The following is a 142,918-nucleotide window of genomic DNA, read 5'->3' as shown; positions in this document are numbered from 1 at the left end:
TAAACAATGTTGAAATAGAGCAAGTTTCGGATACAAAATTTCTGGGTGTGATAATAGATAACAAAATCTGCTGGAAACCTCACATAAAGCATATACAAGCCAAACTGTCAAGAAGCATCTCCGTACTAAGTAAAGTTAAATATTTTTTGCCTTCCAAATCACTCCGGGTACTTTATTGTTCACTTATATTGCCATATTTGGAATACTGTGTGGAAATTTGGGGAAACACATATAAAACTGCACTTCAACCAATATGTAAAATTTAAAAAAAAAGCAATCAGGATGATTAATAAAGCAGGATTTAGAGACCATACTAACATCATGTTTTTGAAATTAAAAATACTGAAGTTTATGGATCTTATAAAATATAAAACTGCAAAAATTATGTACAAGGCCAGATACAATATGTTACCAGGAAATATACAGAGGATGTTCTATGACAGAGAAGGAGACTATGAATTGAGGGGGGAATTGAATCTAAGGATTCTTAAAGCACGGTCAAAGGTTAAAACCTTTTGTGTCACTATTTATGGGGTAAAACTGTGGAATAGTTTTACTATAGATCTACAGCAATGCTCAGGAATTAGTAAGTTCATGAAAATACTTCGAAAACTGATTTTGGAAGAATATGATACCGATAAAGATGATCACCCATTGTATGTATAAAAATATCAAATTATATCCAAATTATATCAATCACGGTAGCCAAGTTTATATAGGTTCTCCTCGTGTATCGTGTGGAGTATGTGATGATGGGAATTAGGTGAATTATGTGGGATCAATAAGATGTTGAGCAGGGGTAGGAATTAATAAGTATGTTCATACTTCTTCCTACTCCTTTTCAGACCAAACATTGTTACATTATGTCAGACGATTTTGTTTTATTTCATTATATATTTTTTGTTTATCTGAACACATACGTGTGTGTGTGTATATCTACATATATATTCGTATCTGTAAATGAAAATATATGTAGTGTGTATATATTGGTTTTTGTTTTATATGTCTGAAACAAATAAAGATACAATACAATACAATACAATACAATACATACGTTCGTCATATTCTGTGATATGATTTACTCTGAGGTGTTTGACAAGGTTAGTGATGTTGCCACAACCATACATGCCAACCCTCCCGATTTTCCGGGAGAATCCCGAATTTCAGTGCCCCTCCTGAAAATCTCCCGGAGCCACCATTCTCCCAAATTTCTCCCGATTTTCCAGGACAACAAAATTGAAAAACCATGTTGCAGAATTCATAGCGCGGCCCAGCCAATTCCAGTTTCCAACAACGGCGGCAGCTACTTAGTTTTAATATTACTCTTATTTCTCTTCCTGGGTCGCAAAAAAACTTTTAACATATTTTTAGGTGAGAATGTAGCTGTGTGAACTTCAAACATCTGAGCCGACACATCGTCTTCAAACCCCCACGGTCTTTCACTACTCGGGTTAAACATGATATATAAGTCACTTTGATAACTTAAAAATGTTATTGTTTGGCTTTTTCAGTGTTTTATTTGTTCATGAGTAAATCGGTTTGGCTGAGATTAAAGTTATTAGATTAGATCAAATTAAACTTTATTAATCCCTCGGGAGGGTTCCTCCGGGTTGTCACACAGCTGAATAAACATCAAACAGAAAATGATTAAACAGAAGAGTTTACGTCAGCGCCCGGTTATATTTTAGATAGCAATGAGCAGACGGCAGAGTTTGACTCCACCGAGGAAGCACATGACGTACCACCCGGCTTTAGACCGCGAAGGCCGCGTCCTCAGGTGGAAGCAGCCTCTGAATTTGGACACCCCCGCTGTTTCCGGGCCGGCCAATAATAACGGTGACATTTAACGTATTTTATCCGATAAATAAACCCTGTAAAATGTATTTACCCCCCGCCCCCCGCCCCCAACAGCCCTTTTGAATGTCTCCCTAACGCATCATTCAATCAGAGCTCCCTGACCTGCTGTCCATCTACACCAAGCGGTGCAAGTCCAAAGCTAGGAAGATTATGATGGACCTCTCCCATCCCAACAATGGACTCTTCTCACTGTTGAGGTCTGGGAAGCGCTTCCGCTCCCTTAAGGCCAAAACAGAGAGAATGAGGAGGAGCTTCTTCCCCCAGGCTATTCGGGGCCTGAACCAGGTGTAGGACTGGACTCTCCCAAACACGTCACTATAAGACTGGACTCTCACACACGTCACCACCACACATTTCCTATAATCCTATAATTCCTATAATTTATAATCCTTATCTTTATAATCTCTTCTGCTATTTGCACATTCTTTACTGTAAATTCCTAAGTTAATTTGTAAATTTTTGTAGTAAACTGTAAATTGTAAATATTGTAAAACTTTTCTTCTGTCATTTAATGGTCGGGCATTGTACAGCTACAAGCATTTCACCCCCATGTCATACTGTGTATGGTTGTGTGTGTGTGACAAATAAAATTTGAATTTGAATTTAGTATGGCCACAACACCTCACTCTTGGAGCACTTTTTTGCCACATGTATCGCAAACCATGTCTCAGCTGTTTGTGGAGGTAAAATACGTCCGCACATGACTCCAATTACGCTCAGCCATTGTTGTGAGTGCGCACGCCAGCAGCTGCGACACATTTATACAGCTGTATTTCGCACATGACTATGAAAGGCGGAAGAGGAAGTAGTTCCTTTGAATGTAAACAATCCGAATGTTATAGTTTCTTTCCACTGTGTTCCTGTTAATGATTAACTACAGATTTACTCTAAATTACTAAAATATCGATATTTTAATGTGAGAATCGATTCTAGAACATAAATGAGTGGTATCGGAGGAATCGATATTTCAGGATCGATCCGCACATCACTAACGGGTAGGCTCTCGCTTGACCTCAGAGTGTCGGAGTTTATAGTAATATAGTGGCGAACCGTCCTACCTTTGTGAATGTGACCTACAAGCATACTTTAACAACTAAAATTTAGTGGCAAATTGTCCTACCTTTGTTAATCTGAGCTAGAAGCATACTCTGACGGGTGAAATTAAGTGCCAAACCATCCTGGCTTTAAGAATATGAGCTACAAGCATACTCTGATGGGCAACATTAAGTGGCAAACCATCATACCTACTTTAATTTGTGCTGGAATTACTCTGTGACAGCAGAAATGTGCAGAAACTACCTATGGTAGGACGTTTTGCCAAAGTAGGATGGTTTGTCAGAAAACCGGCCCCGTTGTAGCGCGGCCGTTTCTTTTTCACTCCACTGTCGCAGAGAGAGCTGCTCGAATGATTTCCGCCGGTGCAGTATAGCGCCTCCGGTCCTGGGGTAAGCTGTTCAAACTATTTTTATTAGCACTCACAATTAGAGGAGGCTGAGGTTATATTTATCCTTTGTTTTAGGGTTTGATTGCCACCTTCACCTCTCCGTGGCGAATCGCCCGACCTTTTATTGGAGAATTGAGACGCCTGCCTAGTCACTGTTTGAGGGCTCCTCCTCAGTGGAGCTGCTGTCTTGTCTTGTTTCCAGTTTTGTTAATTGCCGGGTGAACTGTTGTGTTATTTTGCTCCTGCTGTTTTTGCCTTGCCTCGTTGGATTTTTTTTTTTTTTAATTGTTGTTTAGGGCTTACCTTTCTTGGTTTGCCTGGTTTTATTTAGTCCATTCTGGACTATTGTCTGCACCCCTGCTTCTGTGGCTGGCTAGAGTGATCTTCAAATATTGCCTCCGCTGGCTTCTCCCAGTTTGCGGGGAACTACACCGGACTCATCCAGGCTTGGACAATTATAGCCAGCAAAAGCTGTGGTTTGATTAGAGCTGGGCGATAGAACGATAACGATATGTATCGCGATATAACTTTTACTCGATAGAGAAATTAAACTATCGCGATAGGAGATGAAAGCAGCACAGCGGGAGGTGAAACGCTGCCTGAGGGAAGCAAAGGACACCTACAGGAGGAAGGTGGAGCAGAAGTTGGAGAGGAACAATATGAGGGAGGTCTGGAATGGTGTGAAAACCATCACAGGCCACAACACCAAGAAAAGCACAGTGGGGGGGACTGTGGAGAAGGCAAACGAACTCAACAACTTCTTCAACAGGTTTGACCAGCCCACAACCCCCCCACCCTCACCCTCACCTTCACTACAGAGTCCTCTCCCCACTCTCCTGCCTCCCTCGCTTCCCCCCCTTCCTGACACCATGACACCCCCCTCCTCCAATCCCTCTCTCAGCAGCAAGACATCTCCCCCCCTCCCCTCCTCCCAAACATCTCCCAGTGTCACAGTGGATCAGGTCAGGAGGCAACTCAGGAAGCTTCGCCCCAGAAAGGCAGCAGGCCCAGACAAGGTGTGTCCTAGGATGCTAAAGGCGTGTGCTGCTGAACTTGGGGAGCCGCTACAACGAATCTTCAACCTCAGTCTGCGACTGGGGAGAGTGCCCGCCCTATGGAAGACATCCTGCATCGTCCCGGTCCCTAAAAGGAACCGGCCCAATGAGCTGAATGACTTCCGACCGGTGGCACTGACGTCACATCTTATGAAGACTCTAGAGCGGCTCTTCCTCAACCTCCTCCGACCACAGGTACAACATGCCCAGGACCCACTACAGTTTGCATACAAGGCGGGTGTCGGAGTGGAGGATGCCATCCTGTACCTCCTGCACAGAGCCCACTCACACCTGGATGGGGGAAAAGGCACGGTCAGGATCCTGTTTCTTGACTTTTCCAGTGCCTTTAATACCATCCGGCCCTGTATGCTTCAGGAAAAACTGAACAGGATGGAGGTGGACCCCTGCCTGGTGGCTTGGATCTCCGACTACCTCACCGACAGACCACAGTACGTCAGGCTGAAGGACATCACGTCTGACACTGTGGTCAGCAGCACAGGAGCACCACAGGGAACTGTGCTGTCCCCTCTTCTCTTCATCCTGTACACCTCTGACTTCTGCTACAACTCTGAATTATGCCATATTCAGAAGTTTGCAGATGACACGGCCATCATGGGGTGTATCTGGGATGATCAGGAAGAGGAGTACAGAAGTCTGGTGAGGAACTTTGTCGCATGGAGTCACACAAACCACCTGCAACTCAACACCTCAAAGACTAAGGAACTGGTTGTGGACTTCGGGAGGTCCAGAGAAGGTCCACTGCCGGTTCAGATAGAGGGGGAGGAGGTGGAGGTGGTCAACAAGTACAAGTACCTCGGGCTGTGGGTGGACAATAAACTGGACTGGTCATGCAACACAGAGCACCTGTATAAAAAAGCCCAAAGCCGACTGTACTTCCTCAGGAGGCTGAGGTCTTTTAACATCTGCAGGAAGCTCCTGAGGATGTTTTACCAGTCAGTGGTTGCTGGAGTACTTTTCTATGCTGTGGTGTGCTGGGGGAGCAGCACAGCAAAGAAGGACTCATGCAGGCTGGAGAAACTGATCAGGAAGGCTAGCTCTGTGGTCGGCATGAAGCTGGACACTCTGGTGACAGTGGCAGAGAAAAGGACATTAAAGAAACTGATGGACATTATGGACAATGCCGGGCATCCTCTGCACACGGCCATAAACAATCAGAAGAGTCTGTTCAGTGACAGGTTGCTTCTCCCCAAGACAAGAACTAACAGACTTAAAAACTCCTTTGTCCCACACGCCATCAGACTGTTTAACTCCTCTCTGGAGGGGAGAGGGAGGGGAAACAGGAGGACAAAGGAGGGGGGAACAACTAAGCTGTAGTGCCTCTGCCTCTGCACCTCACTGTACAATACCTTGTGCAATACTTTTTGTAAATAGTCAACAGTGCAATAGACTCAATACTTGAAATGTGCAATTCACTTGTATTTTTATTTTTTATTCCTATTTATTCTATTTATCCCCTTTGTATATTTTATTTATATTTGTCTCTGTATTTATATGTGTGTGTGTGTGTGTGTGTGTGTGTGTGTGTGTGTGTATATATATATATATATATATATATAACAATTCTGTAACTGTAACTTTGGTCGTTGCTGTGCTTTTTTTTGGAAGTCGAATTTCCCAGAGGAACCCACCCGAGGGATTAATAAAGTTCTATCTTATCTTATCTTATCTTATCTTATCTTAGACCTCGCCGCTCTTGTCCTCTTAAAAAAAAAAAAAAAAAAAAAAGGTCAACCAATCTAAATTAAGTAGCGCAGAGCCGAACCAATCACAGCCGCCGCGTCACGTCGCGTGACTTGTTACGTACAGCACAAGTGCCAAGCCGCACGTGTGTTTGTTTGGGAAGCAGCCAGCGGGTAATGGAGGAAATGAGTGTGCCGACTAGAAAAATCAACCGAGCGTGACCGAAGAGAAAACAGATGACGGTTCCAACGCCGGAGAGATTGTCGAACGGAAGAGCCATAGAAGTTCCGTAGTGTGAAGGTATTTCGGCTATTTCAAGTCTGACAAAAAACAGAGTAGCGTGCACTGTAAATTGTGCCGAAAGCAAGTCTGGAAATACAATAAACTGGTGCATGCGTCACACTGTGCGCCACGTTATTGTTTCGGTGAAATGAATTTCTACAATACTGTTACTGTTAATTCTACTCTCTGCAGTGTTTAAATGCTTACATATACACACAGTTACTGTCCCTCCACACATACGACTCGGTTCTGCTTCTATGCCCCAGCTTTGTTTACTTTTTCCCACCGAGGCTTCTAGACTTCTGATTGGCCAACATTTCTGCACGGTTAGGAATCTAGCGCCACCTGCTGCTTTGGCATGTTCATAGCAGCGTTTTCCTTCATTTCTGCCTTTATGTGTGGACGGGATTATTTTTTAAAACGAAAACGGAAAATCTCCGTTTTCAAAAATACCCGTGTACGTGTGGACGTAGCCTCAGTCTCTGACTGGAAGCGCTAATTCGTCATTCGGCTTTTGTCAGACTAAAGTAACTGTTAAAACTGTTTGAAAAGCTCAGCTATACAACAAGGAGAGATTGAGAATTTCCTTTTAGTTCTCAGTTTATTTGATATTGACAAAAGTTAGTCAGTTTTGTCTGTTCTTCTGTAAAACAAACTAAGATTTATTTTTAGAATTAATATTTTGTTTCTAAGTGGAATTGACAGTTTAGTCTGTTTCGTTTGTTCTATTTTGAAACTTAAACGCTTTAGCGGCTGCCTTTTGTGTAGTTTGCAATATTTGCCTTTATTTATCTGAAAAAGTCTTGTGTTCCTTAAGTACATCTACCCTGTTGAACTTATTATGGGAAATAAATATTTAAAAACAAGCTGCTGATTATTTCACATTTTACTTGTGAGCAACGGCACATTTAAATCTTACAAATATAGTTATTTGGCTGATATCGTGATAGATATCGTTATCGCCTGAAATGAAAAAAACATATCGTGATATGAAAAAATCTCATATCGCCCAGCTCTAGGTTTGATTTAAGGGGTGCCAGTCTCCAGTTTGCGTTATGTGTGTGTGCGTAGTTTCTTTTATTAAAGCTATGTCATGGTCCTGGGCCATGTTGGCCCAGTGTTCTTAGTTTTCTTGTATGTTTGTATTTTGTTCCCTATTTAGGCCATGTTTCCTGAGTTGCCCTGTTGTGTTGTTCCCTAAGTGTTTTCCCTTCGTGGCTTTTACCCCCTGTGTGCCCCTCTGTGTATTTATGAGCCCTCGTCTCTCTTTGTGTTTTATTCTATGTTTTCCCCAGCCCGTTATGTCTGTGTTCTCCCCGTGCTCTCTCTCCTCCTGTCTGAACCTCTGTACTTCCTGTTTTACTTTGCCCGTCTCCCGTTAGTGTTGTGTTCACTCCTGCCATGTCTTGTTATGATTATCAGTGTCACGTGTGTTCCCCGTGTGCTCCCACTTCCCTCGTTAACCCTCTGTGTATTTATGTCTGCGTTCTGTGTCGCGTTCTCCCTCATGCTGTGTGGATTTCCCTGTGTCTCTGCGAGTGTTAGTTTACTTTTCCCAGTTTAGTTTTGTATTTCCTACGTTCTGCCGTTCCAGCATTAAAGCTGTGATTTTTGAGTTCATCCCCGTGTCTGTGAGTTTTTGCATTTTGGGTCCTCCTCCTGCCTGCCACACAGCGATCCATGACAGAAGAACGCGACCACGACATGGACCCAGCAACTCACAACCCCTCCGCTGAGCTCCGGGAGGATTTGATCTATACGGTGGAGTACCACTGTCAGGAGTGGGAGGCGCTGCCAGGAGACGAACACCGGGAGGTCGTAGCCGTCCGTCTACAGCGGATGGTGTCCGGACTCCCGTAGCTGTTCGGCGCGCTGCACCCCCACATCCGGGACTTCCTTGTTTCCACCGTAGGCGTCCGCCCGGAGCTGCCTCTCCAGTGTGAGGGGTCGGAGGACGTTCAGCCCGGTCCGCTGGAGGATTCGCGGCCCGGCTCATCTCCTCCCCCCTCTCGGCGAAAACGGCGCTCACGCCGCCGCCGCCCTAAAGTTTCTGAGCAAACTCCGGTGGTGAGTGACACTAACTGTTTCTTCCATGCCACTTCCAAGTCGGACCAACTCGGACAATATTCTGTTCCTGAGTCCGCAGTTTTTCACGTCTGTAACTCATCAGAGATGAACAGTAAGTTTGAAAATGACTGTGTTTCCAGGCCTCATAACATTTCTAAGTTCACCTCTGCACCTATTAAGCATGAGACTGAGTTCATTGCCCCCCTAGAGACTGCTGTTCAGGCTGACTTAAAAAACTCTGGCACTGTAGACTCTGTGTGCGTCATCCCAGAGACCGTTAACTCTGTGTCTGGTAATTCTGGGTCAGTTAATCCAGAGTCTGCATTACCTACCCTCACACCCATGTTTGAGAATGACTGTTTTTCCTTTGCTCCTCCCGGGTCAGCAGTAATTGACACACAGACTGATAATCCCACTTTAGAAAAGAAAAAGACTATTTTTGAGTTGCATACTTGTGAACTAAGTGTTAAAACAAACTGTCCTGAGGTTCCTCTTCCTGCTGAAACCAGAGGGGACCCCCTGGAAAATGAACAGTGTGTCTGCCAACCTCCAAAGGCTACACTTTCTGTTTCTCAGGTTGCTTGTGACCCTCTGCCACATTTAGCTTTTCCTGCCTTGTCTGTTAGCTCTGACTCTGTTTCTCCAGGGACAAAGAATGTTGCTCCTCTCGTGTTAACACTAGCTGATGCGAAGTCTGTTAACTCAGGTTTTGAGAACACTAAGACTGTGCATTCAATCACAACTGTTAAGGTTAAGTGCAACAAGTTACCGTCCGTCATGTGTAAACTGCTAGGGGAGCTCAGGTTGACTATTCCTGAGTTAGTTTCTCACCAAGTTGCCTTGGACACCGCCTGCGTTAACTCCCCAACTCCTGTACCTCCTATGTATAAGACTGTGGATGGTGTTTCTTCAGTCCTGAACTATGCTGCTCTCCAACCTGTATATTTAGAAACGGTCTGTGTGAATGCTCCTGTGTCCGCAACGGATCCCTTTGTGCTCGGTATTACTGACTCTGACTCTGCTAAACCTGGATCTTCCTGTGCTATGACTGTTTTAGAGACTGCTACTCCTAACATGGACAGCTTAAGGCCTACAGAGTTGCCAGGAGTGACTCGCCATGACTCTCTGTTCGCTAACACTGCTTTTAGCTCCACATCGGGGCGATCGTGGCTCAAGAGTTGGGAGTTCGCCTTGTAATCGGAAGGTTGCCGGTTCGAGCCCCGGCTTGGACAGTCTCGGTCGTTGTGTCCTTGGGCAAGACACCTCACCCGTTGCCTACTGGTGGTGGTCAGAGGGCCCGGTGGCGCCAGTGTCCGGCAGCCTCGCCTCTGTCAGTGCGCCCCAGGGTGGCTGTGGCTACAATGTAGCTTGCCATCACCAGTGTGTGAATGTGTGCGTGAATGGGTGGATGACTGGATATGTAAAGCGCTTTGAGGTCCTTAGGGACTAGTAAAGCGCTATATAAATACAGGCCATTTACCATTTTACCACTAACTCGATTTTCCCTGTGTCTGTTTCTGTTCCTGTGCTTCGCTCTCCGCCTCCAGTTCCTGTAACCAGGGCAGCGCGGGCCCAGCTTTCCCTTGCTCCCGTACCAGTTCCTCGAGAGAGGGTGGCTGAGGTCCAGCTGGTCCCTGCTTCTGTCCCCAGCCTGGCAGAGGCGCCGTTCATCCCGGCACCCGTACCTGTTCCTCAGGTGGGGTTGATGGACACCCTGCCTTTGCCTGCTCCTGTTCCGGTTCCCCGGGTGAGGTCAGCCGTGACCCTGCCGACTCCTGCACCCGTCTCAGTTCCTCGGGTGGGAGCGACAGAGGTCCAGCTAGCTCCTGCACCTACACCGGCCCCCAGGGTAAAGGCAGCCAGAGCCCAGCTCGTCCCTACACCCGTATCTGTTCCTCGGGTGGGGATGGCTGGTGTTCGGCCAGGCCTAGCACCTGTTCCTGTTCCCAGAAGGAGAGCAACCCAGAGTCAGACACCTGCTCAACCACAAGCGCAACTACCACTTCAACTGGCTTTACTATCCATAACACAGTCTGTAGCTCAGTTGTTTACGCAGTTTCTTGTTTTGTCACCAGTCCAGGCTTTAGCACAGTTAGCAGCTCCATCTCCTGTTCAGTCATCGGTTCCTCTACCTGCTGTTTCGCCATCACTGCGACATGCACCCCTGTCTTTAGCGCAGCCATCAGCTCCACAGTCTGCTCAGTCATCCGCTCCGTTACCGCCTCAGTCCTTTGCCTCATTGCCTGTTAGTTTGTCAGCTCAGTTATTGTCTCTGTCACCAGCTCAGTGCTTAGCCCAGCAACCCGTTCAGTCACTGCCCACCTCAGCTGGAAGCCTTTGTGAGCTTTCTTCACCAGCTGAGGATTACGCGGTGCTGACACACTTTAAACTGACTGTTTGCCCTACACAGCCCCAGCCGTCGCATCCTAAGCCGGCTGCGTGCCCTGTGCCGCTACAGTCAGCGCCCGCAGTGCCAGAGGACCCCGCACCCGCTGGCTCTGCATCCGTCTCAGTTGGGGGTTCAGGAAGACCCCTCCAGCAGCTCCTCGTCTCCGCTGGCGGCTCTGCCCAGCCCGGCCAGCACCTCCTCGTCTCCGCTGGCGGCTCTGCTCAGCCCGGCCAGCACCTCCTCGTCTCCGCTGGAGGGTCCGAGGGGCCCGTTCAGCCTCCTGTCTCCGCTGGAGGGTCCGAGGGGCCCGTTCAGCCTCCATCAGCCTCTGCAGCTCCGCCTGGTCCAGCCTCAGCCTCTGCAGCTCCGCCTGGTCCAGCCTCAGCCTCTGCAGCATCCGAGTCTTCGTCCTCGTCTGGTCCAGCCTCAGCCTCTGCAGCCTCCGAGTCTTCGTCCTCGTCTGGCCCAGCCTCAGCCTCTTCAGCCTCCGAGTCTTCGTCCTCGTCTGGCCCAGCCTCCGAGTCTTCGTCCTCGTCTGGCCCCGCCTCAGAGTCTTCGTCCTCGTCTGGCCCCGCCTCGACTGGTCCTGTGCCCACCGGGCCTCGGCCAGTACGCCTGACACTGGAGAGCCGCCGCTGCCTTCCGCGCGGCCGGCCCCCTGAACTGCTCCGTCGTCGCCGCCGCTGCCTTCCGCGCGGTCGGCCTCCGGACCAGCTCTGTCACCTGTGCCACCCGCCTGGTCGGCCCCCCGACCGTGTGACCCGTGAACTTTTGTGGCGGTGGGCTCTGGGTCGGCCCCCTGAACTTTATTTGAACTATGGTCTTGTGCTCCTGTGTTTTCTGTTGTTCGTTTTTTGTTTCCTGTTCTGGTCCCTCCGTCCTGGTCCCCCGCCTCCCGCCCTGGGTGGGTTGTTTTCTGTTTGTCTTGGTTCTCGGGTTTTGGCTGTCGGGAGCCAGCCCTTGTGGGGGGGGGGTACTGTCATGGTCCTGGGCCATGTTGGCCCAGTGTTCTTAGTTTTCTTGTATGTTTGCATTTTGTTCCCTATTTAGGCCATGTTTCCTGAGTTGCCCTGTTGTGTTGTTCCCTAAGTGTTTTCCCTTCGTGGCTTTTACCCCCTGTGTGCCCCTCTGTGTATTTATGAGCCCTCGTCTCTCTTTGTGTTTTATTCTATGTTTTCCCCAGCCCGTTATGTCTGTGTTCTCCCCGTGCTCTCTCTCCTCCTGTCTGAACCTCTGTACTTCCTGTTTTACTTTGCCCGTCTCCCGTTAGTGTTGTGTTCACTCCTGCCATGTCTTGTTATGATTATCAGTGTCACGTGTGTTCCCCGTGTGCTCCCACTTCCCTCGTTAACCCTCTGTGTATTTATGTCTGCGTCTCCCTCAGTTCTGTGTCGCGTTCTCCCTCATGCTGTGTGGATTTCCCTGTGTCTCTGCGAGTGTTAGTTTACTTTTCCCAGTTTAGTTTTGTATTTCCTACGTTCTGCCGTTCCAGCATTAAAGCTGTGATTTTTGAGTTCATCCCCGTGTCTGTGAGTTTTTGCATTTTGGGTCCTCCTCCTGCCTGCCACACAGCAATCCATGACAAGCTATTAAAGATTGAAGTGTTAGGTTTTTATTTAGTTTTTTTTTTTTTTTTTTATGTAGCAAGCTTGACGCTCAGTGACCTTTTATTCTTTTAACGTGTTGTTCTGTGTTTTATTTCAGTGAACGGAAGACGTGCCAGCAGCCCTGGAACCTCAGGTGGTGGGTCGTTTTCACACTACAGCCGGCACCCAGTTTACAGCACTGGGTGCCGGCTGTAGTGATTTTCTTTTTCTGTGGTTTTTCTTTTGGGTCCATGGCTGCTGGTAAGCCAAAGTTCCATGATTGTTTTATTGTACCTTTCGGACACTGTCAACAACAACATTACATTTCTTTTTCTTAATATTTTACTCGTTATTTCTTCAGCTATAAATAAAACTGTATTAATATTGGAGCCAGCCTGCCTCAGTGTGCATCCTTGAATCTGTGCGGCCTCTTTTATTTGCGTTTATCTATTTTTCTTAAATATATATTTCCTGGGGGTGAAATTCCCCTAGGTGGCGTTGCCATTTTTATTAGTTTTTATCCAACCCCACCGACCACTTGGTCACAACTGCACAACACAAGGTCCATAAAGACATGGATGAGCAAGTATGGAAGAACCTGACTGGCCTTGTGTCCAACATTAGTATCTGACCTGATATTATAATTCCCATGTTTCCCAGTGCTGTCTGACAGAGCTGTAAAACTTAATGTCATGAAATTAGTATTTTATCCTTTGCATGAAAAGAATAACAGTTTAATACAGTGAAGCTCAGCGTCCTCTCCAAGTCACGTTGTGCAGCTCTGTAAAGTCTTACAGTATTCCCACTCAGTGTTTTGGGCTTTTAGTAATTTTCTGGGGGAGGAAACAAAAGCAATCAGCGGTACTTGTGGGACTGTAGTGGGAACCAATGACTAATATAGCACATAATCCGTCTTTCTTCCAGACTAATATGCTTGCTCTACAGACTATTTTTAGCCCAGCACAATGATTCATTGGTGAATAAAAGAATAATATTTCTCAATATTTCTTTGACCTCACACTTCTAATTCAGATTAACTGAGGATGAGTGCGCTGTAAAGTTTAATTGGGAGGCGTTCTTACCTGCATTCTTCATCAACGGCCAAACTGCAGCTCCATTGAAGCCGTGAGGATTTCTTCACATCACAGCTTATTAATCTCACACTGGTGTTAGCCTGCTGGCACTGACTTAATGAGCCAATTAATGTTAAACAGAGAACTCGAACAGATTAGGGGCAATTCATATAAATGATTCCTTAATTGTGTTGAACATGTAGATATCCTGTACACGCTCCATTCTTCCATTACAGTCAAACTTCTTTGGATGTTTTATATCTTTTCGATATAAAGGTTTATGCTCTAAACGAGGAAAAGATTATATTTCCTGGCAGTGCTTCTACATAAGTAAGAAAAACATGCTGACTGAGCTTATGGGATGTCTCAGCTACTGGTCAAAGTTGCTGAAATCCCAATGTTGGAATATTGTTACTAAGAAACGGAACATCAACAGATTGTGATAAAAGAAAATGTAGCTCTTGTTTTAACACATAGTGTATATTACAAGGAGCTTAATGATATAAGATGGGGAAAAAAAGACAAATTTAAACCAAGAAATGCAAAACTCGGTTTGCAAATATAACTAAAGGCTTAATACAGAGAGCAGAAAATAAATCTTTACAGGTCCTCTGGGTCTGGGATTCGGTTCCCTCTGGCACAGCTGGCTGCCGGCAGAGCCCGCGGGCACGCCACTGCAGCCCCCTCTGGCTTCTGCTCCATGGCTGCTGGGTGACCCTTCGTCTGGGGCTCACCTCAGCCCTTCCCAGGAGGGTGGCACGGATGCCCCTCCAGTGGTCCTCCTTGGACTCTCGCACTCTGGGGCCTCTGGATGTCCTCCATGCCTGCTTCATGCCCTGGGGGACGGGGCTATGGCTCTCTACACCCTCTAGCAGATCGTTACATGGAGAAACCTTTGGAATACAAGCGCGCTGATGCACACAGGTGTGCACACAAGAGTTCACAGACCCAAACTACACCTTTCTTAGTTGCTACCTCAAAGCGCTGTCGGTCCTGCGTGCTGCACAACAACATTCAATATTTAGTATTTACTGTTAGTTACATTTATTTAGGTTATTGCAATGATTTTGTGTGTAATATGTTGCTCTCTTTTTTTGATTTTTTTTTCTCTCAACAGGTGATCGCGCAGATTTGTTTTTTAAATTCTCTCGCTCCCTCTCCCCCCCCCCCTTTCCGATACCCCAGTCATGTCTGTCCCGTCTGTAATACCTTAAAATAAATAAATAATAATAACAAAGGTGAATCAAATGGACCGATACGGCAAGGCCGTGATGATCCACTTGGTAAAGTGAATCCGTTGGGTATCTTTGTTGGCCTTCATTAAACAATTCTGACGGCTAAAGAACCAAACGGTACAGGCAAAAGAATTACAACGTCCAAATCTTTTTCTCTAAATATAAATATATTATTTATGGAATTCATTTTGTACTCACATTTTTGTACAGGGCTCTGGACTAACTTTTTGCCACGCACCCATATTTTTCTACCGCATTGCTTAAAAACGCAGGTTTACCTGTGCACTTTTTGGGGTGGAAGATTGCTGTCCATAAAGACAATATTGATTTGTAAATGATTAACTAACAATCTTGTGAACACAAAGTTTTTTATTTGGAGCACATTTCTACAAGGAAGTCAAGTTACTGAAAAAGTGCTTGTGCTAAAAGTGCTTTGCACTCTTTGGTAATATTGTAGACAATGTTAAACTTAATCATTACATCAGCCTCCTCTGACGACCTGTTTGCTGCTGCCTGCTGCTGAAAGGCAGTGGGGAGAGGGGACACTTGGGCAGTGCATTTATAGCAGCATATAATAATAATAATGGATTGGATTTATATAGCGCTTTTCTAGGCACCCAAAGCGCTTTACAATGCCACTATTCATTCACTCTCACAAACTGGTGGAGGCAGCTACAGTTGTAGCCACAGCTTCCCTGGGGCAGACTGACAGAAGCCAGGCTGCCATATTGCGCCATCGGCTCCTCTGACCAACACCAGTAGGCAAAGTGTCTTGCCCAAGGACACAACGACCAGGACAGAGAGCCCAGGGATTGAACCGGCGACCTTCCGGTTACAGATGCGATTCCCAGGCCCCTGAGCCACGGTCGCCCCGTAATGCGTTTTCTGGATACACTGCTGCTTTTTCAGCGTTCAGCGATTGATGGCACCATGTCAGAGCTGGCTATGAATTTCAGACAGATCAGGCCTTAACTTAACAAATAATGTATCAATCGTTCTTTTCATCTTTTCTCATTACCCACAGCTACATCCACTTCTGTCAAGTGGACCCGAGCTTGAAGGATAAACCGCCCGCAGGGGCGTGCTGGGTGTTTTTTATACATATGTGTATATATATATATATATATATATATATATATATATATATATATATATATATATATATATATATATATATATATATATGTGTGTATATATATATATATATATATATATATATATATATATACATACATATATATATATGTACTACGGGCAATACCTACAACCACGATTACCGACACTAACAAGCTGATCTACAATACGGCAGCAGTGATCAGTGAGATGCTTGGCTACAAGTTGAACAGCCACAAGGGGCAGTACCCTCCATGGAGAAGGAGGCTAGAGGGCAAGATCAAAGTAGCACGGAGGGAGGTTAGCCAACTAACGGAGTTGCAGAAAGGTGCGACAAAGAAGGTGCATAAGAAATACAGCAAGCTGTCCATACCTGAGGCCTTGGAAACTGCCAAGCAAAGACTCACAGCCTTGGCCAGCCGCTTGAGGAGGTACACCAGAGAGATAGAAGGCAGGAGAATAAACCAGCTGTTCTCCACAGAACCAGCAAAGGTGTACTCTCAGTGGCAAGGGAACAATAAGAGAACAGCACCACCAAGGCTGGAGACGGAGCAATACTGGAAGCGCATATGGGAGAAGGATGCAACCCATAACGGCAATGCTCAGTGGCTAGAGGATCTGAGGGCAGACCACAGCAACCTCCCTGAACAGGGTCCAGTAACCATCACAGTGGCAGATATCCAAGAAAGGGTCTCCAGTATGAAGAGTTGGACAGCACCAGGGCCCGACATGGTTCACGCCTACTGGCTAAAGAAGCTGACTGCACTCCACGAGCGTCTGGCAGCACAAATGAACCAGCTGCTAGTTAACGAGAGACACCCAGAATGGCTAACCGAAGGTCGGACGGTCCTGATCCCCAAGGACCCCAAGAAGGGACCGGTCCCCTCCAACTACCGACCAATAACCTGCCTCAGTACTACATGGAAGCTCCTGTCAGGCATCATATCGGCTAAGATGAACAGGCACATGGGTCAATACATGAGCGGGACACAGAAAGGAATTGGCAAGAATACCAGAGGCGCAAAACACCAGCTACTGGTAGACAGAACAATCAGCCGAGACTGCAAGACCAGACTGACCAACCTGTGCACTGCCTGGATTGATTACAAGAAGGCCTATGACTCAATGCCACACAGCTGGATACTGGAATGCCTAGAATTGTACAAGATCAATGGGACCCTAAGAGCCTTCATCAGGAACTCAATGGGGATGTGGCGTACAACACTAGAGGCCAACTCCAAGCCCATAGCACAAGTCACCATCAAGTGCGGGATCTACCAAGGAGATGCTCTGTCCCCACTGCTGTTCTGCATAGGCCTGAACCCCCTCAGTGAGATCATTAACAAGACTGGCTACGGATACCGACTACGGAACGGAGCAGTTGTCAGCCACCTCCTGTACATGGATGACATCAAGCTGTATGCCAAGAGTGAACGAGACATCGATTCACTGATCCACACTACCAGGCTATACAGCAATGACATTGGAATGTCGTTCGGACTGGAGAAGTGTAGTCAGAACTGAGGGGATTGAACTACCAGAAGGCAACATTGCAGACATAGAGGACAGTTACAAGTACCTGGGGATCCCGCAGGCCAATGGGAACCATGAAGAGGCCGCTAGAAAAGCTGCAACCACCAAGTACCTGCAGAGGGTCAGGCAAGTCCTGAGGAGTCAGCTGAATGGTAAGAACAAGATCCGGGCCATCAACACGTACGCCCTGCCCGTGATCAGGTACCCTGCTGGGGTAATAGGCTGGCCAAAGGAGCAGATAGAAGCCACTGACATAAAGACAAGAAAGCTCCTTACCATGCATGGAGGGTTTCACCCCAAGTCCAGCACCCTGAGGCTGTACGCTAAGCGGAAGGAAGGGGGCCGGGGACTGGTGAGTGTCAGCACCACAGTCCAGGATGAGACAACGAACATCCAAGAATACATTGGGAAGATGGCCCCAACTGACCGAGTGCTCAGTGAATACCTCAGGCAGCAGAAACCCAAGAAAGAGGAGGAAGACGAGGAACCATCATGGAAGGACAGGCCCCTGCACGGTATGTACCACCGGCAGATAGAGGAGGTGGCTGATATTCAGAAATCCTACCAGTGGCTGGACAAAGCTGGACTGAAAGACAGCACAGAGGCACTAATCATGGCAGCACAAGAACAAGCTCTGAATACAAGATCCATAGAGGCTGGGGTCTATCACACCAGGCAAGACCCCAGGTGCAGGCTGTGTAAAGATGCCCCAGAGACAATCCAGCACATAACAGCAGGGTGCAAGATGCTAGCAGGCAAGGCATACATGGAACGCCATAACCAAGTGGCCGGCATAGTGTACAGGAACATCTGTGCCGAGTATAACCTGGAAGTCCCGAGGTCAAAGTGGGAGATGCCCCCAAGGGTGGTGGAGAATGACCGAGCTAAGATCCTGTGGGACTTCCAGATACAGACGGACAAAATGGTGGTGGCTAACCAACCGGACATAGTGGTGGTAGACAAACAGAAGAAGACGGCCGTAGTGATCGATGTAGCGGTTCCGAATGACAGCAATATCAGGAAGAAGGAACACGAGAAGCTGGAGAAATACCAAGGGCTCAGAGAAGAGCTCGAGAGGATGTGGAGGGTGAAGGTAACGGTGGTCCCCGTGGTAATCGGAGCACTAGGTGCGGTGACTCCCAAGCTAGGCGAGTGGCTCCAGCAGATCCCGGGAATAACATCGGAGATCTCTGTCCAGAAGAGCGCAGTCCTGGGAACAGCTAAGATACTGCGCAGGACCCTCAAGCTCCCAGGCCTCTGGTAGAGGACCCGAGCTTGAAGGATAAACCGCCCGCAGGGGCGTGCTGGGTGTTTTTACATATATATATGTATATATATATATATGTATAGATATATATACATATATCTATACATATGTATATATATATGTATATACATATATATATGTATATATATATATATACATGAGCTGTAGCTCAGGTGGCAGAGCAGGTCAGCCACTAATCAGAAGGTCGGTGGTTCAATCCCAGGCGGCATCCTGGCTGCATGTCAAATATCCTTGGGCAAGATACTAACCCCATGTTTGCCTACTGGTGGTGGTCAGAGGGCCTGGTGGCGCCTGTGTCCGGCAGCCTCGCCTCTGTCAGTGCGCCCCAGGGCAGCTGTGGCTACAATGTAGCTTGCCATTGCCAGTGTGTGAATGTGTGTGTGAATGGGTGAATGACTGAATGTAGTGTAAAGCGCTTTGGGGTCCTATGGACTAGAAAAGCGCTATACAAATGCAGGCCATTTACCATATATATATATGTATATACATATATATATACATATATATAAAAAAAACACCCAACACGCCTCTGCGGGCGGTTTATCCTTCAAGCTCTTCTTCCTGATATTGCTGTCATTCGGAACCGCTACATCGATCACTACGGCCGTTTTCTTCTGTTTGTCTACCACCACTATGTCCGGTTGGTTAGCCACCACCATTTTGTCCGTCTGTATCTGGAAGTCCCACAGGATCTTAGCTCGGTCATTCTCCACCACCCTTGGGGGCATCTCCCACTTTGACCTCGGGACTTCCAGGTTATACTCGGCACAGATGTTCCTGTACACTATGCCGGCCACTTGGTTATGGCGTTCCATGTATGCCTTGCCTGCTAGCATCTTGCACCCTGCTGTTATGTGCTGGATTGTCTCTGGGGCATCTTTACACAGCCTGCACCTGGGGTCTTGCCTGGTGTGATAGACCCCAGCCTCTATGGATCTTGTACTCAGAGCTTGTTCTTGTGCTGCCATGATTAGTGCCTCTGTGCTGTCTTTCAGTCCAGCTTTGTCCAGCCACTGGTAGGATTTCTGGATATCAGCCACCTCCTCTATCTGCCGGTGGTACATACCGTGCAGGGGCCTGTCCTTCCATGATGGTTCCTCGTCTTCCTCCTCTTTCTTGGGTTTCTGCTGCCTGAGGTATTCACTGAGCACTCGGTCAGTTGGGGCCATCTTCCCAATGTATTCTTGGATGTTCGTTGTCTCATCCTGGACTGTGGTGCTGACACTCACCAGTCCCCGGCCCCCTTCCTTCCGCTTAGCGTACAGCCTCAGGGTGCTGGACTTGGGGTGAAACCCTCCATGCATGGTAAGGAGCTTTCTTGTCTTTATGTCAGTGGCTTCTATCTGCTCCTTTGGCCAGCCTATTACCCCAGCAGGGTACCTGATCACGGGCAGGGCGTACGTGTTGATGGCCCGGATCTTGTTCTTACCATTCAGCTGACTCCTCAGGACTTGCCTGACCCTCTGCAGGTACTTGGTGGTTGCAGCTTTTCTAGCGGCCTCTTCATGGTTCCCATTTGCCTGCGGGATCCCCAGGTACTTGTAACTGTCCTCTATGTCTGCAATGTTGCCTTCTGGTAGTTCAATCCCCTCAGTTCTGACTACCTTCCCTCTCTTTGATACCATCCGACTACACTTCTCCAGTCCGAACGACATTCCAATGTCATTGCTGTATAGCCTGGTAGTGTGGATCAGTGAATCGATGTCTCGTTCACTCTTGGCATACAGCTTGATGTCATCCATGTACAGGAGGTGGCTGACAACTGCTCTGTTCCGTAGTCGGTATCCGTAGCCAGTCTTGTTAATGATCTCACTGAGGGGGTTCAGGCCTATGCAGAACAGCAGTGGGGACAGAGCATCTCCTTGGTAGATCCCGCACTTGATGGTGACTTGTGCTATGGGCTTGGAGTTGGCCTCTAGTGTTGTATGCCACATCCCCATTGAGTTCCTGATGAAGGCTCTTAGGGTCCCATTGATCTTGTACAATTCTAGGCATTCCAGTATCCAGCTGTGTGGCATTGAGTCATAGGCCTTCTTGTAATCAATCCAGGCAGTGCACAGGTTGGTCAGTCTGGTCTTGCAGTCTCGGCTGATTGTTCTGTCTACCAGTAGCTGGTGTTTTGCGCCTCTGGTATTCTTGCCAATTCCTTTCTGTGTCCCGCTCATGTATTGACCCATGTGCCTGTTCATCTTAGCCGATATGATGCCTGACAGGAGCTTCCATGTAGTACTGAGGCAGGTTATTGGTCGGTAGTTGGAGGGGACCGGTCCCTTCTTGGGGTCCTTGGGGATCAGGACCGTCCGACCTTCGGTTAGCCATTCCGGGTGTCTCTCGTTAACTAGCAGCTGGTTCATTTGTGCTGCCAGACGCTCGTGGAGTGCAGTCAGCTTCTTCAGCCAGTAGGCGTGAACCATGTCGGACCCTGGTGCTGTCCAACTCTTCATACTGGAGACCCTTTCTTGGATATCTGCCACTGTGATGGTTACTGGACCCTGTTCAGGGAGGTTGCTGTGGTCTGCCCTCAGATCCTCTAGCCACTGAGCATTGCCGTTATGGGTTGCATCCTTCTCCCATATGCGCTTCCAGTATTGCTCCGTCTCCAGCCTTGGTGGTGCTGTTCTCTTATTGTTCCCTTGCCACTGAGAGTACACCTTTGCTGGTTCTGTGGAGAACAGCTGGTTTATTCTCCTGCCTTCTATCTCTCTGGTGTACCTCCTCAAGCGGCTGGCCAAGGCTGTGAGTCTTTGCTTGGCAGTTTCCAAGGCCTCAGGTATGGACAGCTTGCTGTATTTCTTATGCACCTTCTTTGTCGCACCTTGCTGCAACTCCGTTAGTTGGCTAACCTCCCTCCGTGCTACTTTGATCTTGCCCTCTAGCCTCCTTCTCCATGGAGGGTACTGCCCCTTGTGGCTGTTCAACTTGTAGCCAAGCATCTCACTGATCACTGCTGCCGTATTGTAGATCAGCTTGTTAGTGTCGGTAATCGTGGTTGTAGGTATTGCCCGTAGTACATATATATATATGTATGTATATACATATATATATATATATATATATATATATATATATATATATATATATATATATATATATATACACATATGTATAAAAAACACCCAGCACGCCCCTGCGGGCGGTTTATCCTTCAAGCTCGGGTCCACTTGACAGAAGTGGATGTAGCTGTGGGTAATGAGAAAAGATGAAAAGAACGATTGATACATTATTTGTTAAGTTAAGGCCTGATCTGTCTGAAATTCATAGCCAGCTCTGACATGGTGCCATCAATCGCTGAACGCTGAAAAAGCAGCAGTGTATCCAGAAAACGCATTACGGGGCGACCGTGGCTCAGGGGCCTGGGAATCGCATCTGTAACCGGAAGGTCGCCGGTTCAATCCCTGGGCTCTCTGTCCTGGTCGTTGTGTCCTTGGGCAAGACACTTTGCCTACTGGTGTTGGTCAGAGGAGCCGATGGCGCAATATGGCAGCCTGGCTTCTGTCAGTCTGCCCCAGGGAAGCTGTGGCTACAACTGTAGCTGCCTCCACCAGTTTGTGAGAGTGAATGAATAGTGGCATTGTAAAGCGCTTTGGGTGCCTAGAAAAGCGCTATATAAATCCAATCCATTATTATTATTATATGCTGCTATAAATGCACTGCCCAAGTGTCCCCTCTCCCCACTGCCTTTCAGCAGCAGGCAGCAGCAAACAGGTCGTCAGAGGAGGCTGATGTAATGATTAAGTTTAACATTGTCTACAATATTACCAAAGAGTGCAAAGCACTTTTAGCACAAGCACTTTTTCAGTAACTTGACTTCCTTGTAGAAATGTGCTCCAAATAAAAAACTTTGTGTTCACAAGATTGTTAGTTAATCATTTACAAATCAATATTGTCTTTATGGACAGCAATCTTCCACCCCAAAAAGTGCACAGGTAAACCTGCGTTTTTAAGCAATGCGGTAGAAAAATATGGGTGCGTGGCAAAAAGTTAGTCCAGAGCCCTGTACAAAAATGTGAGTACAAAATGAATTCCATAAATAATATATTTATATTTAGAGAAAAAGATTTGGACGTTGTAATTCTTTTGCCTGTACCGTTTGGTTCTTTAGCCGTCAGAATTGTTTAATGAAGGCCAACAAAGATACCCAACGGATTCACTTTACCAAGTGGATCATCACGGCCTTGCCGTATCGGTCCATTTGATTCACCTTTGTTATTATTATTTATTTATTTTAAGGTATTACAGACGGGACAGACATGACTGGGGTATCGGAAAGGGGGGGGGGGAGAGGGAGCGAGAGAATTTAAAAAACAAATCTGCGCGATCACCTGTTGAGAGAAAAAAAAATCAAAAAAAGAGAGCAACATATTACACACAAAATCATTGCAATAACCTAAATAAATGTAACTAACAGTAAATACTAAATATTGAATGTTGTTGTGCAGCACGCAGGACCGACAGCGCTTTGAGGTAGCAACTAAGAAAGGTGTAGTTTGGGTCTGTGAACTCTTGTGTGCACACCTGTGTGCATCAGCGCGCTTGTATTCCAAAGGTTTCTCCATGTAACGATCTGCTAGAGGGTGTAGAGAGCCATAGCCCCGTCCCCCAGGGCATGAAGCAGGCATGGAGGACATCCAGAGGCCCCAGAGTGCGAGAGCCCAAGGAGGACCACTGGAGGGGCATCCGTGCCACCCTCCTGGGAAGGGCTGAGGTGAGCCCCAGACGAAGGGTCACCCAGCAGCCATGGAGCAGAAGCCAGAGGGGGCTGCAGTGGCGTGCCCGCGGGCTCTGCCGGCAGCCAGCTGTGCCAGAGGGAACCGAATCCCAGACCCAGAGGACCTGTAAAGATTTATTGTTAGTGTCGGTAATCGTGGTTGTAGGTATTGTCCGTAGTGCTGCATTAACATCATCTAGCAGACCTTTTGAGGGTACTTCACGTAATCTTGGTAACCGGCTACGGGGGATACAGGTTTCAAGCTTGGCCATGATCCTATTTTTCAGGTCAGTTCCTCTCGCACTCAACGATCCTTCTCCTATCGCACTTGGGGCTATGTACCCAATCTCGGGTGGGGGTGATGATATCTCCCCCCTGACCTGGCGTCCTGACTCCTCCTTGCCATAGCATTTGTGTTGTACCTCGTCAATCTCTAGCTGTGAGAGCAGTCCCTTCTTTCGAATGTTGGAACACTGAGCTACTAGTTGTTTCGCCGTCATTGTGGATGTTGGATATCGAAGAATCCATAGGTCCCGCATCCTATTCATGTAGCCCCTGCTGCCGGGGTTACTTGCGTAGTAGCATTCCAACAACACCCTGTTTTCGTCTCTTGCCCACCGATGCCTTCTTGTTCCAGTAGCCCACTTTCGTCAGGGTGCCCTGGTTCCTCAACACCTGACGCGGACCTTGTTGATCCGGGCGACGTCCGAGCCGGCATGCCTTCATATTTATCTGTCTCGCTCATGTCTGCGGTAGGCTCACTTAGCATAGGGGGTCTAGCCTTAGGACCCTTAATGGATACAGACGCCCCAGGCAGGAATCGAACTTGCGATTCCTCTGTTCCAAAGTGCCAGACGTGTTCCGCTGCTGAAGCCAGTGCATGTCCAGGCCCGTCTGAAGTTTGCCAGAGAGCACATGGATGATACAGCAGAGGATTGGGAGAATGTCATGTGGTCAGATGAAACCAAAGTAGAACTTTTTGGTATAAACTCAACTCGTCGTGTTTGGAGGAAGAAGAATACTGAGTTGCATCCCAAGAACACCATACCTACTGTGAAGCATGGGGGTGGAAACATCATGCTATGGGGCTGTTTTTCTGCCAAGGGGACAGGACGACTGATCCGTGTTAAGGACAGAATGAATGGGGCCATGTATCGTGAGATTCTGAGCCAAAACCTCCTTCCATCAGTGAGAACTTTGAAGATGAAACGAGGCTGGGTCTTCCAACATGACAATGATCCAAAACACACCGCCTGGGCAACAAAGGAGTGGCTCCGTAAGAAGCATTTGAAAGTCCTGGAGTGGCCTAGCCAGTCTCCAGACCTCAACCCCATAGAAAATCTGTGGCGGGAGTTGAAAGTCCGTGTTGCTCGGCGACAGCCCCAAAACATCACTGCTCTCGAGAAGATCTGCATGGAGGAATGGGCCAAAATACCAGCTACTGTGTGTGCAAACCTGGTAAAGACCTATAGTAAACGTTTGACCTCTGTTATTGCCAACAAAGGTTATGTTACAAAGTATTGAGTTGTATTTTTGTTATTGACCAAATACTTATTTTCCACCCTGATTTATGAATAAATTCTTTACAAATCCTACCATGTGGATTCATGGATTTTTTTTTCACATTCTGTCTCTCACAGTTGAAGTGTACCTCTGGTGCAAATTACTGACCTCTGTCATCATTTTAAGTGGGGGAACTTGCACAATCGGTGGCTGACTAAATACTTTTTTGCCCCACTGTGTATATATATATATATATGATCAAGCTTAAACGTGCTGCTGTTGTTCAGCCGCTGGTTTCCTCTTTCTGGTGCAAAGTGGGCCAAAAACAAACAAGACAGACGGACTCGCGACAGAAAAGCCGATCAGCTGATCATTGATCAGTTTCATGATTGAAGTAGCAGCAGGAGAGAGAGAGAGAGAGACGCAGTCGCTCCATATATCGGTTGTTAGGCTTAACGCTGGAATGATTTACAAACATTCAGAGATGAACTTACACACTTGCTTTACTTCTCTCTGGGATCACTTCCTCAGAGATGAAATGCTGGTGAGGCTACAAATACACACAGCCGCTCTATCACGTGACCACACTGCTCCCACGTGCTACGGTTATGAGCCGAGTTACGCCGTGTTGCAAGTTTTGTGAGGTGCTTTTTTGATATTTAATGGATCGGATTACATTTTTTATTTCTCTCCGATCCAGTAATTTACGTCAGTATCGGACCGATACGTAATATCGGATCGGTCCATCCCTAATATATATATATATATATATATGAAAGAAAAAAATATGATGACAACATAACAAGAGTTACAACACTGCCAAGTTACACTCTTAAATCCTACTACTTATTCCTGCGTCTTTTGTGATCTTACAAAGCTTCAAACGAGGCGTCGACTATTAAATCAGTCATCGACAATTTTGATAGTCGACGTAATCGTGACTAGTCGACTAATCGTGGCAGCCCTAATAAACAGTGCCAGCTTTGCAGACTTAAACCCGTTTTCTGTTATTTGGATGTCATCTGCAAATTGCACACTGGCCTCCTACTGATACATCCACTGGTGTAAATTACAGTTTCAGGTGAGCAATTTTAGTTGTTTTAAAAAAGAGAGAACTAAAATGTGCTTATTACTACTAGTGAGGGCACCATGCTTAAGGGTGGTATGGTGCAACAGTGGTTGGCGCAGCTGCCTCACAGGAAGAAGGTCCTGAGTTGAGTTTCACCACCAGGGTGGGTTCTCTCTGGGTACTCTGGCTTCCTCCCACAGTCTAAAGACATGAAGTCAGTGGGGTTAGGGTAGTTGCCCCTAGGTGTGAATATGAATGGTTATCCATTTGACTGGTGCTTCTTGCCCTGTGATAGCTGAGATAGGCTGCAACTCTGATAAGTAGAAGAAAGTGGATGGATGTGATAAGTAAATAAAAATGCAACTAAGAAATTATGTTTCTGGAGCTTTCATGTAAGCCATATAAAACTGTCATTCTGAGCAGTCTTAACTAAGACAGTAGTACATCTAACTTAAAATAAGTCCTCTATACAGTTTTATCTTGTACTTAAACTTGTGTTTACAAAAAACCCACAAAAAATCCTTTGTTAGTATAACATACAGTTCATATTCCACGTTTTTAAGGAATCAGTTTGCATGTTTTTGTCTCAGTGACGTTGACTAGTTAGAATTCAGTGTCACATCAGAGTTGCTAGTTCCAGCTTTTATTTATGACTATATGCTTTTGTCTGACCGACTCAACTTGTTTCTCGTGTGCTGTCCCCCTCTGTCTCTTTTCATGCACACGTGTGCTTTTGAAAGCCTCTTGCAGAGCTTACCTGAGGAGGTGGACAGTGTCCTTTCACATATTTGTTAATCACTTGGAATTTGGTCCCCGATCATGCTAAATGAAGGAAGTGATCTTGAAAGGAAACTCACCATATAGGTAAAAACGGTCAGATAAGACAGATGGACCCTGGTAGGCATAGAAAAAAAAATCTACAAAACTCAAAGGGAAAAAAAATCATCATCATCATGTCATCTTTTCATACCGCATAAACGTGCCATTAGTGAATACAAAACCAGCTTTGAACTTAACAGCTAAACTATGGGTGGTTCTTGTTTGTCTGGAGCCAGACCAGATAAAATTTCAGTTAGTCTTCTTCGGCTGTGGATTTAAAAGCAAAGTGATCCCTCTGTGGTCTTTTAATGCTGCCACCTTACAAACAAACATTACTGGGAAAAAAGAGACAACACCAATAAAAAGTCATCATTTTATAGGTCAGACACACTGGAAATGGAAACCATGAAGTTTACTTTCTGTGCCATCTCACAGCATGCATCACAGGCGACCTATATTCTCACTAATGCAGGAGACAAATGTGAGGCATGTGCACTGCCCAGAGCATTACACAAACCATGATGGACCCAAAGCAATTCTGTGAGTCTGGGCGATTACACACTGGTCCACATAATAGAAACCCATTATCAGAGGGCCAGAGAGGAATGACAGGGGAGGGCAAAGTGGCCCAGCAGATTAATGAGATTGCCATCCAGTTTGAGGACACTACCCTCTGGTCCAAGCACAAACATTTATCAGAGAGCAGAGAGGAAAGAGAGACGTCAACAGACTAATGGCAGACAAAAACACTTTCAAAAGGTTTTATAGTTTAAAAACCTAGATCGATAGATAAAGCTACTGCTATGTTTGAGAATGCACTCTAAAACCAGTTTGTAAGACTTAAAGATCAAATAAGCAGACTCGTTTATCTCATGGTTAGAGATTCATTTGAAACTCTTCCTTATAGGAGTTTACCACTTCAGAAAGTTCTGTTAGCTCCAGTTCTGCATTCTGCTTCTGAAATTCTGAGCAGCCCAAAAAGCTTTTCAAGTACATCCATCTTTGTTTCTGTCCTGAGTAACTTTCAATTCAATTTTATTTTATATAGCGCCTAATCACAACAACAGTCACCTCAAGGCACTTTATATTGTACAGTAGACCCTACAATAATACATGCAGAGAAAAACCCAACAATTATATGACCCCCTATGAGCAAGCACTTTGGTGACAGTGGGGAGGAAAAACTCCCTTTTAACAGGAAGAAACCTCCAGCAGAACCAGGCTCAGGGAGGGGCGGGGCCATCTGCTGTGATTGGTTGGGGTGAGAGAAGTAAGACAAGATAGACTATATTGTCTATACACCCTAAAAAATTATTCAGGGGCTTAGTAAATATCATTATAATTCTAAGTTAGATGACCTTGATTAAATCTTTGAAAATCACAAAAGTGTTATCTTGAGTTGAAAATACTGAAAAGAATGCTTAAATTTTCAACACCAGTTTTTGAGTTGAACTGAGCTCTTTTGTTCAAGTTTATTTAAAAGAAAAAATTCTGTATTTGAAACACAGGGTGCATTATTTAAATCTACTCAATATATCTCATAGAAAGTACTCATAATAACTGAGACACTGGTATTCATACTTATCATTGTCTTTAACTTTAATTATTAATGGTTCAAAATCAATATAATTTTGTCCCCCAATACTAACTTAAAACTTCGAGTAAGACTAATGACCTTTGGTATGTACCGCGCGCGAGGAGCATGGCCTCATGGGAGATTTTCTGCACGTTGAACGAGACAGACACACATCCACTGCAGACTTGGTAACGTTTTCAGGTAAGTGACCAATTCTTACATTAGCTGTCTTTATCCACACCGTTCTTTTATAACATGTTCTGAAGAAAGCGTTTGTCATGGTGGCTCACTTTTCGCAGCGTGTTTGTGCACGTTAATTTAAGTTTTCAACCCGTCTTCCAGTCAAGGCGGCGGGAAACCGCGCCCTTTTATCCTTTTACGTTCTGAGTCGCTATCTGCGTTCCGGGTAATTTGACCGGAATGTCCCGGTACCAGCGACCTGACCGTTTAATCGGGGGCATTTTAGGAACCACGTGAAAGCAGGTGTGCTCAGACATTTCTAGAAAATGGCCCTGTTGAGTCGCGGTGCGGGAGCTGCGGTAGTCACGCGGCCTGACTCACTCTGTCAGGAGATGAACAGACGTCATCAATGGCTTTGGTAACTAAGAAGACCTGCCCGCGGAACAGTTCATAGCAGCAACCATGCTGCTTAGCTTTCTTGTTCTATGTGGGGTCTTTCAGAGCATATAAGACGCTGCTTTCAGCTTTGTCCCGAACAGAGCCAGTTTTTGAGAGAACGCTGAGAGGACCGCCCGGGTCAGCAGATTACCTCATCCAGGGCCGGTCCAAAGTACTATGGGTCCTTTAGTCTAAATTTAGACTCGGGGCCCTACTTCCTTTCAGATCCCAGAAAATAATGAAAAAAAAAAAGCTTTGGTCCTTTGGGTCAAGCCAAAAGTACCATCATTTCCAGTATAGTTAATATATAGTTAGTTAGTATAGTATAGTTCCAGAAACACTCAGTTTATTTAAATCCAGGTTGAAGACTCACCTATTCTCAGCTGCATTTGAATAAAGCACCAAATCCACACTTTTAAGCTTAAATTTCAAAACTTACATTTAACTACTGATTTTATCTATTTTGATTTTATATACTGTTTTGTTTGTTTGTTTGTTAGTTTGTTTTTTGCTTGCTTTAATCAATTTTAAATCGTGCTTTTTATTTGTCTTTGTTTCTAATGTCTCTGTGAAGCACTTTGAATCACCTTGTTGTTGAATTGTGCTATACAAATAAATTTGCCTTGCCTTGCCTAGTTACTCCCAATTTACATAAATAAATGTTTATTTCAATCCAAGCTAAAATTTATTATAAGAGATGTTGTGGCAGATTACTCAGTGACATGTTTTGTAATGATAAAGTTTTGATTTGTATTTTTTCAGCACCATCTTCACCACCAGGAGAAAAAAATCTGCATCAACTACAAAGTAAAGCAGGTAATTTTACACAGAGGACTTGATGTGTTAAATTTTGGAATGATATGATATTGTTTTATACAAGCTGAGTAGTGGATGGTGATACCACCTAAATATTTATACTGGTTTTGTGGTGGGTTATTTTAGTCATACAAATGCCAAATCTAAATTTTGAGAATTTTTCAGTTCGGTAAATATATTGATGAGTTCATGGTCTGTCATCCAGTGTCACCATACAATCTTTTTATTTATACAGCATGGTGATGTGATTCAGATTATTTCAATGTGGTTAAGTATTGTACTTTGTTCCATGTTGACTTATTTGTAAGTTGTATCCTCCACCTGAATTGGTAGTGAGTATTGGTTATTCAATCAGTTAATCATACAAAAACTGTGTAAATATGGTTATACACCATTCTGTCATCTTCATACTGTGAGACATATTTTCTCACAATTTTTTAGGTCACAGGTGATGAGATGGCAGTGTAAACTCTGCAAACATGAGGAGTCATCAAAAGTGTCACTACTCAAACATTATCGAGTGAAACATGGTACATTTGGTCATGGCTATTCCCAGTGTTGGGTAAGTTACTTTAAAATAGTAACTTAGTTACATTACTAGTTACTTCTCTCAAAAGTAACTCAGTTACTTCAAGTTACTCGTTACTTTCAAAGTAACTAGTTACTAGGGAAAGTAACTTTGGTTTTACTCAGAATTCTCTTGTTAATGTGTTTCTTCCATAACTTTGCAGTCTTCTAGCTTGCTTACTTGCCACAGTGCACTGTGCCACCTACCAATAGAAAGGAAAAGATAATGTGCATATTTCCACGAGAGAAATCCCACGCCTGGACCGTCATTGACTGCTGCCATGATTCTAGCCTACGTCACAGCGTCATGTGCGCCTTTTACATCCAACACAAAAACTGCAGTCGTGGTGCTTTCGATTGTACTCAGAACTCAGAAATTCTGCCTTCTGAACAGGAAGATGTAGGTAACACCACACTGCAGATGAGCTGCATACAGGGCTGGACTGGGACAGAAAATTGGCCCGGGTATTTTGACTAGAGACTGGCCCACCATTATAGGAAAAATCATAAAGCCTTTGAATGAAAATAAACACTGTTGTGACAGTGATGTTCACTGTTTTGATGGTATATATGCATCAATCTATCAATCGTTTGTTGTAAGATTCAGATAATTATTTTTTAAAAGCGAGACATTTTAAATGAGAATAAGAAAGAAAAGTATTTCTTTGTGCCCCCCTCTCCCTGTTAATGCCCTACCTGCCCCCCTGGCAACACTTTGCTAGACCCGCCCCTGCACAGTTACCAGCTGTCAGCTACTTAGAAAAGGATCCTGGTGTTATTTGTCTCTCAGAAACAGCTCATAACTTCAACTCATTCATGTCACCTAAAAGGTAAACCTGTTTCTCCATCACCTGTTCAGCTCTGATGATTCAGTAAGGACATCTCCTGGTTTCATCTTCATGTTTCCCTCTCACCAGATAACCAAACCGACATCATGACCAGCAGCTTTACAGCTGTGGCTCCAGCAAACATCAGCTGATAGTAGAAATTAATATTAAATAAATTCTAACAACAGCTGATCAAGCTTTAACGTGCTGCTGTTGTTTAGCGCGACATCCGCTGGTTTCCTCTTTCTGGCACAAAGTGGACGATAAACAAACAAGAGAGAAAAGACGATCAGCTGATCATTGATCAGTTTCATGATTGAAGTAGAAACGGGAGAGGGAGGGGGGGAGAATGAGAGAAGAAGAGGCAGCTGTGCAGCAAAGACACAGAATAACTCCAGCTTTGTGTCTTTTTCATTGTAGCTGAATTACGGGACAAACTGTTCCTTTTCAGCTCAATAAGAAACGCGTAATATTTTCTCTGAATACCAGACAGGACGGTTGGCAACTCTAATAACTTATGAACAAAATAAAGTTCAACATCAGTAACATCATAGCACCACCCAGCTGTATAGAAACTCCGTCATGCTAGCTAGCACGCAGTACGGAAAAAGTCAGAATAACGAAAATAAACTCCACCTAAACTTGGTTCATATCTGACCCAGAGAGACTGCAGGTCATAACTTCTTACCTGAAGTTCAGTTCACACTTGGACCGGCGGCTGCCTCGGGTCTCTTTTCCTTCTGCGCCCCTTTCCCTCCTCCACCTGCTGGCCTCCACCACTTGCTAATGTTACTGAATCTGTGGAAGCTCCGCGATAGCCACCACACGAAGTAACGAGTAACGACCCTATCTAAATCCCAGTAACGACTAACGCGTTCCTCATTTTGGCATAATAACTAGTTACCGTGCTCGTTACCACAATAATAACGTAGTTACTGTAACGCGTTACTTAATAACGCGTTAGTCCCAACACTGGCTATTCCATACCCTGTCTTCATTTAAATTGTCCTTGATCTTTTAAGACATGGGGTGCCTTACGCTCACACTTGTCTAGGTCTCACAGTTTGCATGAAACGGAAGAGTGTGAGGTCCTTCCAACTATTAGATGTAAAATCTGTGACTCTTTTTACCCAAACACAAAAGACTATTTTCAACATATAAATTCCCATTTGAAAAGCCATGAAACCATAGAGTGTGTTTTTGATGGTTGAGAGTTTAAGACAAACATTTGTGGGACTTATGCGACTCACAGAAGTCGAAAGCACAGATTTTGTTCATGGAAGCACTTTAAAACTAGCTTGATTTCAAAGCAAACTGTCAGTACATCTAATGAAATCTTCTTACCAGCACTGGAATTGAAAGATCACGAGGATTTGGATGTCACCATTGAACTTGGTTGTGAAAGGGAAACAACAAATGAAATTTTGAAAAATATTGGTGTGCTCTTGTTAAAACTGGAAAGCATCTATAATGTTTCTGGTAAATGTGTGGATGACTTGGTGGAACAGCTCAGTTATATCTGCACATTATCACTTCAGTATATTCCAAAGTCGATAAGTGATATTCTTATTAAGAATAACTGTAATATTGATGAGTCTTTTGTCAGTGAATTGACTGAAAAAATATGTCACTGTAGTCCTTTATGTGCAGCCCTTAGTCCTGATGGTCCCTTTGCTTCAAGATATAAGAGACAGAAATATTTCAAGGAAAACTTCTGTGTTATTGAACCAGTAGAATACTGTTTGGATCCAGAAAAGAATTCCACTTTTCAGTATGTGCCTATTCTTCAGTCCTTGCAGCTGTTACTGAGTAAAGAAGATGTTAACAGTATATTAACTAGACATTTGAACACTTCACAGTTATCCTCTTTCCACGATGGACAATATTTCAAGCAAAACCAACTTTGTGCTATTGAGGACTTAACTATTTCCCTTGTTCTCTATGTGGATGACTTTCAAATTTGTAATCCACTTGGGACTTCAAGAAAAAAAACACAAAGTCACAGCTGTGTACTGGGTACTTGCTGATATACCAACTGAACTGAGATCACAGCTAACATCAATTCAATTGGCTCTCCTGTGTAAGGCAAGTGATGTTAAAACTTTTAGCTATGAAACTGTTCTCGAGCCACTTTTAAAGGATCTCATAACATTAGAGAGAGACGGGATTTTTTGTTCACAGCTTGGTAGATATATCAGGGGCACTGTTTTTTGTGTTTGTGCTGACAATCTTGGCGCTCATTCTCTTAGTGGACTCGTAGAAAGCTTTTCTGGACATTACATCTGTAGATTTTGCCTTGGAGACCATTCGGACTTTCAGCAAAAAGAAGTTCGTTCAGGAGCTTTTCCACCAAGAACAAAAGAGAACTATGATCTACATGTCCAAACCATAAAGGAAAATTCCTCCTCGGTTCATTTTTGTGGTGTGAAGAAAGGTTGTCCATTAACAGGGAAATTAAAATATTTCCATTTTGTCACAGGGTATGTTAATAGGAAAATTGTACTTAGTAGTCAGTATAATCTTTTAATGATATAAGTTTGCATATGGTAGAATGCTGCATGTAATTATTTGTGTGTAGAAGTATATAGTTGGTGGCATATTGAAAGAATGTCTCATCCTAGGAGGTCTGTAACATTCTAGGGTGTTCACCCCCACATCCTAAGAGCATGAGAGAGGTCGTACCTTGTCTTATTGTTTTACGGTAGGATTAACGTAGCTATGTCAGTTTTAGTTTAAGTGCTTCTTTACATATAGATGAACTGTTGGATTTTCCAGACCAGCAGGTTAAGGGAAGTCGTTTATGGGGCCACACTCTGACCCCACACACACACACACACACACACACACACACACACACACACACACACTCCAATGTAAGGAACAAACGCTCACTGAAGTATAAATAAAGACCGGGGCAGTTTCTCAGTGCGAGTCTCTCAGTCTGGAGGCTGCCCTTGCTAGCAAGAAGTTCTGTGTGTTTCTCTTCTCTGAGTCTTTACTGAAGAAGTGTTTTAGAATATATTTCTTCACATTATTTGGTCCTTCGTAGCTGGATCAGAAAATATCAGAACTGTTATCTGTGACTCTGTTCCAGGATCCAGCACTGATTCCTGACGCCGTGGGGAGCCAGCACCGAAGCCTGTGCACAGCCCTCTTGGACGAGGAGAGAGCCCCAGGACGTTAAATTCGGGTCTGGGTCGGTGTTATAATCTGGTCCACGGCAGTGGGATTCAGTCCGATGATCTGAACCACCAGTGAGACGTCGGAGAGTGAGAAATACTATTTTGGTATATAAGACGGCCGCAAAGGTTTAAAGAAATGTGATAAAAAAGGAACTGTGTTTCGACCAGTTTTAGAGGTAGCTGAAATTATCTCGTGACAAATTAAAATATGTTTAAGTAAATAAAAACAAATATAAAACGGCCGCAAAGGTTTAAAGTAACGTGATAAATTAGGTTGGGTTCGCCGAAAGGAGCTGAATTAGACTTAGGTTTTAGAGGTAGCCGAAATTACTTCGTGACAAATTGTAAAAGCGCGCAAATGTCTATATGTGTGTGTGTGTCTGGAAGTAAGTTGATTTTACAGCACAATACGCTGCTGAACTACTTCCATTTTTGTTTTCTTTGCTGAGGCTCACGTACTGGTGACAAAGGAGAACGGTTGAGTTTCATCTCATAAAACTGATACCACTTCACCGTTAGGGTGAAGTTGAAGGCCGTATCAGTAAACCACTCTGAAGTCAAGCGTGCCAGCGACGGCCCAGCAAAATCTTTGAAATTGGGTGATAAACAAGTAAAATTAACAGCTGATGAGGAATGGTTAGAAAAACAACAAACCGGAGCAGGTAAAATAAGTGCAAATAGGTGGAGAAATCCACAAAAAGCAACAAAAAAAACCCAAAACAAAACAACAAAATGCAGATTCTTTAGATTGCCCTGATCAACAACAGCCGGTGCTCCAGACCATTAATTTAACCAGTTGTAAATAGAAATCTGCATTGAGCTTAGGGTTGCTCAAATTCAGTATAATGACATGTGAGATGAAGTAAAATAGGTAAATATTTAAACTAATGATGTGCATAGAGGCATTTGACCTGTTTGAAAGACTGTCGTCGTATTATGAGCCATGGTCGAGATATAGAGCACACCTGTGAAAACAACTAATATGTTGAACCCTGTATGAAACATCTAAAGGTACATGATGGAGAAGCTGAATTGAATATGAAAGTGCAAGACTTTGCCACTGTGGGGCAAAGCACGCGACCACTGTGAAGTTGCGTTGCGGTCTCTTCTGAGCTGATGAGCAAGCTACACATCATCAGATCGAGATCTGGCTGAGAACTCCTCAAAGAGAGGGAAACAGAACTATGATAACTGTGATAACTGGAGTGTGCAGAGTTTCCGTGAGCAGTTTTCCTGCATCTTGACTCATGTGTGTAGAGTGTTCATAGCATCAGCATCATGTTTTTGTTATTTGTTTTGTTGGGTTGAAAAATAGTTAAATAAACTTGTGATCATGCCTATGGATCACCATGGCACATATCATCAGCCATGTGATTTATTTACACAGATTAAAAAGTGAGTGTGAATGTGTCTGACGTCACAGTGCTTCTGTGCACTGTGTAAAAGTAATTGCCTTTGATTATGAGAGCGGTGATTCTGCAGGTCACCAGCTATTTTAAAAAATAAAAAAAAGAGTTCAATGATCGCGCACATCAATGCACTGTTCAGTCAGCTGCAGTGACTAACAACACTGCCTTGCTAGCGTTTGTCATCTCCAGGAAGGTGGAGGAAGCAGAGCTGCCAGAGGAGCTGAAAGGTTTTCTCTGTAAAGCCGCTGACGCGATTCTGAAAATGTGCGCCACTTCAGCAGTGTGTTCCTCTCGCATCGCTGCCTGGCAGACGATGGTTCAGAGGGCAACCTGGCTCCGCCTCCACCTCTGTAGAGGCCCTTCCACTAAAAACGGCTTTTCTTAGGTTTCTGTTCAATATCTTAGCTCCACAGATGTTCTTACCTTGATGGTGGGTGTGAAAACAGGTCAACAACAGAAAAAAAATAGTTATGTTTAAGCTAGAAATGGTAAGTCATGTTTTAAATGTGCAAATTTTGCCTCAGTTGAGACTTCCTGTTTTACAGAGTGGAAATTCCATCGAGAAAAAAAGAGAAGTCATCATCAGATGTCTCATTGACCATCTGGGAGAGGATCCAAGTGCCTTAATCAAAACCTTTGAGGTTGGTGCAATAAATCTGTTTTAGGAATATTAGTAGTTTATTTTAGCTTGTGAGATCATAGAAAAGTTTTAAGATACTGTTCTAAAGAAAAAAAACACTTCAAAGCATACAAAAGAATAGCATTTGCATTTGCTATTGCTATAAGATTTTGGAGCACAGTGTCCACATATTATGAGTACCGGTGATGTCATACAAATGAAACTTTTTGTTTCAATGTTTGGAAATATGTGCGCTTAAAACAGTTGTTTCTCTTTTTAAAGGACGGTGCTGATGCTGTCTTTGTTGAAGAGGCTTTGGCTGAGGAGGTGATGAAGATTTACCTGCTGCAGAATCAAGACAGGTCAGGCGAACCTACTGATGTGGGTATTGTTATTGAAGGCGTTACTGTTCTGGGCAAACTTGGGAATCTGAGCAAAGCCTGTTGCTATCTTTTGGGACTGTGCTATGCTCTGGATCTGAAATACCCCAAGAATTTCAAATGCACATTTGAAGCATTTCAAAAAGTGTTCATGGAGCTGGATCCAGGAAACCTTTCTGTCAAGGTTCAAAGACTGAAAAATGACCTCTGTTCATTGTAGACAAAATTTCACAGGGCTGTTCTTAAAGTGTTAGACTTGTTAAGTGACATGTAATGCTCATCAAAAGGTTCAGTTGCGGCATTACATTGTGTTGACATTCCTGTTCATAAATAATGTTTGTACCATAAACTGTTTTTGTATTAACTTTCCAGATTCACATTAAGGTGTAAATGGGAGAGTATCTTCTGTATGTTTTTTTTTTTTTTTTTTTAGTGCAATCCTTTTTGAAACCTTTTTATTTAAATTATGGATGTTTTTTGGTCACTCTTTAGTTATAATCTTCCCAATTTTTTGGAATCAAAATAAGATGTTCAAAAACTATGTCACAGTGCAAATGTTTTTTTTTTTTTTCAGGATTTATATTTTTTTGGGATCTTAATTTTATTTTTGTCATTTGACCTTTTCTGAAAAGGTAAAGCACTGCGTTCACTTGAGCCACTTTTATTCTTTGTATGGCAGGTACATTTTTCTTGTTGTTAGCATCAATATGCCAGTTTTACAGAGTTTTATCAAGCATGCCAATTTGGATGCAATTTTATTAAATAAGGCTGTTGTGACTGAAATTTTATCCAAGTTTTATCCACTGAATGTAGAACAGATTTCAGCTCACTGTGTTCAGAGAAGGAATCTGCTAAATGTGTGATTCACAAAAAAGCTGTTTAAAATAAATCATTGTGAACAATGTTGAACTGACGTGGTTCTTTTTTCCTGTGTGTGTGTATAAATAAAATAACCACTTAATTGTAATTAACGTTTTTGCTTAAGTTAACTTAAAAATATTAAGTAAATTGAACCATTATTTAAAAACAAATAATTGTAATGGTGTAGGTTAAATGTGCCAAGCATTTCAGCATTTCCTAATTAATATTTTATGTAGTTTGAACTTTTGGTTACTGTTGTTTTTGTCATGGTCGCTGTGTGGCAGGCAGGATGAGGACCCAAAATGCAAACTCACGGACTCAGGGGATAAACTCAAAATGCAGCTTTATTGCTGACAGGTGACAAACGAAAGCAGTGATACCAAAGCAATACAAAACTAAACTACACTGGGAAAAGCTAATTGTAACATATACCAGAAGACACGGGGAGAACCACACACAGCATGAGGGAGAACGCGACGCCGAACAGAGGGAGACGCAGACAGAAATACACAGAGGGTTAACGAGGAAAGTGGGAACACACGGGGAACACAGCTGACACAGATAACCATAACGAGACAGGGCGGGGTGAACATAACACTGACGGGAGACGGGCAGAGTCAAACAGGAAGTACAGAGGTTCAGACAGGAGGAGGGAGAGCACGGGGAAAACACAGACATACGGGCTGGGGAAACATGGAATAGAACATAAGGAGAGACGAGGGTTCACAGATACACAAAGGGGCACACAGGGGATAAAAGCCACGAAGGGAAAACACTTAGGGAACAACACAACAGGGCAACTCAGGAAACATGGCCTAAATAGGGAACAAAATACAAACATACAAGAAAACTAAGAATACTGGGCCAACATGGCCCAGGACCATGACAGTTTTAACTTACATTTTCAATTGTACTTACTCAATTTTGTATGTTACTGTAACATCTTTAATTGTTCATAACAACTTATTCCATTTTAGTTGGATTTACTCAATTAATAAGGTGTATTTAAGAGATGTGATTGTTTTTGCATTTACTCATTATTTTTGAGTGTAAAAGTGTTGCACCAAAATATTTAAGTAATTATCAGTTTTAGTTCTTAGAGTGTAGAGTGTGCTGTAGCGTACAGTGTACGCTGTAAACTGACTGGTTTCCTTTGCATCAGTCTGCATCTCCCAGTTACTTTTTGTGTTTCCCACACATTTTTTCCCCAGGTGGCAAAAAATGTGCGTTCTCTTTGCAAGCTCGTAACCAGCGCTCTCTGCTGTCAAGGGTGAGTATTGGTTAATGCTCATCATGTGACTGATGCAAGGCGGCTCCTTCTATTTAGCCAAACTGTGATTAATATTTAAATGTTTTTGTTGAGGAGCATCAAAAAAAAGGCATTGGGGCTCCCATCAGGAAAGAAGCAGCTGCTTTTCTTTATCTATCTGCTCACATTCTTTGAGCCAAACAGCTCATCGCTGTTCACACACACACTGTGATCCGTCTCTGCGTGTGACAAAGGATGATTATTTTCTTTGTTCCCTGATTGCCAAGACTCTGGAGAATAATCATTTAAAACCAAAGGTTATTCTAATAGCAAAGGGTTTGGCTTAGGCTGATCCCAGACAATGACTGAGTTGACATTTGTTGCTGGGGCTGTTTGAAAGAGTAACTCTTCTTCTGGAAGAATAACGTGAGGTATGCTGGTTTCGTCTATGAGCATAGTCACCACAGGTTGTGACTAGGGGTGGGTTTTGATTATCGATTTATCAATTAAAATCAATTCTGGCTTGGATAACGTGATATCGATTCATTAAAATCCTGAATCGATTTTTTAATATAAATTTATTTTGCCCAAAACGCCAGAATCTCAGGTTAAACCTCACAAAATGTCAACCAGGGGCGGAGCGTGGGGGTGGCTTACTGGGCTTAAGCCCGGGTTGTTTTGTCAGAAGCCCGGGGTCTTTTGGAGTGTAATTTTTTCATAGTTAGATGCCTGGCTGACAACTGTATAAAACAAAAAGTACACACAATATTCGAAGCACATAATGCACACTGTGGGAATTTACGACTGTGCGTGAATCCCCCCTGATATTGGTATGATCCAAGCTCCGGCACTAAGCGACTGAGCGAGGGGGCGGGGCTGCAGCCAGGTGCTCTTGTGCCTGTGAGTGCGCTGTTGGAGAAACGTAGCCAGCCATACTAAGGAGAGCTTAAGTTTGACCAGGTACCAAAGCAAATCATTCGTACCGTACAAATGACGGTGAATCACGAAAGATTGATATCAAACTGATCACTTGACCAATATTACGTTACTCGCTCTTCAAGTGAATCAACAAATGGCGAAATGAAAAGCCGAACAAATGCTATTTTTTTAGAGTCTTAGCTTACGTGTGTTTATTTCATATTTTCAGTTCTTACCCTCCCTGACTAAATCGGTTTCAGTTATGTACTGAAATATAAGAATGGACATTCGAGGCTTCTTTCAAAGAAAAAACTCAGGTAAATGTTATTTTATATATTATGCTTTGTATGTTGTTCAGTATATTTCTATGCAAAACAAGAGGGATTTCAGTACACAGCAGGATATTCACATTTGTAACCAGACATTTACACTTTAGGGAGAAAACATTTTTACTGTACAACATCAATTTGTTTTAGATAAATATTGAAATATCTTTTGAATTAGTTAAATGTCAGAATAAAGAGAGACAGAGCTTCTATTTTTTATCACTTTCATCAAATTTAGGAGCACATGTACACTAAGTTTGTTAATTAATAAGAAAACTCCAGAGGATTCCATTCTGAGCTGAAGAAGCTTCTGATTGGTTAGTAGAGTCCATGTGAGTAAACTGGTGGCACAGCTGTGGATGCATATAAGACAAAACACAGAGCCTGTTTCTGTGACATGGGAACATCAAGAGATGTCAACCAAAACACCAGGAACAGAACTGTGGAGCTCCATAAGTGTGGCTCAGTTTGAATACAATTTGGTGCCATTTACAATTAAGAAATACAGATAGTTTCTCTCTTTACTTTAAAGTTAACAAATATGTTTTTATATTTATCTAAAAAATAAACATTTAGTCTGATTTGATGTTACAATTAAAAAAGTGTTTGTGTTTTGATCTGAAGAGTACATTAATATGTGGTTTCAACTGTATATTTAATGATTGTCAGCACAAAGAGGGAGAGAGAGGAACAGAGAGGGAGATGGAGAATGAGGACAGAACAGAGATGAACAAGAGCAGGTGAGACACACATGTTAGTCAAATGGTTGTTTACCAGAAGTATCACCGTATCACAGGTCCTCATGTATCTCGTACCTAGTGTTTCTTTTTAGGTTTGTTATTTTTCAAATTCTACATTTATTAAGTTATTACGGAGCCCCCCAGGGGACATGGGAGAAAAAAAAATTAGGGAGGGGAAAAAAAAAAATTAGGGAGAAAAAAAAAAATTAAGACGGACTTTTGCGAGATCTCGCAAAAGTATTGCGAGCGCTCGCAAAAGTATTGCGAGATCTCGCAAAAGATCCCGCTGCTTTTTGATAGCGTTTCAGTTGAAGGGTGCGGTGCTACGGTACGGGGCTCCATACGGTGCGGACATGGAGGAGGATTTAGAACATTTCTTGCGGTCAAGAGAGGTCCCACACGACGACATCATGCACATGCAACAAGACAAAGTACGTATAAACAACAAAGCATTAAACACCGCGGTTCAAAAGGCGAGTAACTTGTTGAAAAACCGAGGTCGTATATGCAGGCCTTTAATGTTAATTCTTGTAAATATGTTCAGGTTCATTAAACATAACTCGTTAAGTGCACATATGTTTTGAAATTTCAAATCGTGTCCAAATTCATGGGCTGCATCCTCCCGAGGACTCGGGCTTCGTGGTCTACGTGGGCCGGGTTCTCAGAACGGCTGGGGAAATTGGACGTCTAGCCTTCTGATTAGCGTCACCGCTGTCTCGGTGGAGTGTAATAAGCTCGTCCGTCTGCTCCTTTCTATCTAAAATATAAGACGACACTGGAGTAAATTCTCGACCATCTCGCACTTCTGTTTAATCAGTTTTCTGTGTGACGTTGATTAAGCGCTGTAAAACCAATGTGGAACCCACCCGGGGGATTAATAAAGTTTTATTTTATCGAATTTAATCTAATAACTTTAATCTCAGCCAAACCGTTTTACTCACGAACAAATGAAACACTGAAAAAAGCCAAACATTAACATTTTTAGGTTGTCTAAGTGTTTTATATATTAAGTTTAGCCTGAGTAGCTAAAGTCCGCGGTGATCTGAAAATAATATGCCGGGAGTTGTGCCGTTCTTGGCGGCTTTAGTGACCCTTGAGCTCTCGGCTACCTATCGAGCTGGTGGGTAACAGACATCAAGGAAAACGTCGAAGCACTTTTGCAAATATGCGATATCTTGATAAACCGAGAAGATATTTCAAGTTTATACACCCACGTTCTCCCCTGAAATATGTTTAAAAAAATTTTGTGACCCAGAAAGATTAATAACGGTCATTTTAAAACTTATTAACGGCCGCCATTACCGGAAACTGGAGTTTGGCTGGGCCGCACTTTGAATTCTGGGATATGGGCCACGAAGCACACACCGGACCCATCCTTCAAATTCGGTGAAAAGTGAATGTAATTCTTTGTATTACACCCCCTGGCATATGTTAATTTTGTTCTGGTTGTATACATGTTCTGTATACTGTTTCTTAATAAAGTTCAATAATTAAAAAAAAAATAGGTGAAAAGGAGGACGCATTTGTCTGCTGCATTCGGAGGAGTTTACGAATTTAAAATAGAATCTTTGTAGAGATTGCCAGAATTGTTGTACATTTCTGTGCAAATAAAAAAAGAGGAGTCTACGAAATTGGATAGCCTTTGGTGCATCGCTGTGACATAATCGGTCTACAAAAGCGTCCTCAGGAGGATGCAGCCCATGAATTTGGACAATGTGATAAATACAGTTTAAAAAAAAAAAAAGAGGTTGCAGCCCATGAATTTGGATGTTGTTATCTGGCTGTGCCATTACCATGGTAACATGGACAGCATGGCACAAAATACTTGGTGGAACTTACCTTACTTATACCTTACTAGCAAAATATTTTTTAGTAACGTAGTATATTGCTACAGGAAAAATGATTCTATGTTTCTTTACCTTCTTTTAAATGTACAAAGATGTCCTTTGTCTGTGGTTAGATTAGTTTAGAAGTGTCTTTTTAGACTTTCCCAGCAAAGACATATTGTTTCGGGGACATATTGTTTTATCTCTCCCAGCTCTCAGCTGACGAGACTAGCACCATATATGGAGTTGTTTATTTTATCTGTTTATTATTTTCTTATCCTGTTCTCACTGTCTCTGTGATTTGTGCCAATAAAAATGCCAAGCCACTGTCCATGGTTGTGGGTTGTTTCCAGCAGCTCACCCGTGTACACGTTAAGCATAAAAAAGTAACTTTGTCTCATTGTGTCTCTATTCCTCCTGGGTTTATTTTGCAGGGTTTTCTCCCAACATATATAAATATCTACTACTATTACTATACTAATACTAACACAGCAACAGTAAAGTAATAAGACAGAAGTTGACAGAGTAACTTTTGATAATGATCATGAACAGTGATTAAGAACTCTATTCTAATACAGTTAGTATTCCATGTGTGCTAGTGTGGCTTCCTAGAGTAAAAGTATATTAATACCATTTCTCTAATGTTTTATGTCTGCAGGTGGATAAGGCAGTGCTGTCCGTCATGACTGATGGACAAATGGCAAAATACATAAGGACATATGGTGACAGACTAGCTGTCCAGTCCTTCTGTCAACAAACTAAGTAAAGCACGGATAAAGAGACTGTTCTGCAGAACCTAAGAGATAAAATTGCGGCACGGAAAGTAAGATCAAAAACCAAAGGAGTGCTGTGTGGTTCATCAGGTGTGTTCCAAAAGCAAAGTGAAGGGATGGCAAGACAGAGAAATACTGCAGCAGAGAAGACCTGCAGAAAAATAGAAATCGGATGGCTTCATTTAAGCAGTAATGAATACCGTCAAGTGAGAACCAGAAATGGTGGAGGAACAAGACATGCAACTGTGGAAAAAACTACAACTGTAGCTAAGATTTTGGAAATGGGAAAGGACCTGTTTTTTTCAGATGGGTACTCGCCAAAAGGGAGAGTTGAAGACTTTGTCATTGATATCTGTGATTTTAAAAGAAATCCGATTGCTTTAGATGACACTGTTGGCAAACTTTATGAACAAACCAAATTGAAGATCCTGAGATTTTACATTTGCACGAAAGATGAAACATTGTTAACAGTTCAGTCCTCATCTGAAGAGGATTTTTCTGTCAGCATAACTGAAGAAGATTCACCGGTGACATTACTTGGATTTGACAGTGAGACAGATGATTTTGTCCCAGATCTACTTGAACATGGGGATTCATCTGACAGTGACACTGGCAAACAGGTTTGTTAAAATAAGAAAGTTATTATTAAAAATAATGATCACTTTAAAGTTACTGTATTTTGTTGTGTTTAGTAGTGCTCGGTGGTAACATGCGACATTTTCTAATTTTGTTGTACTATTGTACTATTGTACTAGGTTTGACTGTGCAACTGCAATAAAGAGTTGTCTTATTCAAGTGCTTTATGTACATCTACGAATATTTGCACTTCTGAAGGATGAAATTATTCCAGGAATTTGTTGTTGACTTGTGTGGTAAGGTACATTTAATACATCTGTGAAAGACTTACAGCTTTTTATTCATTAACATGTACAAAATGACTGGCTGCTGAAAAAATAATTGAATTATTTTCGTTTGTGTCTTGTGTTTGTTTTCTGGTTCACAGATTCACAATTTCCAGATGGAACCCAATCCAAAAAAACTGAAATCACTCTGTGAGGCAGTGACAACACAAAGTCCAGAAAAATCCCATCATATGCATTCAACCCCAACAGACATTAAAAACACTGTCGTGGGACAGCGGCAGCAGACTGACTCAAGTGATCATGATTTCCCTGACCACTGCTCTGAAATTATTGATCTGACCAGTATAGTTCCTAACAAATCCTTCAAACTAGAGTCCTGGGACAAACTTCCAGAAGATTTGGAATGTCGTTTTCCACACATAGACGAAGCGGATACGGTTGTATGGAATCCTGAAGAGGATCTTGTCAGAGCAGATGGTGATGACACAGTCGTGATAACCCTGAATTATGTCAACAGTGAGGATCTCAGACAGGTAAGACCATGGACAGTTGTGGTTGATATGGTTCAAGTGTGACAAAATATGGAAATTTATTAATAATCAAATTCAGTAACTTGCATAGTTCTGATTTTAAAAAAGCTGATCATGCATTCCTGCTTGGACAAAATTTAAGCATGTGTGTTATTTTCTGTAATATTCTTTTGGATCTTAAAAGAAATAACTCACAGTACTGTGAAAGAATTGCTCAATTTCTATTAATCAGAATTCATCTCTTGTTTGTTTAAAACTTGATTTTTTTTGCAGCAGTAATACAACATTTTAAGTAGCAATAAGTACATCAAGATCTGATAAAAACCTGTGGGATTCCACTGTAATATGTCTTTTTACTCTTGTAAGTGAGACATGTAGGCTGAAAATAAAGTGGTGTATTTTTGTTCTATTTCTTAATACCTATTGACATATTTTGCAGACTTTTTAAGAACATTCATGACTTAGAATAGGCCAAGGTAGAAGATTGAAGAAGAGTCTTCTAATCTTGAAGGGTTAAGGTGTCTGTTGTCAATTAATGCAATACTTCCTTCTCAGAATGCCGACACAAATGGATTACCTATGGATGGTTTCCTGCTACCATTGTCTTCAGCTAATGGCTTGCCCACACCCCATATGCAGTCAATACAAGAGGAAGCACCCCAGATTGCACAGGTAAGATGGATCAATTCAGGCAACCATAAACACCTACCTTTACATACTGTAGAGATGCCAAAAATGTCATGCTATTTTCTGAGGATATGGCAGTTTGTGGGTCTATTTGAATTAAAAGGATATTGTCAGTTGAGAGACAATTCCAGTGTTTTACATTAACATAAGATTAAACAGGAAATTTAGTCTTGAAATCAAGTTATTTACATAACACAGCAGTGAGACATTGTTTTGGTGTCACTATTGTGTTCTCTTCCTATTTTGCACATAAGTGAGTCTTCTCATACATGTAAAGAACACTTGTATAATTTTCTGTGAGGCATACAAGGACATCCATCAGGCCACAATGTTAATGTTATATATAAATTGTCAGTGCAACCATGGTTTGGGAATGTACAGCCCACTAAAATTAGACAAATAAATTTCAAACTTTTTCAGAACATTGATATTGTGTAATCTGTACAATTCATTTGCATTTCTTATAGAATGTGCATGTTTTGTCTTTTACTCAGGACCATGGACTGAATTTCATTGCACAAGGTTTGCGTTTAGATTCAAGCAACCAACTTTCCCCATCAAATTCAGGAGACCCACAGAGCCCCCTACATGTATCAATTCGCAGGATAAAAGTTGTTGATGATCTTTTGGCTGTATTTATAGACAGTCGCATTCTGAATGTGACTTTAAAGATGAACTTTGTAAATGAAAATGCTGTTGATGATGCTGGGGTGTCAAGGGAGGTTTACACTGCATTTTGGGAGCAATTTTTGGAACAGTGTGAAGGTGAAAATGAACGAGTTCCAAGGCTGAGGCCAGACTTTAGTGAGGCTGAATGGCAAGCAGTTGGGCAGATATGGGTGAAAGGCTTACTAGACCATGGTGTCTTTCCAGTGAGGCTGTCAAGGGCTTTCATTTTAGCCTGCATCCACGGAATGGACTCAGTTGATGTAGACATTCTGATTGCATCGTTTCTCAACTATCTGCCTCCTGTTGAGAGATCAGCTGTTGAGAAGGCTCTCCAAGGCACAATGGATGAAAATGATGAAGAGGACCTGCTTGACCTTTTTACAAGGATGGGTTCCCACTTCCTACCACCTAAGAACAACATGCAGCCTGCCATTGAAACAATGGCTCATAAGGCCATTCTCCAAGAGCCAAAGTATATAATGGATTGCTTCTCCACACCCATGGCACATCTGCAGCTGAAACTGGCAGACAAGGAAAGTGTGTTATCTCTGTATGAGACAAAGAAGGCCACAGGCAAAAGACTAGTGCAGCTATTTGAAGCAACAAAAATCATGCTGTCTCACGGAGAACAAACAACGTTTAACCATCTTCAGCGTTATGTTAAAAACGCTGATGAAACCAAAGCTGAAAAAATCCTGCGCTTCTGCACAGGATCTTCCGTGATATGTGTTGACAAAATTTTGGTGTGCTTTAATGCTGAAACTGGGCTCAACAGAAGGCCTGTTGCTCACACCTGTGGAGCTACCCTTGAAGTGCCATGCACTTACAGTTCTTATCCTGAATTTCGCACAGAGTTCGACAATGTCCTTTCCAGCAATTACTTTGAAATGGACATCATTTGAACTTGATGAGTGTACTAATGGTTAGAGCTGTAATTTTTATTTGTATGATTATCCTTGAGTTCATAAATTCTGTCTTGTTTCATTTTGTCATTGAAGCATTTGATATATTCAGCCGTATAACAAGCAGTCACAAATTTAATTTTCTGATGGTTTAGTTGTATGTTAGGTCAGATTTCACAAGGACTCTTTATTGTTTAAAATTCTTTGAAAATGACCACATCTTTAACTTCTGTTGAAAACAAGGTTTGTGTTTAGCGTTAGAGGGACAGATCACATCAAAATTTGCTGTACACATTGTCATTATTTTCTTTTACTCCAGCCATCAGCCAGAATAAAGGCTCGCTTTTGTTTTAAGTTGATTGTCCTCTCTCTCTCCTTGTCTGCTTTTGGGTACGTTCTCTCAACACACCTGCATACCCCGCAGTGACACACATTGGCTTGCTGTTTATCCATCTAGAATGTTTTGTCGTGAGTTGCCTAGTTTTGGGAGATATTAGCTGTAGAGATCTCTTCCTTGTTGAAAAACAACATGAAGCTACATAAGGACTTTGCTACTAAGCATTAAGTACCATGTGAAACAAGAGAGGGGTAGGCTTGTACAGTCAATATCTCTAAAATTGGGCAACTCACACTAAAACAGTGTGGATTAAGGAATACTACAGCTAGCGAACAGAAAAATTTGTAAATTTGATTTTAGGGTGAAAAGTCCATTAATGTTAGTAAAGAATGTCACTATGGTTGCGAAAGAAGTTATTGAAAGTTAATGATAAGACCCTGTTTACAAATTCTTAAAGCTGATGTGGCCTATAAACATCATCTTGTAACAATAAGTCCTATTTTCCCTTGATTAGCTTCCAAAATGTTTACTAGTTGTTTTGTTAAAAATCATATTGCCATCACAAGTTTTTTTTTTTTTTGAAAGGACTTTGCCATAATGTGACATACAGATGATTCACAATTCTTTATACTGTCTTATATAATTACAAATTAACAAGCAATGATAATCAGATTTAACAGTTTCTAGGATAAACAAGATTGTAGGCCAGGATTTCTAATTAGATTAAATAGTATATATGGTTAATTATAAAGTATTGCTACATTTTTGACAGATTATGCACTTCTGTCTACCCTTCTCTGAAATTAAAGTGCCTGGGAACACAGGCAGTCAATACACAGATGTTGTCGATATGCTTTTGTCATTTGCAATTTTTTAGTTGTCTGTACTACATAGTCCAAAAATAATTAGAAATTGATTAGATTTCAGTTTATTTGTCCGGTAGTTCAACAACACATATCATCCTTTCAGAAGTGGTGAGTTTTGCAAAAATAGCATTCGAATGAAATTGCTGTTCATCAACAGAACAGGTGGGTGCAAAGAATTTGTTATTCAGCTGATAAAATAAGCTTCAGATAAATTCAGTGACAAAAAAAGAATGTTTATATCTATTAGAAATTCTAAGAGTTCAAAAGGTCTCTATTTAGTTCTTTATTTTTTCAGTTTTGTTTAACCAACATTAAAAAACTAAATGCGTGAGTGTTAATTTAAACATTGATCTAGGGATTTCCACCCATTTAACACGTTATTTATTATATTTTATTTTATATTTTATACATTTTATTTTGTGATGTGATGTGAGCGCAGGTGCAACCCAACAGGCCCCAAACGTTCCTGGCAGCAAGTAAAAATGAAATATAAAAATATAGTCCAAACAAGTAAGGTGTAATTGTATCATGGGCCATAGTGCTTGGTCTGTTTGTCCGATGTAAATCAATTGCAGTTAGAGGCTACATTAATTGTCTTTCTGTAAGCACTTATTGAAATTATCTGAGCACATTACAAGTACATATTTGCTTACTCTGTATGCTCAAATGTGACCCGTTATGGCCACTAGAAAAAAAGCGGAGGCCCGAAAAAAAAGATGGGGGTCCTCCACCACCACCACCACACAGAGGCTGAGCAGTTGGCTTCCACATTTGTGATAATGGGAACACCACAAACGAGTACAGGAGACGTTTCACTTCCTCAGTTTCCTTTATCTCTCACTCACACACGCATGCATCCAGGCACGCAACAAAACATATTTTATTAACTCACCTGGATGAGTCCCATGCAACAAAACTGAAGGAGGTTTTTGTCCAGAAACCCACCATCAAAGTACCCGTTGTCTCTGATGTCTGCAAATAAGGATAACCAGAACTCCAGACACTGGCTGCGAAGAAAACGCCACCAGTATTCAATCCTTTGATTGGCGGTACTTGCTCCCTCCAAGTAACTCTCAGGGGTGTCGTTAGGAGCCACGGGCACAAGGAAACGCTGAAAGCCTCTAACATGGCCATTTTCAGTTCCAAGATCGCCCCTCACAACTCTAGGGCAGCCCTTTAAACGCTGCACCGCTTCTATGTAATACCCCCCGATCACTTTCGGATTACTATTTGTTGTGTATGCATTAAGCCAGATTATTTTTCTCGAGAAACCGTCAATACTACCATTGATACAGATGCCATATGGCTTCAGTTTGTCGTAGGAGTCCATGTGCCAGATGAAATTCGGCCCTTTTGAAAAATAGTTCCTCCGCCTGAAACGTACTGCTTGCCTCAGTGCGACGCCTCGGGGATCCAGCTCCTTCAAAACCAAGCGCACATCCTCTTTCCTCACGCGTAGTCCATGTTCCCTGCATTTAGCGTACATCCATCGGTATCCGTGAAGCTGCCCAGAGTACTGCAATTGGTTGTCTATAAATTCAACCAAGACGGCCAGGTCAGAGTACGCTTTGTGGCAATACTTTTGCGAGCGCTCGCAATACTTTTGCGAGATCTCGCAATACTTTTGCGAGCGCTCGCAATACTTTTGCGAGATCTCGCAAAAGTCCGTCTTAATTTTTTTTTTCTCCCTAATTCTTTTTTTTTTTCCCTCCCTAATTTTTTTTTCTCCCATGTCCCCTGGGGGGCTCCGTAAGTTATGCAGGCTTGTTTGCACAACAAGGCTAAATAATTATATAAACTTTTCTCAATCTAAATAGTGGACTTTGGTAGAATTAAAAAATAAGTGTAGTGCAGGTCTATGATGATTTTTAGTGCTACTATCATCTAGTTCTGATTCTGGTTCTGTCTTGGTTAAGTCCTCAGTAGTCCTGATTTTGAACTGTTGCAGTCCTGTGTTAATTCCGGATCAGTTCTGGGCCTGGTTGAATTGGGGTTTAGTCCTCGTGTCTTGATGCAGCCCCGACTTTGTTCTGCCTTGCTGCTTAATTAAAAAACTAGTCTAAGGTGTCCTGCACATGTGATATAGATTTTTCCCTATATGAAGTCATTCTTTTTTGAACAAAACTCAAAACAGAGCCAATTAATCTTTCAGTCATTTCTACCCCCCCCCCCAAAAAAAAAATAAATAAATCCCACATGCATACTACCCTTTAGGGCTAAGCCCCGGGTGTTTCAAATGTCTGGCTCCGCCTCTGATGTCAACAACCACCAAACAGCTAAAACAGTAAAAGAGAGCAGGAACACGGATTCTGCACGGAGACGTAAACACAAAGCTCGGACCCGCCGACAGATCAGGATCAGTGAGATGTCGCCTTTCTCACCGACGGCACGGACACAGTCGGGGCTGAAAGCCGACAGCTCGCTGATTCTGATGTTTCGGCGGTTTTGTGTTTACGCCTGTGTTTTTTTGCTGATTCTAAAGCTGTTAGTTTGATCTCTCTCCAAACGGAACCAGCAGCAAAAGAAGATCCAAACTACGCTTCACATAAACATCATCATGAACTCACTCTTAGTGATAGTAGTGATGTGTCTGTTGCGAACGAAACGGCTCTTAGTTCTGACTCTTTGAAGTGAACGATGCCAACTCCTTATTGGGAGCCGTGGGGGGGTTCTCACCCTCTCTCTCGCACTTTTTTCCCGCTTCACTCCTCACGCAGTCTTGTGCTTTGCTGGGCAGAGGGGGGAGGGGCGGTAGTTACACTGGCAGTAGCACAGGAACAGAGCGGGAGGGAGAGAGAGAGAAAGAGCCAGGGACAACAACGTCACATTAGAAAGGTATAGAGATTGAAAATGTGACGTCACTCAGGGGTAAAACCGCAAAGAATTCTGGGAACTCGTGGCAAGAGGTACTAGCGCACGCAGGCTTTTAATTGAAATCAGTCACACAGCGATAAAAAGAAACACAAAAATGTCAAGAAGCCGTTGTATTATTAACTGCAATAGCCGGTCGCATGACAGCCACGGGAAGCCGACGGGTAAAGAGATCGGTTGTTATCGGATTACGTTGTTGAAGAGAAATTGTTCGAGCCATGTTTCCGAAGTAACAAAGAGGCGACTGGATTGCAGCCATTCAAAGACCAAATATAACGTCCCAGAACCCTCCAGCTCACAGGTTAGTCTGCTCCAAGCATTTACACGAAGGTCAGTCTGCTGTTGTAGTTAATGCGTCATTTTTCTTAACATAATTGGTGATATAGGTTACAAGCAAGTCTGGCGCTGAACAGAAATTGTCGCTCCTTTGTTTATTGTGCATAAATAGTGAATTGTCCTGACACAATATTGTGTTTCGCTTCTGTTATTATGGTACATTGACAAAAACATATACTTTTATTCACAGGGTAAAACAGTTGTTTTGTATCACTAATTGCCCAGTACGATTACAGCATACAGTATTATTGTCACTGCTACATTTCTGTGATGCTACCAGAAATTATTTCCACTGCTAATTAATTACCGCTGAGCTCAAAGGTCCTATTAATAAACGGTTAACGAATCTGTATTTATGACGACGATTTGTGAGACTGGTAAACTTATGATGTGTACGATGGTCTTTACTTTCTACACGGTGCATTTCAAGGTCCTGCACCCATCCGTCGGTAAACTGTACCTGGGCTTGTTGCAGTGACCTGAAGTTACTAAACTTCATGAGTGTATGCACTCACTCCAAGAACCGTATAATTATAAATATGAGCTGGTGAAAGTTGGGCAGCACGCTAACGTATTTTGTCCCTCTGTGTGCTCGTAAGGGTCTAACACTTTCACTGGTTTGATTTTTTTTCCTCGTATCTTTTCTTTGACTTTCATCAAGTCTGTCTTTGTACGGACCGGCATTGTTCTCCTTCGTTTTGTACATAACTTTTTGGGCGGCAAAGAAAAAGCAAGAATTTATTGGAACCGAAGAATGAACGTTTTGCGGTGCTGCAAATGCTTGCATTTGATGCAGGTACTTGGATTGTTTTGCCACGAGTTCACGGCATGCAATGAGCGAAAGTCACGTGGTCTGTCAATCTCTATAGTAATCATCCACAGCTATTTTCAGTTGCGGATGATAAAGGATTCAGAAAGTTTATTCATGCAGGCCCATATGACAGAGAACATGCATGTTCTTTTTGTTTTCATATTTTAGTTTATATTTAATTGTGTTGTGGTTTGCAGTGTTTTGTGTTGTTTCACTTTAAATTTGTTTAAAAGGAAAGAGCTGAAAATTTAAATAGTTAAAAGTTGAAATGTGAATAGTTGGTTTTTGTATTATATGATTTATTTATTAGATTTTATGTGGAGTGAATAAATAAAAGTATATTTACGGTGGCTCCTACAGACAAAACACGTACAAAACACAACAGAAATGCTCCAGGATGCTAGGCGGCAGTGTTGAGCTTTTGTTACCTCGTGGCTACACAAGCCAGGAAGTACCAACGACCGGATTTGGTGTGTGGTAATAACAGGTAAATGAACATTTTTTAAATTATTTGAATATATATGAATGCTTGTGTATAAATACACAAACAATACACATATGCTTTCAATTGTGTAATTTAAGTGATCTAGTAGCTCTGTTTTGAAGTTCAGTTAACGCTAGAAATGTGTTTTGTAGTTTGTACGTGTTTTGTCTCTAGGGGCCACCGCATATATTTATATATAAACATATATAAATAAAACCACTTTTTTACATTAGTAATTCCTTTTGTGCATAATTTAAAATTATTGTTAATAATAAATTAATTAAAGCAACAAAACAACCTGAAGAGCCGGTTCTCTAAAAAGAGCTGGAAATCCCATCACTATTCCCTCTGACTTTTCTGTTTTGCTTCCACCACAATAAAATTACACTTCATGCACAGCTCTCTCTCTCTCTCAGTGTCATGATCCTGGGCCATGTTGGCACAGTATTCTTAGTTTTTGTGTGTTTTGTGTTTTGTTCTTTATTTATGTCCTGGTTTCTAGGTTGTTCTGTTAAGTTGTTCCTTATTTGACTTCCCCTTGTGACTTTTACCCCCTGTGTGCCCCTCTGTGTATCTGTGAGCCCTCGTCTCCCCTCCTTGTGTTTTATTCAATGTTTTCCCCAGCCCGTTATGTCTGTGCTCTCTCTCCTCCTGTCTGAACCTCTGTGTACTTCCTGTTTTACTTTGACAGTCTCTCGTCAGTATGCGTCATGTTGCGTTCACTCCTGCCCTGTCTCGTTACGATTATCTGTGTCAGCCGTGCTCCCACTTCCCTCGTTAACCCTCTGTGTATTTATGTCCGCGTCTCCCTCTGTTCTGTGTCGCGTTCTCCCTCATTCATGGCCGTGTGTTTCTCCGTCTATTACGTTATAGTTTCCCAGTTTAGTTTGTATGGTTTTGCTCTCCAACAATAAAGCTGTGAATTTTGAGTTAATTCCTGCCTCCGTGAGTTTGCGATTGGGTCCTCATCCAGCCTGCACACAGCCGAATCATGACACTCAGTGTACTTCAAGAACAGTTTCCCGTCTAAAAATCTGTTTTCTGCATTATTAACTTGCTTGTTACACAAGTCTGCCGTTGTTTACAGGCTGTCGGCCGCTGTTTTTTTCCTTTTACTTACTTCCAACAAACCCTAATTTCTGCTGTTCAATAGGCTACTGATCAAATGTAAACTTTTTAAATTATGCATAATTGCAAAACTCTCAGCTGTGTCTCTAATCAAACCTCTGTAACTTTGCTCTGCTTCACTTCAGCAGCATCAGGTAATGTTCATGTGTTGATTCATGGTTTTCTTTCTTTTTTGATCTAATGCAGAATCTTTTTATAAAATCCAGGCCAGGAAAATCACCTTCATGTTTTTCTGTTTTATCTTCAGCTACTTTGACACAAAGGCATCTGCTGTGATGCTCACACCTTTGATAAAGTCTCACCACAAGTGTCAGCTTTGTTTCTATAGATACAAAAATATGGAAATGTACTGATGCATGATCTGAATTATAATATTTCTGACTGTTTGAGGCAAAATTTCCCAGATTCGAATCGAATCGAATCGAATTGAATCAAATCGAATTGTGGATCAAATCGATTCAGGACCTTGTGAATCAGAATCAAATCCATCCATCCATCCATCCATCCATCTTCATCCGCTTTGTCCGGGGCCGGGTCGCGGGGGCAGCAGCCTAAGCAAAGAGGCCCAGACCTCCCTCTCCCCAGCCACCTCCTCCAGCTTATCCGGGGAACACCAAGGCGTTCCCAGGCCAGCCGAGAGATATAATCTCTCCAGCGTGTCCTGGGTCTGCCCCAGGGCCTCCTCCCGGTGGGACATGCCTGGAACACCTCACCCAGGAGGCGCCCAGGGGGCATCCTTGTCAGATGCCCGAACCACCTCAGCTGGCTCCTTTCCATGTGGAGCAGCAGCTGCTCTACTCTGAGCCCCTCCCGGATGGCCAAACTTCTCACCCTATCTCTAAGTGACTGTCCTGTGCTACAGTCCATGTGCCTGGTCTCTCACACGGGACTGCTTGTGTGTGAGGTACAGTTCCATAATAGCCACTGATCTTTAGTTAACTGTGGGAATTTCACTCACACATCAGACCCATTCACACTCAGTGCCCACTAATATACCTCCACTCATATCTGAATACGAAGCTGCAGCTGTAATCAAACTGCTGACCTCGGCTGTGTCGGCTGTGTTCTTCCAACTGAGCGACACCCGCCCAAAACCACCAACTCAGATTTCCTTTCTTACACAAATCAAGAGAGATATTTTTGTCTTGTGAAATTGTAATTTAGGTCTTCCCATGACACAGCAGAAGTGTTGACCCACTGTATGTCTGAGTATTCAAGTCAAGCCTTTGATCGCAGTTATGTCGCACATGTTTGAAGCTTTGTAATGAGACAGTCATAAATAGCACTGATATAGTTGGCTGCTTAAAAGAGGCCTCCCACGTCACCCCTGAGGAACATCACTGAAAGGAAATGCATCAGAAGATGCCAGTAACAGCTGATCAATGGCTGCATGAAAGGACATCAGTGCAGAGGTGGGACCAAGTCATTGTTTTGCAAGTCTCAAGTAAGTCTCAAGTCTTTATCCTCAAGTCTCAAGTCAAGTCTCAAGTAATGTCAGACAAGTCAGAGTCGAGTCTCAAGTCACTGGTGTAAAAGTCCGAGTCAAGTCACAAGTCTGAAACTTTGAATTTCAAGTCCTTTCGAGTCTTTAAAAAAAAAAAAACGAAAAAATAATGTTGCAGTTATGCTAAATGTAAATATTAGACCATGTAATTTTTTAATCTGTGTTTTTCTCAACACATACAAAATAGTGAACTTAGAAAATATACACAAATTGTGAAATTGCACCTCTTTAAAATGCAGCTCAATTAAACCTAGCTCCAAGAATAATTTTCACCGACAGTTCTGAGATACGCTGCATGTTATTCTTGGATGCGGTTGTAGGACCGGCTTTAAAATCGCATGACAAAAATATCATACACATTAAAAAAAACTGTATCACCAACGTAGCCTGGACAACATTTGCTAGTTAGATGAAGTCAGCTATCTCATCGTAGCATATTTATATGCATATTTATAATTATACGGTTCTTGGAGTGAGTGCATACACTCATGAAGTTTAGTAACTTCAGGTCACTGCAACAAGCCCAGGTACAGTTTACCGACGGATGGGTGCAGGACCTTGAAATGCACCGTGTAGAAAGTAAAGACCATCGTACACATCATAAGTTTACCAGTCTCACAAATCGTCTTCATAAATACAGATTCGTTAACCGTTTATTAATAGGACCTTTGAGCTCAGCGGTAATTAATTAGCAGTGGAAATAATTTCTGGTAGCATCACAGAAATGTAGCAGTGACAATAATATTGTATGTTGTAATCGTACTGGGCAATTAGTGATACAAAAAACCTGTTTTATCCTGTGAATAAAAGTATATGTTTTTGTCAATGTACCATAATAACAGAAGCGAAACGCAATATTGCGTCAGGACAATTCACTATTTATGCACAATAAATAAAGGAGCATAGCGCGACAATTTCTGTTCAGCACCAGACTTGCTTGTAACCTATATCACCAATTATGTTATGAAAATGACGTATTAACTACAACAGCAGACTGACCTTCGTGTAAATGCTTGGAGCAGACTAACCTGTGAGCTGGAGTGTTCTGGGACGTTATATTTGGTCTTTGAATGGCTGCAATCCAGTCGCCTCTTTGTTACTTCGGAAACATGGCTCGAACAATTTCTCTTCAACGACGTAATCCGATAACAACCGATCTCTTTACCTGTCGGCTTCCCGTGGCTGTCATGCGACCGGCTATTGCAGTTAATAATACAACGGCTTCTTGACATTTTTGTGTTTCTTTTTATCGCTGTATAACTGATTTCAATTGAAAGCCTGCGTGCGCTAGTACCGCTTGCCATGAGTTCCCAGAATCCTTTGCGGTTCTACCCGTGAATGACGTCACATTTTCAATCTCTATATAATATGTATGTTAAATTTTATATTTGGGGTAAAATATCAAGTCTTTTCAAGTAAACCGGTTCAAGTCCAATTCAAGTCCCAAGTCATTGGTGTAAAAGTCCAAGTCAAGTCACAAGTCTTAGAACATTTTTTCAAGTCAAGTCTAAAGTCATAAAATTAATGACTCGAGTCTGACTCGAGTCCAAGTCATGTGACTCGAGTCCACACCTCTGCATCAGTGACACTGGAGTTATATCCACACAAAGCGGCTTTGTACTCGCTCAAAAATGTGTTCTCAGGCAGCATTATTATTATTATTAAAATTATATGAAAAGTGATCCTCTTTAGTTTTTTGCTGGTTACTGCTGATCCAAAAACAGACACTCACTCACTGTGGCCAGCTCAATCAACCTACAAAACTGGTCAAATTCACTTATGACCCCCCAAAAATGCTTAAATACACTTAAAAATGCTTGTGACAATAACTAAAGATTATTGAGAAATAAGGAGCGCGAGTGTGAAGCATCTGCTTTTTCACAGAGATGTTTGCAGAGATAAAAGGATAACACTGCAAAGATCATATTGAATATTTCTGTATGCACATGATTGGTTGTATACAGTGTTGGGAAGGTTACTTTTAAAATGTATTCCATTACAGAATACAGATTACATGCCCCAAAATGTATTCTGTAACGTATTCCGTTACGTTACTCAATGACAGTAACGTATTCTGAATACTTTGGATTACTTAATATATTATCATGCTTTTTACAACAACGTGAATGTACTATTGCTGTGTGATTTATTACTATTACTGAAGGTCCGCGACTCCGAACTGTAGTAAAGGGACCTCTGACTAATACGGCGGGGTCCCTGTCGGCTCGTAGCCGAAAAATAGCTTTACTTTGTTGTGTGGGTCAACTTTTCTTGCGAGAGACAGAGAGAGGCGTTGAAAGGCTGCTCCAACGGAACTTATTGTTTTCGGAGGAAAACACGAACACGGTGTACAGTCGAGTCTTAATAGCTTACTTACAACTGGGCTCGTCAGGCACTCTTCTTGGCTGCAGTGGTTATTATTATATTTACATGCTTCCAGCTCCCGTTTTTCCTCGATGACAACTCGTACCTTTCCACTCCCCTTTTTCTCCCTCCTCGCGCTCACAGACCCATAACGTGTATGGCAGTCCATTCTCCCTGCAACACGGACTACACTGCCCATGATGCTGCATTCTTTAGAGCTATGCTTGTAGCATTCTGCCTGTTAGCTTAGCACAACAACAACAACAACGAAATGGCGCTCTCTCACCCAGGAAACACACAGTCGCAGAGAGAGAGAGAGAGCGTCGCCCTGTAACCATGGCAACCGTAACGCTGCCGCCTGGAACAAAAGAGCGTAGCTGTCAAACAAAACCCAAACAGTCCTGACCCGCGACAATATGAAACAGGAAAGTACCGCAGTGTAATCCATTTATTTCAACAAAGTAACTGTATTCTGAATACCACCTTTTTAAACGGTAACTGTAACGGAATACAGTTACTCATATTTTGTATTTTAAATACGTAACGGCGGTACATGTATTCCGTTACTCCCCAACACTGGTTGTATACTCTAAAGGTATCGCAGCATGAGAGCTGATGAGTCCAATAGTCTCTCTGTTCTAAACTAACCGCTAAACTGTGATGGTATATGGAGTCTGCAGTCAGCTGACCACTGAAACCTGACTACTAAGTGTCTGACACTGCAGGCTGACCAAGACTTCACTCCACACTACCCATCAGCTGAGTCAGTGGATCCACATGGATGAGACTGGATCCAGATTAGTTCGTGTCATTTACTCAAACAGCATCAGGAAATGTTTCCAATTGTCTTCTTCTATTATTTTGAATGTATTTTGTAAAGTTATGATGTCAAATGTGTGGTGGAATGAACCGGCAGCTTTTCCAATCTCACTATTGACTGAACATGCTTTAGAGCAGCGGTCCCCAACCCCCGGGCCTCGGACCGGTCCGTGAGTCGTTTGGTACCGGCCGCGAGAGTTGAGGCTCAGGTGTGAAATGTATAGTTTTCAGGGTTTTTATCGGTTTTCAGCGTTATTTTGTTATCGTTTTTATCGTTAACTCGGTTTTCCTGGGTCTTTTCAGTGTGTTATGAATAAATCTTCTTTTTTTCGGTACCGGTACTAGTTTTATTTTGTTGTATTTATCCGCGACACCTTAAAGGCCGGTCCGTGAAAATATTGTCGGGCATAAACCGGTCCATGGTGCAAAAAAGGTTGGGGACCGCTGCTTTAGACTACAGGCCACAACTACATTCATACGGTGCCTGAAGTGGTTGTATGCCTGGTATCTGTGGCCAGTTTGGGATCACCACGTAACCTAATGTGCGTGTTAGGTTACTGTGAGAGGAAATCAGAGAACCCAAAGGAGACCAGGAAGAAATTTCAAATTTCACACAGAAAAGTCAGAAACCCTCTTGCTATGAGCTGACAGATATCGCCCCGTTTCCAAGAGCTTGCTCAGGTGGATCATTGGATTGTTGTTGTTGTTTTCTGTATTATTGTAAAATATAAAGTGCTTTGAGAAAACTGTTGCTGCAATTTGGCACTATATAAATAAAACTGAACTGAACTAAATGATGCTTTTCAAACTTATACTTTCATTGGTTTGATACATCAACACTAATTTTACAGCACTTCAGATAAAAACACGGAAATGTAATTTTGGTGACAAATCCACCTTGTCCTGTACAGTCAGGACTCTCTGATACTAACATGCCTCCCTATAAATACAGCTCTGTGTAGGAGTTTAACTGCAGACAGACAGGTGGACATACAGATGGATCATAGTTAAGATTACAGACTGGATTTTCAAAATAAAATTCACATTTAGAGGGAGGCAGGTTTCATGTAGGTTGAGCAAAGTCTTGGATGGACGAGGTTTGGGTTTCACGTCAGGGCCCCTGATGTGGCACTGGATGAGGTTTTTAATAAGGAGGTGCATGGCAGGTTAAGCTTCTGTAGAACAGCTCATCTGCTCGTCAGAAGGTTGGTGGTCCAGTCCCCAGCTGCTCCAGGCAACATATAACCCCAAGTTGCAAGTTGCTAGAAAGCACGTGAGAATAGAAAATCTGAAAATCGTTGCCAGTTACTGTGAACCCCGCATGAGGTATGAATAGAAAATAAACTAGTAATAAACCATGTGCAGAATATTTCTCAGTAATCAAAGAGGAAAACAGAATCATATTTGGAGAGAAGCCATCCTCAAAGCTGATATACACATGTAGGAATGTGATCCATTGTCTCTTCACCTTTGCTTCAGCCAAAGTGTTGAGCCACTCTGATCACGTTATCTAATTTACTGTCGTTAATTAAAGGTTTGGATAGCTCAGTAGGTAGCGTGGTCGGCCCATGATCGGAAGGTTGGGGGTTCGAATCCACTGAACGGGCACCTGATATACCCCTGAGCAACTGTTAAAGAGTGAAGGTGAAAATTGTAGCCACTGTCTGTTAGACTGAGAATGTCCAACAGAGGAATGGGACGGATGATGGCAGATCCATGGTGTAATTGTGGTTGTGGCATTTCTGCCTCTCCATCAGCGTGTCCAAAATTAGCTCTGATAAACACAGACTGCATTTTACTTCTGGTCAAGTGATTAAAGAAAGTCTTTGCATAGCAGGCAGGGAGCCATTCATTCATAGCACAGCTGGATGATTGTGGGTGGATCTCAAAGACATGCTAATATGCAGCACTCAACATTTCATTTGCTGGAGTGACAGTGCTAACATCACACAGCACTTCCACCCCAGCCTGTCGTGAGATACAGGTCTTTCAATCCCCGTCCTGTTTAATCCAGTGGAAACAGCGTGTTGTATCCAGGCAACAAGTTTGTTGCCAGGTGACAGATACAGAGGTCCCGAGACCAGAGACTGCATGTAACAATTCCATATGAGTAAGGCTTTGAAAATCATGCTTTGATCAGCTTTACCCATTAAACCAAACGATGCATTCACATGCTCCGGCCTGCCTGCGAGCAGAAGAAGTGGCAGTAAAAGTCAATGGCAGGAAACTGATCTCTGCACCTTCTGTGAACCCTTATCTGCTTGCCTAATTGCCACATGGAATCGTGATGTTCGCAGTGACAGCTTATCAGAGGAGATATATCTGCCAGCAAATATGAAAACAGCCATAAGTGGTGGGATTATCAAACATGTTTCTGCCAACACACTGGGCCTTTAATGTGGCAGCCACAAGCAGAGATAATGATCATTTCCAAGAGCTTCAGCTGACAAATCCACCACCACCATTAAAGGCTTTCATTCTTGCCCAGAGCTGTGTGGGGAGACTGTATACTTTTACTTTGATTTAGATGCAGCTGCTTTAGCGGGGGCCATTTGTTTCCTCAGGCATGTTTATGTCAAGTAAGAACTCGGATTTGTTAGGCAAATATTGGAACTGTACGCTAGTTTACTGCTCCTTCTGTAGGTGAAACACCTGCTTTATTAAGCATATATTCTGTACACATATACACAGTACTATGGAACCTTTTAGACTCTTTTATCTTATTGTTTTGGTTTTTCACATTTTTGCTTTCAGCCACCTATTTTTTCATTCCAATGAAAATCCCGTGTGCTGTCAAAAATTTAATTAGCTGGAAAATCCTCCAAAGAATCTGGGAATTGCTTTGAAAAAACAGGAAAGATAAACAGGAAAGACTAAGATTGATCATGACTTTGAATGAATGAGTACTAACATTTAAGCACAAGTGTTAAGAAAGCAAGACTCCTCACTCAGCAGCTACAGTCATGAAAAAGGAAGTTCTCACTGAAAAGCTACACTACTCAAAACTTTTAGAAATCCTCAATTTTTCCACTTTTTTCAAATTGAAAATGGTGCATTTTAATGTCTAATTAAGATAAGATAAGATAAGATAAGATAACCTTTATTAGTCCCACACGTGGGAAATTTGTTATTTTAATTGCACTCTGAAATGAAAGCATAGTACAAATAAGCAGTTGGCATTAAAATAGAAACCATGGAATCAATTTATAGGCCAAAGTGTACTCTGATCTTTGACCCATCAGTAGCACCTTTGGCAGATATATATATATATATATATATATATATATATATATATATATATATATATATATATATATACGAAGGATTGTGTGTGCAATGAACAGGGCAGAGCAGAAATAAACCGGCTGCTAGAGGAGAACAGACTGCTTCAATCACAGTTGCAAAAGACAGAGCTGAATGAAAGTTTCTTAAAGGATGATACTGAAAAAGTAAGATATTACACTGGACTACATTGTTATGCTGTCTTAATGTCCCTCTTCAACACTGTCAAAGATTTCCTGCCAATATCGAAGAAACTGACAGGTTTCCAAATGCTCTTACTCACACTAATGCGTCTGAGACTTGATCTTCCAGTCCAGCATCTTTGTCATCCATTCGATGTGTCCCACAAAACACTGTCTTTTGTCTTCACCGATACCATTGATGTTTTGTATGCCCGCTTAGGAGCACTGGTGCACTGGCCTGAGAGGCACTGTCTGCAGGCGACAATGCCTCCACAGTTTACTGAAACTTTTGGAAAACGAGTAGCCATCATTGTTGACTGTTTTGAGATTCGAACAGAAAGACCATCTAATTTAAAGGCACGTGCACAAACATACTCTCATTACAAGGGTACACACACCATAAATACCTCATCGGGATTACACCCCATGGAGCTATTTCTTTCATTTCCAGGGGATGGGGGGTCGTGCATCAGATAAACACATCACAGAGAGATGTGGCATTCTTCAAAAGCTGTTACCAGGGGACGTAGTATTGGCTGACAGAGGCTTTGACATCAGAAATGCTGTAGGAATGATGTGTGCGGAGGTCAAGATTCCAGCTTTCACAAAAGGCTACTGACACTTGATGCAAGGGACGTTGAACAAACAAGAGCAATTGCCCACCTGAGAATTCATGTTGAGCGAGTAATAGGTAGTTAGCGCAACAAGTTCAAAATGTTACACACTACAATGCCAATCCGATTACTCTTATCATGTGAGGCTGAAGACAACACTTCTTGATAAGATCGTTAAGGTTTGCTGTGTTTTGGTGAATATGTGCCCCAGTGTTGTTGTCAAACCAGGGCCAAATGACACTTGCTCCTGTTGAGTATTCTTAAAGCTGTTTTTTTGGATGTACAGTACATTGTAAATAGTTGTACTTTGTGTGAAGTTGTTTTAATAAAACAAAAAAGAATAGTATATTTGTTTGTTTGTTTTATTCTTGATCTGTTCACATGTACTTAGCAATCACATAAAAATGAAATGCAAACTATTTACATGGTAACACACAGCTGGCATTAATCTTGAACCACAAAATGAAACATTACAGGTTATTTAGAGCAGCACGTTGTTTGGAGAAGTATTTCCCAACAAGTTCAGGAAGGCACACTTTACGAAAGAAGTCTTGTGCTTGCTTTAAGCGCGGTTCCCAGAAATCCACATCAGGGAAGATGCATATCACAGCAAGGTCTCTCTGTGTCCACACAACGCGGTCACAGTGGTCGTCTGGGTTTCCACTACACTTCCTTATTTCATACGGGTCCACATTACGGATGCACGCAATTTTTTCAAAGTACCGTCTCTTGGCGTCTGGACACAATCGGTCGCGATACAGCCCCTTACAGCCCCAGTCTTTTGCGCTGATTTTGAGCATGGTTCTGGCAGTCCCGATTCCAACACTCCAACACTGTGCGCTTGTTCTGCTTCCTGGCCTACTGACGTGGCGCCGCGATCCCACAGTGCACTGCGGCGTGACGTCAACTCCAAAACCCTATATATATGTATATATATATATGTATATATATGGCAGCACAAGAACAAGCTCTGAGCACAAGATCCATAGAGGCCGGGGTCTATCACACCAGGCAAGACCCCAGGTGCAGACTGTGTAAAGATGCCCCAGAGACAATCCAGCACATAACAGCAGGGTGCAAGATGCTAGCAGGCAAGGCATACATGGAACGCCATAACAGAGTGGCCGGCATAGTGTACAGGAACATCTGTGCCGAGTATAACCTGGAAGTCCTGAGGTCAAAATGGGAGATGCCCCCAAGGGTGGTGGAGAATGACCGAGCTAAGATCCTGTGGGACTTCCAGATACAGACGGACAAAATGGTGGTGGCTAACCAACCGGACATAGTGGTGGTAGACAAACAGAAGAAGACGGCCGTAGTGATCGATGTAGCGGTTCCGAATGACAGCAATATCAGGAAGAAGGAACACGAGAAGCTGGAGAAATACCAAGGGCTCAGAGAAGAGCTCGAGAGGATGTGGAGGGTGAAGGTAACGGTGGTCCCCGTGGTAATCGGAGCACTAGGTGCGGTGACTCCCAAGCTAGGCGAGTGGCTCCAGCAGATCCCGGGAACAACATCGCAGATCTCTGTCCAGAAGAGCGCAGTCCTGGGAACAGCTAAGATACTGCAGGACCCTCAAGCTCGGGTCCTCTACCAGAGGCCTGGGAGCTTGAGCTTGTTTTTTTTGTACATATATATAGGGGGGCTGGAGCCTATCCCAGCTGTCTTAGGGCAGGAGGCGGGGTACACCCTGGGCTAACACACAGAGACAGACAACCATTCACACTTAGAAGCGAGACTTTGTAAAACAAAATGTTAGTGAACCTCAACGAAGATTTGTGTCTTCAGATTTCAGGTTTTGGGCCTTTGCAGATGTTGAAAGCACAGCACAGGTTTCACAAATTCTAAAAAAACAAACATATATTTGATTCCTCTGAATCAAACGTGTTTGGTTTTTGCATAACTGTCAAACTAATTTTAATACTAGACAAAGATAACCTGAGTAAATATAAAGTGCAGTTTGTAAATGGTGTATTCATGTATTAAAGAAAAAAATGCTATCCAAACCCACCTGGTCTTATGTGAAAAACTAATTGCTGACGTGTGATCATTGTACTGATGCATGACCTAAATGTGCTTCAGCTTCAGGGCGTGAGCCGATGGTTTTTCAGGATTTTCTTGTAGAAATCATCATTCTTCAGCTGACATTTAGGATTCCTGTTTAAGACACCACTCGTTGAGTAGTGGTGTCGCAAAAAAAAACCCCAAACAAAAGCAGGAACTGACATTTTCATCAGTGCAGAGATGTTTAAGTTGGAGATGAGGATGTCATTTACGAGTACACTCTGTCCTAACCACCTGCATAAAGAATGACAAATGTGAAAGGTCTAACGTGGTGGACGTTTATCATTTGTGGTGCTCAATGGATGAATATATTTATTTTTCATTGTAAAAACAGAATTTCTCCTTTACATTTTCATAATCACGTGTGCCTGATTCTCGCCCTCAGGCCATATGTTTGACACGCCTGAGCCAGGCAGACTGTGTACATTTGTACCAGAGTTATACAAATTAAACAGGACACCTGTGACCTGGTAGTTTAACCTTTACTATAGCAGGCAGCACTTCATATGCATGCAGTTTTGCATTTTTCAGTTTAATTCTTGAGTTATTCTTTTATATTATACGTTTTTATATATGCTGTACGGAACGGTTAAGGGTTCTTTCTATACAGCCTTGGACTAAAAGGGCTCTCCACTCTTGCAGAAGTTGGAACATGGCTGCCATCTAGTGGACACTTCAGCACTTTTACATCAGCCATTCAATGCCTTTGTTTTCTTTGAGAAGCCCCACTTGGTATGAATGTCAGTACAGGAATCCTGATCTGATGATACTAAAACTCACCTTATATAACATTTATGTTATTTTGTGTTTGGAAGTGAGTGCACAAAAAAAGAACCCTACAGTTTTTTAATTCTTTTACCTGAGTCACCACTTTTATTATTTTCCAGACCGAGGTGCATCCATGAAAGTAATAACTCAAGACCTGTTTGTATAATGACACTTACAGCAACAAATGGTTATGAATTTGACTCTCACAACATCATTTTGTTGAGAAGGACTGGTTTTAAAAGGCAAAACAACATTTGAACGGCAAAAGCTCCAATCAACATGTTCATGCTGTAACTATTTGTTAACAGAAGCGCTGCTTTTATTGCTAAGGTTTCAAACAAAAAACAAAAAAGGACACCAGTGTGGATTTTGAATCAATCACATATTCAGTGCTTTCAGTGTTTCATTAACATCGTTGTTCAGACAGCAGGCTATTTTCAAAACACCTCCAGGTCTGCAGCGTTGTAGACCACTGCTGTCTCCTCAGTGCCCACAGCAGCTTCCTCTTGAGCCTCCTCGTCTTCTGCAGCTTCCTCCAGAGACTCCAAAGCCTCGTTGGTATCACTGGCAAAAGTCTCTCTGGAGACGTCATCATGCTCCTGCAGGTTTAGGGTGCCGATGGCCTGCTTCATCTTTTTGGCCACCAAATGTCGCCTCCTCTTCTGGGCAGCCTTCTTGCTCTTGTACTCCTTCACCTGTTCCTCAAAGAATATCTGCTTGATCTGGGCCTTGGTGATACTGGGGGTGTTCTTCAGCAGGTTGAGATACACCCCACCCGGTGTCCGACGCCTGCTGCCGTCCATGGTGTACACACCGCCACTCTCCTCCAGGGTGGCAGTCTCTCCGAGAAGTTCTATGGCTTTTTTCTTGCCAACTACTTTGACAACTCGAGTGATCAGCTCCTTTTTGGGCTCCTGCAGCCTGAACGCAATCTCCTCTATCACCTTATCATCTGGGTCACCTTCTGTGATCTCATAGCGGCCCTTGATGTCCATCTCTGCTCTGGGGCCCAGCCGCTCCTTTGCAGGTCTCTTTCTCTTTGCATCACCTCCTGTGTTCTCCTCTGACCCCCTACCCTTCATGTACTCCTCCAGCTCAGCATCCAGCATGCTCACTTCTCCTCCTTCCTTTGACTGTGCCTCCATCTCCCTCTCCTTCTCCATTATCTTCCGAGCTAGGACGAAATTATAAGTCTCCACATTCCTGGTGGACATGCCAACACCATCCATGCCAAATATGCCAAGTTCTGCAGTGATAGCGTCCTGGCACTGCTCTTGTACTACAGAGCCCCAAATGTTATTCACCTTGCGGCCACCCGTCGTCCCCTGGGCGGGCACAGGGGTCGGCCCTAGCCGGGCGCTGCATGCAGGCGGCTGTGGAGCACTGGACACTTTCTGGCGTTTCCGGCGCCAAACAGCCGCCTCCTCGTCAGAGGACTCCGGGTCACTGTCACTAGACTCTGCCGTCCTACCTGTGCTGCGATAAGCTGCGGCTGGAAGTGTCTGAGCATAGGCTCTGTTCTGGAAAGACTGGCCGCAGAAAGCCGGGGGAACCTGGGGTCGAGCTTCTTGTGCTGCTGTGGCTGGTCCCATCTCAGTATCCGAGCTGGACCCAGAGATCTCTCCATCTTCCAGGTCACCGTCCATGAGATCTCTGCCTCCCGCCATTTCTTGTCTGAAAGCCACACCGAAGCTAATGGCCGTACACTCCTGTTTTATTACATCGGCTAAAGTTGAGGCCACTAATTAGCGTGAACAGCTAACGCTGCACCGTTAGCGGCTAACGACACCGTTGAACCCAACAGAGAATTAATTAAGTCCGGGTTACAGAGGAAATACCTCCAGTGCAGGCTACAGCAGCAGGCCTTCTGCTCTGTATACAGCTGGACTTCAGCCTTGCTCTACTATTTCAGTCACACACTGAACTGCTAGGAAGAAGCTGACAGACCAACTTGAAACTCACAGAAAAAAAATCCGCGCTAGGCTAAACCGACACTTCCGCCTTCAAATTCTGACACCCTTTCAAAATAAACAAAAGCGATTAAACGTTAGAACGTTCGTTATAAACGAACCACGTCAAATATGGTTGAGAAGTATCCTAAATGTAAATATATATTACTTCAATACTTTATTTACAGCTAACGTGCAAACCAATAGGTCACATAGGCAGTTAGTCGTGTGGCAGCAATTTTCATATTTCCATATAATAGGTTGATCAATGTCTGAAATATAAAGTTATTTGTTCAGGTGTGTTTATCTCTGTTTTTTATTGGTTTAAGGAGAGTGTAAGAATAGATTTCTTTGTGCGGTTGTCATCAAATCCTGTGATATTTTTTCCCTACTATGAAAAAAGTAAGTCGTCATCTCCGGCGGATGTTGCGTCAGCAGAACGGCACCGTTACAGATAAACAATATGGCAATGTCCGTACAGTGCCTCACGTCTGCTGGGAGATTTTTCTTACAAAGACATTTACTGAAGAAGAATTCGATAAGCAGGGTAAGAAGAATTGATTCATAGTCATGTTTGGAGTTTCTCATTTAATTGATATGCCCGTGACAGCTGCCAGTGCTCAGTGTCATAGAGGAAAAGCTCTGCGCATGGCCGGCTTGTTTGCGAACAGCTATTTAAGCTAGCTTAGCTATCACGTGATCAACTCTTACTGTGATGTTTGGATGTCCCTGTGTAACAGAACCGCCAATGGGGCAGATTCATTCATTATCGCTGACTGGTAGCAGCAAACGTAACGCTCTAAGTTTTGAAGCGTCATGGTGACTGGCTGTCCTTCTCCCGTAGTTCACTGCTGGACCGCACAGACTCTTGGTTACCCAAGCTGCTCACCAGGTGGCGCTAAATGTTCCTGAAACCAAGGTGACTGCTTTAGAGAACGGACTCCGGGTGGCATCTGAGGACTCGGGGCTCCCCACCTGCACAGTAAGCTGGAAGTAAACAGTTTAAAACAGGCTGCTTTAATACATGCACGTAAATATGTTGTTAAAATACCATAACCATTGTGAAGCAGCCAGCCAAATGTAATAGGCATGACAAAAAATGTTAGCATCTGCTAGCTTTGCCACTACAGGCTGAGATGTGGGGTTGTGGTACAGTAGCAGCAGTTTGTGGAAGCGTATATTAATTCCTGCTTTGTTCCAGGTGGGCTTGTGGATAGATGCCGGGAGTCGCTATGAGAACGAGAGAAATAACGGCACAGCGCACTTTCTGGAGCACATGGCATTTAAGGTGAGATGGCAGCTACGCAGCAAAGTTTTTAAAGCAGTGGTCTTTATTTGAATGTATCTGGCCTATGCAGAGAGGGAAGAATGCATTCTAATAGTTCACAGCAGTATAATAACAAAATAATGACATAAATGTAAAAATTCAGAGTTTCTTTATAAATGAAAGTAACATTCAAGACTTTGTTCACTTTGTCTGTATAAATGTGTGACAGGGCACCAGGAAACGCTCTCAGCTTGATCTGGAGTTGGAGATCGAGAACATGGGGGCTCACCTCAATGCCTACACATCCCGCGAGCAGACTGTTTACTATGCCAAAGCTTTCTCCAAGGATCTTCCGAGAGGTACGGGAGGGCAGAGGGGCTGAATGTTACATGGCAACATCTCAAACGAAAAACCTGGAATGTGTTAAAGCACAATAAAATATCTCTCTGTGTCAAAGCTGTGGAGATTCTGGCTGACATCATCCAGAACAGCACGCTGGGAGAGGCGGAGATCGAGAGGGAGCGAGGGGTGATCCTTCGAGAGATGCAGGAAGTGGAGACCAATCTGCAAGAGGTGGTCTTTGATTATCTGCATGCTACAGCGTACCAGTCCACAGCGCTGGGAAGAACCATCCTGGGCCCCACTGAGAACATCAAGTGAGACCAAACACCTAAAAAACACAAAGTACTCTGAGGTTTGCTGAAAGCATCCTGCACAGCTTAGCTTCCTGCTGTGTGTTTGTGACGCAGGACCATCAACAGAGGAGACCTGGTGGAGTATATCACCGCTCACTATAAAGGACCCAGAATAGTGTTGGCTGCTGCTGGAGGTTAGAGCTGTTTTCTGCTCACGTTTCGTTAACATTTTCTGTAAACCTGCAACAAACAGTCACTGATGCATGAGCACTGCTCAAAGTATGCAATAAATTCTGAACCAGAGTAAAGTTGATCTGATCTCCAGGACTCGCTCCCTCTCTGATCAGGTGTCTGTCATGACGAGCTCATCGATTTGGCCAAGTATCACTTTGGAAAACTTCCCAGCAGACATCAAGGCGAAGCCCCGGCTCTTCCTCCGTGCCATTTCACAGGAAGTGAGGTAAGGCTAACTTTAGTTTCTCACTACTGCATAACGGGGCGTCACATCAGCACAGAGCAGCTACTGTGTTATTTAAAGAATGAGATCGAGTGTATCAGAGTAACACGGTTGTCTCTAAGGTGGATGCAAATGAAGGGTGATGGCTCAGACATGTCCACGTCTTGGAAAATGTTTAAAACACACATATTACTTGAGATGCCTTAAATCTAGTTCAGATGGGTCTACAAGTGAATATGACTTTAGTCAGATGGTACGCGAGTTTCTGCACATTTTTTTTTAATATATTTTTATTAGGATTTTGTTCATAGTAACAGACAATGACAAAAAGAACAAGTACACAAGAACCAGAACAGAACTTAGCTCAGGCAATACAAGATTCTGAGGCACATACAAACCACAACCTCTCCAGGAATCAAAGCAAATCACAGTAAGGCAAGGCAAGGCAAGGCAAGTTTATTTGTATAGCACAATTCAACAACAAGGTGATTCAAAGTGCTTTACAGAGACATTAGAAACAAAAACAAATAAAAAGCATGATTTAAAATTGATTAACACAAGCAAACAAACAAACTAACTAATTAACAAACAAACAACAAACAACAGTATATAAAATCAAAACAGATAAAATCAGAACAGTAGATAAAATCAGTAGTTAAATGTAAGTTTTGAAATTTAAGCTTAAAAGTGTGGATTTGGTGCTTTATTCAAATGCAGCTGAGAACAGGTGAGTCTTCAACCTGGATTTAAATAAACTGAGTGTTTCAGCTGATCTGAGGCTTTCTGGGAGTTTGTTCCAGATATAAGGAGCATAAAAGCTGAATGCAGCTTCTCCGTGTCTGGTTCTGACTCTGGGAACTGATAAAAGACCGGATCCAGATGACCTGAGGGATCTGGATGGTTCATACTGGGTCAGGAGGTCATTGATGTATTTTGGTCCTAAACCATTCAGAGCTTTATAGACCAGCATCAGAACTTTAAAGTCTATCCTCTGACGGACAGGCAGCCAGTGTAAGGACCTCAGAGCTGGACTGATGTGGTCCACTTTTTTGGTCTTAGTGAGGACTCGAGCAGCAGAGTTCTGAATGAGCTGTAGTTGTCTGACTGATTTTTTAGGTAGACCTGTAAAGATGCTGTTACAGTAATCAAGCCTACTAAAGATGAATGCATGGACTAGTTTTTCCAGGTCCTGTTGAGACATCAGATCTTTTATCCTTGATATATTCTTGAGGTGATAGTAAGCTGACTTTGTTATTGTCTTAATGTGTTTTTCTAAGTTTAGGTCTGCATCCATCACTACACCCAAATTTCTCGCCTGGTTTGTGGTTTTTAGATGTATAGATTGAAGTTCTCTGGTGACCTGTAATCGTTTTTCTTTGGCGCCAAAGACTAAGATCAATAAGATCAATAGTCAGGCAAATGAATTCAGACTGGGAAAGCCTCTGCACACGGTTTAGATTTTCAGTCGGACTTGGATCATCCAGTGTGACTGCATCATGCAGGTTCATGCAGGCTGTGCTTTCTAGTTCACACGGCATCAGGCTTTCATTAATGGAAACCTTTTAGATGAAGAAGGCGATAGATGTGTCGGATATTCCCTGAAATGAACGATTATACTGCAGCTGGACATGCTCGGGGAGACGGTGAGATATCGTTTAGAGGAGTAACCAGAACAAGTTTGCTTTCAAGTTGTATTTAAAGTGGTTTAAAAGACGTGTAAAAACAGTCATGAATTCAGTTTCTATATACACATATGCATCCTGTCGTCTGCTGCTCGTCTCACAGATTAGATTTGCTCTTTAACCCAGCTCTGCCTTCAAAACAAAAGCGTTGACAGTTCCCCACTAACTCCTGCCAGCCTGTATCACAGCACTGAGAACTGTAGATACTTCCAGTTAGGGCTGGGCCATATTATACCGTTCACGGTAATACTGGTATAATGTTAGGCAACGATAGGAAAATGAAATATCGCGATAGAATATGAGTAAAACGCGCATGCGCGGTGCCTTTGTTTTCATACGCACATGGCCGATTGTTGAGTGAAACAGATGAACCAGAATTGGTTTGTAAAAATGGTGCAGCTTCAGTGATGTGAAACTGGTTTGGTGTTTGTCCGTCAGATACACGACAAAGCACATTTTTTTGCAGAACATGCAAGCGGCCGTCGTTATTGTCGTATTTGTCGGACTAAGATGCTCTTAAATAGGGATGGGTACCGGTGTCCGGTGCCATGATGGCACCGGTTCTGACAAACGGTAGTAACCAGACCGAAAAGCAGCGCACATTTCGGTGCTTTATTTCGGTGCTTTTTTTCCCTGAGCTGTGATAGACTTCTAGCCAATCATTTTACGTTTCCCAGGATAGTAGGCGGGGCCAGGTACGTACGTTCAGTTAGAGCAGAGCTACAGATTAAAAATGTCCAAGGCGAAGCGGTCAAAAGTCTGGCTGTACTTCACAGCAAAATATGCAAACTCAGCAGCAACAAGTGCTTTAAGCTGATACTGTGATACTGTCAAAGGAGGTAACTCCTCAAATCCGATGAAACACCTGGCGACGCATAGTGTTTTTTTTTAAAGCCGAGAAATGCGCTGTATTTGATAGCTTGCTGCGAGACCTCACACTGTGCACGTTGGGTGGGTTGCCAGTTATCGGACCCGGAGCAACATCCCCCAAAAACCCGAAGAATAGAGTCCTGGCCCCTAGCCCTGCCAGTGTAGCAGAAATGATGAGGATGATGATGCAGCAGCAGCCGTTCTTCTCTGCGTGAGTAGCTTCATGTTGTTCGTGTGTAATTTACGTTGAGTAGGCTAACCACGTTATTACATTAATGCATGTAAGGTGAACTAGCAAACATCATCATAGCTACATGCGGCTGTCTTCTTGTTTGATGGCAGATGCTCCCTTCACCCTGGCCAAAAAGGCTAAAATGACCAAAGAAAAAGTGGGAAACAGCTGAACATGAGAGGTTTTTGGACAAAGTTTGTGTTTTTTTCCATTGTTTAAGCACTGCTTCCAGCCAAGAGTATATACCATATATGCCCCATAGCTGCAGAAAAGGCTAACATTGTTATCTTTTTACAAAAAAAAAAAACAGCTGAACATGAGAGGTTTTTGGACAAAGTTTGTGTTCTCCATTCTTTAAGCACCGGTTCGAGCACCGTTTAAGCACCGGCACCGTTTCAAAAGTACCGATTTGGCACCGGTATCGGATAAAACCTAAACGATACCCATCCCTACTCTTAAATCTGGGAGTAATCTGGGTCCTAAACTCCGTATGCTTCAGGTCAAACGACACTGCAGCATCACTGAGAGTTTAAAAACTGTCTAAATTCTTTCATCTTTAATAAAACGATCAGCATTGCTGCTTTACCAGGTGAAACTATGAAGTTTAACTTCCAGGCATCCATGAAAACAAAATGTATTACATTTAACGGAGTTAGAAGTTAGCAGGAAGCTAGCGGAAGTTAGCTCGCTAGTTTCGCTAGTTACCTAAGCATGATATAGCATGTTCTGACTGAGAGATTTCTGAAAAAAATCAAACGTACAGCTCTGCTATCACTTCCAACATAAATGAAGACAGGAAACTAAACAGCAGTGACGTTTGTAGGGTTACTGAAGTTGGGCTAGCTGGTATATAATGATGTGCTACGTGATCGCTAGCGACACAGCTATGTTAGCATAACATAAACAGTGAAGCTGGAGGACGAACACTAACACTTTTCCACTTATAAAAGTTAACGTGAAGGTTCTTCATGGTTAGAAACAAATGCAATCGCATGGCAGGATGCTGTAAACGGACCAAACTTCAGTCAGGAGAACAACTGAGATAATCCATCCACAATACCAGGTTAGTCATTAATATACTGCAACAACATGGGAATAGAACAGCTGCCAGAGAATTCAACATTAATGAATCAATGGTACAGAAGTGGAGGAAGCAAGAAGAATGAGTTTAATAAAGTTTGATTTATCTGACTGCTTTGTTTCGCTTAATGTGCCTTATAATCCCGTGCACCTTATGGTCCAAAAAATACGTACTGCACACTGCAGTTTAATGTTGCAAAGCACCTCTTTTTAACTTCAGTGGATATTATACATGGTTATGCTCAGGATATGTCAGCCCATTTCTACTGGAAATGCCTTTTGGTTAAACTTTCAGCAAGGAATTTGCATTTGCACGGTTACATTTTTATAAAGCTTTAATGTACATAAAAACCAGCTTCTTGTTTACGTAAAAATAAATGGAAGGTTGTCTTTTTGTGCTAGTAATGTTGTGGAGGTGTATTTTGTCTCGCATCAATTATATCGTCAGTTATATCGTTATCGCAAAGTTTCAAATATATATCGTGATAAATATTTTTGGCCATATCGCCCTGCTCTACTTCCAGTAGACCTCAGTTAAGTATTTGTGTGCTTTCTATCATTCGTTGACTGTGAAACTGGTGCAGTTTCATTTCAAGTTATTAAAAAAAGCTTTAATTTGGTGAATGCTTCAGGACTCTGTTACGGTTTCAGATCAGAGTCCGTGACGACAAAATGCCACTCGCTCACATCGCCATCGCCGTGGAGGCTGTCGGATGGTCTCACCCCGACACAATCCCACTCATGGTAGCCAACACGCTCATTGGAAACTGGGACCGCTCGTTTGGTGGAGGCGTGGTGAGTACTGAGGAAACCTTGGATGTGGCACGTGTTGTTTTCTCTGTGCTGCTGCTAAATGCTCTTCCTCTTCTTCGCCATCTTTAAATAAAAACTGACCACACATACGTGCTCAGCATTTATTCAGCGAACCGTTTGTTTCTATGTCCTCTGAGTTTAGAATCTATCCAGTAAGCTGGCTCAGATGGCCTGTCAGGGGAACCTGTGCCATAGCTTCCAGTCCTTCAACACCTGCTACACAGACACAGGCCTCTGGGGACTCTACATGGTGTGTGAACCCGGCACCATCAACGACATGATGCACTTTACTCAAATGGAATGGTGAGCGCGCTCAGATCAGTTTAGTCGTCAAAGTTTTAAAGAAGGTTAAACCTGCTGACTGAACGTGTTTAACGCTTGTGTGTCGCTGCTTCCTGTCAGGATTTCTCTTTGTACCAGTGTGACGGAGAGCGAGGTAGCTCGGGCCAAGAACCTGCTCAAGACCAACATGCTGCTGCATCTGGACGGTAAGGCAGCGTGACTGTAGAGCGTGCAGTCGTGCGGCGCCTGGTTTCACGTGTTGATCTGCTTCCTCCAGGATCCACCCCAATCTGCGAGGACATCGGCAGACAGATGCTGTGCTACAGTCGCAGGATCCCTCTGCATGAGCTGGAAGCCCGCATTGATGTGAGTCGACAGGTTCTTCTGCTCTGTCAGTAACTGTTACCGGAAATCCAACTGAGGGCTGCGTTTTGTACAAGTTCATAACTCTGTGTACTCTTAGTATCCAGCAGCTACGGTTGGCTCTGTTATTGCAGCTCAAACTGAGGCCTGTACTTCACTTTTTATTTACCTGGTAACCATGGTAACCTGTTTAGACAGATTATAGTGGTGAGACTGCGTCGCGTCTCCAACACCTCCACGTTGATGCGTCCTTAGCGCGTGGTGTCGCAGAACGTCGCAGCTGAATTCCACCTTTGTGACTGTTGAACGTAGAAAAACTGCAACCAGAGGAGGAAGTGAGATCCCAGGAACGTTGAGCTTTCTGGCACTCGTCACGTGTGCTTATTTGCTGCTTCCATATTTAAAGTTAAAATGCATCATAAGAGTATATTTTTTCATAAGGCCAGGTTTCTTTACATTTAAAGCAGTAAGACCAGAACAATAACAGAGTCACAGTGATAAACTGTGTGAGGCTGAGAAAACCTCAATGTAAATCTGGTAACGTCCCAGCCGGTGTCTTTAAGCACGACCTGAAATAATGTTTGAAAAGCTCTTTTTGCCCTGATCCTCCACCATGTTTGTCTCTGGCTCTCCACAGGCCATCGACGCCAGCACCATAAAGGACGTGTGCACCAAATACATCTACAACAGAGCTCCTGCCATCGCAGCTGTCGGTACGTTTTCAAACACGGGACGCCTGCAGAGGCTGAACCTAACGAAACTCGGAGTGTACGATAAAAGGAAGCCGGCGGCTCAGTGTGGGGAGTGAATCCCAGTTTGAACTCTGCTGGTGATGCAAGTGATCGTCACTGTGACGGCTGAACTATGCAGACTGATGTTTTAGCTTTTAGCCCTGATTTACAATTTTAATCAGTTTTCTGTCGCCTGTAAAGAAAAGAATGGTTTATCAGAACTCTGGGTTTAAATCTTGAGCCAAAACAGGAAGTGAGCGTAGCTTCAAGTGTGACGATGCAGTCAGTCAAAGATCAGAGCGTCTCTGGAACTCAGTCTGTGTTCAAACTCGTGTTTCTGCCTGATGTTAAAGCAGATAAGCAATAAGTTTGTTTGTTCTCAGGTCCAATCGAACAGCTGCCCGACTACAACCAGATCCGCAGTGGGATGTTCTGGATGAGAAGCTGAGCAGGACACGCTGAGGAAGTGGACAAATGCAAAATTTAAGTCGTGTCACGTTATTTTTTCCTTCTTTTTATTATAAAATAAAGACCAACACAATAATGTTAAAATAACAGATTCTATTAACGCGTGGTTCTTGTCATTTTTTATTTTTGGCTGCCACTTGTTCCTGAGCAGCTTTCTTGGCTTTGACCATCTCCACCAGTTCCTGTCAGAGGAAAAAGGAAACGTGTTAGTTCCTCAGTTTGTCGCTGCAGAGTTTCACGCTGCAGTAAAAACACTTTAATGCAAAACACGAGCCTTCTGAGCACAGACCACGGCAGCAGCATACCTTATACCTCTTCATACAGTCCTTCTTGCTTCGTCCACGCACAGCAGCTGCGATCTTCTCCCAGCGCTCAGGCGTGTTGACCGGGTAGGTCTTCAGGGCTTGTTCTAGAAGTTTCTGCTCCTCTGTGGTCCAGGGGGCAGCATTCCCATCACTGCCTGAGGCTGAGGGGCCACACGTGACAACACAATCGTCAGGAACTCTCAAAAGCTCACAGCTGACGACTGAATGTTTTCATTACATCAGCTACTAAATAACGACTGGGACAAAAACGAGCCATCTACAGTAGCTGTGCCCCAAATAGAGACCAGCTCAGCTGCAGTAGGTGTGGTCTAGGGCCGCCACAAACTATTACTTTGATAGTCGACTAATCAGATCATCATCCATTGGACGTACAACGTACAGCTTATTGCACCAGCAGCATCTGCTCTTATTTAACTATCATTAGCTTACAGCTTTAAGTGTTTAAGGTGCTAACTAAAAATAAAGACAAGATGATAGTTTATTAAATTTTAATGAAATCTGCAGATTGTTTCGGTGAAGTTTAATAAACTCCTTGCTATCTAAAATATAACAGGACACCGGAGTATATTCTGGAGCATCTCACACTTCTGATGATCAGCTGTCTGCTTGACGTTTATTCAGCTGTGTAAAAACTATAACTTTAATCTCAGCCAAACCGATTTACTCAGGAACAAATAAAATACTGAAAAAAGGCCAAACAATAACATTTGAAGACGATTTGCCGGGAGTCCGGTGTTCTCACGGCTCTAGTGGGCCTAGCCCCCGGCTAGCTATCGAGCTAGTGGGTAACAGACGTCTCCGAAGACGTCGGAGCGCTTTTGAAAATATGTGGTGTCCTGATAAACTGAGCAGATATTTGAGGTTTACACAGCTACATTCTCCCTGAAAATATGTTAAACGTTTATTTTGTGACCCAGAAAGAATAATAAGAGTAAAGTTAAAACTAACTAGCTGCCGCCATTGTTGGAAACTGGAATTGGCAAGGCCACGCTATGAATTCTGGGATAGGTGGGCCACGAAGTATACACCTGACCCATCCTTCAAATCTGGGGAAATGAAGGCCGCGTTTGTCAGAGTCTTCGAATTTGTGCAGCCTTTGTCGTGTCGCTGTAACATAATCGGCCTACAAATGCGGGCACAGGAGGATGCGGTTCCTGAATTTGGACGCTGTCACTACCGGATCCGTACCGGAAACCTGATCAGTACTCCGCATGCGCAAATCTTCCGTCACTTCCTCTCGTTGCCAACATTGCGAGAGTTAATGTATTTAAGTGACACGGTTAGCGCCCAGTTAGCTCTTAGCATTTCTCAGCAGCTCTGCCTGCTTTTCGACTGCCCGGGACATTTAAACAATGGAGAATCCGTTTACAAACAAATTCATGCTTTTCTCGTCCCCCGATTGAGCAACAGCGCCGTAAAATAGAAAGAATGGCGCCTACTTACAGACTTAATAATACTGACTTAGTAATGTGTCACGTGAAGATTCATCAGCCAGATGAAGTGTTTACTGACAACTGACAGTGACAGCGCACATCATCATCACTATTCCAACAATCCTCTCCTCACAGACGAGCATAAACACACTCGACTGTCACTAAATCAGATTTAACACGCGCTTGACGCTAATTCAGTTTACAATAGGGTTCATTCGCTCGGTCAGCAGGTGGCGGTATCCTCGTACCCTGTACTGCACGGTCCAACTTTGCACAGGCGCAGTAAGGACCGGGGAGTCCTGATCCGTAACTATCGTGTTATTTTTCGTTTTTGTCTACATTATATTGAAATGCTTCATTATTGCAAACAATTTAAGAGATATTTATTATTCTTAAAATCTTGAGAGATACTTTGACCCGTAACTATTGTAAAATTGGCTCTGATATGGTGCAGGAAAATGTACAGGCATATTTAAAGTTCAAAGGATGTTAGTAAGATCACCGACTCGTTACACTGTAACATCGTGTTTGATCACAGCGAGCATCACTGGGATGTGTGGTAGCCTGTGTGCTTATGCAGTGAGCTAATGTGTTTCAGTCATTTCACAGAAGCGCTGACGTGTGCGTGTAATCTATTACTGACACGATCAGCACAGGGAGGAGACGTACTTGATAACATTTGATCCACAGCACGTCTTTGACATTCTGCTTGGTGATGGAGCCAATCAGAATCGATCAGGTGTGTGTGTCTACCCCAGCCTCACTTACCATCAAACCTCTCTGAGGGCACAGCGTTGTCGATGGAGGGCGGCACTGATGTGTGCTCCTTCTTGAACTTTTCAAATGCTTTTCTATTTATTTCATCTTTCTGCACCGGATCTGTGGATGAGACCGTAAACAGCAGCAGGTCAAAGCATCCATGCGCCTACAGATAAAACCGTGGTAAGCTGAGGTTTCTTTGTGAGCTTACCGAGTCGTTGCAGGTTCTTGGCTTTGTTGATGACGTCTTTGGCCGTCCTCTTCATGCCGCTGGTGGAGTGCGTGTTCATATAGTCAGCAATAACCTCCCACCTAGGAAACACGAAACAAGCTTTATTGACACACAGTTCCCCGATTGACGCCGGCTGTAATTCCGAGCGCTCACCTGGCGTTGGTTCCAGCAGGGAACAGGTTCACTGCTTTTATGAGCAGCTGGAGGTCCTCTTCGTTCCAGCCCTTCCCCCCGCCTGCTCCCCCGCTGGCCTGCTCAGAGCTGCGAGCCGCCTGCCTGGCCTGGATCTCAGCCTCCCTCTCCTTCTGCAGCTGAGCATTCACCTCCTGCACCTGAGGAAACAGCAGCAACCTGTTTGTCGACGTGCTGGCTCCTGATGGTCTCCGGCTTCAAACCTGAGGCGCTACAAAGAAAAAGTTCCTCTACCTGCTTTTCTACTGCTGCCTTGTTCTCCTCTTTAGAGCCCGAAGCCAACTCTTCATTGAGGGACTGTAGGCTGGAAAGAAACAACACACATGCGTCACATCTCATCAAATGCACTGCTGAAGCTTTATGAAATAATAATTACACTAAATCTTAATTCAAGCCTGTAGTTTGGCACATCATGTCAAACCACCAAGTTCTTCACACTTGTAATGAAACCACAGGCTCTTCTGTGTGCCAGAGAACTGCTCCTGCCTGCAGCTGCAAAGGGTTCCTCTCCAACACTGAAAGCTTTCAGCTGCAGATGACCTGATGTTTCACAGATGATATCCCAGGTCATTCCTTTCATTATATGGTAAGCTGTTTAAATGTAACCAACATTATCAACAGCTTTACGCTCATCCAGGATCATCTCATGGTGGAAACCTGAATCCAGTTTGTTTCTTCAAAGTCGAGCAAGAAAACAAAAAGCATCACGCCCTTTGGCGACGGCGGCCCTTTGGCGACGGCGGCCCTTTGGCGACGGCGGCCCTTTGGCGACGGCGGCCCTTTGGCGACGGCGGCCCTTTGGCTAAAACTGACTCGTACCTTGTTAGTTCCAGGCGGTCACAGAGTTTCTCCACTTCCTCCATCATTTTCACACTGTCAGCCTCGTTGTCTGCAAAGTAGTTCCAGTTCTGTGGAGAGGAACAGCATCAGATAGTGAAAATGCACCAAGCAGCAGCAGCACACAAACACGTCTGACACTGTAGGTGCTTACCTTGCACATGGTCCTGAGTTTCTGCCTCTCCTTCTTGATGGCCTTCTTCTGGATCTCCTTCTCTTTCTTGGCCTGCTGGGCGGCCTGCTTGGCTTCCTCTTCCTCCTTCTCCTTTGCCAGCCGAGCTGCCTCCAGCTCCGCCCGCCGGGCCTGTCAGACACGCAGAACCTGAGCCTGTGACCAACTGAAGCTCAGCATCTTCTCACAGCATGAACTGAGCAGCTTTAAGAAGCTTCTTTGACTGGAAATATGTGTATTACCCACAGTGTGAAGCACTGAGTGGTGTTTTTGTCCAAACACGACAATAAGAAAACCAAACTGTCCAATACTGTCCACTGCTCAGATTCTGGTAAACAGAAGCGAACACTATCCACTCTTTAAATTTCATAACAGCTCCAGGTTAAGCTGCTCCTTCGTGATCCAGGTCACAGAGAGGATGGAGGAATTACAGCGCCTGAACCAGGACAGGAAGCTGTGTGAACATTTGTCCTGCAGTAACCCTCCTTCATTTATTGATTTATTTTCCCTTTGTCACGTCTGCACTGGCAGGAATAAACTCAGCATGGATTGTTTTAATCACCTTGTCTAACTAGAGGAGCAGCTAACAGCACCAACCCAATGAGATGATTCTATGCTGCTAGCTTTACCGTTGGACGTAACAGTCGCACCTTTAGGCCAATCGACCTTCCCCGCCGTGAGTGACACCTACCCTCTCCTTCTCTTCCTGCTCTCTCTTCTTGGCCTCAGCTTTGGCTTTCTTCTCAGACTCCTTCCTGGATTTTTCTTCTTCTTTGAATTTCTTTATTCTAGGGTCGCAGCCGTAGGCAGTATCTGCAGTGAAGCATGACAGACGATGAGTCACACTGCAGCCTCTTTTTACAGACCATCTCTGTACGTGCAGCAGCTATTTGCTCAATACTTCAGGGCTTTGTGTTGCTAATGAAGTGTGTGACTGTACCAACTAGTGTTCGTATTCTGTTCATCTCCTCCTTCTTCCTTTGAGCCCTCGAAGCTCGGTTCTGCTTTTCAATCCATCTCCTCTCATCACGACTACACGGGGGGAGAGTTGACGCGTTAGACGACAGAGGGCTAACACCTGCTTCATCAGGGCAGACGGGAGCTTACCATTCAGCCTTCTCCTTTTCTTCTTCATCCAAGTATGAAAATTCCCTCCAGGAGTCAAAGTTGTACCTTTAACCAAAGAGAAAAGAATGAACCTTTACCCTGTGTTTGTCTCGTTTTTTCATTCAAAGGAGCATCTCTCACTCTTCCACTTACCAAAAAGAGTAAAAATTATCCACTTCTTCAAAAGAGGACTCCGCGGTTCCAAGTTTGGGCACATGTTTCTTGGAAGACCATCTGGCATTTCTCTCAAAAACGGGAGCAAATCCCTCAAAAAAGTTCTCTTTCCCTTCACTCTTGGAAGGCACAGAATTGTCGAAGGTAGGATCTACACTGTCGAAGGCTCTCCTCTTCACGGGGTCGGACAAGATTTCCACAGCTGAGGTTCAACAGGTGGGTCAGTTAGTTCAGCAGATTCCAGAAACAATGTCTGTGTTGACGATTAGTTGCAGCACTGCGTACCTTTAGTGATGCAGGTGAAGTAGTCATTGTCTCCTTCCACGATCTGCTCCCCTGCAGCTTTCCTTTTGTCGGGATGGTGCTTCAGCACAATCAATTTGTCTGCAGATAAACGGCAGAGACTTGGGATCAAACTGCGTCATTACAACAAACCAGAGACATGAAACACGCGTGTAGGTGGGAACATACTCACGGGCAGCTTTGATCTGTTTCTGTGTCGCCTTGTACCTCAGGTGTGGGAGCCCAAGCACAGCATAGTGATCTTGATTCTGACAGGTTACAGGAGAGTATGCTGTGTCACATGACAGTAACGCTCAACGACATTATTGCAGCTCAAACTCTTTGGAGTCCCTCAGGGTTCCTGTTCCCCTGACTCTGTTAGCACCAACAGCTACACCTGTTATCAGATCACCGCTTCAAATAATCACTTAGTCCCAACACCGTACAGTAAATATGGGTTTACTTTAAAACATTACATCTGCACCGTCTTCTACAATCCACGTGCGGCCTTTTCGTTCCAGATAAACTCTAAAGTCAAAAGAAAAAACTCGCCTTCACATGTATCCGTCTACTTGTAACTAACGCTTTATTTTTAACGTGGAATACATTTCACTACAGGAAGTGCTCACTGTCGTTTGTAGCGATGAACCAAAACCATTTAAGTTTGCGAGGCATTTCAGAACTCACCTGTGATTGGGTTTTTCAGCTTCATCTTAATGCAGTGAATCGAAGTCTTAGTGGCACTGACTGCAGGATCTGGCACAGGTGTTAACACCTCACCATGAGATCATTAAACTAATGTTCTGTGACTCACAGATTAGATGCACTACTGCGCTGTAAGCACACGGCACCGTAACCACTGAAACGTCAGGTCAGACTGAGAAGCACAACCAGAAAAGCTTGAAATGGATAATTGTGTGTTTCAGAAACATGACTCAAAGGACTTCACGATGAACCACATTTTAATCTCAGACAATTAAATGAACGACACTGGAAATGCACGCTCCGCTGAGAGAACGAGGCAAAAGCAAGTCCAGCCCTGACGGGGCCTGATGACGTGCTGCATGTGCCTGGTGTGCAACAAACCCAAAGCCCTGAAACAGCAGAAAGTAAAGAGTTCATCCATCAAACTGGATTATTTTCCTCTGTTTGGAAAGCACAACACCGTTAACGGATTCAAACAAAGCAGCGGTTGCTAACGTGAATTATCATCGACTCAGGCATCATTAAAGCACGTCTGTGCAGCGTGTCAGTGCATCCATCAAACACACACACACGGCCAAAGATAAGCGTCCACAGACAGTGAGTATCGAAGGCTTTGGAAAACTGGCTGTGCTGCAAAACACGCACCATCACCGGTTCAACTGAATAGTTTTTCCAGACTGTAAACACATCACAGGGAAGTGGAGAGGGCTGTCAGGAACCTCACTCTGAAATTCCCAACACATTCTACTTTGCTTACAGAGCATGCCCTCAGGTCAGCTGAACAAACTCCCCATCATGTTTTAATAAACAGGATCACAGCAGAACTTTGATGATTTCAGTTTTTGTTACATTTCAGTAAAAATGTTTCATCCATATTTGTTTGTCTTCTAAGACAGAAGAACCGTTTAGTACCGATGTGAAAGCAGGGATCTCTTTGCAAACAGCTGAGATGTATTGTCACATACCTTCCAGTCTTTAGGATCAAGTTTTCGGAGCATGGAGTACTCCTCCAGCTGAAACTCCTCATCTGCAGACTCTTCTGAGGACGACTCCTCTTCCTCCAGCTCCTGGAAGGAAGACGACACATTTCTGTTTCTCCTCCTTATGTAGGCCTCGAACCACCGACCCACGGGCTCCACCTGAACCTGTGCAGAGGCTGTGAGGAGGAAGAGACATTTTGGTAAATGAAGCATCTTTGCTCCCTTTTTTGTTACTACGACACTGTAAAACTAAGTGTTTCAGTACTTCGAATCATTACTTATCTTAAACTTGAACACTGCCAAGAGATTTTTAGCAAAGCCTCAGGCGTTAATTAGCATGTTAGGGCTAAAGCGTTTGCAACTTTTCAAAGCTTTACATTAGAAAGACTCCAAGGTGGAGGGCTCTGGCAGCTATGGCTGTCTTTTATGTACAGTCTATGATTGACGGCTGGGAAACTAAGAGGCTGTTTGGCAGCAAAGAGCTTCAGAGAGACTAAGCAGACTATGCTCAGAAAGGGTTTTACTGCCAATGTTGAGCAGGTTTACAACATTAGGAAATTGCTGCAGTACTTGGTGTGAAACATGCTGTAAGACAAACACTTAAACATAAAATAAAAATTGAAAGTGCTGAGCAGATTGGTATATACATGAATGCAGCTGATCATCAGTGCACAAATGGAGCCGATGCAGAGAACACAGGACAGGGTCATATGCTTGAGGTGGGAACAGTCTTATGGTTATTGAAGAACTGAAGCAGAGCTGCAAGCACAGTGCGAGTGTCACAACCATCACTGCCCCAAACATGGTGGAAAGTCTCACTGCGAACTCAGGATCCTCCAAACAAGAACTCCCACAGCTGAGAGGTCCCAAAGGAAGCGCTCCCAGTGACTGACTGAACATGTCGCCTCTCTCTTGCTTTGTCATTTTAAAGCTACAAAAGTATAAAATGCATTATTACTGGAGATGAATCAGCAGCACCGACATGTGACACGCTGTGCGGCGACACCGTCACAGTTTAACGGCCGTCAGTCAGTAACAGGGAGCGCTGCGTGTGTCCACCTTCACGCCTGTCACAGTCGTTCAGCCCTTACGTAACAGCCAGGTACTGCTCCACATGAAAGGCTGTGAAATTCCAAACTAGTCTGTCATTAATAATAATTATTATAAGTAGAAGCCAACTAACCGGTGAAGCTGGTGAGACGCTCTGGCGGCAGCGAGTGAACCCGGCGACAAACGCCGTTTGGATAACCCGAGACACAACACGGCTAACTAATACAAACGCAGAGACTTTACCGAGCTTCAAATTAGCCGGCAATGTTAGCCTGCTGTGTGCTCTGTTTAGCTGCATGCTAACACGCAGAGCAGCAATCAGTGTGTAAGAGTGCCTGCTCAACTAGCTGCCTCCCTCTGACCTCCTTCAGTGCTTACCGGCAGCTGCTCTGTAGACAACCGTTTCGTCCCCATCCAACGCTTCCAGCAGCATTTTCAAAGCAGGTTACGCGAACATTCAGATGCCCGAATGATCAAGTGAGACCTTTAGAAAGTGCTACAGTCTGTGGCCCGCTCTCTACCACATGGGCCTCCTTTTGCCACTGCCAATCCGAGAACGAGCTCTGCTGTCACACCGCTAAAACCTCCGGGTGTCTCATCGCGCCTCGTCACTTGTAGTTCCGCCGTTTTTGTTTTGGTATTTATCTGTAGATTAAAACCTGGCCCCGCTAGCTAAACATGTCATACAGTTTCTCTAATAATTAGGATGTAAAAATGATACGCACAAGATTCCTGTAGCCCCCAACAGAACAACATGATAATATTATATTTTTTAAACCCGTAAAGCTGGTACATCCTCACTACAATTCCCGCTTGTGTGTTCCGGTAAGTTGCGCATAGCGGCGGAAGTCCAAAGCTGCTGTGTAATTGTAGAGTTTAGCAGTCCTGATTGTTCGTGACCAGACAGTTTGTTCACACGTTAGACATGCCGGACTATCTGGGAGACGACCAAAGGAAGATTAAGGAAGAGGAGAAGGGTGACTCCCCTATTAGAGGTATATCTAAAATCGTTTATTTTAAACCCTAAGATATTATTTCCCGAAAGGAAGCGCCGATATCAGCTAGCAACATTGCTAATGTTAGCTTAGCTCGTTGAAAACAGTTTGCTCCTGCTGAATGTATTTGTTACCATGTTGTTATAAATATGTGTTGATGGTGGAATAAAAAGTCTTGTGTATACTGCATCGCTCAGTCCGACAACAGTGTCGGAGTGCAAACGCATTCATGTGATTGTGATTCTTTTTTAAAGCTTTGGATGAAGGGGACATCGCTCTGCTCAAAACATATGTAAGTATGGCTTTCAAACCACGACACCAAGCAAGTGTCAAGGAAATGATTCCACAGTGAGTGAATGTGTTGCTTGCTGTTCACCACCAGGGTCAGAGTACCTATTCCAGGCAGATCAAACAAGTGGAAGATGACATTCAGCAGCTGCTCAAGAAGATAAACGAGCTGACGGGTGAGCGACGAATTCAGAAGTACATTTGTGCCACAGCAGGGCAGTAAGATGTTCTCAGTAAGCTTCTTACTGGGCTTGGTGATTAAACCGGACATAAGCAATAAAACGGCATTTATTTGAAAAGCTCATTTGCCGAACTAACTTTCTAAACCTTCAAAAATTCCAGCTTAGGAGGCCACTTGTGTCTGACCAGATTTCAAGTACTGGGTCAAACTCAGGGGTTTTACTCCGGCTTTCTTAGATTTTCTTTACTTGGAATTCACCATTACAACTTATAAATGTATTCAGATATTCTCAGTTTCATTTCTAACAACCAACAGTAGTACAGGAAGTATTGGTAGCTCCATAGAAGTGGTTTACACATTAGGCTGACAAGTGGAAGGTCGCTCGTTGATTCCAGCAGGAGACGCAAATCAGAAAAGGCTTCTGAACTAAAAAGCCTGATCCTGAATGAATTTTGTCGCATCCAGAAACAATACAAAATCAGCAAGTTTAGCAAATTGTGCGTCCCAAGTTACAGACACAATGATAACTGCAGCTGCATGGTCCTGTGCATATTAACTGATTATCCTGCAACATGCACAGGACTCAATAACACTGTTGCACAAATACATTTGGACATTTTAGTTTCATTAGGTGCCAGTTAAATCTCATGTATTTTCACTCCTTGGTTTAATTATTTGGTGCTTGCACGGCCTGTCACTTCAGATGCAGCTGTCTAGCTGGCCTTTCCCAGCCACCCAGTGCCAGCCTGTACTCTGGGCTAGTTTAACACACAAAGAGAGATCACCTTTTCTACCACAACCCACAGCTATGGGGCCAGTTTAGATTTTAAAAAGGCATGTCTAGTTGACTTTAACTCCAAAAAATGCAAAGGGCTGCATTGTTGTTGAAAATGGATCATCTTAAATTTGGAACGGTTGTCCAGCTTTATCAGAGGAGTATATATGGACGGTTTTGGTACTTTGGAGGGCTGCACAAGATGCTTTGTGTCTGATTTGTTTTTTTTTAATTGCACAGGCATCAAGGAGTCTGACACAGGCCTGGCTCCACCGGCTCTCTGGGATCTAGCTGCTGACAAGCAGACACTGCAGAGCGAGCAGCCGCTGCAGGTAGCAAGGTAAATGTTCGACTTTAACATCACCAAAATGTAAAGTGTGGTGTTATATCGCTGATCTTCCCTTTGGGATGTTTCGAGCGACATTCCTGTTAATCTGACGGGAATATTCTTAGCTTTCCTACTTCCTTCCACAGCATTTCCATTATGTAGCTTCATGATTCTTTATTTCTTTCTGAAAGATGCACAAAGATCATCAATGCAGACTCTGAGGATCCCAAATACATCATCAACGTCAAACAGTTTGCCAAGTTTGTGGTGGACCTGAGTGACCAGGTGGCTCCAACTGACATCGAGGAGGGCATGAGAGTGGGGTGAGGCAGAAACATGATTTAGAGGTGTTACATAGTTTCCAGAAGGTTCCGTCAGCCGTAAGCTAAGTTTAGTGTCCTTTCTGTTTTTCCAGGGTTGACAGAAACAAGTATCAGATCCACATTCCTCTGCCTCCGAAAATCGACCCCACTGTCACCATGATGCAGGTTGGGAGGCGAGGATACTCTGTGATTGTTTGGTTATCTGTCTGCTTGCATGTGATAACTCCTTGGCCCACTTGCTTTAGGTGGAAGAGAAGCCTGATGTGACCTACAGTGATGTTGGTGGATGCAAGGAGCAGATTGAGAAGCTAAGAGAGGTGGTTGAAACTCCGCTGCTCCATGTGAGTGTTCCAAAGTTAGAACCACCACTGAGGCACGAGTGAAGCAACTGTCTTCTGCACATGGGAGCTCACTTGTCGTCTTTTTCTTCTCACCAGCCTGAGAGGTTTGTCAATCTGGGAATTGAGCCTCCTAAAGGTGTGCTGCTATTCGGGCCCCCCGGAACCGGAAAGACCCTGTGTGCCCGGGCTGTGGCCAACAGAACAGACGCCTGCTTCATCAGAGTCATCGGCTCCGAGCTGGTGCAGAAATACGTGGGAGAGGTGCGCTCACGAAAAGAAAGATTAGCTGCAGTTCAGATCAGGAAGGTTGATTCTCGTAAACGTCTGACTTTTCCTGAACTCGTTCACAGGGCGCCAGGATGGTGCGTGAGCTCTTTGAGATGGCCAGGACCAAAAAGGCCTGTCTGATCTTCTTTGATGAAATTGATGCTATTGGAGGTTAGTCTCATTACTTAAAAAGAAAAACATCCACTGACGTGCAGCAGCCCTTTTAATCCAGCGTGAAGAGAAATCCATTCTGAGCGTGTAACCCTCTGAACCTGCCAGGTGCTCGTTTTGATGACGGCGCCGGTGGAGACAACGAGGTCCAAAGGACCATGCTGGAGCTCATCAATCAGCTGGATGGTTTCGACCCTCGAGGCAACATCAAAGTGCTGATGGCCACCAACAGGCCGGACACGCTGGACCCGGCCCTGATGAGGCCCGGACGTCTGGATAGGAAGATCGAGTTCAGCCTGCCTGACCTTGAGGTGAGTTTCAAACTGGACTGTGTTACACTTCTCTGATGTAGCTCTGTCCAATTCAACCATCTTTAAACCCGCCGTTGCAGGGTCGCACCCACATCTTCAAGATCCATGCCCGCTCTATGAGTGTGGAGAGAGACATCCGCTTTGAGCTGCTGGCTCGCCTCTGTCCCAACAGCACCGGTAAGACTGCAGAGCAGACGTTACTTCCTGTCGAGTCAGTCTCCCTCAGCTGCGTCTTTATCTGTTTTAGTGTTTCCTGCTCGTGTGGGTGTGGCATACATCAGCTGTCCTTTCCTTCAGAATGCCGTTGTCATAGAGACACTAAACCAGCGGTCCCCAAATCACGGACCGGTACCGAGCCGTAAGAGTTGAGGCTTGGGTGTGAAATGTTTGGTTTTCCCGGTGTTTGGTACCAGTACTGGTTTTATTTTGTTTTACTGATCTGCGACATCATAAAGGCCGGTCTGTGAAAATATTGTCAGAGATAAATTAAAACTTGGGGACCGCTGCACTAAACTTCCAGTATTTTTCCAATTTGTTTATCGACTTCTTGTTAGTTTAGAAGAGTTCAGACCTCTTAGTGTAGTACTGATGTATGACCACACGGGGGCAACCTGTTACTTGGAAAGGTTTCTTATTGCCCTTTATAAACTTGGAAGTATGTTATGTTAAAGTAGATGAGAGTCTGAGTTTTGGCTGTCCTTTAACACGATCCTGTATTTCAGCCAAGTCAAACTGTTTTGAATGGCTTGACAGCGTGGGATAAAGGTCGTCTACAGGTTTAATAGCTCTCTGAAAGTCTGAGCACTCTCTTAAATCGTGCTTCCTTTCAGGTGCCGAGATCCGCAGCGTGTGCACCGAGGCAGGAATGTTTGCCATCAGGGCCCGCAGGAAGATCGCCACAGAGAAAGATTTCCTGGAAGCCGTTAACAAGGTCATCAAATCATACGCCAAGTTCAGCGCCACTCCCAGATACATGACCTACAACTGAGTGTGTGCTTGTGTCTGATTTGGCTTTGTCAAAAAAAAGAGAGTCAAAAGGATTTTGTTTTGTTGTTATTGTTGTTCACTAAAAAATAAAAGTTATTCCAGATTTCAGTTTCAGTGTTTAACAAAATAAGCACAGGGAGCTTGAAAGGCCTCCTGTGTCGTTCACTAACAGCACAATTAAAGCTGTCCACTGCATTCATATATGAGTCATACCAATGCAAGTGTACAGTAACGGCAACATGACACTGCAAACAGACTGGAAAGGTCATTCCAGATCAGAATAACAAAAATCATATTGACAGATTATAGGTAACAATTTGGTACCAGCGTGATAATGAGGTGGTCAGTATTACATGTTTACAACAAGGCCTCCAACAGTACCTGCTAACATCATGTAGACAAAGCTGCAGCTTTAAAAAGTACTTCAGCAAACAGTGAGAACTACAACATGACTAAAGTGCAGCGTCAACACTGCAGAGAAATCAGGCTGGACGCCACATCCTGAAGGTTCTGATTAAAACGATGTTCTTGCTGCTTTGGAACTTTAACAAGACTGAAAAACACTCCTGATATTTCAGCTGAAAACAAGTTCACAGTGAGGTTGTGAGAGCGCCACCACGTCCCATCCTCTCAGGTCGTGTCGCTGACCGCAGCCACAGACGGGTGAGAGTTTGAGTGCTGACAGTGGAGCACGGCGTCGTGGACGGTGGGGAACAGGAAGTCTGTGGTCAGGTCCTTAGTGAAGAACTTCAAGGTGTCCAGTTCAGCCAGCAGGTTTCCTGCAGAGAAGCATGCAGCAGGCTCAGTATTTACATCAATGACAACAACCACTTTCAAACCATTTGAACACAAACAGACTTTAGTGAAGGAAAGACTCACTGCAGTGGGGCTAATAAACGTTCTGTGCAGACACTGACATTCCTGCAGTGATACCTTTGTTCCATTTACAGGGCACACAAAGCAACTAAAGCAACCTGCTGTGTTCACTTGTTGGACAGCAGCTTTGTTACAGTGTGAAACGAGCCGCTGCAGCTTCATCCCTGCCTTCTTCTGGCTAGCTGCCACTCTGAAAACATCCTGCGCGCTCGTGAGCCAATATACTGAAAGTGAACTGTAAATATATCGTGTGACATGTTTACCATTTGGTTCCAAATGATATCTTCTCATTTTCAATCCCAAATGTGCAGAACAGGAGCGTCCTGTTTGTTACTGCAGGAATGGCTTCAGTCTGTGAACCACAGGCTGTGTTTGCACAGGTCTGTCAGGACCCACAGGCTTAATCATTCAAACCAAAACTTTCAACAGAGTTCTGTCATAGCGCTTGTTGCCTGTTTCCATCCTTTACATTATGACCCCAGTGTGTGGAATTTGTCTTTATTATAGGTCTCCACTTACAGACCTTATGTTCTCATTCATGCAAACATCGAAATCAGCCAATCACATGGCAGAAGCTCAATGCAGACATCAGCTGGAGTTCAAGGCGAGCATCAGAATGAACATGGCATGACTAGATATCAGGTGTGCTTTAGAAGTTCCCGGGACTTTCCAACACAATCATCTCTGAGGTTTACAGAGGACGGTCTGAACAAGAGAACGTAACAGGCGAGCAGCAGTTCTCTGGGAGAAGATGTGTCGAGCGTGACAGGAAGGTAAGAGTGACTCAAATAACCATGTGTTACCACCAAAGAGCTTCTCTGAATGCACCTCGTGTTGGAAAGCAGATGGGCTACAGCAGCATCAGACCACAGGGCGCCACATCGCCCAGCGACAAACAGAAACCTGAGGTTGCAGTATGCACAGGCTTTCTGTAGCAGACTTTGGTACAAACATCATAACAGCATGGATTCCTCCTGCATTGAATCAGTGGTGCTACAGTGTGAGGGATATTTCCACGTCCATGCCTTTCTGACCACAGTGTACCAACTCCTGCAGGACGATGTGTAACAAAGCACCAGTCCTCTATCTGGTTTCATGAACAGTTCATGGTCCACAAATAGTCCCCACAGCAATTTGTAAAGATAAGAGGATAGATGGATGGATGGGTTTTAATTGCGTTTTGTACGTATTGCGTATAAAACAGAGCATGTGCACAGATATTTTCAGATCTAATGAAAAGTCTTAATAGTCACTTACTGTTGCAGCCAGCTATGACCACCCGGACATCTACGGCGGCATACTCTTTAATGACCTGCACAAAGAGATAATAGTTTTTAGTATTTGAGCTCTACACCATGAAACAGTGACTGGAGTTCAGTGAAAATATGCAGCTGGTGCTCCTGTGCAGTGCAGCGCTGGAGAAAGGGCCAGAACCTGTCTGATGGCTTTAGCTCCCACTGAGTCGATGAAAGTTGCAGACGTCCAGTCCAGGATGATGGAGTGGACTGTGCTGAAAGGCTCAAGGAAGACCGCCTCCTCTGAGTCGCCATGTCTGTCGCCAAACTGGCCGTTCTTCTGATCCTCCGCCACGTGGCTCTGGGACAAAACGTCATGAGTCACTGCCTCATCCTTGTACTAGAAACAAAGCAGCACCACAAAACATATTATATATACACACACACACACGACCGTCACATGAGTGTGTATTTAACCTGTTGACAAAGCTCAAAGTTTGGATAGACAAAAGACAAACAGCGACCCACCTTGGCACAGATTTTCAGCGGAGACGACCGATTGCTGTTCGTCTTCTCCTTTCTTTTTTTTTGGGCTTTCCGAGCAGCTTGTAAGTGTTCAGGGTTTAGCCCCGTCTGTAAAGATCAACATAATCACAACAGAGCTGTTAACATCCAACTCAGCACGTCATTCTCCCTCACTCGTTTACCTCTACCATTACCTCACCTCTTATTTTGGCATTTTCTCTGATAATTATTCATATTACATTACATAATACACTTGTTATTAATCTCTGTCTCTCTTCCACAGCATGTCTTCATCCTGTCTTCCTTCTCTCACCCCAACCAATCACAGCAGATGGCCCCGCCCCTCCCTGAGCCTGGTTCTGCTGGAGGTTTCTTCCTGTTAAAAGGGAGTTTTTCCTTCCCACTGTCGCCAAAGTGCTGCTCATAGGGGGTCATATGATTGTTGGGTTTTTCTCTGTATTACTGTAGGGTCTACTGTACAATATAAAGCACCTTGAGGCGACTGTTGTTGTGATTTGGCGCTGTGTAAATAAAGCTGAATTGAATATGAAAAACAAAAATGAGAACTGAAACAATGTTTACAAAACAAACACATATCGACGTCTTTACTTTAACACAATAAGCATGAAGCACATGATCAACTGCTTTCAGTAACATCTGTGCTTCACCTGATTTGTCACAAAACAAGCGTTAATCTTGCACAAAGATAACCTGAGTAAAAGCAAAATGCAGTTTTCAACGTGTGATTTCATTGTTTAACCAACACAAGCTATCCAAACCTGCACCTAGGTGAAAACGTAATTACCCAGAATTCATAGTTTCATCAACTGTCCAAGCTCTGAAGCAGTAACGTAATGACCCTGTTACCCTTTGCAGCTGGTCGTGGCACCGTGTTGCTTTTTGAGCTCTTGTAGCGTCTCTTTGTGTTATTGAGGCGATCAGGCATGGCTGTGACTCGTAAACACTGAGCTCAGTCCATGGTCTTACAACGGGACTCTTTTCCCCTTTAAGGACTCAACATGCCACCACAGTAGCAACAGAGACTGATCCCTAGGAATCAGGTGTTGCTGGTAAAGCTGGCACAGTTACTCCTTAGGTTAAGACTGGGAGAGGCTGGGAATATTTCCCACATGGTGCTTAGATACTGGATAAACCTTTAATTCACACAGTAAAGTTAAAATGTATTCTTTGCTCTTAGTTATTTGAACACACAAAAAAGCAGAAATGACAAACGTAGAAACGTTTTCACTGAACTGTTGAAGCTTCAGCTGTAACGTGAACAGGCTACAACTGCAAACCTTCATTTGTAGCCAAGACAGTGAAAACACAAGCAAACGGATTCCTGCTCATCTCAAAGTAGAGCTCTGCTCGCATCTACCACCAGATGATTACACGCTCACGCTGCTCCTCTCAGACCGAGTCAGGTGATAATAAGTGCTTCACACATTTCCCCCACAAAAGGGTTTCTGTTTGCTTCCACACACTCAAACACACTGCTACCTTCTCCTTGAGGCTGTTCACATACAGGTCACTGTTAGCAAAGTAGACTGAAGAGTTGGAGTGGAAGATCTTAATCCCCTCATATTCAGCCGCCTGAGAACACAAACAGCCAGCTTGGTCAGTGTGGATGTTTCACACGGAGCAGGTTTCTCTCCTCACACATTTACCTCTTCATACTCGTCGACGTCACAGTAGAGCCCCGTGTTAGCGACGTGACCCAGGATGGAAGTTTTAGGGCTGGAAGAGAAAGAAAACAGCTCAGAGCACAAATCAAACCTGCTCTTTGAAAACTCTCACAGCTGCCTTTAAGCTTCAGTTCAAGGAAAAACACATATTCGAATCATTACCTCTGTGTCCTGTATATGACTGTCAATATGGCGAATGTGACGGCCACCAGGAGGCCGTAGTCCAGTCCCAGCAGCACAGAAGCGATAAAGGCGATCACCCAGATGGCCTGAGAGGACAAAAAAGAAAGTAACATGAAACTAGCATGAAGAGGAAGCGTTTTGCAAGACCAAAGCAGTTTTTACATAAGCAAATGTCTTCAGACGACGTGCATTTATCTGATCGTTTCCACTCCTGCACATTATAGTCACACTTCTGTCTGCAACCTCAGCTTCTCCACTGTGTATTCACTCGGGTTCACATACACACCTCTCAGAACAACGGTGCACTTTAAGTCAGCTAAGCTTGGTTTTAAAGACTGACCAGTTCAATCTTGCTGGTCCTCCACAGACTGGGAATGTCTCTGAACTGCTTGAACATCCCTATGAGGTTGACCATGATGATGGCAGCCAGCGCAGTCTGAGAAACACAAGCAAACGAGAGCCAAAGACGACATTTAGGTGTGTGCAGGCTCACAGGTCACGCCCAAACATCAAACAGGAACTCACCTGAGGGAGCGGCTCGAAGACAAAGCCGACGGCCACCACCACCACCAGCACCAGCAGCGACGCCAGGAGCCCTGCAATCTAAAGCACACATAAAAAGCAATAACTCCATCAACACACCTCTCACTCTAACAACAGCTTTACAGCACCAATTTAGATAGTGTAATCACTCCTGCAGCTCGTGTGTGTCACCTGTGTTTTGCCTCCTGTGCTCTCCTGGACCAGACTCCTCGACATGGAGCAGGTGACGGCAAACGTTTGAAAGAAGGAGCTGATGAAGTTACACAGACCGAGTGCAATGAGCTCCTGAAAGTGGACACGTGGAGGAAAACCGTGAAAAAGAGAGGAAAGTCCTTCTGCAACAACATTTTCACACGTCAGCTTTGGACAATTTCAGGAAAATGCGACCCGTATATTTTCCACAGTCGTGCTTTGCTAAATGCGTGACCTGCATTTATTTGTCAGCTATGTGTCACTGGAGGACACGCTTTGCTCAGTCTTCAACGAATAGTACAGTCAGGCAACTACACAACGCTCCAAACAACTCAGTGTTCAATGAAATGAACACGTTCCAACAAACTGGAACAATGAACCTTTTTGTGAGCAGCATTTCCAATATCAGCGCGCAGGATAAAAATATAACTTTACAAGATTTGCAGCAAACAGCTAGAGGACGTCCCGTCATCCAGAAGACCCAAAGTGTCCTAACCAAACATTTAGTCACACACAGGCCAGAGGCTCATCGGCAGCTCACCCCGTGGACACACTCACCTGGTTGCCATCCACACTGTAGCCATGTTTCAGGGCAAAGATCTTGGCCAGCGAGACGTCCATGGAGAATCCTACAATCGCTATAGCAAAAGAATCTGTGACCAAATTGGGCAGCAGCGAGATGTTTGGGGCAGCAGGAGGGCGAAGCCTGTAACCAATAAGACAACATCTGTAGACCTCTGTGACATACGTGTAGAGAACACGAGCTTAAACCAAAAGACACTTAAACAAATAGAGTGTGCGGCCTACCCTGTTGGTATGTTCCCAACCACATGGACCTTGTACTCCTTTGATAACGACAAACCATAGGAGATGCCCGTGGACACGATGACCACAATGATCTCTCCAGGAATGGGAATGGGCAGCTTCTTCTTGAAGCGCTCGTTGAGAACTTTGATCACGTAAAGGAAGATGATACACCCGAGCCCCAGAAGGAAAGTGGCAATATTGGTGCTGGTGATTCTGCTGAGCACTGCTTTGACACTCTGCAGTGACAGAAAGGTGAGTGTTAGCGATTCATTGACTATTCTGGGAAGGAGAAAGACAGGGCCTCTCAAAACTCACATAAATAGCAGAGAGAAACCCAGAATAACGCTGCGTTTCCACCCCCAGCAAGTACTTCAGCTGGGAGATGACGACGTGCATGGATGCTGCTGTGGTGAAGCCTCGCACCAGGGGCTCGGTGAGGTAGATTGCTACAAAGCCAAACCTGAGAAGACCTAAAACAATCTGAAAGGAATGCAGAAGAAGAGGGGGGTCATTCTGTTTTTGAAAAACAATGTTTAATACAGAAACAGTTAAAATCGAGTTGATACATCAACAGTGATTCAGACATGCTGCTGCTGCTTTGGATAAACAGATTAGCCACGGCTGCTCTGCAGGTGGGAGGCTGACCTGGATGAGTCCCGCCAGGGTTGTGACCATCACGGCCACCTGGACCCTGCTCTTATCACGAAGCTCCACGTTGATGGCATCAGATGCGTTGGATCCAGTAGCATTGATATTCATAAACATGCTGTCTGGTGCCTCCCTCACAGCGACGCCCCCAATCATCAGACTTATGACAGCAAAGGTACCTGCAGGTCATCGACACAAACGCAGCGCTATGATAGGCTGGGGTCAAAGCTGATGTCGAGTACAACGAGCGCTCAAACGCAGCACAGAAACTGCAGACTTGTGCTCGCACCGGCCTTTCCTCTCACCACCCTGTGACGGTAAAGGCCGTCCTGCCTCTCGTTCTCTGTCATCATTCCCACAGCAACCTGATGTCAGGCCAGATTTTGGCCAGCAGTGATTTACAATCTTTGCAGATTAGCTCCTCAGCTTCAAAGGGTTGAGCAGGTCTAGTTTATTGGACCCATTTGTTGGACGGATTTAAACTGACAATCGAGACAAGCGTGACAGCGTTGGAGAAAAGAAAGCAGCCAGATTGGTGAGACAACTGAGGCTGGGTTTAATGAAATCTCAGTCCTGCTGCTTATGTCAGTCTTTACATAGTTAGAGGCAGCGAGTTTTACAATCCCAGTTGTGGAAGATGTTAGAAAGTGAAGTTTTACAACATCTGTCAAGCTCAGATTTTAAAAACCTTCCACAGGAGACACATTCTGAGGGGTTATAATGTTGCAGTTTTTGCTGTTTTGTTTTTACATTTACTAAACTTTCGAATTCACAAAAATGATGTGGGTACATGCTGATTATCATTCAGGCTACGTTCACACTGCAGGCGAAAGCGCATCAAATCCGATTTTTCTGACCCTATGCGACCATCTATCCAATCATGGTGTGACAGTGTGAACGGCACAAATCCGACCTGGGTCACTTTCATATGTGGTCCTGAATCCAATACATCTCCGATGTTTTAGAAAGCGACTGCTGTTTGATGGTCATGTCGCATTAAATCCGTCTTTTACGTCACTGACACGAGACAGACGCCAATTATCAGCGCCGGAGAAGACATGGTGAACGCTTCCTGGCCATCCCGTGTAGATGTCAGTGAAACTGTTGGGAAGACAACGTTGGAGAAACGTGAACATTTTATTTGTACTGTATAATCTGCAGCTATCCTTTGAAGCACCACTTCTCTCTAAAACAGCAACAAGGATCATTATTAGGTTATCGACATTATTATGTAAATAAGAAAATAACTTAAAGCAAAAAACAATACTGTTGCTCTGGGTCTAAACAGAGCGCGTTGTGTGTGACGTCTTCTTTTGCGCGTTTGCTGTCGCATTTTATTTGTAGTGTGAACGAGCAGACAAAAAAATCGGATTTGATCAAAAAAATCTGAATTGAGCATCAAGACCTGCAGAGTGAACGCAGCCTAAGAGACTAAAAACATTTAAACCTGCTTGGATTAAAACCAGAGCACAAGGTTAAGCCTCTGTGGGCAGTATTTACTTTAAAGGTAGAGGTCAAAGGTGACATTTGGATGCAGATGTGAGCCCCAGCATCACTTCCTCAATGTTAATCAGAATTTTAAAAACATTTTAGGAACGTTTGAAGATCAGGTAATAACGTCCCCATAAACACTCAGTGAGAAGGAAAGCAGCATGTATACAGCACTGTCTGTATAATATCAACACACATGTATGAATGACAGTTTAAGTTAGAAGGTTCTGTCAGTTTTTAACCAATAAAATCACTAGTGGAGCTTGAAGACCTCGGTGGATGTCAGTCAAATATGAATGGAGTCTTAACATGACGTCACTCCACACACACACACACACACACACACACACACACACACACACACACACACACACACACACACACACACCTCGTCTATCATGTGATAACGGGGGTTTTCTTATTTGCTTTAAGAACCTGCACCTGTAGATAGAGTCATCCACCCTCGCGTGCACACAGACAGAACCACTACTGCAAACAGAAGGACAAACTGTAACCTACAAAGTAACACAGCTGTGACGGGATCATCTGCCCTGTGGGAGCAGAAGCCTTCGTCTGGAAGGCAGAAACTGAATCTCACTATGCAAAGTGTGAGAGACATGAAGCACTGTGTCTGCAAGGATGCTGGGTTTAGTCTGTGGGACCACGGAGCTCTTTCAGCTCTTTCTGTTCTTCACAGAGAAATATCCAAACCATCGCACATACGCAGAGGACCACGAAGGTTCAATAAAAGCACAGTTGGCTTTAACAAAATGAAACGTAATATTTTTATCGCACCTGTCCTTTTTCAGGAAACCCTCTCCCACACACAGTTGCACTAAACCAAACATCACTGCAGCACTTTGGTGCTGTTCATCAAGTGTGCGCTGTCATCAGGCTCATCTGTGTCTTACTCTGCCATAATGTGACGTGTTGTTTCCTCACCATGTGACAGTTTTACAGGAACACTTCCTGTCTGCGAGGTGCTTCATTGGGTCCAACAGTCAGAGGGACTCATAGGTCACAGCTGGCATTTGAGACTTGGACCCATTTCAAGGAAAGGAAGCTGTCACAGGGTGAGGTCGCTGAAATGTCACAATCCTCCCGTGAAAGCTAAGCACACAGTTAGCACACATCCAAACATTTCCTCCACACCTTTCATCTCATAATCTGAATCACTGTGTAACCCAGTGCACCTCACAGTCACTACAGACACAGCTGTGTGGAAAGTGACTCGTCGCCTGCAAGACTTCAATGTGACACCATTAATGTGGATTAAGAAATCTATAAAAAGCTCAACCATGTAAAAATGACATCATCTTAACTACATTTGTCTTTTCTCTCAAAAAGCAAGCGAGAAAAGAAAACAGCTCGGTGCGTCTGAACGTCACCATCTTTTGAAAGCAGACATGAGGAACAGAGGTGGAGCCAATGAGAGACAAATTCTGGACAATGTCAGGAGAGTCAGGCTGGAAACAAATCAGCTATAGTTTCCTATCCTCATAATAGGCAGCAAAGCATTACTGGAAATACTGTTAGACGTGAGGAAGCAGCCGTGGCCGAGCACACAGCTGCAGTGAAACAGGAGCTGCTTCCATGGTTTCTTTATTCCAAACGAACATCAAGCTGGAAAATGAAGAAGCCAGCAATCAGTGCCACATCCAGGAAGCAGCAGTTTCCTTCATATACAATCATTTTCTTCTTATACATCTTATTTAAAATCTTCTTTCTTGGCGAGAACCTTAACACCAACTTTACATTTAACACTAAACTGAAAGGAGACGTCAGACCGTGTCAGGGTGTGTCTGTTTGGATCGATTTCAAACAATAAATAAATATTTTGATAAATATTTAGGTCGGGGATCACTGTGGCGACGGCACCTTTAATTTCTCTCCTCTGTACAGAACATGAAATTTTCTGCTGTGTGTGTGTTGGGGGCAGGGAGTACATAAGAGGGCGGAGCTTATGGAACAATGACGAGCATATTGTAACTGTTTTCTTGTACGTGGGCAGAGCCGGTCACACAGGGCCATGAGGTCAGGACAGAGACGGCTCTCTCACCTACTGATATGTGTCTGGACGTGCCAAAGAAGGTGTACAGCAGGACCGGGTAGAAGGAGGAGTACAGACCATAAACAGGAGGCACCGCAGCCAGCATAGCGTAGGCTAGTCCTGTGGAGCAGGGAAGATAACACGTTTCCAAATAAACAATCCTGGAGGTTCAGTGACTCCATCACAGTGTCAAAGTGTCAGCGATGCCAAAACAGAGTCAGCATGAAGCAGAAACTGCTCCTCTGGAGCCGCAGCCGGCCCTGCTCGCAGCCTCGGTGCTTCACACGGCGCTGCTGCACAGTTCACTGACCTTGTGGAAGCTGCACGACTCCCGTGCTGAGACCTGAGACCACGTCTGAAAAGAGGTACTTCTTGACTGGATACGACGGCAGCCATGAGAGAATAGGCATGAAGCTCAGAGCTGCTGCCTTGGCCTTCTCTGAAGAACACCTGTGGATATTCAACACCAAGCAGATTTTTAAAAGCCTCCACAGACAAAGTTTTTCTGGAGTCACTTTCATGCTGCAGGATTCAAGAAGCCCCCTCGTGTTAGCTGAACTTTGGTATGACTCGTGCTTCACAATATCCCTCCTATACCTTTAATAGCAGCACCACGTGATTCACACTGGTTAACAGATATTTGTTCATTCTTACACCACAGAAATATCATTTCAGTGATGTAGCAATATTTGTTCTGCTGTTACAGATTTAAGCCCCAACATTCACCCTCACTCTGCACTACAGCCAAGAGTTATTTAAGAAACATCAATGTTTTACAACTTTATGACACGTTTGTTGTTCCCTCTGCAAGATGACAAGAAAGCATCTCTAGAAATGACTCTAACGTGTCACTGTGTCGGTTCCCACCCTGAGCTCTGTCACACCCCCTGCGTCCTGTGGATGGTTATGAGTGCAGACCCGTTCTTCACTAACTCCCGGGTTGCTCGCTGTACGCTTCCAAAGCACATCTCTGCTTTTGTATGAAGACCTCCTCCTCCTCAGCTCCCCTCAGTAAGCCCTCCCACCTGTCTCAGTCCCAAATTGCCAGTGAGCTGGCATCAACATGTCATTTCCCAGCCTTGTTCGGGCGACTTGTTTAACCCCCGACTTCTCCCCCTTTTTGCTTGCCCAGCTGCATCAGTTCCCAAATAGAAAGCAGGGACAGAGGATCCCGGGTTTGTGCAGTTTAGCTCTGAATAACTTTTTCATTTGTTTTTAAATGTTAGAATGCAACATAATCTATTTGAAGATCAGTGTTGGAGCTTTTTTGCAATGTAATGTGTTTAAACGTCTTATTTTTCCACTCAAATAAAGGACATTCGAAGGTTGCACATCAACTCCCACAGATTTCCCACTGGCTTCTGGCTTCAGTTTACACAGCACACTGGGATCTTGTGTGTGGATCTATGTCGATGCTGATCTGTTCAACGACATGTTAACAGGAAATGTCCAGAGAAAGACTTACTGGAACTTTTCTGCCAGCTTCTGACAATTTGTGGTGGTGTCTTCTTTGCGTTTAAGAAGCTGTGCCTGGATCAGAGTTTCATTGTAGACAGGACGCTCGATCCTGTAAATCAGCTGGGAGTCTTCATCCTCTCGAGCTGCTGCAGCCACCACTTCTTCTTCTTCTTGCTCCATGGTAGAGGCCGGAGGGCTGGCGGAGAATCTATGTCCCGTGTAGTTTATTCTCTCCCGCTTTTTCTTCTCGGCTGGTATATCCTCATTCCTTAAACCTTTTCAGAGCAAGCGAGGACAAGACATGACAAGATAGTTATGATTTCTACAAGCATGGGTGACGATAATAAGAAAGCCCTTTGCTATGCCGACAAAGATTTCAGTTTGATTTGCAATGCTGCAACTTTCGAGTAAATATTTGGTCTCTGACCAGCTTATGTAATGGCTTGCATTAAGTCTGGTGTACTGGGGGAAAGGTTTGCTGAATAAATCATACGGCATAGAGTTTCCTCAGGGTAGGTGCGCAGTGTTTTACAGCTACAGGCAAACCTCTCTCCCAGAAGTCTTGCAACCACACGTCATCATGGACCACGATCGAGGAACAAAGCCATGCATGTGGGTAACGTTTATAAAAGAGGAACCACGTAGCTGGTCTGGTTAAGTACTTGGATTACAGCTCGACATGGTGCCTTCAAAGTCAATCCAAAAAAAACAAAAAAATCAAATCTCTGTCTATGCAGATAAATAGTGAATGAAACTACTGTGAGAATAGCAGGCGACTGTTAGAAAGGTTAGAAGACAGTTCTGTATTTGATATTTACATTAATTATTTATTAAATCTATATTTATTATTTTATATATAATAATATGCAAATGAGTAACACTTGCTTGTTTTTCCCCGTGTGTGGAACAGGTCCTGAGCATTAACAGACTTATGTCACAGGTTTTATTTATCATGCAGAATCTCCTGTTCAGTCATTCTCGCGCCGACAGTTGAACGCCTCGCGCTTCTTCCCATTTCCTCTCCTGTGCTAGCTCGCTCACATCACATTGTAAAAAGCAGCTTTGATAAATTCAAAGCGGAGACACGGAATTTTAATTAAAGGGCCAATATGTGCTACAGGTACGACGGCGAGCGCAACTACAGCAGCTCCCGTGGCTGTGACAGAGGCTTTCACCTCCTCACAGGGAAACAAGCTAACTCAAAGATACTAGCAAAGACACTTCGCTCACCTCCATCCTCCTTGTTTCCCTCCAGCTGCTAAGATGCTGTCGGCTCAAGGAGAACACAAGTACATAAACTGACCTCTCCGGTTGAAGTTTAACAAGGGCAACGTCCTTTAACTAGAGCACCAAACGCTGACGATAAACCACAGATAGAATGTGCGGACAGGATGAGTCCCTCTGCGTAAAACTTTCTTGCAACTTCCGGTCCGCATGAACGGGAGTAGCTCTGCACGCATGCGTTGTTGTCTTTATCATCCCACTTTGTAGTCCTAAAACAAAGGGCAGGCCTACTTTATGTTCTTGCTATGCTTTAATATCAGTGCTAGAAGGCAGAAAGGAAAGGGGACCTTTACATTTTAGCAGTTTTTGTCTAAAAGGTTTTCCAAATCTGGCATTTCCTGTTCTCTCTCAAGACAAATACCAAATATGGCAGGCACATTTATTACAGACACACAACACCGCTGTAGACACTCATCTACTGGAGTCAGAGTGGGAGCTCTCGTGTTTGGGGACAGGGGGTGGATGATGAAGCAGAAAGTGTTTGACGTGTGGCAGGCCTGGCCCCCTCCTCCCGGTGCCGTGTTGGTCACCAACACGTGCTGCAAGCCAGGATTCGGCTTTGGAGTGAGCACTCGTGTAAATGAGGAAAATGACTTTAGTTGAAGTTTATTTATGGTCTGTGTGAAATCACAAGACTGCAGTCAGAGAGAAAGAACTCTGGGTGGTAAACATCTCATGAACAACAGCAGAAAGTCACACAGCAGTCTGAGTATAACCAAATATCCCAGCTCCAACAGTCATGCAAAAAAAGTAGGTTAAGCAAAGTTTGTTTGTCCTCTGCTGCACAACCTCTGCACAGGGGTGTGCTTGCTCAGGTTTAACAGGTATTGGTCAACGTGAAATGGCTAGAGTGGCTGGTTTGGCTTCCACTTTCCCCTCATGGATTATGGAACTAACTCATGTTTAAAAGTGTATTTTTATATTTAAATGTATAATTATGAACAATAAAAGTAATGCATATTAATATTGTTGCATATATATGTATAGAAGCTCAGAGACCTGAAGTGCAACAAGCAAATATCCCTGATACCACAGCAGCAGCACCCTGATCATATTTTCATGTCATTTGTGCATAATTATAACTCTACTGTGAATGTTGCAGCACAAGTTGACACTCACCAGACTTTGCAACATTTTTCTAATTTTTTGCTATTTTGCTGAGCCCATATAAACTGTAGTCTCAGCTTGTTGCCACCAGGTGCAGTCTTCTGCTGCTGCAGCCCATCTGCTTCAAGGGTCCATGTATTGTGTGTTCAGAGACACTACTTTGGTTGTAACTGTAGTTTTTACTTGAATTACTGTTGCCTTCCTATCAGCTCAAAGGAGTCTGGCTGTATTCCTCTCAAATTTAGCAGACTGATCATGTCTGCATGCCTAAGCATACCGAGTTGCTACCATGTGATTGACACATACACATGAGTGAGCAGTTGAACAGGTGTACCTAATAAAGTGGCCTGTGAGTGTATTCTGTGCTATACTTTTGTTTACTAGTCCCGAGACAACAGAGACAGATACACAACAAGATTAAATCAGAGACAAGACAGAGCAAGACAAGGCACACTGGAAGTCCTACGTGACATGTACATGTATACACAGAAACGTACACACTGCATGTAAGTGTGTATACAACTGAATGTGGGTACTTTTGTGTGCATTTGTGGGAGGGGTGCATATGGGAAGAAAACAAACAACAGATAAATAATCATGCATAACCCTCACCTGTCATGAAAATCGCCAATCAACTTTAACTACTTCTGAAAACCTGTTCTGACAAGATCATTTCCAGCATTTCATGGTTGCCCTCATTCCCATCCACAAAAGAAAGCGTTGTAATCAGCCTACACTCATTTTGTTTGAGGTAAAGGTTTCGTAGTGACAGTTTAAATATCAGTTTGATGCTTTGTAGCAGGATATTTGTTTAACCTGAAAGAGGTCAACGTTCCCTGCAATGATTAGGTGTCAAATTTCTATACAAGTTCTTAAATGTTTAGCAGACACAAAAAATCTAATGAAGTTTATGTGTAAGTTCAATAAGGAAGGTCTGTAATGACTCATATGCCTGCTTATCTGTTCTTCACATCACTACCACTTTCCCACGTTTTCACTCTCAACCATTACTCCAGGCCTCAAGGGCCGTTGTCCTGCAGGATCGAGCCGATTTAAATGGCTAAATGACCTCCTCAACATGTCCTGAAGTTCTCCAGAGGCTGGTAATGAACTAGTCATGTGATTCAGGTGTGCTGACCCAGGGTGAGATCTAAAACCTGCAGGACACCAGCCCTCGAGGCCTGGAGTTGGACACCTCTGCTCTAGTCCAATCTTCTTCTTGCCTGCCTTCTTTGAGCCAATCAGTCTCCTCATTCTCCCACTTAGACTCTCATTCGTGCAACCCACCGCCTTCCCATCTCCACCTCACAGACAGCTCAGTCAGAGCTCCACCCAAGCCTTTCATTTCAGTCAGTTGCAGTGCGGTGTGGGGTTTTTGTTTTGTTTTTTCTAACCACATGTGGACTACAAGTATGGGTTTTCTGGAGAGACTGGCAATGTAATTTAAACCCATCTTCTTCACAAAGGATCCACTTAGGATCACTGTGTACGATTTGAGAATCATTCTTCTCAATCAAGCACAGGCAACAGACATGGCAGCTGCTGAATGACTCATTAACACAAAGAACTGTGTTCATTCCAAGATAACCTCCAGTGAGCCACTGGACCACACACCTGCCCATCATACAGTAAAAACCTACGAGGCGATCGTGGCTCAAGAGTTGGGAGGTCTCCTTGTAATCCAGGAAAATCACCTTCATGTTTTTCTCTGTTTTATCTTCAGCTACTTTGAGAGTTGGGAGTTCGCCTTGTAATCAGAAGGTTGCCGGTTCGAGCCCCGGCTTGGACAGTCTCGGTCGTTGTGTCCTTGGGCAAGACAGTTCATCCATTGCCTACTGGTGGTGGTCAGAGGGCCCGGTGGCGCCAGTGTCCAGCAGCCTCGCCTCTGTCAGTGCGCCCCAGGGTGGCTGTGGCTACAATGTAGCTGCCATCACCAGTGTGTGAATGGGTGGATGACTGCATGTGTAAAGTGCTTTGGGGTCCTTAGGGACTAGTAAAGCGCTATACAAATACAGACCATTTACCTCTTGGCTTTCAGTGGTTCCAGTATGACACTGAAACCATACTTGTTTGCATCTTGTACATGAAAACGTGATATCAGATTACTGAATTAAATGTAAAGTTTCTGACAACAAAACAAAGACAGGCAGACCCCGGCTGAGAACCAAAAAATGTGAACTTGGATCATGTTCAACTCTTATATGAGAAATCAACTGCGGAAAGAGGGAGAACCCAAATACAGACAAACAGAGGCAGGGAGTAACGATAACAAAGGCTGATTACCAAACATAGACGAAACAAGAAAACCAAACCAATGAACCAATGAAAAAAACCTAAACTGGAAAGACACTAGAAACTCGGTGCACGGAAATACATGCTCTGACCAAGGACTGAGGAAGACAAAGATGACACTGTGGGGTGAAGAGCGAAGTGGAAACACATGGGAACATGGCAGGAACAAATTAGACGTAACGAGACGGGGGAAGCAAAACTGAACGCACCGAACTCAAGAGACAGTCAAAATAAAACAGATGTACAAACACTGAAACTATGACTAAGATGTGTGGACTTGATTCGAGCAGACATGACAGAGAGACCTTGACAAAGACAGAGAAAGGAGAAGCAAAGCCTGAAACAAACACAGAGGACGCGACAGACTCTCACAGGAGACACGGGGATGACACAGAGGAACCTAACTGACAAGAGACCAGAAACACCCAAAAAGACCCCAAAAGAATGAAACCCAAGATTAACTCTGTAAAACTTGAACCAAATCATCTTCATTGTGCCAAAGAAAGATTCAAGACGTTGACACCTGAAACAAGTCAGTATGGTTTAACCCACCTACTCACGGTGCAGGAGTGCTTTTGGCTGGTCTGGCTCTCAGATCGCTGACTCTGAGCGAGCCCTTCATTTTCCTCACGTTAAGGTTATATACTGTTGTTCACAGGAATGTCTAAAAATTCAGCGCAGCATCATCACACAGATTAAACACAATGTGCATAGAAAATGTTATTTATTTTTGTTTACTTATTTTTTATTTTTCTGGACAAACAACATAAAGGGGACGTGGCTGCTGACCCACCTGGTTCCATGGATGGTTCTCCAAATTGTAACAGAACTACAGCTGAGATAAGAAAACTAAGCATTAGATGCAAGAATGATGTGCAACCACATTATAGAAGAGATTATACAATATTTTCTCACTGGGTACTGAAAGATGGGGAATGTCCATGACATTCAGTCCACTTTTTGACAACCCTTGCTTTACACTTGAAGCTGCCCACCCTCCTCCCTTGGTGGCGCTAGTGTGCCCTACCTTGTAATTACCTTAGAAAAGACTACACGTCTCTCAACTGCATCAATATGTGGAATTTTTTGAGATTGTGATCCCCTGTTGGTGATGGAAGGAGATTACAAGCAATAGCAGGCGGGCCATTTCTTGACCATGGGCTAGCTAGAATATAGAGATTGAAAATGTGACGTCACTCAGGGGTAAAACCGCAAAGAATTCTGGGAACTCGTGGCAAGAGGTACTAGCGCACGCAGGCTTTTAATTGAAATCAGTCACGCAGCGATAAAAAGAAACCCAAAAAATGTCAAGAAGCTGTTGTATTATTAACTGCAATAGCCGGTCGCATGACAGCTACGGGAAGCCGACGGGTAAAGAGATCGGTTGTTATCGGATTACGTCGTTGAAGAGAAATTGTTCGAGCCATGTTTCCGAAGTAACAAAGAGGCGACTGGATTGCAGCCATTCAAAGATCAAATATAACGTCCCAGAACACTCCAGCTCACAGGTTAGTCTGCTCCAAGCATTTACACAAAGGTCAGTCTGCTGTTGTAGTTAATGCGTCATTTTTCTTAACATAATTGGTGATATAGGTTACAAGCAAGTCTGGCGCTGAACAGAAATTGTCGCGCTATGCTCCTTTGTTTATTGTGCATAAATAGTGAATTGTCCTGACACAATATTGTGTTTCGCTTCTGTTATTATGGCACATTGACAAAAACATATACTTTTATTCACAGGATAAAACAGGTTTTTTGTATCACTAATTGTCCAGTACGATTACAGCATACAGTATTATTGTCACTGCTACATTTCTGTGATGCTACCAGAGATTATTTCCACTACTAATTAATTACCATTGAGCTCAAAGGTCCTATTAATAAATGGTTAACGAATGTGTATTTATGAAGACAATTTGTGAGACTGGTAAACTTATGATACGTACGATGGTCTTTACTTTCTACACGGTGCATTTCAAGATCCTGTACCCATCCGTCGGTAAACTGTACCTGGGCTTGTTGCAGTGACCTGAAGTTACTAAACTTCATGAGTGTATGCACTCACTCCAAGAACCGTATGATTATAAATATGAGCGTGGTGAAGTTGGGCAGCACGCTGATGTCTTTTGTCCCTCTGTGTGCTCGTAAGGGTCTGACCCTTTCACTCCTTTGATTTTTTCCTCGTATCTTTTCTTTGTCTTTTCATCAAGTCTGTCTTTGTACGGACCGGCATTGTTCTCCTTCGTTTTGTACATAACTTTTTTGGGGGGCAAAGAAAAAGCAAGAATTTATTGGAACCGAAGAATGAACGTTTTGCGGTGCTGCAAATGCTTGCATTTGATGCAGGTACTTGGATTGTTTTGCCACGAGTTCACGGCATGCAATGAGCGAAAGTCACGTGGTCTGTCAATGTCTATAAAGATATAAGAACAAGCCAGTCAAGTGAACAACCAAATGATCTCACCTGCGCACTTGTTTGGTAATTACATAGCCAGAAAATAAGAACTTAAAAAGCGAATCACATGATGTCTAAGGTGTGTCATGTGATATGTTCAGTATTGTCACACATGTCTAGATTGTCCCTGATATCATAACTGCTCAAACACTGATGATTATATTTGAAGAATTATTACTGATGGCAGCAAAGTTTGAATGGAGCTCTCTGTCTGTGCTGATTTGTCGCCCTCTGGAGGTCAAAGCACAAACTGCATGATGTCACTGTAACCACCACAGTGACAGGAAGTGTTCTTATGACTGAAACACTGAAATGATGCTAACGGCTGTCGTTAGGCTCACTGACAGCAGTGCTGATGTGTTCATGTCAAACACTGGCTCAGGTCAGACTCCTCCATCCTTCTCCAACGTGAGGCTGCCCTCAGACCCACAGGAGCTCTGACCTTTGACCTCCTGACCCTAACCATTTTAGTCTCTTTGCATCTTTAAATGATCTTCTCCGCAGTTGTTATCACTCTCTGCAGCTGTTTGCGGTCCATAGCAATAGTGCTGCCGTACCATGCATTGATGCAGCTGGTCAGGGTGCTCTCCACAGTGCAGCTGTAGAACCTGCTGAGGATCTTGACCGATCAATTGATCAAATTTCCTCAGCCTCCTCAGAAAAGAGTATATAGTTAGTGTAGTATGTCAGTTCTACTACTAAGTGTCACAGTTGCCACAAAAAAGTCACCAACAACAGACTGAAGTGTAAACACTGTGGGAAAACAGGAGGAGTGATTCACCTCCTGTTTTCCCACAAAACAGCAAAACCAAGGACTCAGAACCACAATATAAAATACAAGAAGTTAAAATGCTGGGTCACAGAGACCCAGAACCGTGACAGACTTACCTTTAACTGCCCAAGACTGCGTCTGAATCTTACCTTTGGACCAACTTCAGGGATTAACTCAGTGATGTCATTTTTAGTAAGACAGAAAAGGTTTTCTTCTGTTGCTTTGTTAACTGTGATTAAATATTACATCTCAGTTATGGAGAGGTACAAAATTTAAAATTGCTACAGCAAAATCATATCAACAGAGTTTCTGTTTCAGTTTCTGTTTCAGAGAAACATTAATATTAAGATCTTTGTTTATCAAGGATTAGTAATAATAATTTACCTTCAAATTGTTCCTCTAATTTGGACCGGTCACATTTGAACAACCCCTTTCCACATCTGATCTCTGCTTTTGTTACAGTCACAGTTTCCAGGAAGCTCCACAAGTGTGGCGTGCCGGAGAAGAGGTTTGTTTGGCAGCATGACAATCACACACTTCACTAGTGGCCAATAACAGGTCTTTGCCTTATTACCTTCTCTTTGTCTTGAATGATTACTTGAAGAAAAAATTACATAACTAAAAGTTTAGATTAAATAACCTGAAAATAGCAAACCCAAAGCAACAAATGAGTTTTGCATCAATCATTGGTTTTTAATTTAAGATCTGGATATGATCAGATTGTGTCATGTTCAAGAATGCTAATCAAAAACTGCTAATGACGAATGCACCCCTGTGATTTTACCTGCACCCTGCGATTTGATTTTTAATCATTTTATCAGCAAACTGAAGAAAAGCCTTGACTCCGTTGCTCCACTCACCACCAAAAAGATTAACGTAAAGCATGCATCACCCTGGAGAAACGAAGAAGTCAAAAAACTCAAAAGAAATTGCAGGGCAGCAGAAAGGAGATGGAGGAAAAATAAAAATACTATCAACCATCAAATATTTTGCGAGCAACTTAAAATGTACAATAATACATTAAGGAAGTCAAGAAATTCATACTTCGCCAAAATAATCAGTAATAACAAAAATAATCCCAAGGTCCTCTTTTCCACCATAGATCATTAATTTAACCCTGATTTTAACAGCTCCCAAAGAAGCCCACAGACTCACTCTGTGAGCAGTTTGCAGACCACTTCAGGGGAAACGTCAGCGCCATCAGATCTGATATTTTATCTAATCGCGATAAGTTTGTAAACACATCTGAGGGCTCGATTGTACCTGAGGAGACACTGGACAGCTTTGTCCTGGTTAATGCTGAGAACCTTCAGAAAGTTCTCTCCACAGTGAGACCCACCACATGTCTTTTAGATCCAACCCCTTCTTCACTCTTTAAAACACTTTATGGATTTTTTGAGGCTGAGCTTTTATACATGATGAATTGCTCTCTTCAGTTGGGTGTCTTCCCTGCTGCCTTTAAAACGGCGGTGGTGAGGCCCCTTCTGAAGAAGAGCAATTTGGATTGTAATGATTTTAATAACTACAGACCTGTATCCAACTTACCATTTTTAAGTAAAGTCTTAGAAAAACTTGTTTTTACTCAGATTACTGATTTTCTCAATGATAGACAGATCCTGGAGATATTCCAGTCTGGATTTAGGGTGAACCACAGCACAGAGACGGCTCTCCTAAAGGTTTTAACTGATCTTAGATATAACTGGGACGCCCAAAAGCTCTCAGTCCTGGTGCTACTGGATCTAAGCGCAGCCTTTGATACAGTAGACCACGCTATTCTTTTAAACAGACTGAAACACATGGTGGGCCTCTCTGGTGCTGTACACAACTGGTTCACTTCCTGTCTCTCTGACAGAACTTTTATGGTGAGTATGGACACATGCTCCTCTAAGATCCATGAAATGACATGTGGTGTGCCTCAAGGGTCGGTTCTAGGCCCTGTACTTTTTAATTTGTATATGCTCCCTCTCGGCAGTGTCATCAGGAGGCATGGAGTGAACTTCCACAGTTACGCTGATGACACGCAGCTGTACATCTCCGTGTCTCCTGATGACACCAGACCAATGGATGCCCTTTTTAACTGTATCTTAGATATACAATCTTGGATGGCAGAAAACTTTTTACAGCTTAACCAGGACAAGACTGAAGTTTTAATCATCGGTCCCGAGGCTCAGAGAGAGAAACTCTTGTCTAAATTAGAGGCATTTTCACTATGTCCTTCACTACAAGTGAAAAACCTGGGTGTTATTTTTGACTCTGAGCTTGGTTTTATCCCACATGTTAAACATGTGACCAAAATTGGATTTTATCATCTAAAAAATATAGCCAGAGTCCGCCCTATTCTCTCTTGGGCCAACACGGAGATGCTGATGCATGCTTTTATTACCAGTCGCATTGATTACTGTAATGCCCTGCTCTCTGGTCTTCCTAAGAAGAATATTTCAACTTTACAACTCTTGCAAAACTCGGCAGCTCGTGTGCTGACGGAGACCAGAGGGCGGGCCCACATTACACCAGTTTTAGAATCGCTGCATTGGCTCCCCGTGTGTTTCAGGATCGATTTTAAAGTTCTTTTATTGGTTTTTAAATGTCTTAATGGTCTTGGGCCTTCTTATCTCTCAGATCTGCTTTTACCATATGAACCCTCGCGGACCCTGAGGTCCTCTGGTACTGGCCTTTTGATTGTCCCTAAAGTCAGGACACATGCTCACGGAGAGGCAGCTTTTCAGTGGTATGGTCCTTGTCTGTGGAATAGCCTGCCGGAGGAGCTCAGGGCCGCAGAGAACGTACATGTTTTTAAGAACAGGCTCAAGACCCACCTTTTTAATTTAGCTTTTACTTAGCGTTTATTTATTTTATGCTTATTTATTCTATCTTGTTATTCTATTATTAATTTAGGCTTTACCTAATATTTATTGATTTTACTCTTATTGATTTTTTTCTTCTTACTCTATTAATATTTATATTTATATTGTATCCCGTTCTTATTTATTTTATCGTTTTACCCTGTATATATCCTATTGTGTCATATCTCTAATGTAAAAGAACCCACCCACCACTTTAATCACACTCTAGATCTTGTTTTAACATATGGCATAGAAACTGAACATTTAACAGTGTTTCCTGAAAACCCTCTCCTGTCTGATCATTTCCTGATAACATTTACAATAATTGATTACACAGCGGTGGAGAGTAGACTTTATCAAAGTAGATGTCTTTCTGAAAGTGCTGTAACTAAGTTTAAGAATATAATCCACCCACTGTTATCATCTTCAATGCCCTGTACCAACACAGAGCAGAGCAGCTATCTGAACGCTACCCCAAAAGAGGTCGATTATCTTGTTAATAATTTCACCTCCTCACTACGTACGACTCTGGATACTGTAGCTCCTGTGAAAACTAAGGTCTCTAATCAGAAGTATTTGACTCCGTGGTATAATTCTCAAACACGTAGCCTAAAGCAGATGACTCGTAATCTGGAGAGGAAATGGCGTGTCACAAATTTAGAGGATCATCATTTAGCCTGGAGAAATAGTTTGCTGCTTTATAAGAAAGCCCTCCACAAAGCCAGAACATCTTACTATTCATCACTGATTGAAGAAAATAAGAACAACCCCAGGTTTCTCTTCAGCACTGTAGCCAGGCTGACAAAAAGTCAGAGCTCTTGTGAGCCAACAATCCCTTTAACGTTAACTAGTAATGACTTCATGAACTTCTTCACAAATAAAATTTTTATCATTAGAGAAAAAATTACCAGTAATCATCCCACAGATGTAATATTATCTACAGCTACTCTTAGTACCATTGATGTTAAGTTAGACTCTTTTTCTCCAATTGATCTTTCTGAGTTAACTTCAATAATTACTTCCTCCAAACCTTCAACGTGTCTTTTAGACCCCATTCCTACAAAACTGCTCAAAGAAGTCCTGCCATTAATTAATTCTTCGATCTTAAATATGATCAACCTATCTCTAATAATCGGCTATGTACCACAGGCCTTCAAGCTGGCTGTAGTTAAACCTTTACTCAAAAAGCATCTCTAGACCCAGCAGTCTTAGCTAATTATAGGCCAATCTCCAACCTTCCTTTCATATCAAACATCCTTGAAAGAGTAGTTGTCAAACAGCTAACAGATCATCTGCAGAGGAATGGTTTATTTGAAGAGTTTCAGTCAGGTTTCAGAGCTCATCACAGCACAGAAACAGCTTTAGTGAAGGTTACAAATGATCTTCTTATGGCCTCTGACAGTGGACTCATCTCTGTGCTTGTCCTGCTAGACCTCAGTGCAGCGTTCGATACTGTCGACCATAATATCCTATTAGAGCGATTAGAACATGCTGTAGGTATTACAGGTACTGCACTGCAGTGGTTTGTATCATATCTATCTAATAGACTCCAGTTTGTGCATGTAAATGGAGAGTCCTCTTCACACACTGAGGTTAATTATGGAGTTCCACAGGGTTCAGTGCTAGGACCAATTCTGTTTACATTATACATGCTTCCCTTAGGCAGCATCATTAGAAGACATAGCATACATTTACACTGCTATGCAGATGACACCCAGCTCTATCTGTCCATGAAGCCAGATAACACACACCAATGAGTTAAACTGCAGGAATGTCTTAAAGACATAAAGACCTGGATGGCCGCTAACTTTCTGCTTCTTAATTCAGATAAAACTGAGGTTATTGTACTCGGCCCTTGAAAATCTTAGAAATATGGTATCCAACCAGATTCTTACTCTGGATGGCATTACCTTGGCCTCCAGTAACACTGTGAGGAACCTTGGAGTCATTTTTGACCAGGACATGTCCTTCAATGCACATATTAAACAAATATTTAAGACTGCGTTCTTCCATTTGTGCAACATCTCTAAAGTTAGAAATATCCTGTCTCAGACTGACGCTGAAAAACTAGTTCATGCATTTATTACTTCCAGGCTGGACGACTGTAATTCATTATTATCAGGATGTCCTAAAAACTCCCTGAAAAGCCTTCAGCTAATCCAAAATGCTGCAGCAAGAGTCCTGACAGGGACTAGAAAGAGAGAGCAGATTTCTCCTGTTTTGGCTTCCCTTCATTGGCTTCCTGTTAAATCCAGAATTGAATTCAAAATCCTGCTCCTCACATACAAGGTCTTAAATAATCAGGCCCCATCTTATCTTGATGACCTTGTAGTACCATATCACCCTATTAGAGCACTTGGCTTTCGCTCTGCAGGCCTACTTGTTGTTCCTAGAGTATTTAAAAGTAGAATGGGAGGCAGAGCCTTCAGTTTTCAGGCCCCTCTTCTGTGGAACCAGCTTCCAGTTTGGATTCGGGAGACAGACACTATCTACTATCTATCTACTTTTAAGATTAGGCTTAAAACTTTCCTTTTTGCTAAAGCATATAGTTAGGGCTGGACCAGGTGACCCTGAATCCTCCCCTAGTTATGCTGCAATAGATGTAGGCTGCCGGGGGATTCCCATGATGCATTGAGTTTTTCCTTTCCAGTCACCTTTCTCACTCACTATGTGTTAACAGACCTCTCTGCATTGAATCATATCTGTTATTAACCTCTGTCTCTCTTCCACAGCATGTCTTTATCCTGTCTTCCTTCTCTCACCCCAACCGGTCGCAGCAGATGGCCCCGCCCCTCCCTGAGCCTGGTTCTGCCGGAGGTTTCTTCCTGTTAAAAGGGAGTTTTTCCTTCCCACTGTCGCCAAAGTGCTTGCTCATAGGGGGTCATATGGTTGTTGGGTTTTTCTCTGTATATATGAAGCGCCTTGAGGCGGCTTTTGTTGTGATTTTGCGCTATATAAATAAAATTGAATTGAATTATCTCCAGTGTTTCCTCGGAGGGCGCTCTCTGCACCGGGGCTGTGATCGACCCTGGCTGCTGGGGCTCTGGGGGTCCTCTCTCTCGCTCTCTCTCTCTCTCTCTCTCTCTCTCTCTCTCTCTCTCTCTCTATATATATATATATATATATATATATATATATATATATATATATGTATATATATACATGCTAGCATCTTGCCAGGGTGCAAGATGCTAGCAGGCAAGGCATACATGGAACGCCATAACCAAGTGGCCGGCATAGTGTACAGGAACATCTGTGCCGAGTATAACCTGGAAGTCCCGAGGTCAAAATGGGAGATACCCCCAAGGGTGGTGGAGAATGACCGAGCTAAGATCCTGTGGGACTTCCAGATACAGACGGACAAAATGGTGGTGGCTAACCAACCGGACATAGTGGTGGTAGACAAACAGAAGAAGACGGCCGTAGTGATCGATGTAGCGGTTCCGAATGACAGCAATATCAGGAAGAAGGAACACGAGAAGCTGGAGAAATACCAAGGGCTCAGAGAAGAGCTCGAGAGGATGTGGAGGGTGAAGGTAACGGTGGTCCCCGTGGTAATCGGAGCACTAGGTGCGGTGACTCCCAAGCTAGGCGAGTGGCTCAAGCAGATCCCGGGAATAACATCGGAGATCTCTGTCCATAAGAGCGCAGTCCTGGGAACAGCTAAAATACTGCGCAGGACCCTCAAGCTCCCAGGCCTCTGGTAGAGGACCCGAGCTTGAAGGATAAACCGCCCGCAGGGGTGTGCTGGGTGTTGTTTATATATATATATATATATATATATATATATATGTATATATATATATATATATATATATATATATATATATATATATACCAGCTGTTCTCCCCAAGACCAGCAAAGGTGTACTCTCAGTGGCAAGGGAACAATAAGAGAACAGCACCACCAAGGCTGGAGACGGAGCAATACTGGAAGAGCATATGGGGGAAGGACGCAACCCATAACAGCAATGCTCAGTGGCTAGTGGATCTGAGGGCAGACCATAGCTACCTCCTTGAACAGAGTCCAGTAACCATCACAGTGGCAGATATCCAAGAAAGGGTCTCCAGTATGAAGAGTTGGACAGTACCAGGGCCCGACATGGTTCACGCCTACTGGCTAAAGAAGCTGACTGCACTCTACGAGCGTCTGGCAGCACAAATGAACCAGCTGCTAGTTAACGAGAGACACCCGGAATGGCTAACCGAAGGTCGAACGGTCCTGATCCCCAAGGACCCCAAGAAGGGACCGGTCCCCTCCAACTACCGACCAATAACCTGCCTCAGCACTACATGGAAGCTCCTGTCAGGCATCATATCGGCTAAGATGAACAGGCACATGGGTCAATACATGAGCGGGACACAGAAAGGAATTGGCAAGAATACCAGAGGCGCAAAACACCAGCTACTGGTAGACAGAACAGTCAGCCGAGACTGCAAGACCAGACTGACCAACCTGTGCACTGCCTGGATTGATTACAAGAAGGCCTATGACTCAATGCCCCACAGCTGGATACTGGAATGCCTAGAATTGTACAAGATCAATGGGACCCTAAGAGCCTTCATTAGGAACTCAATGGGGATGTGGCGTACAACACTAGAGGCCAACTCCAAGCCCATAGCACAAGTCACCATCAAGTGCGGGATCTACCAAGGAGATGCTCTGTCCCCACTGCTGTTCTGCATAGGCCTGAACCCCCTCAGTGAGATCATTAACAAGACTGGCTACGGATACCGACTACGGAACGGAGCAATTGTCAGCCACCTCCTGTACATGGATGACATCAAGCTGTATGCCGAGAGTGAACGAGACATCGATTCACTGATCCACACTACCAGGCTATACAGCAATGACATTGGAATGTCGTTCGGACTGGAGAAGTGTAGTCGGATGGTAACTAAGAGAGGGAAGGTAGTCAGAACTGAGGGGATTGAACTACCAGAAGGCAACATTGCAGACATAGAGGACAGTTACAAGTACCTGGGGATCCCGCAGGCGAATGGGAACCATGAAGAGGCCACTAGAAAAGCTGCAACCACCAAGTACCTGCAGAGGGTCAGGCAAGTCCTGAGGAGTCAGCTGAATGGTAAGAACAAGATCCGGGCCATCAACACGTACGCCCTGCCCGTGATCAGGTACCCTGCTGGGGTAATAGGCTGGCCAAAGGAGGAGATAGAAGCCACTGACATAAAGACAAGAAAGCTCCTTACCATGCATGGAGGGTTTCACCCCAAGTCCAGCACCCTGAGGCTGTACGCTAAGCGGAAGGAAGGGGGCCGGGGACTGGTGAGTGTCAGCACCACAGTCCAGGATGAGACAACGAACATCCAAGAATACATTGGGAAGATGGCCCCAACTGACCGAGTGCTCAGTGAATACCTCAGGCAGCAGAAACCCAAGAAAGAGGAGGGAGACGAGGAACCATCATGGAAGGACAGGCCCCTGCACGGTATGTACCACCGGCAGATAGAGGAGGTGGCTGATATCCAGAAATCCTACCAGTGGCTGGACAAAGCTGGACTGAAAGACAGCACAGCGGCACTAATCATGGCAGCACAAGAACAAGCTCTGAGCACAAGATCCATAGAGGCTGGGGTCTATCACACCAGGCAAGACCCCAGGTGCAGGCTGTGTAAAGATGCCCCAGAGACAATCCAGCACATAACAGCAGGGTGCAAGATGCTAGCAGGCAAGGCATACATGGAACGCCATAACCAAGTGGCCGGCATAGTGTACAGGAACATCTGTGCCGAGTATAACCTGGAAGTCCCGAGGTCAAAATGGGAGATGCCCCCAAGGGTGGTGGAGAATGACCGAGCTAAGATCCTGTGGGACTTCCAGATACAGACGGACAAAATGGTGGTGGCTAACCAACCGGACATAGTGGTGGTAGACAAACAGAAGAAGACGGCCGTAGTGATCGATGTAGCGGTTCCGAATGACAGCAATATCAGGAAGAAGGAACACGAGAAGCTGGAGAAATACCAAGGGCTCAGAGAAGAGCTCGAGAGGATGTGGAGGGTGAAGGTAACGGTGGTCCCCGTGGTAATCGGAGCACTAGGTGCGGTGACTCCCAAGCTAGGCGAGTGGCTCCAGCAGATCCCGGGAACAGCATCGGAGATCTCTGTCCAGAAGAGCGCAGTCCTGGGAACAGCTAAGATACTGCGCAGGACGCTCAAGCTCCCAGGCCTCTGGTAGAGGACCAGAGCTTGAAGGCATAAATCTAAATAAAGCCCGCAGGGGCGTGCTGGGTGTTTTATATATATATATATATATATATATATATATATATATATATATATATATATATATATATATATATATATATATATATATATATATATATAACAAAAACAACACCCAGCACGCCCATGCGGGCGGTTTTATCCTTCAAGCTCGGTTCCTCTACCGGAGGCCTGGGAGCTTGAGGGTCCTGCGCAGTATCTTAGCTGTTCCCAGGACTGCGCTCTTTTGGACATCAGGTATGGACAGCTTGCTGTATTTCTTAGGCACCTTATTTGTCGCACCTTTCTGCAACTCCGTTAGTTGGCTAACCTCCCTCCGTGCTACTTTGATCTTGCCCTCTAGCCTCCTTCTCCATGGAGGGTACTGCCCCTTGTCGCTGTTCAACTTGTAGCCAAGCATCTCACTGATCACTGCTGCCGTATTGTAGATCAGCTTGTTAGTGTCGGTAATCGTGGTTGTAGGTATTGCCCGTAGTGCTGCATTAACATCATCTAGCAGACCTTCTGAGGGTACTTCACGTAATCTTGGTAACCGGCTACGGGGGATCCAGGTTTCAAGCTTGGCCATGATCCTATATAACGAGAGGATGTGGAGGGTGAAGCTAACGGTGGTCCCCGTGGTAATCGGAGCACTAGGTGCGGTGACTCCCAAGCTAGGCGAGTGGCTCTAGCAGATCCCGGGAATAACATCGGAGATCTCTGTCCAGAAGAGCGCAGTCCTGGGAACAGCTAAGATACTGCAGGACCCTCAAGCTCCCAGGCCTCTGGTAGATAGATAGATAGATAGATAGATAGATAGATAGATAGATAGATAGATAGATAGATAGATAGATAGATAGATAGATAGATAGATAGATAGATAGATAGATAGATAGATAGATAGATAGATAGATAGATAGATAGATAGATAGATAGACAGACAGACAGACAGACAGACAGACAGACAGACAGATAGATAGATAGATAGATAGATAGATAGATAGATAGATAGATAGATAGATAGATAGATAGATAGATAGATAGATAGATAGATAGATAGATAGAGGAGTGGTGACCAGACCAACCAGCTTACAGAAGTTTTACTCCCAACATTTTAAATAAATTCCATTCCTGAATTCACCAGATGCACTCCACTGAAACAGCTCTCCTTAGAGTTTCAAATGATATTTTAACATATATATGAGTTATATAAGTTACTATTTAAGTACTTTTGGATCTGTGTGCTGCCTCAGGCACAGCTGATCATATAATACTGACTGAGAGACGTAGAGCATGCATGGGCATTTCTGGGTCAGCTCTTGACTGGTTATCTTCCTGTATCTGTCACAGGAGGTTTTTGGTTGCGGTTGCTCATTTTGTGTCCTCCTCTGCTATCTTACCTTGTGGTCTGCTGCAGAGCTTGGTCATTAGAGCACTGAGGGCTCACTTGTGGTTCTTTGAGTATTTAAAAGTAAAATGGGAGGCAGAGGTGCCTGTTAGACAAACCTTTAGAGAAAGAATTATTCAGTTGGAGGTTACATTTTTGCTTTTATAAAAACTCGATTTAATTCACCGACTTTGTTGTAAAATAAATGTAATTAAAACAAAAACTGAAGCGCATGAAAAATTCAGCTAAAGAAAATGTTTATGTTTGAAATGTTAATGAAACCCTGCTGGATGTTAACTCCTCTATGGTTCATGATGGGGTGGCTGTGGCTCAGGAACAGATCATCTAATAATCAGAAGGTTGGTGGTGCAATTATGCCAGTCTGCATATCACATACCTTTTGGCAAGGCACTAACCACAAGATGCTCCATCAGAGTATGAACGTGTGTGAATGTTGGATAGAAAGCATCATAGAAAAAAGAGCTGGTGTGAATGTGAAAAGTTGTATAAAGTAAAAAAGTGCCACATAAGAGCCTGTCCATTTACAAAAGTGCCCCTCCTGTTATAGAAACAGAAGAATCTTCTTACCAAGCTCAAACACTAAATCATATAAGAGCAGGATGTCAATGAGTTTTCACAGCAGCACAAATAAATCACTGTGTCATGAACCATCTGTGATGCTGAGGCACAGTCTGCTGTAGCTAATATTCTAGCTCACCACACGGCATGCTCAGAAACACTCGCAGCTCTCATTTCCTCAGCTCTGGTTAATCAGACCTCCAGAAGTACTCACACTCACATACTGACGGTTTAGGATGGAGGTCGTTGACTGTTCCAGTCACAGACTGGTTGAACTGCGCAGCTCCCAGTGTAACTGTGGGTCAAACTGGAGTTACTCTGATCAGACTGCATCATCTTCAGCACAGATAGTAACTATAGATCGTTTGTCTCTTTAACAGCGCTGCTGGATGGAAACAATCCTGCTCAGCTGAAACACTTCGATAAAGAAACTGGAAGCTCTCTCACAGTCGGATGTTCCTTTGAACACTCTACAAGGAGGAAGTACTTCTGCAGGGGAGAATGTGAAAGAGATGGGATTTTAATTGAGACTCGGGGTGCCAGAGCTCAGAGAGACAGATACAGTGCTGAATATGAAGAAGAATCTGGTACAAGTGGTATTCTGTATGTGACCATTAAACAGCTGAGGGAGTCTGACTCAGGACGGTACAGATGTTACCTGGACACATCCTTTAGTACTGATCCATACAGAGAGTTTGAGATTACTGTCACAGAAGGTGAGTTTCTATACAAATTCATTCATGAATCTGGAGAATTAAAGGAAATTTGTATTTGTCTCTGACAGCTGCTAACGTTTGGTTTCCTTTTGTCTTTTCATGATGTTTATGTGTCAAATTGTTGTTATGTGTTGTTTTCTGTTGTTCACCTCAAACACCTGAAAAAAAACATATGGCTGAACTTCTTTAGCAGTCCTCCCATCAGCCTCCACAACTTTCACTGGAACCACTGAGCAGTCTGAGAGGACAGCATCTACAGGTGCGTCCATCCGCTGGGTTTGAGAGACGGAAGTCTCACTTAAAGCTTTCTGATGTTTCCTGTCTTTAAGTACAAATTTATATGCTTTAGTTGAAAAATACCACTGCAGTGTGTACAGAAAGTAAATCATGCCACAATATCTCCACCTTAAAGACATTATGTGATTTTTTTTAACCAGTCCTCCCATCAGCCTCTGCGCCTCCATCAACTTTCACTGGAACCACTGAGCAGTCTGAGAGGACAGCATCTACAGGTGCGTCTGTCCCCCCAAGCTGAAAGGTTAGCAGTCCCTGCTAAGGCCCAGCTACCAATCATGAAGCTTTCTTGGAGTCCGGTTCCGTCTTCTACCCCCAAGCAAAAATAAAAGCAAGTGCACTATTCAGTCCAAGGCCACCAACGAGCAATCACTCTCACGTCCTCGTAGCATAGCTACCCGGAAGCCATAAGGTCCAACACTGCACCCGGCTGCTACCGTGGGGATACTTCCAGGCCTAACCTGGATCTCGTGCTTAATCCCAAGCACTGCTGCCCCACCTCCCGCAAGCCTGCAGCTGGCCTCCCATGACAACCTCGGTTGGACGTTCTTCATTCACTCTTGGTGTGGCCAACACTCATACTTGTGCACACTGTCCATACTCATTTGCTCAGGGGACATACGACCTAAAACACACATTATTGGGGCACCAGAATACACATACATCATCAAAGTTGCTATTCCCTCAGCTACCCCAACTGCTCTTGACCGGATTCTGTCGACAACGCCAATTATGTAACGGAGCGAAGGTGAGTTTATTTCCACAGTGTCGTTTTTTAAAGGAAGGAAACCTTCCTCCAAACGGACAGAGCAGTGGAGCCGCCAAGGGAAAGCACACGATTAAAAAACTGTATAATTAAAATATTATTTATTATATTTAAATAGTTAAAAATGCAAAATGAATTAAACCAACCTTGGCCAAGGGGTAACACAATAAAAAGCAATAAAACACAACATCAACAGTCCAGTGGCATCCGCCACGATATAAAAGTCCAAACGGTGCAGAAACCAACAGGATTGTCGCCGTCCTGTCGGCCTCTTCATTCTGATGCCAACTAGAAAAAGGAGAGGGGGCCAGCGGCAGTCACCATTCTTAAATTCCACTGGAGGTTCGTCTTAGACGGGATGAATCGGGACCTACCCCAGATGGGCAGAGCTCCTAACTCCGCCCACCACTGTGTTGTGCTTCACACGCGTAGCCATAGACTCGCCGTCCCGGGGACATAAGGCGCCATCCCGCTGCCTCTCTATCCCCTGCCGTGGGCCTCTCTCGGCGAGGAGCTACCTCCCGTCAACACCAGCACAGACCTCTCCGCTCAGCTCCGATCACTCCCTCCAGTGCGCGGTCGTCCGCGATCTCTGGTCTCGTTCTCCTTTGCCGCACGCCTTGGCCAGCTGCCTATAGCCGGGCCTCTGTGCCGCTCTGCGCGGCCGTCGCCCACACCGGTTACCATGCCATGTCTCTCCTCCTCTCAAGCCTTCTCAAGCTTTTTCTCCCCCTCTGCTCTATGGTCTGCCAGGCCCTCTTATTGGCCTCTCTGGGATCTCTCGCAGGTGTGATCAGTTTACTATCAGGTAGGGGCGGAGTCTTTACAGGACAGGTGTTCAATTTAAATAAGATAAAAACATGCAATAAAGCTCATACAAACAAACCCAATATACAATATTAAAATATTAAAACAGATAAAACATTGCAAAACATGCACAATAAAACTCTAAATAACTTGTCCCGTTTCACCCCGTGACACGTCCATCCACTGGGTTTGAGAGACGGAAGATTTTATAGAAGTCCATACTTTAAGTGATCATTTGTATAATTTTGCTGTTATCTGCCACTAGGAACCAATCAGAAGTGAGTATGTCATGTAGACATGGTTTTATGCTCATACAGCATGAGAGTCTGACCAAATTCTCCATGGAAGAAACTTGCATATAACTATACTGTACATGTGCACTCAGCTACCTTTACAGCCCACGTGAAGGGCTGGTGCTCACACTCATCAGGAGGTGTTTGTCTAAAATAACGTGTTGTTCTCATCAAACTGCTGCAGATGTGGTGCCGTTTGTGGGTCTGACTCTGGCTCTCATCATCATCCTGTTATCAGTGTCGGTGCTGATATTCTGCAAGAACAGATCCTCTAAACCAAAGGGTGAGACAGCCGGAAGCACTGACAGGCACACTCATCAAACTTCCTGTTTTCACAGAAAAGTGAACATTTTGTCAGACATCTCTTTGCATGTTGTAAGCTGTGTTCGAATCCTCCATCTGGCCTTCCTGTGCAGAGTTTGCAAGTTATCCCTCCAACAGGCTGACGACCTGTGCAAGGTGCACCACGCCTCCACCCTGTGGTAGCAGGGATACACTCTGGGCCCTCTGCAAACCTGAATTGGACAAACTGATGGATGGAGTTTGAATATTCGGTTGAATTACAGTCTCTGATCATTCGTGTGAGCATGAATGTGGGCATGAGTGGTTTTCTGTCTCTCTGTGTGACGGACTGAGTACCTAACTGCAGTATAAACACTGTACTGATGTGTTTTTCAGATCCTCCTGTGGGAACTGAACACGCTGCTGTCACAGAGGTGAGGCTGAAGGACTTGTAGACTCAGCACCGATGTTTGTGAAACCAGCTGATATTAGATTTCCTCTTCTTCTCCTGTAGACCAACACAGTGTATGAGAATATCCGAGCAGAGGGCAGACACAGCAGATCTCCTCCTGACTCTCATGCCAAATACACCAAACCAACCAATGATGACCACAGCTTGGTCACAGCAGCCACTTCTCAGCACAAAGTAAGAAAACACTTTCTGTATTCACGGAACAAACAGTTGTATCTGAGAAAAGATTCACATTTGTGATAAATATGAAGACGATATCATCAGTGTCACGTTGAAAAGCACAAAGTAAGTTTAAAGAATCCAGATCGTTATTTCAGATCAATAACCTGATGGGGGGATGCTGGATGCTGTAACCAGGTCTTGGATCAAAGGTCCGATCCTGTGACCTCTAACAACACAGCACACAGAGGAGCTGATATTCTGATATTTGTGGCGCCTGCTTCCAGTGAACACAAAGTCTTGGACTACTTTGTGAAAATGGTCTCAGATCAATTTAAAACATTACCTGTAATAAACAATTTTATGTTTTATTTTTTTCAGACTGGAGACGACTCGAGCAAACTCACCTACTCCGTGGTGACTTTTTCCAAGAAGAGCAGTGACTCTGCCAACAGCACGTCCCGCAGTAACACCAGTGACGTTATCTACTCCGAGCCTCGGGTTAACGCGAGCCACTCCGGAGGTGATCCGTTGTACTCTACTATAGCCTAGCTTTAGCTCCTGAGACAGGACAGGTAATGTTTGTCATGCTGTTGCACACACAGCACGCTCCTTTGTTTCAGTTCGTCAGTTGCCACAAGACAACTGACCATCATGTGCATCATAACCTGAGACTGCTGGGTGCTATAGAGTACACGCTGTACATCATACTTCATCGTTTTGCTGCATCAGTCTGCCGCTCTGAGTTAATTTGTGTTTAAGGGTTAGGGTTATGATAACATGCATGAACTGTATCTTCTTCGACCTCGTGTCTCTATTGTTGTTTAAGACGTGTTTTTGGGGTTTAAATGATTAAACAATTTCTAAACAATGATATCTTTTGTAGTTTGGAGGCTAAACAGTCTTTGTGAGGTTGTTTTAACCTTTTCATTTGTATCATGAGTAACCTTTGCAGCATTTTTATTTGCATTTGGTCACACTCCATTTTTATTTATCCACTGTCTGCCTGATGATGCTTGTTTGAGTTGTTTCTGCTCTAATCTGAGTCCCTTAAGAATATTTTCAAAAACAAAACATGAAGAAGAAACTGCACAGGTGCAGAAGTTCCCGTTGCAATACGAGGAAGTCAAAATCGTATGCAGGTTTATGTTTTTACAGCACTTTGAATAGAATAGAATAGAATAGAATAGAATAATCCTTTAATTGTCCCACAAGGGGAAATTTGGTTGTAACAGCAGCCAGAAAGACACATATACAACAAACAGGACACAGGACAGAAACATGCACAATTTTTCTTACATATTTACATTAAGGACAGTGGTTACTATAAACAGAGTACTGTACAGTTATTCAATTAAATAAAAATAACTACAGATAAGAAGCAAACCAGGTTGTAGTGCGAAGCGGTTGATTAAAACAGTTTAAACAGATTTGAACAGTTAAGTGTAATTCAGTTTGCAAACAGAATATTTTAGTTTAAGTGTTTTTTACAAAGTTATTAATAATTAAGAAGAACAGATTTAATGACAGTGCCATACAGGAACTAATGTACCATGGAAGTACACCTAATATATAATATACTTAGCAAACAGGCACTTGGATTATATTTTATAACAGTTCCCAGATATGTACCCATGTTTCGCTGCTCGACCCGCAGCGCTGAAGTTCCTTGGATCTGACCATCACCTCTCTGCCTGCTGATGTCATCACTGGAAACCTGTGATGTGAGATGTGAACTGGGTTGGTAGTTTGAGTCTCTTCTGGCCTGAGCTTATTTGATGTTCTGCTTCTCTCAGCTGAAAACAGTTTGCATCCACACTTGTGTTTTTTTTTTTTTTATTTGAACACATCATAAATTTCATGGAAGTCTGTAGTTTACAAAAAAATAACCTCATCCTAATCCAAATATAACCAGCTGCTTCAATTAAAAATATTTGTGGTATTGAAGGGGGAAGAGGAGACTTTAAACACATCCAAGATGAGACTGACGTGACCTTGTTGGTTCTGCAAAATGATTCAGGTCTTAGTGGTTGTGTTCCTGACTAGGATAGAAGAAGAGCAGCAGACAGCGGACAGAATTCCAGAGGGAAAGTGAGCACTTCAGGTGAGTCGCAGGTAAGTTCTGCAACCTACCTGAGTCAAACAGCCACAGTCAGTAAGTTAAACTCCTTGTAGAGATGCAGGTTAGAGAAGTTGGGAATATCTGACAGGCTTCAGCCAACGAACTGAGCAAACAAGATCAGAGAGACACGAACAAAATACGCAGTTAGAAAGGAGGCGTGTTTACCACCATCACAGAGACAGCAGCAGAACCAGCCGGTCCTTGAATACCAAGAAATCATTCAACAATGCACAGCAGGCATAGAAGACCCGAGAAAAGACTCCACCTACAGGTCGACCTGCAAGGACACACCAGCCACATCTCCACCCGAGAGCAACAGCAACAGGAAAAAACCCACAGGCTGTGGGCACCGTAATAAATTATTATCCACAACCTGAATCTGGACGTTCAGCTTCCTGTTTTTGATATTCCCACACAGGAGGCTCATGACAGAAAACCACAAAGTTTAATATGAGAATGTGAAGATATCGTCTTCTAGTTTCTTCTTTTTTAAGATGTGGCCAAAGAAAAACCTAATCAGGTCACTGGCGAACCACTGAGGGTTACTCAGTGGTTCGCCAGTGACCTGATGGATGTCAAAGATTAACTGCGTGCTGCCAGACAAAAGTAAAAAAAATAAGTATTTATTTCTCCTCTTTCAAGAAAAAAATAAAAGAGGAACCAGACAATGTGCCGTTTCAGTTGCATCACAAACCACAAGTTTCTGTGTGACTTTACCGAAGACCATGAGAGGAAGAAACGGGGAAGTGAGACAAAGAAAGGCTTTAAAAAGTTTCAGTGTTAATTTAAATGTTGAATATCAGCATTTTTGAAAGGCTGCTTTGATAAAGTTAGGACATATATGTATAAATATCCTAGTTCAGTCTATTCTTCTGTATATAAGATTACAGAGATTATTATAATCCTCATCATCATCACCATCATCTCCGTAAGCTGTAATAATATTAATAAGATGCAGTTCCTCTAATGTCCACTAGAGGCTCCAGCAGCGGAAATAAACCTGTTTCCCTCCATTACAAAGGGCTTCGTGTGAGCATCAGTACAGGGTGAGCAGGCTGACACAATCTCACATCCACACATGCAGCCAGTTTAGAATAACCAGTTATAAAAACAAAGACATGCTGAGATGTTCTGAACATCTCTACTCGGGGGTAGTGGAGATATTGAACAAAGGATGATGAAGATGGAAAAGAGGAAGACCACAGAGGAGGAGGATGGATAGTGAGCAGGGTGATGTGACAGGGGAGGATGCTGGATGGAGGCTGATGATTCTCTGTGCCTACATCAGTGTGACACTTTAGAAAGTTGATGAGATTTTTACAACAGAAGATGTTTTTACTGTATTTCTAAGAAAGGAAGAAATCTAATTCTGGATTTTATCATTTAAGACGCCCGCTCTCACTCCGAGGTGCACTATAATGACGATCTGTCAAGTCCCTCAGTGTTCGTGAGGAACACGCAAGGTGATCGTCTGCGTTCTTACGCTACCCGCTGGGTTATGGATGAAATCCAGTAGAATGACGCTCCCGCGGTAATCCACGTTCCAGCCATGTATTCTGTGTGCAGTGCTTTAACTTACCACCAGATGGCACTGTTCACTGTGACATCTAAAGGACGAGGCCCAGCAAAGAGTAGATGACCTTTGCTCACGTGGAAACAGGCAGCAGCAGTGGTACAATCTGCTCACAGTCTCCAGTAAAATAATCATTTCAAAAACAGATGGCTCTTGTTATTTATCAGAATGTTTTTATGGCATCAGTGCTTCTCATAGGCCAGGTTCAGGGTTTATTGTTTATGGTTCATCACGTGCTTGTGCTCTTCCCTCAGGTGTAGCTGATCTATCCTGATGAACTGGGAACCAAAGAAAGTGAGCAGGAAGTTGTGCTGCCTCTTTTCACACTCACTTGTTTTCAGTGTGCATGGTTGTCCTGTTTATGGAAACATCACCGTGGTAACTTGTGCTGCAGATGTATCCTGCTCTGTCGCAGAATAGATTTGAGATTACGACATCAGCACATAAGAACGTCTTCCATTGGTTCTCTGGAATCTCAAGAATGGCATCAGCAGAGCTCAGAGGTACAAAGAGGGTCCACAGTTTGTAGAGACTGTCTAAAGTCACAAAAAACCACTGACTCAAAATAATTAATGAACAAGTCACATGCTTTTTTGATTTTGAGCATGTTAGCTTAGACATGCCACTCTTCTGCAAATAGACATGTTCATGTCTGTGACTGGTCATATGCTGTAGACTCCACCTCTAATCATAGGCGGTGATATTAACAAACACACGACAGACACATGAATTCACTGACCGTCAGTAATGAAAAGAAACGACTGCTGCATATTCAGTCTGTCTCGTTAATGTGATTGCTGAAGGTGTGAGATTGCACTGATGCTTCATCGGTGCATCATGAGGAAGACGTTGTTTAAAAAATCAAGGTCAAAGGTAAATGGCTGCAAATAACTTTGTTGTTTACAAAGCTTGTGCATATGATTTTAAAATTGACAATTTATATTTACATTTAAGGTTATGACATATGATTCAATAAACATGTTTGTGGTTGTTACAGTAAAAAAAATCACTTTTTCTACTCTGATTTTATGTTTTTTGTCTGATTTTAGATCAGTTGTGTTACTACAGTAGTCAAAATGAAAGCATGACTGCAGATTCAGACACGTGAGGTTGTGCTGATGAGACCAAACAAGACAAAGTAAATCGTTTTTAAAGGTGAAATGTGGAGGAAACATCAGAAGTAGTTAAAAATGGCGATTACACCCTGGACCCCAGAGGGTTAAAAAAAAATTTTCTGCTTCAGCAGATGCAGAATTCATAATCCTGATGGTCTGATTGCTTTACAGGATTTATTGTAATAGAATAAAACTTTAACCTTTATTCATCTTTTCACTTTTTCCTTTGATCACATCTACATCAGTGCTGCTCCTCAGCTTCTGCTGTCTTTTAAAATTCTGACATTATTCTCTCTGTTGCACTTCAGCCTCACACTTCGGATGACAGGTCGTCTTTAATCCCAGTGTGTGTGTGTGTGTGTGTGTGTGTGTGTGTGTGTGTGTGTGTGTGTGTGTCTGTGTCTGTGTGTGTGTGTGCACACGTGCTGCAGGTTGTTGGTGTTCTGTATTGAGAGGTTGAGTCGCAATTACAGTAAACAGTATCCACACAGAAAGCGTGTGTGTGTGTGTGTGTGTGTGTGTGCGTGCGTGCGTGTGTGTGTGTGTGTGTGTGTGTGCGTGTGTGTGTGTGTGTTTTAATGACATGTCCCAGACAATGCCAGACATGAGACAAGGACATGAGAGGGAATGATCCTCGTCTGTTGTATTGATCTTTGACTCTTAACCATCAGCTCTCAGACGCACACACACACACACACACACACACACACACACGCACACACACACACACACACACACACACACACGCACACACACACACACGCACTTGCAGGTTAAGCGAATTAAGCAATAGAGGACATGAAAATGGAGGAAGGCTATGGAAGTCGGGGGGAGGAGGGGACAAGCTGAAGCTGCAGGAGGTGGAGGAGATAATGGGCCCGCTGTCTGCTTGAGAGGAAACTCAATTTTCTGAGCAGAAGGAGATCAGAAGATGAAAATGAAAGAGGGGGAATCTGGAAATACCCTGGTTTTTGTCTAAAGAGCAGTTTGGATGGTGCTCACACTTTCACTGCGGTTCAGCCGTGTAGCAGCACTGCTCTATACAGCACTGTGTCAGCCTGTGAACAAACAGACATCGAAAACTCTGAGAATAAATATTCATAACTTTGGTCGTTCTCTCGCTTAAGCTCCTTTAAATCCGGTCAGTTTGTGATTTACTGTAACTGTGTGCACAAAGGGATGCATAACGAAGGCTCAGCCTGCTCAGGTCCAGTCTCATCACTATTAAGTTAAACTTTTATTAAACATTAGCTCAGATAAAACATATTTAAAACATATATAAGTATTAGTATAATATTGTATTGCTGTAGAATCTTTACCTTACAAAATAAAGCGCCTTCAGGTGACTGTTGTTGTGATTTTGGTGCCATATAAATAAAACTGAATTGTAATTGATTTAAATTAAGCAGTGAGGCATCTTCCTGCAGCTCAGCTGGACCTGCTGTTGGCTCATGTAGCACAATATGTACTTTATTATTATTATTTAGTCTGAATAGTGAGTGTAAGCACCTTCACACTATAACGAGCACGAGGACGATGCTCATTTACGTTTGCCTCGTAATGGAATATGAAATGCTCTGTCACTCGTTTCATCAGTAAGCTGACTGTACTTCATTATTATTTCAGCATTAACAGAGCAGGCTGAGAGGAAGAAAGGCCTTTTCAGTATTAAAATGAATATATTAAACTTCTGGAAATCACCTTTTATTTTTATCATGTCTGCATGTTTGCATCTGAGAATTTAAACCTGGAAACTTGAAGTTTGTTTTCTGAAACTTGCTGTGATACAAAAACTGTCCAGTTCCCTTTTCTTAGAAAGAGACATGCTTCTTGTGTTTTTCTTCTTTAACACACAGTTAAGGAATGAAAAGGTTAAATCTAATCATCAGCTGCTGGACAGTAAATTACAATAGAAATTATTCTGAAATACCCCAAATTTGCTAAAGCAGTTTCTGTGACATCTGTTTGTACCTGAGGCTGTGACACACATGCAGGTCCAAACACTGTTCAAACAGGTGTTCCCTGACAAAACTTTGTGTGTATGTTTTAGATGGTATTGAAAAGGCCAGCTAGCTTTGTGCAGTCTTTGCTGTGTCTCAGCTTTTTTTACCTCCCTTCTTAGATTTGCTGTTTTGACTGCATACACATATTCCCAGTTAAATACAGCTACATGAAGTGATTTACGAGTATGGTGTAACCATATAGAACAAAAGGTTGTGCGTTGGAGGTCGTTGTCCTGGCTGCGCAGCACAGAGGGAGGGACCACCAAACACGTTATCCTGACAGCTAACTGAAGCCTGGTTCCTGATGTGCTCAGTTTCAGTTTTTCTCAACACTTCTCTGTGCAGATTCTACAGGAAATGCTACACAAGTACGTGTGTGCAATGAGTGCTACCAAAGAATGTAACAGAAGAATAATCCAAACTTTAACATGTCTCGCACTTTACCTTCAACAGTCCTGTAGGACATAATGACTTCCTCTCTTTCCTTGCATCACTCAGTTTGCTGACTTCATGTGAGGAGTCTCTGCTTACCTTGCTTTCTGTCCTTGATACACTTTGTGACCAAAGGGGGCTCATCCGGGATTGGTAAGGTTACAATTTGCCTCACAACGTGACATTTTCACAGGACCATACATGTAGCCTGAGTAAAAAGCAGACCTGCACCGTACTCAACCTCACTGAGTGCATGAATCACGTAGAAATCAGAAATGCGTTGCTTATGTGTGCTTTTGTGTGTGCTTGTGTAGCTTTTATGCTATTTAATGTCAGTTATTTTAGCTTTTTATTACATTTCTGCGTTTTAGTCTGGTTGTTAAAGAGGAGGATCTCATGCTGCAGGCTTAATAATGCTCAGGGCCTCTTCAAAGCAGGTTTTTCTTTTCTTTTAAATGTTTTTGTGGGTTTTGCAGATTGTTTGACTGATGATTTGTGTTTTATATTAAGCTGTCGGAGAGCTATGGAGAAGAGCACAACAACGATGAGACACAAAGAAACACATAAAAGGCAGGTAGTGTGTGAGCGACTGTGCTGAGATACTAGACAAGTGTTTGTGTGTCACTGTACATACATGTGTGGGTGTTGGTGCGCACTTCCTCCTGTCTGTGATTTCACCTTTTGACTCAAACATGCTCGGGTCAGTAAATGTTCACTCGTGATGTTTGTGTGGAGGTAAATCCATCTGTAGGGCGTGTCTGACCCGATTCAGCTTTTTAATATCTGATAAATCATCTGCGGCCGTGTGTTTTTATGAATATTGAATGAAATGCTGCACTATACCACATTATCGTGTTAAATTATTCACTGCTGCTCTGTAGCACGCTTCCTTTCATGCTAAAAGTCTCTGCCAGGAATGATTTAGTCTGATCTTCATATCTCCAAACAACATAACTGCAATTCCCATCTTGTGTCCATGCCAGCTTCCAGGCTGCTGTCCGCCCATGGCCTGGTGCTGAATGGTGCTGTTTCCAGGTTAACAGGGTCTTTGGTTTGTCCAGTTAGCGGTCCAAAACCAAGAACATATTCAGTTTATCAGCATTTATGACCAAGAAACGTGTAAAAAAAAGTGTTTCCTGTAGCTCAACTTCTCTCTGAATTGGGGGATAAAATGCAGGAAGAGAAAGCTGTGTTTGTCCTTTTCTTCTGTTTACTCTGGAATTCCTCTTTTTCCTCATGGCAACATCATTTAGGCCTCTTTGTCATTCTTTGCCTGCATTGTGGAGTTTTCTCACTTAAAATTAGGCCAGAACCTGAGAGCAGGAATAAGAGAGAGGAGGTGGAAGGAGAGCTGAAGGAGGGGAAGTTGATAAGGTGCAGAGTTTGAGTGAAACGGGAGGTGAAGGATTTAGCCCAGAAGAGCCTGAATCCAAAAAGAGCAGAAGAAATGAGAGGATGTGGAAGGTGAGAGGGAGCCTGGACTGGGATGAGAGGAGGAGGAGGAGGAGGAGGGATATTTAGGGCTGAGTGGCGTAGGAGGATTTTTAGCCCTTTTCTCTTTCTCCCCTCCCCAGATCTTTGGCAGCAGTCAAACTGACTGAAACCATCTGCCTGCATTTTTTATTCAGGCTTTTGTACTTACAGTAGACTACCTCCAGACAGCCACATGAAAAAAATATGCATCATGAAAGGAGCGCTCTGCACAGCCCTGTTCTCAAGATATGACTGCAATAATTAACAAATGATGTTTTTAAACTTTACTGTTCTTTGAACAAACATATCCATCTTTTGTTTTTGCTGCCAGTAAGATAAGATAAGATAAGATAAGATAAGATAAGATAAGATAACCTTTATTAGTCCCACACGTGGGAAATTTGTTTTGTCACAGCAGGAAGTGGACAGTGCAAGAGTTATGAGGCAAAAATTAGAATACAATAAGAATAAATACAGTACACAGCTGTACAGAATAGAATAAAATAAAATACTATATACAGTAGAATAAAATAAAATAAATATACAATAAGATAAAAATAGAATACAAATACAAATACTATATACAACTGAGTAAAAATACAACGATGACAGAAAGGATTATTGCACTTAGTATTATTGCATATGTATGGATGTGTGTGCTTGATCAGTTAAAGTCTTTATTATGGAGTCTGACAGCAGTGGGGAGGAAAGACCTGCGAAATCTCTCCGTCCCACACCGTGGGTGCCGCCGTCTCCCACTGAAGGAGCTGCTCAGTGCTGTCACAGTAACATGAAAAAGTAGCTTCCCACTGTTTTGCAGCACGTCTTCTTTAAAAGACACTCTGAGCTGATCCGTTTCTGTGCTTTGAAAGTCGACTGTTTCCTGCCTCAGACTCAGTTCAACAGTCTTCTGTCATGTTTAGTGGAGAGGAAGCAGCAGCACCGACGCATTTCAGACTGAGCTCAGTTCCAGCTCTGCGTCTGCTTTTCGTTCTCGTGAATGAGTTTGAACTTATTAAAGTGTTTCTGACAGGAATTCCCTTAAACAGACTCGTGTCTGTGTGCAGCGCCTCACTGCAGACGGATCGCTGAATTTTTAATGATATTAAGTTGTGCAGATGATGAAGTTTCTCTATTTCACAATTAGACCATAACCTCCCCGTCTTTTCTTCTGAAAGCTGTGGACAAGAGATATTTTACTTTGTATTCTTATGGTGACATTTTAACTATCATTGATCAGTCATTCATCATTGTTGAATCTGATGACAGTATAATCTTTGTTTTATATCTATGGTAATCTGAGTAAAGATTAATGGATGCATATTATCATCATTGTAATCAAGTCTCAAATGGTATCCACAGCATTGTATTCACCGTCCAAACTGGAGGGTCCAGCAGGACCTTGTTCTAATTCATTTGCAGGCCTACATCAGAACATGCACATACAGAGTTATGTAAACACGCACGTTCGCATACACACTTATTTACACAGGGAGGTCATGTCAGGACATTCTCTAGTTGGACACACAGGCTCACAGAACTGCACAACATGACATGTCACACACTTGTTTTTCTCTAAAGTATCATCTGATGTTTGTATAAGGAGAACTTTGGACTATGGGGAGACTGTTATCATTTCCAGTAAGGTCTAACTGTGTGATGTCATCATGGGTTATATAAGGATGGGGAGCTGTCCACTCTTTGGAGAATCTGTTGCAAGTTTTCTTCCCACACTTCTGCGCAGAGTGTGTAATTAAAGATCACTATTTTGACGCCTCCCTGGACTCAGCCTGCTTTCTTCTCTTACCCAAAACGAACGAATCTTAACAATTCTTGGTGCCGAAACTCCGGTTGGGGAGGAGAGGAGCTGCGGCTGCTGCGTGGAAGGTGCCAAAACGAACGGAGATCAGCAGCTTATCTGAGTGACAAGCCAGGCGAAATAAAAGGTGAGGGCCACCTGTTGATGTTTATCCAAAGGCGCTAAAACTTTCTGAGATTTTTGTTTTTACCCTCAATGAAATACATTAAATTAAATTAAATAATGTATAAAATAAAAATTAAGTACATATATATTCTTGAAATTAGGAGCAGCTCTTTTTAATTACACTGACACTCACTGTCCTCTTGTCTTAATGTCGACAACATTTATGAAACTAAGTGAACGATATCTGCAGAACATTGATTTGATTTGATTTTTGACAGAAAAACGCCCAAATTAAACCAGCTAACCCTGTGTGCGCCGCTGGTGACGTGGTGATTAAATCACTTCTTCATCGATATATTTCTGTGTTTTTGCTTTTGTATCATCCAAACATTATGACACTTTAAATTCTTTAATATAGTTTTCTATAATGACACCAACCCGTACGTTGCAGAGAGCCAGCTGATAAGAAATGATATGAAGCTGACAGCAGTTACAGAGTGTGCGAGTGCTGGGCGCTCGGTGCTGTCCAACAATGTGGCACACACTGAGCCTCCTGTGTGAGTCTTATTCATCCAGACGGAGCAAACTCGCCCACCTGACACACCTGATACAGTTAAAAGCATTTGAAATTATTCAGACAGCCTCTGTCTGATCAACCTGGATTCTGAATTATGACACAAAAATGATGACGTGTTTATTCATCTACATTTACAAGATCAATATACTAATAAGAGGTTATGAAAAGGGCAAAGATATAACAAGTGGCATAAATGTGGCCCATCTGTAAACATCTGTCACAGTTTCCAGGCTGGGAGCAAACATTTTCCGAAGCGTTGATCCAGACGTGTGATCTTTGGAGTGTTTGAGGTAAAAATGATATCATCAGTTTTACAGATATGGGTAAAGACTCTTCACACATCAAAAAATTAAACTTTACGCAACATTTCTGAAAATAATATCAACGTAAACTCTGTGGCAGTTTCTCCACAACTTTTTGTGACTTTTTATAAATAAATATTGTCACATAAATATTCTCCATTAATCGTTTTCTGACGTCCCGAGCAGCATTTAGCAGCTCTGCATGCAGAACATGTCAGAGGAACGATGCGGTTGTTTAGCGGAGACTGTTTAAACCTGTTTAAAAGTGCTCTGACTGAAGTTGTTACTGAGAGTAATTCTGGGCCCTCGGGCAAGCCTCGGTGTCTACATCCCTACGTTAGCATGCAGACTGGGAGGACAACCTGAATTTGTCTTGTCCCAGCAGGTCTATCAAGTGGATCAAAGAATGAGCAGTTTGGACTAAAAGGTTTCAGCCGCAGGTCCGCAGGTCAGATGGAGGTCTGGGTTCAGAAAATAAGATTAGTCTGAATTTAGCTCTTTCTCAGTTCCTCTGTCTGTCTTTGCTCCGAGTGTCGTCTGTGATTCTCTTTGTGGCATTTCTCATCCATCTTCATCCATCTCGCTCTCACGCCCCTGCTCCCTCCCCCTCGAAACATCTTTCCTCTCTTTTGACCTTTCGTTCTTCCACATCGCCTTTTTTCCATTTTACCCTCAACAAATGAGGTCTTTGTGTTTAGAAATTAAGGAATGCCCTTAACACCCCCCTCCCATCTTTTCCTCCTTCCTTTTTCGAGTGTGTGTGGAGATTGGGGGGTGCGTCCATTAGCCCGGATTAGAGCCTGTAGGCAGGTTTTAACAGCCCCTCTGTGTTTGGGGCTTTAATCTCTTCAGAAGCAGCTAATCTGACTTCACTGGCTTTAACACACACACACTCACACTCACTCACACTCACTCACACTCACACACACTCACACACACACACACACACACACACACACACACACACACACACACACACACACACACATACAGTGGAGTAAATGTGTCTGTTTTTGTGGGCAGTGTAGCTGATCCATGACAAGAGTCCATTCATGGCGTGACCACCAGCACAGAGACTCTATCAGACAAATATCAGACAAACAATATGATCAGTGACTCGGTGGACCAAAGGTCACATGACATACAGTCTCCTGACCAGAAGATGAGCAATACGAGACATAAATCTGATGCTTCTCACCAACCAGCAAAACTGGTTTGATCAAAGGATAATTTTTACCATATATTTCCTGTCGTGTATCTTCTGTGGTGATGGTGCATGAGCCTCAGACTGCACTCGCTCGCATCACTAAACATTAGTTTTTTCTAATGTCAGAGCTTTAAATGGTCATAAAGAACAAACATCCATTTGTGTTCAAAACTTCTCTTTAAAAAGTGAAACTTGAGTTTCAGGAAGCGTAAAGTGTGACTCATACAAAGCTGATATAGTCGAGAACAGGACGCCTCGTTTTTTGGTTTTCAGCGTTTTTTCATTTTTTTGTTTGATAATAAACTGAATGTTTGGGAGATTTCGGGGAAAAAGGTTTAAAAACATCATCTCAGGCACTTTTTCAGTTTTCTAAAAAAGTTTTCTAAAAGAAATAATAAAATCCCCAAATAGTCTAATCAGAAACAGAAGAAAAACTCGAGTGGTCTAAAACGCGTTCATTTGTCCGTTCCCTTAATCTTTATGACACTGAGTGGAGCTCAGACTCTGTCCTGTGTTCATTTTGCTCACAGATGAGTCTGTTTCACTAAAACAAAGAGTGACTCATTCAAAGCCAGTAAACACTGATCAGTCACACCTGCTGTGACCTCTTTCACACTCCACCGCAAAAAAGAGGAAAACCTAATATTCATATCCGTGGTTTACTAATGCTGGTGTGGAGAGATTTTATAGACCACAGTGACCTACAGGAAATAAAGAGGAGTGAGGTCATCGGCCACTTTGTTGCCCAAAGAGAAGCTCGCCTGTGCGTTAGGAAACCACAGCATCCAGGCTCTGCTCCGCTTTTTTTCTGCTTAATGTCGTTCTTACTTGTTCCAAGTGAAACGTTTGGATCGTTCTAAAGATAAATATGTTCAGTGGGGATAAACTGAGCCGTCATATCGTCTTCATTTCCCCAGAATTCACTGTTAGATGGTTTCAGTCACCAACATGCTTCATGATGGAGAAATGTCTGATTGGTTCATCACTGCCCTTAAGTAAAAGTTCATCTTTGTGGCACGCAAATGTTATCTTTAGCATTTGTCTGATTTTTCTGATATTCGACTCACAATTGAATAATCAAGAAAATAATTCCAAAGTTAATAAGTGATGAAAATAATCCTCATGTCTGATTAAATCTCAGCGTCCGTGTCATCCCACAGCTGCAGAATTATCTCGTTTAATCCACGATTATCTTTGCATAATTTAACATTTCTTTGAATTTTTGAGTTTAATCCTGTTGCACCTCCAGTCGCCGAGTACTCGAAATAAAGCTTTTCAGTTTAAGAGATGAGCGCTCAGGAAGAGGAAATATGTTTCTCGATACTTTAGTATGTTCTGCATTATTTCAGCTCCTGCTGCTTTTCTTTTATCTCCTCATACCTGCAGCGACGGCAGAACTTTTTCCTGGGCTCACCATCTGTCACCTTATTTGTGCTATATTTGTGCGTGTGTGTGTGTGTGTGTGTGTGCACTTTAAGAACCTGCACAAAAGGAGGGAATAAGCTTCCCAAAAGCTGGACGGCTGCTTTAACACTGCAGACCACTCGTGTTGAGCAGAGGAGACGCGAGTGGGAACTGAGACAATGGGAAGAGAAACTGTGTGTGTGTCTGTGTGTGTCTGTGTGTGTGTCTGTGTGTGACTGAGAGAGAGAGGGGTGAGTTGAGGCGATGTAGGGAGTGGCACCGGAGAGAAAGCGAGGGAGAGGTGTGGAGGGATGGAGTGGGGGATGGGAGAAAAGAAGGAGGGGCAGTGTTGGGGGATGGGAAAAGAGGAAATATTGCTGTGTGCTGCTGGAGTCAGGGGGTTACCATGGTGATGGGAGAATGACGGAAAGGGATGGGAAAGACTGCCAATACACACACACACACACACACACACACAAGCGCGTGCACAAACCAAATTGACATTTTTCTGTCTGATTAAATAAAGAGATTTACGTCAAATCTCCTTTTAATTTAAAGCTTCCTTCCTGCGTGCTCAGGGTGGGGCGAGCAGAGACAAACGATGCTGCAGAGGGAGGAAGAAGAGGAGAAGATAAAGACCGAGGCTCTGAGAGGAAATGCGATCTCCCACCTGGGAGGGGTTTGGCTGGGAGCCGGAGAGATGTGACGGTAGACGCTGATAAGTTAAAGTTATTAACTTACTGGCACATCAGTAAAGTTCAACCGGACTCAAAAAGAAGCAAAAATGAAATAATTGTGAACCAAACAGTGTGTTAAACTCACTTTTACTGTCTGTGTGCAAACAGGCTGTAACGTCTGTGACTCGCTGCTGTTTTCACACATGATCTGCATCCCTGACACAGACGTGTTGGGGAGACACGTGATCCAGTGCAACGATCACTGCAGTCTCCTTATCTATTTTGCCTGATGTGTAAAAGCAGCACGTGTATAATTTAACCAGCGTTATACTCTTAGCACCACCTTTTCCGTCCTTGCATCTATAATGACTCTGATGAACCTGCTAACTCACTCGCTTGCTAAATGAACAGCTAATGTAATTTAGTTTAATTTTAGTTTCATAATGAAGTTTTTATTTGAACCAAGTGGCTAATAATCAAGTGAAGGTTGTAGCTGTTTGTGTGAAATATCTGTGAAAGAAATGCAAACCCAGACTAAGCTTGCAGAAATCCTTCATCTTTGTTAAAGAAACTCGTCCGTTCGTGTTCTGTGTGACTTCATCTCCGCGCTTCAAACGAATTCACCTTTGTCTCGTCGATGCTCCCGAGCACCTGCTGGCTGTGACCTCACACCTCGCACATCAACAGGACGAGGTTATTATGTTGAGACAAAATCAAAGCCCGGCGTAGCGCCTTTTACCTGCCAGGAGGGATTAGGTGTGATGTGTCTGCAGCTGCTGTGAGTCTGAGCTCTCAGTGGATCATCAGCCGTGAAGAAGAAAGATCCAGAGTCAGAAGAGCCGCTGGCTCGCTGTGGTGTAAGTGGGTGGGAGTGCGTGGGAGGATGTGGTGGAAACAAGAGAGGATGTGTGTGGGACCACTGAGGATAATGTGTGTGTGTTGGTGAGAACATTTAAGTGGAGCTCATCTCCATAATGTGGATTCATTTTCTGTTTCGCCTTGGGCCTCACAAAGTTTTACAGCCATGCTTTCGATCTTTACACACAAACCTCTGTGATCTCAGTCGTTGCTGGGATTCATGTTTTCATTCATACACCATGAACTCACTGCTTCCCTGAGCTCCACGAGCGCTACTTTCAGCTCGTTTGTTCAGCTCAGTGTTCTCGCTGTTTTGGCCACAGGCAGCCGTGTCCAACGATAAACCCAGGTACGCTACCTGTACAGCAGACGGACTAGCCTGTGGGAGCATTAGCAGCTAAAGACTCGAGCTGGTGGTTAGATATGCTCACTCCTCCTGAACCAGCTACTGTGCGTCACAGCTGCTGTGATGGAGAGCATGAGTTAGCGTGAGTCAGGTCTGTCAGGTCTCATAAACCTGTGAAGCACCCGCTGGCATCACACACTGTTGGGAAGGAGAACATTTTAACCCAATTCCCGCCTCTTCCTAACCCTAACACGGACGTTTATAAAGTCCGATTCGATCTGAAACCCAAGTAATGAATCCTCCAATGAAAACAAAGCAAAGCGAGGAAAACGTGAAGGTTCAAAGGTCGACGTGAGGCAAACGTGCAATCAGACGCTGACGTTACCTAAAGTCCTGGAGCAGGTCAGGATCTGTGCTGCTGGCAGTCACAGCTGTAGCTCGGTGGTGTCTGAGCCGATGATGTCGCTGAGGCGTTTCCTCTGTCGGCCATGTTTTTATCGCCTCTTTCTAGAATGAAACCAGAGAAGAAGTGGGAGAGCGGTCTTTGCTGATCTCACAGCTCTCAGTTAAGTGTGCCCGTCACACGCGTGACACATGATCATGTGAGGTATTGATTGACGTCGCAGCTGAGCCGAGGGCCGAGGCCGCACGCCGCCGATTCCATGTTTTAATCCAGGATGTGTGAAAATGATTAGATCAGATTAACCAGAGAGGTTGTTGAATCAGAGGATGTAACATCCCTCGCTCGGACGACCTGTTTCGTGTTCTCTCTCAAACACATGAACAGTACTGCTGCCTCCTCACTTTCATTTCTTCTTCTCCTTCTTTATAGTGTTTGTTGGCTGTTGGCAAACAGTAAAATGGTGCATTACCGCCACCACTTACTTTGATTTGGGTGGAGGCAGTGATAGATGTGTGGCCGTGGGTGTTGTATACACCGCCCCGAGCGCTCTGTCACACTGTGGCCTCTCACAGCTGGTGCCACTCACCCCTCAGCTAAATCTAATGGACTCCAGCGGGGCCGGGAAGCCACCCAGCGCGGGAGCCGTTGTTTATCCAGGAGCATACCGTCACTAATGAGCAATTTATTCGTGCCTGTGTCGCTTCGTTTGCCTTCGTGGAGAGAAACGCAAATCATAAACAAACGTGCCGGCTTTGTGTCTGCCGGAGTGTGTGCGTGGGAGGGTGGGCTGTTGGAGGAGGGCGGAGGTAATCCAGAGGTGACTAAACAATGTCACACCAATAAGAGCTCATTTGAATGTGAAAAGCATCGGGCTGAGCTCCGGGACCAACTCCCCACATCCCATCTGAAAGGCAAATACACAGAAATAACACAACGGAGCTGTGTGACAGACGCGCATGTCTTCAGATGCTTCGTCAATTAAGTGATTAGTCAGAAATAATCAGGAACTTTTGATAACCAGCTTTTCATTCAGCAAACACAAACGTTCGCTGCTTTTTCTGCCTCTGCAGGACAACAAGCCGTGCTTCAGGACTGACAGCCTGGTGTGTCTAACATTTGTTTAGTGAAATACTTAAAGCCTAGAATCAAAAATATGTTCATACTCTTGCCTGTAACCCTGTTTTTCGGGTGGGCTGCCCAATTCTGAGGAGATGTTTGTTTCCCTTTAAGTCTGAAACGTCTCGTTCCAGAAACATGAAGCAGTTATTCATGAAAATCCTCTAACGTTGCTGTCAAAGAGGACTGTTCTCTATCATCAGGGGTCTCAAACTCCAGACCTCAAGTGTCCTGCAGGTTTTAGATCTCACCCTGGGTCAACACACCTGAATCACATGACCAGTTCATTACCAGGCCTCTGGAGAACTTCAGACATGTTGAGGAGGTCATTTAGCCGTTTAAATCAGCTGTGAAGTATCGAGGACACATCTAAACCCTGCAGGACTCCGGCCCTCTTGGCCTGGAGTTCAACAACCCTGATATACATCTACCGGTACTACCTGAAGGAAGCTCAGCCAAGGCGGACGTTCACGTCGTGCCACAGACGGGGGCTGGGCAGCACACTGATACTGTCGGTTGGTGTCGACACTAAAGAAAATATTACGTTTGTAGATTTTTGAGGGGCAGGGTCATGAGCTGAACATTTCTCTCTCTGATTGTTTTGTTTTTTTCAGGTTTTATTCTTTGTTATTATTGTTTAATTTATTTATTTGATTAAAATCAGGAGGAGGCAGAAATCACCTTTCTGTTTTGTAAACATCAGCCTACTGTCAAGGCTCGGCTGTGTGGCAGGCAGGAGGAGGACCCAAACGCAAAACTCACAGACACGGAGATGAACTCAAAATCACAGCTTTAATGCTGGAGTGGCAGAACATAGGAAATACAAAACTAAACTGGGAAAAGTAAACTAACATACGCAGAGACACAGGGAGATCCACACAACATGAGGGACGACGTCACGCTGAACAGAGGGAGACGCAGACAGAAATACACAGAGGGTTAACGAGGGGAGTGGGAACACACGGGGAACACAGGTGACACTGATAACCATAACGAGACAGGGCGGGGTGAACTGAACACTGACGGGAGAGGTGAAACAGGGAGCACAGAGGTTCAGACAGGAGGAGAGAGAGCACGAGTAGAACACCAACGTAACAGGCAGGGGAGACACGGAATAAACACGAAAGGGGACGAGGGCTCATAAATACATAGAGGGCACACAGGGGGAAGAGAGAGCACGGGGAGAACTTAGACATGATGGGCAGGGGAAGCATGGAATAAAACATAAGGAGAGACGAGGGCTCACAGATACACAGAGGGGCACACAGGGAGACATGAAGGGCAAGGGATCAAAACTAGAAGCCATAGAGTAAATCACACAAGTACAATAATACGAAAATCACAAAGAACTAAAAACGCTGGGTCAGGAGACCCAGGACCGTGACACCTTCATTTTAAATGCTTCACCTCAGCCCATGAGCCCTC

At 43.6% G+C, this 142,918-nt stretch overlaps 9 protein-coding genes and 1 pseudogene across 11 annotated transcripts; 6 read left to right on the top strand and 4 right to left on the bottom strand.

Moving 5' to 3' along the window:
- The first annotated feature begins 41,118 nt into the window (after positions 1-41,118).
- LOC146688678 (uncharacterized) lies at positions 41,119-47,535 on the top strand. Of its 2 annotated transcripts, XM_085437401.1 has the most exons (4): positions 41,119-41,241; positions 44,413-44,805; positions 45,358-45,474; positions 45,984-47,535. In XM_085437401.1, exons 1-4 carry the CDS (start codon positions 41,164-41,166, stop codon positions 47,058-47,060), a joined length of 1,665 nt encoding a protein of 554 aa, XP_085293527.1. In that variant the 5' UTR covers positions 41,119-41,163; the 3' UTR covers positions 47,061-47,535. The 2 variants fall into 2 exon arrangements, with proteins under 2 accessions (XP_085293527.1, XP_085293526.1); XM_085437400.1 differs by lacking the exons at positions 41,119-41,241; positions 45,358-45,474.
- On the top strand, positions 43,319-44,117 carry LOC146688679 (uncharacterized). The gene is given in 1 exon segment (XM_085437399.1): positions 43,319-44,117. A coding segment is annotated over 1 exon segment (720 nt). The 3' UTR covers positions 44,039-44,117.
- A 1,266-nt stretch (positions 47,536-48,801) lies between the features above and the next one.
- Positions 48,802-49,824, bottom strand: LOC146688677 (uncharacterized). Its single transcript, XM_085437543.1, has one exon. It carries the CDS (start codon positions 49,747-49,749, stop codon positions 49,147-49,149), a length of 603 nt encoding a protein of 200 aa, XP_085293669.1. The 5' UTR covers positions 49,750-49,824; the 3' UTR covers positions 48,802-49,146.
- A 10,917-nt stretch (positions 49,825-60,741) lies between these two features.
- LOC146688676 (uncharacterized) lies at positions 60,742-62,984 on the top strand (annotated as a pseudogene).
- A 2,631-nt stretch (positions 62,985-65,615) lies between these two features.
- On the bottom strand, positions 65,616-67,527 carry phax (phosphorylated adaptor for RNA export). Its single transcript, XM_085436512.1, has one exon. It carries the CDS (start codon positions 67,155-67,157, stop codon positions 65,928-65,930), a length of 1,230 nt encoding a protein of 409 aa, XP_085292638.1. The 5' UTR covers positions 67,158-67,527; the 3' UTR covers positions 65,616-65,927.
- Positions 67,528-67,846: 319 nt separating this feature from the next.
- pmpcb (peptidase, mitochondrial processing subunit beta) lies at positions 67,847-76,415 on the top strand. The gene is made up of 13 exons (XM_085436510.1): positions 67,847-67,986; positions 68,284-68,421; positions 68,641-68,727; positions 68,936-69,065; positions 69,164-69,362; positions 69,456-69,535; positions 69,689-69,801; positions 74,314-74,457; positions 74,618-74,778; positions 74,878-74,963; positions 75,035-75,123; positions 75,758-75,833; positions 76,235-76,415. The coding sequence occupies exons 1-13, from the start codon at positions 67,903-67,905 to the stop codon at positions 76,297-76,299; spliced, it is 1,452 nt and encodes a 483-aa protein (XP_085292636.1). The 5' UTR covers positions 67,847-67,902; the 3' UTR covers positions 76,300-76,415.
- Positions 76,345-85,128, bottom strand: dnajc2 (DnaJ (Hsp40) homolog, subfamily C, member 2). Its single transcript, XM_085436509.1, has 16 exons — positions 84,947-85,128; positions 83,504-83,694; positions 82,027-82,102; positions 81,837-81,935; positions 81,531-81,753; positions 81,378-81,443; positions 81,211-81,302; positions 80,962-81,083; positions 80,253-80,402; positions 80,081-80,169; positions 79,496-79,565; positions 79,223-79,401; positions 79,049-79,149; positions 78,847-78,957; positions 76,625-76,785; positions 76,345-76,501 (listed from the first exon to the last, which is right to left on the bottom strand). Exons 1-16 carry the CDS (start codon positions 84,999-85,001, stop codon positions 76,433-76,435), a joined length of 1,854 nt encoding a protein of 617 aa, XP_085292635.1. The 5' UTR covers positions 85,002-85,128; the 3' UTR covers positions 76,345-76,432.
- Positions 85,129-85,416: 288 nt separating this feature from the next.
- psmc2 (proteasome 26S subunit, ATPase 2) lies at positions 85,417-89,638 on the top strand. Its single transcript, XM_085436511.1, has 12 exons — positions 85,417-85,563; positions 85,818-85,855; positions 85,946-86,027; positions 87,048-87,147; positions 87,327-87,458; positions 87,551-87,623; positions 87,704-87,799; positions 87,896-88,060; positions 88,150-88,237; positions 88,346-88,548; positions 88,629-88,725; positions 89,379-89,638. Exons 1-12 carry the CDS (start codon positions 85,494-85,496, stop codon positions 89,534-89,536), a joined length of 1,302 nt encoding a protein of 433 aa, XP_085292637.1. The 5' UTR covers positions 85,417-85,493; the 3' UTR covers positions 89,537-89,638.
- Positions 89,586-102,666, bottom strand: slc26a5 (solute carrier family 26 member 5). 2 transcript variants are annotated; one of them, XM_085436508.1, is made up of 18 exons: positions 102,459-102,666; positions 101,236-101,503; positions 100,081-100,220; positions 99,780-99,890; positions 96,227-96,408; positions 95,897-96,061; positions 95,582-95,817; positions 95,333-95,480; positions 94,754-94,867; positions 94,565-94,642; positions 94,380-94,475; positions 94,019-94,125; positions 93,839-93,908; positions 93,672-93,764; positions 92,175-92,279; positions 91,846-92,007; positions 91,669-91,723; positions 89,586-90,314 (listed from the first exon to the last, which is right to left on the bottom strand). In XM_085436508.1, the coding sequence occupies exons 2-18, from the start codon at positions 101,406-101,408 to the stop codon at positions 90,166-90,168; spliced, it is 2,184 nt and encodes a 727-aa protein (XP_085292634.1). In that variant the 5' UTR covers positions 101,409-101,503; positions 102,459-102,666; the 3' UTR covers positions 89,586-90,165. The 2 variants fall into 2 exon arrangements, with proteins under 2 accessions (XP_085292634.1, XP_085292633.1); XM_085436507.1 differs by having other exon boundaries at positions 91,846-92,046; positions 102,459-102,665.
- Positions 102,667-120,015: 17,349 nt separating this feature from the next.
- On the top strand, positions 120,016-124,515 carry LOC146688670 (uncharacterized). The gene is made up of 8 exons (XM_085437491.1): positions 120,016-120,028; positions 120,499-120,888; positions 121,079-121,147; positions 121,326-121,400; positions 123,233-123,331; positions 123,727-123,764; positions 123,845-123,976; positions 124,343-124,515. The coding sequence occupies exons 1-8, from the start codon at positions 120,016-120,018 to the stop codon at positions 124,511-124,513; spliced, it is 987 nt and encodes a 328-aa protein (XP_085293617.1). The 3' UTR covers positions 124,514-124,515.
- The last annotated feature ends 18,403 nt before the right edge of the window (positions 124,516-142,918 follow it).

Source organism: Copadichromis virginalis, linkage group LG17, assembly GCF_057382275.1.
Source record: "Copadichromis virginalis isolate Kocher_CV1m ecotype Utaka linkage group LG17, C_Virginalis_male_GT1.1, whole genome shotgun sequence".
In the NCBI taxonomy this organism is placed as follows: domain Eukaryota; kingdom Metazoa; phylum Chordata; class Actinopteri; order Cichliformes; family Cichlidae; genus Copadichromis; species Copadichromis virginalis.
Note: the sequence above shows the minus strand (reverse complement) of the source record. Positions and strands in the feature narration are given on the sequence as shown.

Coding starts and splice junctions, on each gene's coding strand:
- pmpcb (XM_085436510.1), top strand. CDS start 67,903: ATGGCAATGTCCGTACAGTGCCTCACGTCTGCTGGGAGATTTTTCTTA. Junction 68,728..68,935: donor TGGAGCACATGGCATTTAAG/GTGAGATGGCAG, acceptor AATGTGTGACAG/GGCACCAGGAAACGCTCTCA. Junction 74,458..74,617: donor GCTCGTTTGGTGGAGGCGTG/GTGAGTACTGAG, acceptor CTCTGAGTTTAG/AATCTATCCAGTAAGCTGGC.
- slc26a5 (XM_085436507.1), bottom strand. CDS start 101,408: ATGGAGCAAGAAGAAGAAGAAGTGGTGGCTGCAGCAGCTCGAGAGGAT. Junction 95,818..95,896: donor GGTTTCTCTCTGCTATTTAT/GTGAGTTTTGAG, acceptor CTGTCACTGCAG/AGTGTCAAAGCAGTGCTCAG. Junction 92,047..92,174: donor CGCTGAAAATCTGTGCCAAG/GTGGGTCGCTGT, acceptor CTTTGTTTCTAG/TACAAGGATGAGGCAGTGAC.
- dnajc2 (XM_085436509.1), bottom strand. CDS start 85,001: ATGCTGCTGGAAGCGTTGGATGGGGACGAAACGGTTGTCTACAGAGCA. Junction 83,695..84,946: donor TGTCTACAGAGCAGCTGCCG/GTAAGCACTGAA, acceptor TCCTCCTCACAG/CCTCTGCACAGGTTCAGGTG. Junction 80,170..80,252: donor AACTCAGGACCATGTGCAAG/GTAAGCACCTAC, acceptor TCCTCTCCACAG/AACTGGAACTACTTTGCAGA.
- phax (XM_085436512.1), bottom strand. CDS start 67,157: ATGGCGGGAGGCAGAGATCTCATGGACGGTGACCTGGAAGATGGAGAG.
- LOC146688670 (XM_085437491.1), top strand. Junction 120,889..121,078: donor TGAGATTACTGTCACAGAAG/GTGAGTTTCTAT, acceptor GAACTTCTTTAG/CAGTCCTCCCATCAGCCTCC. Junction 123,977..124,342: donor CAGCCACTTCTCAGCACAAA/GTAAGAAAACAC, acceptor TATTTTTTTCAG/ACTGGAGACGACTCGAGCAA.
- LOC146688678 (XM_085437401.1), top strand. CDS start 41,164: ATGGAGGAGGATTTAGAACATTTCTTGCGGTCAAGAGAGGTCCCACAC. Junction 41,242..44,412: donor TGCACATGCAACAAGACAAA/GTACGTATAAAC, acceptor TCTGGTTCACAG/ATTCACAATTTCCAGATGGA. Junction 44,806..45,357: donor ACAGTGAGGATCTCAGACAG/GTAAGACCATGG, acceptor CTTCCTTCTCAG/AATGCCGACACAAATGGATT.
- LOC146688677 (XM_085437543.1), bottom strand. CDS start 49,749: ATGTACGCTAAATGCAGGGAACATGGACTACGCGTGAGGAAAGAGGAT.
- psmc2 (XM_085436511.1), top strand. CDS start 85,494: ATGCCGGACTATCTGGGAGACGACCAAAGGAAGATTAAGGAAGAGGAG. Junction 87,624..87,703: donor CCACTGTCACCATGATGCAG/GTTGGGAGGCGA, acceptor CACTTGCTTTAG/GTGGAAGAGAAGCCTGATGT. Junction 87,800..87,895: donor TTGAAACTCCGCTGCTCCAT/GTGAGTGTTCCA, acceptor TCTTCTCACCAG/CCTGAGAGGTTTGTCAATCT.